Here is a 144179-nt window from a genome sequence, read left to right as displayed (position 1 = left end):
GTGATTGTTCTTTTATAACTTATGGGGCATAATTTTCATCCCCAGGTGAAGATCTGTTAATTTGATTGTTTTCTAATGGCTTCATCTGGTCCCAGAAGGAAGCCTCCTGTTTTGCTGCTCGTTGAAATAGCCCCTGTAGGGCACCAACTAGTATTTGGCTTTAATCTACTGGTCCCAAAAGGAAGCCTCTAATTTGCTGCTTGTTGAAATGGTCCCTGCTGGGAGTTTCTGGTTCTGAAGTGGGATCTACTGGCTCCAACTGAACTTTTTGTTGTCAGATTTACAACCTTTTTCTGCTGTATACGTTGTAATGGTGTTCCTTAACGCACAAAATTTTTCATCAAAATCTCTTTCAGGTATTCTGCTATACATTGCAAAATAGTGCTGAAATTTCGTGAGAAAACTGTGTTTATAAACTAGCTGTTCCCCTCTAACACCTGTGGGACGCCCTTAAAGAGGGAGTATGTAAGTATGAGCACACAGTAAGTTTCAACCAATGTGAGTGTATGTTTTTCATATAAGCTGTGTATTGCCGTGCTTTGCTGTTGGCCTTGTTGGCACTCAATTGTTACGATTAAAGCTGGCGTTCTGACTGTAGGCAGATCTGCGTGGTCCTACAGGGCAACACATTTTAGTGGAGGTTGATTCTGTTGTCCTGAATTTTTGGAGTGTTTATTGTCATTAAGCAACTCTTTAAAACATTTTGTAACTTGTCAGAAAGGGATGAAATCTAAGGACATATTACACGGATGGTTTATCCAAGTAAATGTTCGAGCTATCAGCAGTTACTGGTTCCAGCAGCTACAGGGAATAGACCAATAAGCCATTTGAACTGGGTCAATAAAGAATCCCATTTGGACATTTTCACCGCAGTCCTATCTCACACTTGTAGATGCTTGTAAAGACGTACCTGCAGCTCATGCCATTCATTCTATTTAAAAGGATATCCTGTTGCCCAGATTCCAGTTCATGATCAGGAATGCCAGGTGGCAGAAATAAATGCACAGATTTCATTTTTTATTTGTAGCTATTATGTGGTTGTGGGAATTAACATGCCAACCAATTGTATTGAAACAGTTCCATCGCCATGAAATGCACGTGGCAGGCCGTGTGGATATGTTCAGCCAAACAGGAGTGCCGAAAATATGAGGGCATATCAGCTCAATTATTAATGAAGAAAATGTGACAATTGGGAACCTGCAACGACACTTTTATGATGCAATGATCACAGCTGGACTCTTGGCTGCTTAAATAGTAAGCGGAGATCACATTCAAAATATCACAAAGCAGCATGACCAGAAATAAGATCAACACCTTCAGCCTTACTTGCCTGAACACTTCAAATACAAAGCCCTCACAGTGAAATACTGTTAAAATGAAGAGGTAGCGTATGAGTTAAGACCAAGAAACAACAAATGACTCTGTAACATTCAGAATATATTGTGCACTGAAAGAAAATAACACCGCTTTGCATTGACTGAAAGCATTTAACACATATAATATGAGACTCCAACACAAATGCTCAACATACTGTGTGCACCCAAAAGGCCTCATGAGGGTTCCATGTTTATGCATATTCATCGAGGAAAATTGGATCATGTATGAGTACACAAGGAACACCACTGTTTGCAATGTGCTTTGTGCATTGCAGATAAAATGTTTTTTTTATCATGTGCACTGTCACAGCTAAGATCTATGCGAGATTCCGTGGCACCAAACAAGAAACAAGGCACAAGTGCTCTTTCCTTCCTTGTTTCGCGCTATGAAACGGCACGTGAATTACCCACTAGCCTGAACCCTCACACTTCTAAGCTAAGGATCATAGGCAATGTTACCAGCGGTTCACCATTATTGACTAAAACACTCACTGCTTAATCAATCAGACAGGAATGCCATGTTAAAATGCAGATTTCCTGCAGCTATACAGGTACTGTAAAGACAAGCCAAGGAGCTGCATAATATGCTTAATGTGTGAGACAACTACTAAGTGCCATCAATGAACCTGCATATTTTATTTTTCATACAATGTGCACCAACTCCACACATATAGTTCTTTGGGTCACCACTATGCATATGTAACTCAGATGTATCAGATTTTATTTATTATAACTTCCAGTTGGTAGGAACGTCTTCCTACAACCAAGCAGTTGAAGAATGGCAGCCATTTTGCTGCATTAACTGCACACCAAAACCTCAGAGGGTAGCACAAACAGTGTGTCACCTTTATACTACTATTATGGTAGTCTTCATGAAGAGGTGAGTAGTAGTAATGCATAGCAAAACAGCCAAAAGATGAAGTGGTGCATTGCACGAAACAAAAAATTGGGGCACATAAGTAGGCAAATAGCTTAGACCAGTATAAAAATTTTACAATATATACAGGACTTTACAAGATAAAAATGCAAAAAAGCTAGGATATACAAGACAGTATGCTCAGAAAATGGTATGCAAGACACAAAAGGGAAAAGCATATGAGGATGCCACAGTATGTGCAGCTGTCATGAGCCAGAATAGGGTCAGTCCATTCTGCAAATAGCATTGCATGACCTCAAAATAATAAATGGAAGTGAAAAGGCTCGTTAAGCATATATCGAAACATTCTTGCAAAGAGTGACTTCAAACACGCAACTTCATGGTGCATATACATGTACATTCTCATATACAGGACCTCCGGAAACTACAGGCAGCAAAACAGGGAGCCAGGTCCAAACGGCATGCCAGGGGCAAGCAGTACGCCGGCGTACCAGCACAACAGTGCCCCAGAGCCACTAGAGACCATCATTGAGTTGGAAGAGTGGTGCCTGGACTGTGCATCGCAAGCGTCACTCATGCACGAGGTGTTGACTCACGAGCCACTGCTATCACGCCACGAGTCGCTGCCGTCACGTCACGAGTCACCAGCGTCGAACCAGTCGCTGCCATCCCTCCAGGCACCTGTTAGCTTGCTGCACTGATCAGCGCGTACACAGAGGAAGCGAAAGAGAAGAGATTGTGCTGATGATGCTCTGGCTAAACACGTCGGAAAACTCACAGAAGCACTACAGACCTGTGAGCGGCAAGCGAGTACGACCACTTTCGTCTTTCAATGGCCAAAATCATGAAGCGCGTGAACAAGAATCAGCAGATTGACCTGCGCATCAAACTGCTACAAGTTTTTAATGAATTTACTTTTGAACGAAGTTGCACTGTTTGACATCTTTCTTTTGGCTCTAGAATATGCTTAAAATATGACACCAAAATAGTAACATTTATGCCACAATGTGAAATTGCGATGCGCGAGAAATTTTGGTCAGGAACATCTGCTTGGTTATGTGCCTGACACAGGCTATGGGACTCACGAGTATAGACAATTCTTTTACCCCAAGGAAAGAATTTGTAACAGGCACCACAGAGGCCGTGCTTTTCATTCCCTAAGCGCATTATGCGTAAAGAGGTGTTAATCCGCTGCGCAAGCCTCATAAAATCGCCGGTGTGCACATATTTCACTCTCGACGTTGTGAGTCTAGGACTTACCAAGGTTGTGCGTTTTATCCGAGAGACAGCGCCATTGCCCAAATACATATTTTGACAGCAGCCCCACTCTTGTTTGCCGTGAGCGTTCATTATACCAGTGGCCGTTATAAGCGGGCCTGACTGTACTTCTTTCCGGTCAGTGCCGTGCTGTCATGTGCTCGTTCCTGAATACAGAGGGCCGCAAACAGCTTCGTGCATTGCCAAAGCTAACGTAGTAAGAAGTTCCTATGCATTTCTCTTAAACACTAGACTACCTTACCTTCACTGTCTAGGATGACGCTGCTGGTCTAGCACCCTGCTCAACTGCCTCCTTTGATATTCCTGGCTGCTGCCACTGCCAGGGAACTTCACCAGCCTTGCTGCAGAAGTACGCAGCGAACTGCTCCCTGGCCGTAGGAGCATCAGTGTGGTGGTTTCGTGCACGTGTCGGAGCCAGTGGGAAGTACTGACGCTCCACACAGCTCTCCCCCGACACTCATTGCTTGCCACACCGCCAGTACCCTTCCACAACATTCCCAGACACGTCTTCCCTGTCTGTCAGGGTCTGCGACTTTGGATTTCGGATAGTCAGGAAGTTGTGGAGGATGCAGGCAGCCTTGACAATGTAGTCCACATTACTCGGGTGCAGAGGGATAATGCGCAGTAGGATGCGCCACTTGGCCGCTGTTATTCCGAAGGCGTTCTCAGCACAGCGTCTGGGGAAAAAAACGATATCAACGAACAAAGGTTGTGGCATATCCAGTGCATTTATTAACGAACACATGCATGGGGATACAGATACAATGGAATTCAATTTGTCCAGACCTGCTTGCTTTGAGCTTTCAATTTATTCAAGCTGACATTTCCGTGTTGTGAATATAAAGTGTATTGAGAAAGCTTGCATTAATTCAATGTCAGTATAATTCCAACATTTGTTGAAGTATTTTCATATTCTCTGTTTTGAATGAGGCCTGTGTTCTACCACCTTCTTGCACCGACAACTTGGCAACCGTGATTAAATAATGCCACATCATAGCATGCTCTGCTTAACCGATAATTGAAGATCCTCTTCTGATTGTCTAGCTGCCTAGATGGATAAGGGCGCATAAAGTCAACTCGAAGCTGGAAGGCTTCGTCGCCCACGAAAGCGAAGGGCGTTGTCTCTTGCGTCCCAGGCAGTCTTCTAATTCTTGGAATGTCCAGGCGTACCTCGCTAAGGTCACACCCGAAGTCACTTTTTTTCAGTGTGCCACCATCACTAAGCCGGCCTTCAGCACCGACATCCACAAGGATATACTTGCATTCACTATCGATGACAGCCATGAGCACAACAGAGTATGTGCCCTGAAATGAAAAGCGTAGCACAGACAATTAGCACAGGTGGCAGCACACCTAGTCTGAAATGTTCAGTGTGACAATGACAAGGCATAACTGCATGCTATACAGCATGGTACAGTAAAATCTCATTATAAGAGACACTGTTATAAGAGACTTGCGAGAATGGTTTCGTTGGTTCCCCTGTTTGCCATGTTAACAACTTTGCACACAAGAGATACACGGTTACTGTATGCCGTTTCACACATAGCAGGCAATGCTGTGAAGCCTATGGAAATAGTGCGTCCGCAGCGAAACCATATTACATGCTGTTGGGCACTCAAGTGTTCGGGCTCTCTAGCGTTACTGTAATGTTCACTGAATGTGAACTACCTTTAAGGCACGGACAGCCTGTGCAAACAGGCATGCTAGGTTTGGCTGCGTTGCCTGCTGTGTATGAAATGGAGTATAAGGAGCTCAATTATGACTTGTCCAATTATGTGTTGCTCCAGATGTGTATACAAGAATCATGTAGTCAATGCCAGTCCATTTAGACCTGACATTTCATAACATATCTAAATGGAAGTAGCATACAGAAAATGCACAATTTTACCTTGTTGTTGTAGAACTTGCTCCCGGAGTTTGGAGGGCAGACGATGGCCACGTGCTTGCCGTCAACCGCTCCCAAGCAGTTCGGAAACTGCCATCGCAGGGCAAAATCCCTGGCAATTCCTTCCCACTGCGCCTTTGGAGGTGTCTGGAAGCAGTCAGCAGCACTTTGAGTCAGATAGACAGCGACAACCTTGAAAAATGTTACATGACCAAAAGCCAACATCCAATGACAGACATGTGGAATACGATTTCTTGCTAATGTCTCCCCTGTTAAGTTCCTTTCAGTGCAAGAGCACTACTTCACGACGAATCCTAAAAATACCGAGGGGACTATGAAGCCTGTTGAAAAGCCGCTATAAGCTCACTACATGAGAAACTGCCACATGAAAGGGTACACCTCTGAGAGACAACCAGCGCCAACTCTCATAGCAGAGTGGAAGAATATTGCAAAGGCCTACCTCACCTGCATGAAATGATCTTTCATTCGTTGCCAAATATCCCGAGATGTTTCTTGGATGCACCACCGTGCTGTCTCCATGCCCACGCGGAACGCAAGAGCAACATTGAAAATATCTTGCCCTGAAGCCAGGTAGCTAGAAAACAAAGCAAAAGGATCAACACATGAAGTAACCTTGCCTTGTACCTCCGTTTTTCATGTATTTTCGATTATTCTGCCAGCGTCTCAGTTATATATGCAGCTTTTGTAGAGGTATGGCAGGGAAAGTCATTTTATGATGTCAAGCTCCTAGATTCTAGCAATGCTAGTTTATAGGTTTAGCACCTACATGCATTTAAATTTTGCCTGTGTCTCATTTGTTCTACTGCACTGCTTCTGTTACCTTACTGTTTATCTGCAGTGACGCCCTTCACTAGCTTTATTTTGTTCGTTTTCAGTTCACTTTCGTCACATTTGGACTGTCCTTGGCTGCATTTGCTTGCTTTCTTTGCTCTTTAAGTCCTCGGGTGCTACAACCCGGCCTTCCTGTGCCGTAAACCTGAATTGCTAGGGATTCCCTACTCTTTTGGCCACGTCTTAACCATTTTGTTTTTGTTCTGGTTTCTCCAGTAGTGACTTATTGCTTTTATCTGACTTCTTTTTTTCTTTGCATTTTTCAGAATATGTTTTTGAGCATTTAGCACTGTTTTGTTTGCCTTAATTGGTTTCAGCTCTGTAAGCAACAGCTGCTCCAGTCTCTCTCGCCCTTTCATTTTTTACTTTTTGAGAGGACCATTACAAGGCTTAAAGGGTAGCGTGTCTATTTCGCCAAACTCTCACACAACTATGTGCCGAAATGCTTCTTCTCAGAATGTAGAACTCAAGCTTTACAAACCTCAATGCTATTGCCAGTCGCTCGCCTAGCTCCAGGGGCTCTCTCACAACATGCTGCTGTGTAAGGTGTGGAAAAATAAATCTCAGGACTTCATCTAACAGCACTGGAGTGGTCTGGAAAAACTTTCGGAAAAGTTCATGGTCACCTTCACGCATGCGACGCATCTGTAGAGGCAAAATATGTGGTTTGTTATGCCAACAAGCAAAAACCAGACAGCATGACTGCAATACACTGTGATGCACTATTACAGCACAACTATTGTGGGTGTTTTCTGTGACTGAATGAAGCAGTCTTGTTGTGTACAGCGTCTGTGCAAAGTCTTCAGGGTCAAAGATTTTCGTTTCAGCCGCACAATGGAGATATCACGATGCTATTAAAGTCCAAAGGGCCTTGAAATGCTAGGTTTCTTGTGATTGGAGAGCAGCTTAATTCTTGAATTCTGCACTACAAGAAGCATTCAAGGGATATTGATTGCACAAGTGAAAGTTGTGGCCTGACGACCTGACGGGGTGCGCATATTATTTATGCCAGCTGAGGTATTAAAGTCGTTTTCAAAGCTGCATCTTGTCAATGCCAGTGCTGCCCTTCTGCTTCACTAGCTTTATTATTTCAAAGTTGCATCTCTTCAATGCAGGCACTACAATTCTGCACGAGCAGTGCAGAATCAGCCAATTTTTCATGCCCCTTGGTTCTCCTGACAGTGTTTTGCAATAGCGATGTGCCCCGGAGACCATCGAGAGGAACCCCAACTTTCGAAGACCGCGCTAATTCGTTAGTTGCCAATGTTCGAATACACTGACGTGAAACTCCTCTGCCACGTACTTCATCCGAGTTGCTTCACATCTCCAACGGTGGATGAGAGTTGGTCTCCAAGTGGAACTCAATGCTTTCAAGTGTATATATATATATATATATATATATATATATATATATATATATATATATATATATATATATATATATATATGCACTAAGTGCCTAGCATTCACTTCAGATGGAACACGACTGCTATTTTAGTCCCATCAAACACAGCAATTACCGGCACTGCAGTTCCGCCTGTACCAAAGCCTCCATTCCTTTTTGGCACTATACCCTCTCCCGCCCACTCCCACTGCTGAATGCCACTTCTTATGTTAACGGTATGTGTGGACACCACTACAGAACATTAAAACATGCATGATGGCGTATTGGTAGCTGGCTTTTTTTCATAACCATGTGATGACCCCCCATAATGCGCAGGTCCACACGGGACGGAGAGGCAAAGAGACACCGTATGGCTCAGTTTAAACAAACAGATATATTCAATAATTACACATGATTATGATTATACATTAGAGGCTGGGGCGTCCGAGCTTACGTGCCGACGACTTCATGGAGACGATGGAGGGGCTCCGGAGTTGAGCTCGAACGGTTGCTGGCAGAAGCTGCACGCCGTCGGGCTTCGGTGCTGAAGGCCCCTGAAGGCCTCCTTGGCGAACGATGTCGTCCTGAGCGTTGCCTCTTCGGTACTCCTTGTCGATTTTTATATCCTCTTATCCCCACACTCCCTAGGGTGAGGACGCCCACGCCGGAGGGGGGGGGGGGGGGCTAGGGCTTTCACTTGGGCGCACAAACACACCACCGCACTTATGGTCTCGCCCCCCTCACGTGTTGAGTCCGAGGAAAAGAAGTTTGTCGTCGAGGTAGCGCATAGCGTCGGCTGTGGTAAGGCGCGCTCTGGCCCGCTGACTGTTCCCGCGGGTCACCGGCCTCCGTTCTCCATCAAATGACACTCGCCCCTCAAGGCCGGAACGCGAGGTCACTAAAAGGCCGGGAAAGTGGTCCCTTGTCCTGGGATGTGCTCGGGAGGGTTGATTGATGATGCCCGCCGTCTTGCCACGGGGCCAGGCCCGCCGAAACGAGGCCCCCCTGGAACGGCCTGTCGCGACTCCGGATGTAGGGCCGGAGCCGAAGGTAGTGAAGACCGGCTCGGCGTTGAAAGACCACGGAGAAGAGGAGCTCTCGTAACAGAACGAATTTATTTTTGTCTTACATGTTGCAATCTTAGCGAGATTCCGAAGAATGCTCTCTGGTCCTGAACCATGGCTTTTTTTAACCCCTCTCTATTTCCCCAGGTCCCTAGTAAGGGAATTGGCGCGGACCAATCAACGAGCACATATCCACTCGGCGCCACGGAGACCCGCCTCCCAGATGCGAGCACGTATATCACCGCGTAAAACAAACACAACCAGCAGTCCGCAGGCAACCACGGTCTTCCTGGCATGTCGGTCCGTTTCACCGCCGTTCTTGAGTGCGCCTCCTCTGCGGCGTGTCGGCTCCGCTGAAAGGACGTAACAGTAAACCGACCTCCAAGCGAAGCCGGCGATGCTGTCCATCACTCTTTCCCCGCCGCACCGGGGTCCGTTGGGTCACCCGCGGTAGCGTCCGCCGCTTACGGGTTCGGGAAACGACGCAAACTGGCGTCCCGTCCACACATTCCAAAGCGCGGCAGCCGTTGAGGCGTGTTGTTTTCCAGGCCTTGGTTGCGATCCGCTGGCTTCCGTGGAAATGCACTGGTGTTCTTGCTGTCACCATATGTCGTACTTTTCAGCTCTTCCGCCGACTTAACAGGCCATTCATTACAGCTCCTCCGCCGACGGGAAGATCTCGGACGGCGAGGAGTTTCAGCTGCTCGACGTAAGAGATCTGTATCCTCCTTCAAGTGGTGGCCGCTCATAAATTGCAAAAGCGGGCGCCACAGAACAAGCAAGCGCCAGCAAAAGCTTTCAGGCAACCAGGCTGTTGTTGCATGATAAGAAAGTTCGTGCCCGATATTGTATTCTCGATCATTGTCACACTACTGCTGTCTTATCGCTACAAAAAGAAAATATTCACTCAGACACGTAGGCTCCTCAAAACTTAAGTGCAACAACACATAACACTAACAATTATGAGATATAAAGAATTTTCCCATATTCAGCGTAGGCAGATTAGGAATCAGTAGGCACGGCTCAAGCCATCGGCGTTCGCGTTTGCCTTTCCTTTTCTATACCTCACATTAAAGCACAAATCTTGAAGTGCAAGGCTCCATCTTAGCAGTCGAGGGTTTTTGCCTGACATTTGAGATAGCCATGTGAGCGGGCAGTGGTCTCTCACAAAGACGAATGGGGTTCCGTAGAGGTAGCAGGCAAGCTTTTGGGATGCCCAAACCAGGCATGCACACTCTTTTTCGCATGCGCTATAGGCCTCTTCTCTCGCCGTGAGCTTCCTACTCGCGAAGAGCACCGAATGTTCATCGCCGTTTTCGTCTTCCTGACAAAGAATCTCTCCTAACCCTCGGTTGCTTGCGTCGCATTGAACGATAAAGGGTCGGTTATATCTCGGAGCACGCAGTACAGGGGTGCTGGACAGCGCTTCCTTGAGCGCCCGAAAAGCCCTATCCATTTCCTGGCTCCAACTCACTCTCTCTGGCGCGTTTTTTCGCAGCGCGTCTGTCAAGGGAGCGGCGAGTTCAGAGTAGCGGGGTATGTATCTTTGATAATATCCCGTAAGCCCCAGGAATGCTCTTATTCCGGACTTGTTTTGCGGCTGAGGAAATTCAGCTACTGCCTCGACTTTCAAGTCATCTGGTCTCCTCTTTCCTTGCCCCACTATGTGTCCCAAATATCTCACTTCGGCTCGTGCGCGTTGGCACTTCGCGGGTTTCACCGTTAGCCCTGCCCTCTTCAAGCGGTCGAAAATGTCTTTCAGGTGAGAAAGATGCTCGTCCCATGTAGCTGAAAATATAGCTATATCATCCAAGTAGGGGAGAGCGTAACTCTCTGCGCCTTTTAGAACCGGTCCATGAGCCTTGAGAAGCAAAATGGTGCATTCTTTAGGCCGAAACTTAACGCAAGGGGTCTAAAGGTGCCCGCAGGTGTGGTAAATGCGGCATACTGGCTAGCCCGTTCGGTCATAGGTACTTGCCAGTACCCCCGAACTAAGTCCAAAGTGGATACATAGTTCGCAGTACTAACTCTCTCCACCCGCTCTTCTACGTTTGGGATCGGGTACGTCTGATCTTTCGTTATGGCATTAAGCTTCCGATAATCTATGCAAGGACGAGAGTCCTTTCCCGGAACTTCCACAAGTATCATAGGAGACGCGTAGGCGCTTTCGCACGGTTCGATAACTCCCAGTTCAAGCATACGCTCCACCTCCTTCTTTAGCATTTCCTGCTGACGCGGAGCCATTCTGTAAGGCCGCAACTTAACTGGAACGTCGGACGTTAGCTCTATGTCATGAGCAATGAGAGCTGTCCTCCCAGCTGTCGCCGAAAAAAGGCCGTCCTACTCCGAGATTAAACTGTGCAAGTCAGCCCATTGCGTTTCGGTCAGTCCCTCAGCAGGAGCTGCCACTTCCATAACGGCATCAGCGTCAATGCTTTGGGCAGGACCATCCAGCTGAGGAATGTCCGTCGTTAGTTCCTCACGGGCGTCAAGAGCCATATTGACTGTCTGAACCTCGTCCACATAGCGTTTCATGGGGTTGTGGTGATATATCATGATATCTCGGCGCTTTCCTTTCCGCTCAATGGCGTAATTAGTGTCCGAAAGTTTCTTTACAACTCTAAATGGTCCTTCCCATTGAACCTCGAGCTTATTCTTACGGGATGGCCTCAGAACAAGGACCTGATCTCCTTCCTGATACGACCGCAACTTCGCATTCCGATCGTAATAACTTTTAGCCCTAGTCTGAGCCTCCTTCATGTTAGCTTCTGTGATTTCCCGGCATCGGCGCAGCCTGCCTAACAAGTCCAATATATATTCGACTACAGTCGGGTCTGTGTCTTTTGACTCCCAAGATTCCCTTAGCAAGCGTAAAGGGAAGCGTAAGGCCCGCCCGTACACGAGCTCTGCCGGACTGAATCCGGTCGCCTCATGAGTGACTGTCCGCAAAGCAAATAGCATAGCAGGGTCACATTCATCCCACTGGCGTTTCTTTTCAAAAATCAGCGCTCTCAGTATGCTCTTCATTACGGAGTGGCACCGTTCAACGCTGTTCGACTGCGGGTGATATACAGAGCTATGAATTAGTTTCACCCCGCACTTCTCCAGAAAGCCGCAAGTTAGAACACTCGTGAACATGGTGCCCTGGTCGCACTGAATTTCCTGCGGAAATCCTACTCTTGCGAAGATGGATAGGAGTGCGTTGACTACTTCCACTGAGCTCTGTTCTTTGATGGGAATAGACTCCGGGAACTTCTTGGCGGGACAAACCGCAGTCAGCAAGTATCGGTACCCTGCTTTTGTTATTGGGAGCGGTCCCACGATGTCTATCACCAGCCGGCGAAAGGGCTCCGATATTAGCGGTACCAGTTTTAGCGGTGCCTTGGACTTCTCGTGTGGTTTCCCCACTCTCTGGCAAGTGTCGCATGCCCTGATGTAGTTTTCGACGTCCTTGAAGCAACCCGGCCAATAAAATTCAGATAGCAGGCGGTTTTTCGTCTTACGGACCCCTAAATGTCCCGACCAACCTGCTCCGTGACAAAGCGACAAAATGTCAGTTCGATACTTGGCCGGCACTACCAGCTGATCAAGGACGCGCCCTTTTGCACATCTGTAGTGGCGATACAATATTCCATTTTTCACAGAAAATCTCACATTCTTACGAGCGATTCCTTCCTTAGCCGTATCCCACACATGCTTGAGAGTCTGATCTTCTTCTTGCTCCTTAATCAGAGCGTCTCTGGTCACCTTTCCTAGAATTCGGTCTAGTGAATCTGATGATGGAAGAGCGAACAGCCCTTCACAATCCAATCCTTCCCTTCCTGATTGCCCTGGCTTGCCTTGATTAGCTCCTTCCATTTCAGTCCCCTCTTCATCCGAGTTCGTAGCGAACGGTTGCTCTGACATTTCGGTATTATCTCTGTTTGATTCCTCATCTTCTATCTCTTTCTGTCCGCGCTTCTGCGCTGTCTGAGGCTGTGTACCCGTGTCACGTGTGCGCAGCCCCTCCCCTGAGTTCGGCTCTGCCGTCTCTAACTTAGCCGCTAGAGCACGCGCCTTAGCTCTTGTGAGAGCTTGAACAACTCCTGTCAAGGTTTTCCCTTCATCCTTTAGAAGTCGATCCGTTCGGTTCGAGAGCAAGTAAGGATACTGGGGTGGTAGCTTGTTGGAAACTGCTGCCTCCGTGTGAACCTCACCGAACGGCCCGCTTATGATCACGTCAGCAACTGGAAGGCAAACGCTTGCTTCCTCCAGTATAGGCTTGATCCATGCACATTTGCCGTTGTATTGGGTTTGCTCAATGTAGTCCGGATGCACCAGGTCAATCGTTGCTCCACTGTCCCTGAGCACCCGACATTTCTTGCCGTTCACAATGAGATCCAATAAATATGGTCTCAGAAGCTGGTCGTTAGTCGCTGAATCGCATGCGTAAGCAAATGCTACTTTAGGTTTGCGACATCCTGCAGCGATATGCCCAGTTTCCTGACAGTTATAGCAAGTGGGCGGCTTGCGCGCTTCAAAAATTTTTCTCTTTGAGCGGTCATCAACCTCCTTTCTTTCCGTTTCACTTTCAGACCTGTCAACCTTTGTAGGCTTTAAATTAGCCTCCGATGTCCCACTCTTGGGTTTAGGTATCCCTTTCCACTGGCGCTCTGTCCAGCTCTTTCCTCTCTCAACCGACCTGGCGGAAAAAACTTCCTCTCGTACTCCTCGGCGAGAGACATACTCGTCCGCCAGTTCGGCCGCTGCCTGCACCGAGCTGACTGTCGCCCTGTCCTGAATCCAAATTTTCATCGACTCAGGCACTTTGGACAGAAACTGCTCTATAGCGATTATTTCTAGAGCCTTACTGAACGCATCATTAGCTTTGGCGCCTTTCATCCATTCCACCAGATTTGCCTTCAACTCATAGGCAAACTCTGCGCAACTGGCACCTTGCTTTCTTGTAAGGCTCCGAAACCTTTGCCTGAAAGCCTCTGCCGACAGACGAAATCTCTTGAGAAGGCTTTCTTTCACTTTATCGTAATCGTCAGAGTCCTCTGCAGAGAGTCTGGCGATGACATCCGCCGCCTCGCAGGGCAGCAAGCCCAACAAACGTCGCGGCCAAGAGCTGCGACTGAACTGTGCTTTTTCGCAAGCTCTTTCGAAGTTAACGAGATAGAGGCCTATATCCTGCCCAATCGTGAAGGGCTGCAATAGTTTCGATAGATCGTAAAGATCTTTTCGTGCCACTTCCTCTACTCCTCGAACACCACTCGTCTTTTTGAGCTCAACCTCTAGGCGAAGTTTCTCCACTTCCAGCTCTAGTTGCTTTCGCTCAACCGCTTGGCATCTCTGAATCTCATTCCATGCTTCCTCTACTTGCCCACTCTCGGCATCAGAAGATTCTATAGCCACGATGATCTCTGCTTTTGTCATCTCAGGGCTAATCTTCACTCCTAACTCCTCACTCAGACTCACGAGCTGAGTCTTGAGCAGCCGCTTCAAATCCATGACTGACAGCAAGCAGTGTGACAATGCAGTGGCCTCCACCCAGAAGTACTTTAAATCACGCTTCTGCGGCTGGCCTTGCCAGGGAAAAGATTACACCTCTATCTTATCAGCCTGGTACCCTAAAAGCAATGCCAACACTCACCCGTCCGCAACTGCCAGTCTGCGATCTCGGCGTGCTGTCTTCCGTCGGTCAGCCGGGCTCGATCCCACCGCTGCCACCAGTTGTCGCGACTCCGGATGTAGGGCCGGAGCCGAAGGTAGTGAAGACCGGCTCGGCGTTTAAAGACCACGGAGAAGAGGAGCTCTCGTAGCAGAACGAATTTATTTTCGTCTTACATGTTGCAATCTTAGCGAGATTCCGAAGAATGCTCTCTGGTCCTGAACCATGGCTTTTTTTAACCCCTCTCTATTTCCCCAGGTCCCTAGTAAGGGAATTGGCACGGACCAATCAACGAGCACATATCCACTCGGCGCCACGGAGACCCGCCTCCCAGATGCGAGCACGTATATCACCGCGTAAAACAAACACAACCAGCAGTCCGCAGGCAACCACGGTCTTCCTGGCATGTCGGTCCGTTTCACCGCCGTTCTTGAGTGCGCCTCCTCTGCGGCGTGTCGGCTCCGCTGAAAGGACGTAACAGTAAACCGACCTCCAAGCGAAGCCGGCGATGCTGTCCATCACTCTTTCCCCGCCGCACCGGGGTCCGTTGGGTCACCCGCGGTAGCGTCCGCCGCTTACGGGTTCGGGAAACGACGCAAACTGGCGTCCCGTCCACACATTCCAAAGCGCGGCAGCCGTTGAGGCGTGTTGTTTTCCAGGCCTTGGTTGCGATCCGCTGGCTTCCGTGGAAATGCACTGGTGTTCTTGCTGTCACCATATGTCGTACTTTTCAGCTCTTCCGCCGACTTAACAGGCCATTCATTACAGGCCACGGCAATTGGGGAAGATAACGCCCGTCTCCCCGCGGCGGAGGAGGCGGCGGCGGCGTTCGTCTCGTGCCGACACTATGGAAAGGGGGTACGGTTGGGCTTAAACCCCTTCGTTCTGGTCGTCACTCTCAACGAGTATGGCTCGGTAATTGATGATGCCGCTGTCATCTGGGTCGTCTCCGTGCGGTCCACGGCGGCAGGCCCAAAAGCAATCTCACTCAAGTTGCTTGCAGCCATATACAGTAGAAACATGAGAGGGGGTCCGGTTGTGATTTCGCCGCCACTGGGGGCTCCGTCTACGCCGCGCCGTCGAACGCGGACCCTCGTAGCACACACAAGTAACGTCACACTCGCTCACCCTCCAGAAGAATGTTCTCCGAACATTTGAGTCCATGCAGCTCCCCTTGTCTTTCTGAATCGCCTCGCACAGTGCGTCCGACAAAACACTTTTCGCTGCACTCAACACCACTGCACAACACCATATGCCTCCGCTGTCATAACTGGCGTCTCCAGGGGTAGCACTGATCTTCTTTTACAGATAAACATGAAACTCAGCACCAAAGCCTCTCCTTTCTAGTCCAAACTGGACGAAATAAATTTACCATAGTTACAAAGGAGCTCCCACTTCTAGCACGATCACGGCACAGACAAAAATATAGATAACGAAAGGAAGTAGGGCAGGTTCTGCATGCGCTCCGCATGCTCTCCTGTGAAGGTGTTAGTTAATGACAGAAAGGTTTAACTACCAACTCCGATAACTTAACACATACGCATATAGCAATGTTATGAGCTGCGGCATTACACAATTCTGACCAGTTCACAACTCCGCTCTGTTTACGCCATTAGTCCGACTTAGCTTTCCGATTTCGCAGCGGATATCGGCCTTCATGAGTCATACTAAGTAAGTCTGTGACCCTTTGTCTGCTTTGGGACTCGCGAGGGCTCGTGGCAGGAGCCTCTCCTGGCGTTATCTGCGCGGCAACCTCGCGCGCTTCTTCTTCTTCTAGCAATGCATGAAGTAAATCCAGTGGCATTCCGGCCGTCACCTCTGGCGCCTGCCGAACAAATGCAGGAGAGGGCGTTTCTTGCGAACTATTTGCGCGCTCCGCTTCACTTCTGTCCCCATCAAAATCCGCGCTTTCCCTTTCCTCATTTCGTGAATACTGAACCGGTGCCGACTTGAGGCGATTTGCGTGTATCCTTATCAAGCGCCGGTTCACGTCTCGGACTGTGAAGTTTACCGGAGAAAGCTTCGCGACAACCTCGCACGGTCCTCTCCACTTCGTCTGGAACTTACGAGCTAGCCCAATCTGCCTTTGGCAGTTTTCAATGTACACGCTGTCCCCCACATCAAACGGCGCGTCTCTAGCACTGCGATCGTGCACCTCCTTCCTGCGCTTCGCCGCTTTCTTTAAGGCCGCCTTTGCGATGTCCCTCGCCACTTGCAAGCGCGATTCTAGCTCAACCTTATAGTCGTCCAGTGAAGCGTATGGGACACGACGGGGGCCCTCGGGCACTTCACTAGGCTGGTCCGGGTCTCGGCCATAGAGAAGAAAGAATGGCGATTCGCCCGTGCTCTCGTGTGCAGCGGAATTGTAGGCAAACATTGCATACGGGAGCCACAAGTCCCAGTCCCGCTGGTCGCGCGAAACAAAATGCGACAGGAACCCGGCCACGGTTTGGTTCAGTCGCTCCACCGCGCCGTTGCAAGCCGGATGGTACGGTGTTGTCTGCTTCTTAGCGATCTTAAGCAGCTCGCAAACTCTCCTCATTAGCTGCGACACGAAGTTCGTTCCCCGATCTGTCAAAAATTGCCTCGGGGGTCCATGTCGGAGCACGATCAGTTCGACAAATGCTCTTGCAACCGTGTCTGCCTTCTGATCTGGGAGTGCTACCGCTTCTGCGTATTTTGAAAGGTGATCGACAAATACTCAAATGTACTTGTTTCCGGAAGTGGTCGTGGGCAATGGGCCCATTATGTCCATACCTGTCCGCTCGAAGGGAGCTGAAACCTCAGGGAACGGCTGAATTGGAGCTGGTCTTCGTCCCTTGGGTGTTTTTCTTTCGAGACAGGAATGACACTTCGCACAGTAGTCTCTAACATCCTGTCGCATGCCACTCCAAAAGTACAAACGCTCCACACGCCTGCGTGTATTCGCTACGCCAAAATGACCGGCGCATGGCGCATCGTGAAACGCGCGAAGAACCCTTTCTGTCCACGACCGAGGTATGACGACTCTCTCCCAAGCGGTTTTCTCTGGTCTCCCTTTCCTGGTTGGCCTCGTGCGCCGACACAGGGTGCCGTCTTTGCCAATGAAATAACCTAGCTGTTCGGGGTGAGACGGTGCGCCCTCTAAGCTTTCGATTATTCGCTTCAGGTCAGGATCTTTGCACAGCTCTGTGCGTAATTCGGCGGGGTCGACTAAGGGGACAAACTCATCTATAGCTGCCACGGCAGCTGTGCGGCTGAGTGCATCAGCATTCAGATGTGTCTTTCCTGACTTGTGCTGAACTTCAAAGCAGTATTCCTGCAGGTGTAGATTCTATCTAGCGAGTCGCGAGCTAGGGTCCCTGACACTCATCACCCATTTCAGAGGATGGCAATCTGTGACTAGCCTGAATTTGCGGCCGTAAAGGTAGCATCTGAAGTGCTTTACTGCCCAGACAACGGCGAGGCACTCCCTTTCCGTAGCTCCGTACTTTTGCTCTGTGGGACTCAGCTGTCGGCTAGCAAAAGCAACGGGATGTTCTTTGCCCTCGATAACCTGAGATAGCACGGCACCAACTGCGAACTTTGACGCATCAGTGGCCATAACTAAGGGCAAATTAAAATCCGGGTGGCGCACCAGCGGTGCACTCATTAGCTTCCTTTTCAGGGCCCCAAAAGCATCCTCCGCGTTTTCGTCCCAGCGAAAGGCGACATTTTTGGCTGTTAAGGCGGTGAGCGGCTTAGCGAGCTTGGCGAACTCCTCTATGTGCCTTCGGTAGTAACCGATCAGGCCGAGAAACTGCCGGACCTGGCGGACGCTAGTCGGGGATGGAAAATCCGAGACACACCTTAGTTTCTCAGGGTCCGGTCGCACGCCGTCAGCTGAAACAACGTGCCCGAGGTATTTCACCTCGTTTTTGAGGAATAGGCACTTAGAGGGCTTCAGCTTGAGACCCGCTCCTCTTAGTCGCACCAAAACCTGCTCAATATTGCGCAAATGGTTCTCAAAACTGTCACTGTACATGATTATGTCATCCATATACACGAAGCACAGCCTCCCCAGAAGACCTGTCAGGATAACATCAGCGGTTCTCTGCCAGACAGCAGGGCTGTTGGCCAGACCCATCGGCAATCTTTTCCATTCATAGTGCCCTGAGGGCGTGTTAATGCCGTTTTCTCGGCATCTGCCGGATCCATTGCTATCTGCCAGAATCCCGCCGCCATGTCCACTACCGTGAAGTACCTGGCAGAGCCCAGCTGAGAAAGCGTCTCCTGTATATTGGGGATGGGGTATGGATCGATGCGAGTTACGGCATTTAGTTTGCGGTAGTCCACTATCAATCGATACGAGCCATCTGGTTTTTCCACCAATAGTGCTCGTGCTCCCCAGGGTGACTTTGAGTGTTCGACAATGCCGCGATCAATCAGGTCCTGCACCTGCCGCTCCATCTCCTCACGTTGGGAGTAAGGAATCCTGTACGCACGCTGGTAAACGGGCGATGAAGTGCCGGTTTCTATCCTGTGCTTTATAACGCCACAGCAGCCCAAATCCAGGTTGGACGCGGCGAATACCTCCGAGTAGTCGTTCAGCTAACCAGCCAGAGCCTCCCTCTCCCTGGATTTTACGTGAGAAAGATCGAACGACACCTTTGGAGCAGCCGAAGGACTAGCATGCTCTACAGTTGCGAGTACCGTATCGGTGGGCTCACGTTTCTCTATCGCAGAGGTGAAGAAAGCCAATGTTTTGTTCTTGGGAAGGCTCAGTGGCTGCTGGCTACAGGTAACCACCCGTAGGGGCACTCTGTGGGCGTCATTAACTGTCACGAGGCACGCGGCTGCCTTCAGGCCATTGCTGAGAGAGTCGACCGGCTCAAGCACTCCCACGGCGCCGCTCTCTACATCTGAAGGCACAAACGCGTACAAAATGTTCTCCGACCAAGGAAGGACGACCGCCTCATCGACCAGCCTGACGGCAACCCGCGAATATACCTTCTCCAATGATCCCACTGTTTGACGGGTGTCAATATCGGTAATGCGAATCTCAGCCCCTCTCCTGTTCAAAAACGGAACTTTTGAGCCGCCCGCATTAACCTCTTCCTCAGAGAATGAGACTACTACCTTCCCTTTTCTCAAAAAATCCTGCCATAATATACCTGACACTCCGTTTGGCAGAGACACCGTGTCCGGGCATACGTAGCAGGGGTGCTCCAATGCAATTCCGCCGAGAGAGAAGTGTAACCGGTAGAGTCCACTTATGCCAAGAGGATCCCCCGTTATGCCTACAAATTTGGTTGCCATACCACCAGACGCTTCCAACACCTCGCGGTCCCCCTTCCTTCGAAGCGTGTTTAAACTGCTCTCCTTAAGCAATGTCACCTTTGACCCCGTATCTATCAACAATTCCATGCAACAACCATTTAACTTGCAACGCACAACTAGGCATGCCTCGTCGGCCACGCAAACCACCACCACCTCATCATCCACTGCTCCCTCCCCATGCTCCTCAGGATGGGGAGGACTATCTAGTTTTTTGTCTCGGTATCTGGAGCCCCGCTGTAGGCTTGCTTAGGGCGTGTCTCGCCTGCTTCTCTTTGTGGCTCCCCACGGCGCACGTTTTGGCAAAACCTGGCGATGTGTCCGCGACCCTGGCAAGCGAAGCATACGATTTCTTCAAAATCTCGCATACGGCGCCTGTAGCTTTGTGGCGGTCTCCGGTTTCCAGCGAATGGGCGCTGTTGAGCGCGCGCTTCCACCTGGCGTTCCACCTGCTGAGATAGCAGCTGTTCTAACCGATCTAACCGCTCTGTCAAGAGAGCAACCTCAGGGTTGAGCACCGCTCTCTCTATGACGCGTACTCTCGCTGCGGCCGTCGTTAACGCCTCGTTTCGTTCCTCATCCAATGCGGCCGCCACGGCTTGGTCGAAATTGCTCGGCTTGCGCGAGAGCACGAACCGGCGCACGGGGTCTTGCAGACCAGCCACGAACAAAGCGGTCATTTCCTCTTTAAGTAGATCCTCCGCGTATTTCTTCCTTAGCTGGTCTCCTTCCTCCACTCTGCTTAACGTATCGCGTGCTAGGCGCTGAAGCCGCGACGCAAACGTTCGCACGTCCTCCCCTACCATCTGTCCGGCGTCACGGAACCTCTGTACCCGCACGTGACGTGGTTCAGTGTCGAAATGCTCAAACGCGAGCTTCTTAAATTCCGCAAATGATTTTGTGGATTTTACTTTTTCGTCTCGCCATGCAAAATCATGAGCAGCTCCTGCCATCTTACACCTCGCCATTCCCAGCATTTGAGCATCGGACCATCCCCCCATTTTCCCAATCTCTTCTAGCATGGAAAAGAAATCGCAGATTGGAACCCCTGTCTTATCTCCTGTAAACGTCGGAATGACGCTTCCTAATGCCAGCATGCTTGCTCCGAGCGACGGCTGTGGAGTGGGAGCTTCTCAGATACAGACTTTTTTTTTCAAGCCCTTCGGTGCCTCAAGCCTCTCAAATGGGGGTAAAAGTCCCACAATCAGTCCCGTGATTCCCTTTTGATTACAATTTTGAAGTCATGAATGTCGCAGCATTCAGAGGACATTTGCTTTTGAGACCCCATTTCTGACACCAGTGTGATGACCCCCCATAATGCGCAGGTCCACACGGGACGGAGAGGCAAAGAGACACCATATGGCTCAGTTTAAACAAACAGATATATTCAATAATTACACATGATTATGATTATACATTAGAGGCTGGGGCGTCTGAGCTTACGTGCCGACGACTTCATGGAGACGATGGAGGGGCTCCGGAGTTGAGCTCGAACGGTTGCTGGCAGAAGCTGCACGCCGTCGGGCTTCGGTGCTGAAGGCCCCCTCGGCGAACGATGTCGTCCTGAGCGTTGCCTCTTCGGTACTCCTTGTCGATTTTTATATCCTCTTATCCCCACACTCCCTAGGGTGAGGACGCCCACGCCGGAGGGGGGGGGGCTAGGGCTTTCACTTGGGCGCACAAACACACCACCGCACTTATGGCCTCGCCCCCCTCACGTGTTGAGTCCGAGGGAAAGAAGTTTGTCGTCGAGGTAGCGCATAGCGTCGGCTGTGGTAAGGCGCGCTCTGGCCCGCTGGCTGTTCCCGCGGGTCACCGGCCTCCGTTCTCCATCAAATGACACTCGCCCCTCAAGGCCGGAACGCGAGGTCACTAAAAGGCCGGGAAAGTGGTCCCTTGTCCTGGGATGTGCTCGGGAGGGTTGATTGATGATGCCCGCCGTCTTGCCACGGGGCCAGGCCCGCCGAAACGAGGCCCCCCTGGAACGGCCACGGCAATTGGGGAAGATAACGCCCGTCTCCCCGCGGCGGCGGCGGCGTTCGTCTCGTGCCGACACTATGGAAAGGGGGTCCGGTTGGGCTTAAACCCGTTCGTTCTGGTCGTCACTCTCAACGAGTATGGCTCGGTAATTGATGATGCCGCTGTCATCTGGGTCGTCTCCGTGCGGTCCACGGCGGCAGGCCCAAAAGCAATCTCACTCAAGTTGCTTGCAGCCATATACAGTAGAAACATGAAAGGGGGTCCGGTTGTGCTTTCGCCGCCACTGGGGGCTCCGTCTACGCCGCGCCGTCGAACGCGGACCCTCGTAGCACACACAAGGAACGTCACAACCACTGCACCTCAAATCCAAGCAGTTATGTTTGTTTCAGTTTGGATTCGTTGTCACAGAGTGGCAGTTGCTGTTCGTTTTGGACACAGCTACAACAGCGGCGAACTTTTCTTTTTCACATAGCACAGCCGACAATGTACCTGCTGCTAGAATTCCGTCAGCACGTACCACTGCACAGCACCACAAAATGTAGCAATACTTGCTGTTGCATGGCTTTAACTTGTTAGCTAGATTACGTCCGCTGTCGTTAGGGGACCTATAAGTGACTGCACTGTGTGGACGCAATCAAACCGTTGATGAAATAGCCCCACGGGACAAAGCATTCTTGTTTGCACTAGGTGCAGTCAAAGGCACATTTTCCAAGCAGATTAATGCAGAGAAGCCGACCACCAGACCAGGGGGAAAGGAACTCTGTACCTCTGTACCCAGTGTATCATAGTGGGTACCCGGCAGCACTGGCGACCGAACTGCGCACCTACGGCATAGGGGTCGGACGTTTTAACCATTAGGCCGCCGAACTGTTGCGCTAAATGTCTTCTCAATACTCTACACGGACCTTTTACACTTACAGATGAAACGAAGGTACTTACCGCAGTGTGATATAGACCTTCTTGCTTGCGCGCCACGAACACGGGCAGAACCCACCAGTGGTGCCGCCTCCGCTGGCGACGCCCCTGCCTCCTCCTCACAATGAGCAGAAGTGCTGTTCTTGTCACAAGCAGTAAAACTCGTCTTCGTGCACACACCGCTAGCATTATTGCAAATAATTATGCTTAGAGAGGAGCGCAATACCGACGAGCTGAACAGCCTGAGCTGGGATCGAAGCGATGTTATGTCGATGGTGCTGCAGATTACGCTAAACACCGAAGAAAACTGCGAGGAGATGCGTGCGCGTTTGCATAAAAACCTATTTTGCAAACTACAATTCAGTTTATAAATGAATTTACTTCTCCTGCCGCTTTAAAAAGCTAAACGGTTCAAGTGGTAGTCAAAACGTGTCGGCCGATTTTAGCCTACGCAGTCTAGCAACGATACGGCAGCGCGAGCGATACGTGAGCACAAGCGCGCACCAGCAACTGGCCATGGAGATTCGCACCGCTTTCGACGTCCGTCGCGGCGCGCCGCTAGCGCGTAGGCGCTTCGCGTGCACGCCTCGGAAGTGTTCATCGAGTTGGGGCTTAAATCCTGGCGTGCGAATGCGCTAGTCCCGTGATTTTTTTTTCTGTATTTCGCGTGCTTTCGTGGGAGCTCGAAAAAAGATACACGTGAGGCTTTCTTTATCGCAAGTAAATGGAATGGGGATTTCTGAAAGTGCTCTCCAACTTTGCGATTCACATCTGCTGTCTAAAGTCAATATATACGCGTTTAGAAAAAAATATCTTAATTAATCCATAATTATTAGCAGTACGAAAAATTTTCTAGATGCGCAAGCAGGCTGATAGCTGTATGGAAGTGGTTTCCCTGGCCTAGCTCAAATATATTATTTAACCCTCGGCTAAATTTAGCCTGGACACCCTGTATAAGTTAAAACAGTGGCATGTTAGCACCAAGAACTTCAATAACACTTCTGTTGGGCCTAGTTGGTGCATGATAACACTACACATGATCGATGTGCGCAAAACATCAGACAATCCACGTACACCTGTCCTTGTGTTTCTCTTGTGTACGTGAAATGTCTAATGTTTTGCGCACACCGATCATCCGTAGCACCAAGAAGTTTGTACGCTCGAATAAGAACATTTATTTTCACGCTTGTGTCCTCTGGTGTTTGGAGAAAATACTAAGCAGCTTACGCAGCCGTGACTTGCTTCCTGAGGCCTGTTTCAGCTTAGTCTCCTCTAGTTACGTTTTCTTTCGAAGCGAAAGCTTCACTACGCTATGTAAAACCGCTCTTCGCATGTCGCTAAATTTGACCTTCCCAGAGCCAGAGGTGATGCATTCGCGGGGTTGAGGTGTTCACAGAGATATCGAGATCTGAGAGCTACTACGCCCTTTCCTTTCCTCGAAACACATGCTTTCGCGTTCCGCCCAATAAGGAGAACTAACTGCCCTCGATTGCGTTTCACCTCCACCGAAACGCAGTCGCCGCGGCTGGGTTCGAACCCGGGTACTCCGGCTCAGTAGATGAGCGCCTTAACCACTGAGCCACCGCGGGTGTGCCTACACAGTGTGCGGAACGCACTCAAGGTAAAAACGCCAAACTGCGTCTACTTGCCCGATACACCACAGCTTTCGCTGCCTAGCAAGGTTCAACACTATTGCTAAACCGCACAGAATTTTTTGAAGCGAAAAGCTTCACTACGCTAGGTAAAGCAGTCATCGAGTAGGCCAGAGAATGACCGTGAACGACCTTCAGCCCAACCACGTTACCTGCCGCAGTGGCTCAGTGGTTAGGGCACTCGACTACTGATCCGGAGTTCCCGGGTTCGAACCCGACCGTGGCGGCTGCGTTTTTATGGAGGCAAAACGGTAATGCGCCCGTGTGCTGTGCGATGTCAGTGCACGTTAAGCATCCCCAGGTGGTCGAAATTATTCCGGAGCCCTCCACTACGGCACCTATTTCTTCCTTTCTTCTTTCACTCCTTCCTTTATCCCTTCCCTTACGGCGCGGTTCAGGTGTCCAACGATATGTGAGACGGATACTGCGCCATTTCATTTCCCAAAAAAAAGCAATCATTATTCAACCACGTTTATCCCTACCTTACGGCGCGGATCGGGTCTCCACCGACATATGTGAGACAGTTATTGCGCGGTTTCTTTTCCTCAAAACGAACTTTTAAAAGGACTCAAATTTTCCTCGAAAGCAAAAAAAATCGAAAAGAAAGGAAAGGAGCATAACTGGCCGCCTGGGACGTTGGACACCTCATTCGCGCTTTAACCAATTTTCTTCGAAAGCAAAAAACGTTATAGATCACTGCGGCAACCCGCATTAGAGGAATGTGAACTCATTGCCGCCTCTATACACTATTTTCCCCTCTTCGATTCTTTTTTCCCTTCTTTGCCTTGCAGCGGACACATTCTGGTGACACACTTTGGTGACACGACCCCGTCGACATAGCCTAGAAATGCTTTCGCATTAATAACTGGCTCCCTGGTACAGTGGACACCTCAGTCGCGCTTTAACCTTCGTGGCAGTTGTGACAGATGGGCGCTGCTTACATTGGCATTCACAACGTTGCAGCAGAAACGCGGCACTGAAGCTATAGACCGTTGGCGTTAATTGCATGTGTTCATTGTCGTTGGCAAGGTTCTAGACTCCGATGATTTTCAGGAACGGAATGCGCATAACTGGCTCTCTGGGGCAGTGAACGCCTCAGCCGCGCTTTCATGTATACGTCGTGGTGGTGAGAGAGAGATATGGGCTGCATGCATTAGCGCTGACAAAAAATTACGGGATTGCCGCCGCGGTCGGGTTCGAACCCGGGTACTCCGGATTAGTAGCTGGTTCAGTAGCTCGTTATGGTGCCCGGCTACTGATCCGGAGTACCAGGGTTCCATCCCGACCGCGGCGGCCGCGTTTCGATGGAGGCGAAACGAAAAAATTGCTGGCGGTTTAGCTCTGGTTAACCCTGGTCGAAAGCGAAGAGCTGCATCTCCGTGGCTACGTTTGTGGTCGAGCGACTGGCGGTTTCCATAGATAGCCATACCGACACACACACACACAGTATGAGGATTTTTTCTCATTTGTTAAACATTGCTTTCTTCGAAAAGACATTAAAGGCGCTCACACAAGACCGTAAATGATAATTGGTTTTTGAAGAAAGGAAATGGTGCAACATCTGTCTCACATATCGGCCGACACCTGAACTGCGCCGTAATGCAGAGGTTAGAGGGGGGAGTGAAAGAACAAAGGAAGAAAGAGGTGCCGTTGTGGAGGGCTCCGGAATAATTTCGACCATATTTAACGTGCACTGACATCGCACAGCACACGGGCGCCTTAGCGTTTCGCCTCCATCGAAATGCAGCCGCCGCGGTCGAGTTCGAACCCGGAAATGCACGCGCTGTTTCCCCCTTTAAACTACCAACAAGAATCTCAACTCGCTGCGCATAGACAGAGTAATGTCACTCGTGCTCCAGATGGAGCCAGTGCGCGCGTCAGCGGCACGCGCGGCGACTCTCCTTGGTCAGACGTCTCGTTGCAGTCGAGTGAGTCGGATGGTTCCCAAGCGGCCCAGCGATTCCACGGCAAGCGGTTCAGAGAAGCACCAAAGGAGCCGGGTTCCCCAATACCAAACGCCAGAAAAAATTCAGACACTTTGGAAATTCTAAGTGTGTTCGGCAAAATCTGTGACCATTCGACTGGGGTGACATGTGCAAACAATTAATGGGGATTAGCTCACCTAATCCAGGATATACAAAGCGAAAGATATCGGCGTTCACTGTGTTCTTTGGCGTTGATGTTGACAATGTTCTAGACGGCGATGGCTTTGAGCAAAGGAAGGGCGCATAACTGGCTCCCTGGATATGTGGACGCCTCATTCGTGCTTTGATTCGTGGTGAGAGAGAGATGTGGAATGAATGAATTAGCGCTGACAGCGTTGTGGCTGACATGCGGCACTGCAGCAATACCTAACCCACCGCGTTCATTTGGTGATCAATCTCTCGCCATCAACCATTAACTGCAAGCGACCTCCCAGGGTGGCAGGGAGGGCGTGCTGCCTATCCAGTGTGCGGAACGCAATAAAAGCAGGCTTTTGACACCAACGCCATGTACATGAAAGCGAGATTGAGGTCTCCACTGACCCACGGAGCCGGTTGTGCGCCTTTCCTTTCGTGACAATGAACAGCCTTTGCAAAGTTGTCAACGCAAATGAATTCTATGAACGCCGTCGGCTCACTCGTTTTGTTTGGTTTTTGAGGAAAGGAAATGGCACAGTAACCGTCTCACATATATCGGTGGACACCCAAACCGTGCCGTAAATGAAGGGATAAATGAAGGAGGGAAAGATGAAATTGAAAACTGAAAGTTGCATTTTGAGGAAAGGGGTGGCGCTGCGCAGTTGCGGAACACTTGTGGCTAGGTCTGACTAGAAAGCGAGAGAGAGAAAAGGCGACGGAGTCGGCGGCGGCCACCTGCACCGTGCGTAACGTCACTCGTGCTCCGACATACGCCAGCTCGCGCGAAGCGCGGTGTTGACTAGCGTAGTGAAGCTTTTCGCTTCTAAAAAATTGGCTGTGGTTTAGCTCTGGTTAACCCTAGTTGTATTGTGAAAGCTTCGTTTCCTCGGCACGTCGTCTACGCAGCGTCTCATTCCGGCGCTCTCGATAATTCAAAGCGGTTCTTCCGCAGTCGAAGAGTCACTCCGCGACGTGGCACGACTTCTTCTAGCCGCATCTTCGTTACGACGCTTCTCGAGTTGTGCGGCGCGTTCTTCTGGCGTCTCTTGAGCGCGTTCTGTCGTTGTTGCGTCTTTCACGCTCTCCAAAAAGACTACAATACACTGATGGGAAGCACACACACACACACACACACACACACACACACACACACACACACACACACACACACACACACACACACACACACATATATATATATATATATATATATATATATATATATATATATATATATATATATATATATATATATATATATATATATATACTTACCGCGAGGCGACACCTCCTCTCCCTCTACCTCAGCGGAGCACATCTGGAGCAGCGAGTGGCGATGGCAACGCATCTTCGTTACGACGCTTCTCGAGTCGTGCGGCGCGTTCTTCTGGCGTCTCTTGAGCACGTTCTGTCGTTGTTGCGTCTCTTTCACGCTCTCCAAAAAGACTACAATACACTGATGAGAAGCACACACACGCACGCACCGACACACACACACACACACACAGATATATATATATATATATATATATATATATATATATATATATATATATATATATATATATATATATATATATATATATATATACCTCCCGCGAGGCGAAACCTCCTCTCCCTCGTCCTCAGCGGAGCACATCTGGAGGAGCGAGTGGCGATGGCAACGGCGTCGACGGCGGCGCCATCTGTTGGAGCGCGGCGGTGGTCGTACGTCGGCCACGGCATACGGCTGAAGTGCGCGACCAGCCGAAGTGGCTCGCACGCTGGCGTAGTAAAGCTTTCGCTTAAAAAAAAGACATGGGCATAGTCCGTCGAATGGCCACAGCCTTTCGCCGAACACACTGAAGAAATTCCAAAGTGTCTGAATTTTTACCTCTCCCTTCCCTTTCACCCTCTAGATAAATGTAAAACGCCGTGTTGTGCGTGCAGGCTAGCTGCCTTTTATTTACCATAGACTATCGACGGCTGTAACAGCCGCCTTCTGTCACTGCAAAGCCATCCGTAGTTGCGTACAATAACTAATTCTTTAATTACACCTCCGGCCTTCACGGCGCAGAAAAGAGTATCCGAACTATTGCTCTATTTATTAAAGTCTACAGCGTAAACAAGACAGCTTTTAATTACCATTTTACAGTGGATTTCGATGCGCAACTAAACTTGTGGCTGACCATGTCTTCTCCCGCGTTGGCCCGCGTTTCATTTTTCGTCAAAGGGCATCAGCGCCGCTCTGTGGCGTGGCTGGACATTTCGCTGCCACGACCGCAACGCAGTGACATCTGCCGCCGCTCACAGTAACAACCGAACCGACATCCGCTTCCGGTGTTTCAACCAACCAGTTGTGGCCGCCGTGGTAGATTTTGACGCTTTTTATTATGACACAAACTCGGAATACGGACCGTGGACTCAGAATTCAGCAATCCTGGTTGTCCAGCATAGATGTGCGTTTCTTGTTAGGTTTTTTTTGCGTGTATGTTTTGACCGCTCATTAAGCTCCCGAAAGCACAGATTTCCTGTGTTCCGGCGTGGTCTAGTGGTTAAGATACCTGGCTTTCACCCAGGATACCCGGGTTCAAATCCCGGCGCCGGAGTTTGGTCTCATGGTGTAATGGTTAGCACTCTGGACTTTGAATCCGGCTATCCGAGTTCGAATCTCGGTGGGACCAACGTTTTTTTTTTTTCGTTCAGCTCGTTTTTTGCCACATTAGGTTGTTTGAGCGAATGATTTCCAAAATACACATAAATAGTGAGTTACAAAGAAAAGAAAAATATTTTCACAGCCAAACTGTCAGCCGAGGCTAAAGTCAGCTTTGAAGCGATGCAGGGCGATTAAATCCGGCCCTTTTTTTGAGCACAAAGTAAAAACTAATCGCGTAAGGCACGCAGGAAACCCGGTACTAACGCACCGTCCACTGATGACTTGCTGCAGTGCCTACGGTGACCAAATGGGACTGCTCGCGCTACTGTACCGCGTCTTTTTTTTTTTTTGCTCGCCACTTGGTCCAAGGGCAGTGATAGACGCCGCCGACTGCGTGGTCGTTATTTCTGAGAGCGACGAAGAAAACGAAAGTGCATGCCCTGGTAGTTGTTGTTCTCAGGTGGAATGGCTCCCGCGCCGCCCTCAGCCGCCTGCAATCTAAGGGCCGCGGTACCCCACTAGTGCGGGAAATTCGCTCGCGCATCGAGCGCCTCGCGCAGAGAGGTTGTGCCGTGCGTGCACAGTGGGTGCACGGTCACTGCTGCATCGCCGGCAACGAAGAAGCCGACGACCTCGCGACCGCTGCACACCAACTACCTGCCAGCGATCTGCCCCTTGCGCTGGAGGACGTGCGTGCGGCCATTCACGACCATCTCCGAAAGCAGCACCCCGACCCACGCATCGCGGGAGGTGAGCGCATCGACAGTGCCACCGGCTGTCGCGCACTTACACGGTCGCAACGTGCAATGATCCTCCGCGCGCGCATTGGCTGCGTGTGGCCCGGGGAACGACGGGTACGTCACGGAATCGCGACGAGTGATGTGTGTGACGGATGCGGTGCAGTGGAAACACTAGAACATCTGCTCCTTCGCTGCTCCGCGTTCGCCGATGCTCGTCGCGATATGCTCGCGGCCTATAGGGCGCAGGGCATACTACCAGACTCCATCAAGACGCTATTGTGGCCGCAGGGCAGTGCGCGCACTCGTGAGCGAACTTTGGTGAGCCTCTGTGCATTCCTCGAACACACGGGCTTGACGTCCCGTCTGTTCTCCGTCAGGTAGTTACACGCAGTGACCGAACGCTCCGCGAGTTCTACGTTGAACGATTAATAACTGGACGCCCCACTCCAGTTGTAACCTACACAGTGCTGTGCGCGTGTGTGATTTAATTCCTCTAAAATGAACTAATCACGCGCACAACCTGGACACATTACTTATTGTGTAAATAGTTTGTACATATTACTTCTCCCCCTGTCCTCTATTCCTGTCCCCTCACCTCTTTCATTTCATTTCTCCATTCTGCCTGCTGTCCTTTATTTCCGCTGCCCCAGCTCAGGTGCTTCAGTATCGATGGCAGATGCCGGGGCTAGCAAAAATCTTTTCCTTCCTTTTTACTATTATTTTTAATAAAACCACTACCACCAGGTGGAATGGCTATGCCGTGATACAATTCGCGCTACAGGGATTAGAGAACAACTCTCTCTTCGTTTCTTATAATTGACACGCATCATCTTTTCTGTGCCTACGAACTCGCCATCGACATTGCATCCACCAGAATTTTTTTATTTTGAATGTTAATCAGTAAATAGTAATTATTTGACTAGCTGATTCGTATGATTTATGGAATGACTGACGTCCGACGCGGCTAATAGTATGCCCCTGAAAATATTTCCTTTCGATTTCGGTCACTATACGTTTAGGAGTTTGTGAAAGTGCTCGCTGAATTAGACGCCTGGTGTATAATGTTTTGTCGACCTATTTTGCTCCCGCTTGCAGCATTCCTCTGTTCCGGCAGGCTATGTGTGACTGTTCGAAAGATATCTATCAGAGGGACAATTTGGAACGAAATTTGAAAGATCTTCCAATTACACCGCATGGAATACATCTGCTTCCTGTAGAAAACGAGGGGGCGTGTTCCATAGTATGTTTATGCTTCTGCATAACGTGTGGACGGCTCGAATGGCTGTCTGGCACGAGGATGTCGATGTTAGGTCAACGCGAGACTCAGATATCTACGGTTTAATAACGTTTTCTACAAGTATCAGAGAGAATAGCCTGCTTGGTATTGCGGTAATCGGCTGCGGCAGAGATGGAACTATATAGCCGATGACGCCATCCCTTCCTTGTTTTGCAGGTTACTTCTCACTCCTGATATCGCCACCGATCGTATAGCCTGTCATCAATCCACCTCGTACCGCGGCGGCTGCGTTTCGATGGAGGCGAAACGCGAAGGCGCCCGTGTGCTGTTCGATGTCAGTCCACGTAAAAGATCCCCAGGAGGTCGAAATTACTTCCGCAGCCCTCCACTACGGCACCTTTTTCTTCTTTCAATCCCACCTTTATCCTTTCCCTTTCGGTGCGGTTCCGGTATCCGCCGATATGTGAGACTGATACTGCGCCATTTCCTTCCCCCCAAAACCAATTTTCATTTCCATTTCGGCGCCTGCAGTAAGCCGCAGCCTGTGTCAACTATCTACCACAAGCGGAAAAAATGAAAGAGAAAATTTTTTGGGGGGGAAAGGAAAAGCCGTAGTATCTGTCTCACATATCGTCGGACACCGCAACCGCGCCGTAAGTAAAGGGATAAAGGAGGGAGTGAAAGAAGAAAGGAAGAAAGAGGTACCGTAGTAGAGGGCTCCGGAATAATTTCGACCATCTGGGGATCTTTAACGTGCACTGACATCGCACAGCACACGGGCGCCTAAGCGTTTCGCCTCCATCGAAACGCAGCCGCCGCGGTCGGGTTCGAACCCGGAAATGCATGCGTTGTGTCCCCCTTTCCGCTCCCAACAATAATATTTGGTTTTTGGTGAAAGGAAATGACGCAGTATCTGTCGCATATATCGTTGGACACCTGAACCGCGCCGTAAGGAAAGGGATAAAGGAGAGATTGAAAAAGAAAGGAACGAAGAGGTGCCGTAGTGGAGGGCTCCGAAATAATTTCGACCACCTGCGTATCTTTAACGTGCACTGACATCGCACAGCACATGGGCGCCTTAGCGTTTTGCCTCCATAAAAACGCAGCCGTCGCGGTCTGGTTCGAACCTGGGAACTCCGGAACAGAAGCCGATCGCCCTAACCACTGATCCACCGCGGCGGGTACCACTCCCAACAAGAATGTCAACTCGCTGCGCATAGCAACAGTAACGTCACTCGTGCTCCAGATGGACCCAGTGCGCGCGTCAGCGGCACGCGCGGCGACGCTCCTTCGTCAGACGACTCGTTGCAGTCGAGTCAGTCGGATGGCTCCCAAGCGGCCCAGTGATTCCACGGCAAGCGGTTCAGAGAAGCACCAAAGGAAGCCGGATTCCTCAATACCAAACGCCAGAAAAAAAGTTTAAAGAACTTTCGAAATTCTAAAGTGTGTTCGGTGAAATCTGTGGCCATTCGACTGGGGTGACATTTGGAAAAAAAATTGGCTGTGGTTTAGCTCTGGTTATAACCCTAGTTGAATTTCGAAAGCTTCGTTTCCTCGGCACGTCGTCTACACAGCGTCTAATTCCGACGCTCTCGAGAACTCAAACCGATCTCTTCCGCAGTTGGAGTCACTCCGCGACGTGGCACGGCTTCTAGCCGCATCTTCGTTACGACACTTCTCGAGTCGTGCGGCGCGTTCTTATTTCGTACCTTGAGCGCGTTGTCTCTTCCTCGCTTCGTTCTGTCGCTGTTGCGTCTCTTTCGCGCTCTCCAAAAAGACTACAATACCCTCAGGCGAAGCGCATATATATATATATATATATATATATATATATATATATATATATATATATATATATATATATATATATATATATATATATATATATATATATATATATATAAACCTCCCGCGAGGCGAAACCTCCTCTCCCTCTTCCTCAGCGGAGCACATCTGGAGGAGCGAGTGGCGATGGCAACGGCGTCGACGGCGGCGCCATCTGTTGGAGCGCGGCGGTGGTCGTACGTCGGCCACGGCATACGGCTGAAGTGCGCGACCAGCCGAAGTGGCTCGCACGCTGGCGTAGTAAAGCTTTCGCTTAAAAAAAAGACATGGGCATAGTCCGTCGAATGGCCACAGCCTTTCGCCGAACACACTGAAGAAATTCCAAAGTGTCTGAATTTTTACCTCTCCCTTCCCTTTCACCCTCTAGATAAATGTAAAACGCCGTGTTGTGCGTGCAGGCTAGCTGCCTTTTATTTACCATAGACTATCGACGGCTGTAACAGCCGCCTTCTGTCACTGCAAAGCCATCCGTAGTTGCGTACAATAACTAATTCTTTAATTACACCTCCGGCCTTCACGGCGCAGAAAAGAGTATCCGAACTATTGCTCTATTTATTAAAGTCTACAGCGTAAACAAGACAGCTTTTAATTACCATTTTACAGTGGATTTCGATGCGCAACTAAACTTGTGGCTGACCATGTCTTCTCCCGCGTTGGCCCGCGTTTCATTTTTCGTCAAAGGGCATCAGCGCCGCTCTGTGGCGTGGCTGGACATTTCGCTGCCGCGACCGCAACGCAGTGACATCTGCCGCCGCTCACAGTAACAACCGAACCGACATCCGCTTCCGGTGTTTCAACCAACCAGTTGTGGCCGCCGTGGTAGATTTTGACGCTTTTTATTATGACACAAACTCGGAATACGGACCGTGGACTCAGAATTCAGCAATCCTGGTTGTCCAGCATAGATGTGCGTTTCTTGTTAGGTTTTTTTTGCGTGTATGTTTTGACCGCTCATTAAGCTCCCGAAAGCACAGATTTCCTGTGTTCCGGCGTGGTCTAGTGGTTAAGATACCTGGCTTTCACCCAGGATACCCGGGTTCAAATCCCGGCGCCGGAGTTTGGTCTCATGGTGTAATGGTTAGCACTCTGGACTTTGAATCCGGCTATCCGAGTTCGAGTCTCGGTGGGACCAACGTTTTTTTTTTTCGTTCAGCTCGTTTTTTGCCACATTAGGTTGTTTGAGCGAATGATTTCCAAAATACACATAAATAGTGAGTTAGAAAGAAAAGAAAAATATTTTCACAGCCAAACTGTCAGCCGAGGCTAAAGTCAGCTTTGAAGCGATGCAGGGCGATTAAATCCGGCCCTTTTTTTGAGCACAAAGTAAAAACTAATCGCGTAAGGCACGCAGGAAACCCGGTACTAACGCACCGTCCACTGATGACTTGCTGCAGTGCCTACGGTGACCAAATGGGACTGCTCGCGCTACTGTACCGCGTCTTTTTTTTTTTGCTCGCCACTTGGTCCAAGGGAGTGATAGACGCCGCCGACTGCGTGGTCGTTATTTCTGAGAGCGACGAAGAAAACGAAAGTGCATGCCCTGGTAGTTGTTGTTCTCAGGTGGAATGGCTCCCGCGCCGCCCTCAGCCGCCTGCAATCTAACGGCCGCGGTACCCCACTAGTGCGGGAAATTCGCTCGCGCATCGAGCGCCTCGCGCAGAGAGGTTGTGCCGTGCGTGCACAGTGGGTGCCCGGTCACTGCGGCATCGCCGGCAACGAAGAAGCCGACGACCTCGCGACCGCTGCACACCAACTACCTGCCAGCGATCTGCCCCTTGCGCTGGAGGACGTGCGTGCGGCCATTCACGACCATCTCCGAAAGCAGCACCCCGACCCACGCATCGCGGGAGGTGAGCGCATCGACAGTGTCACCGGCTGTCGCGCACTTACACGGTCGCAACGTGCAATGATCCTCCGCGCGCGCATTGGCTGCGTGTGGCCCGGGGAACGACGGGTGCGTCACGGAATCGCGACGAGTGATGTGTGTGACGGATGCGGTGCAGTGGAAACACTAGAACATCTGCTCCTTCGCTGCTCCGCGTTCGCCGATGCTCGTCGCGATATGCTCGCGGCCTATAGGGCGCAGGGCATACTACCAGACTCCATCAAGACGCTGTTGTGGCCGCAGGGCAGTGCGCGCACTCGTGAGCGAACTTTGGTGAGCCTCTGTGCATTCCTCGAACACACGGGCTTGACGTCCCGTCTGTTCTCCGTCAGGTAGTTACACGCAGTGACCGAACGCTCCGCGAGTTCTACGTTGAACGATTAATAACTGGACGCCCCACTCCAGTTGTAACCTACACAGTGCTGTGCGCGTGTGTGATTTAATTCCTCTAAAATGAACTAATCACGCGCACAACCTGGACACATTACTCATTGTGTAAATAGTTTGTACATATTACTTCTCCCCCTGTCCTCTATTCCTGTCCCCTCACCTCTTTCATTTCATTTCTCCATTCTGCCTGCTGTCCTTTATTTCCGCTGCCCCAGCTCAGGTGCTTCAGTATCGATGGCAGATGCCGGGGCTAGCAAAAATCTTTTCCTTCCTTTTTACTATTATTTTTAATAAAACCACTACCACCAGGTGGAATGGAAATGCAGCCGCCGCGGTCCCATTTGGGCCCCGTAGGCACTGCAACAGGTGAACTGTGGACGCTGCGTGTGTACCGGGTTTCTTGCGTGCCTTACGTGATTAGTTTCGGCTTTGTACTCAAAAAAGGGCCGCATTTCATCGCTCTGCAGCGCTTCAAAGCTGACTTGCCCCTCGGCCGAGATTTTGGCTGTGAAAATAATTTTCTTTTGTTTCGAACTCACTATTTATATATATTTTGGAAAGCATTCGCTCAAACAACCCAAATGTGGCAAAAAAAGAACGAGAAAAAAAAACGCTGGTCCCCCCGAGATTCGAACTCGGATTGTTGGATTCAAAGTCCAGAGTGCTAACCATTACACCATGAGACTAAACTCCGACGCCGGGGTTCGAACCCGGGAACAAAAAAAAAACGCTGGTCCCACCGAGATTCGAACTCGGATTGCTGGATTCAGAGTCCAGAGTGCTAACCATTACACCATGAGACCAAACTCCGGCGCCGGGGTTCGAACCCGGGTCTCCTGGGTGGAAGCCAGGTATCGTAACCGCTTGACTACGCCGGAACACAGGAAGTTTGCGCTTTCGGGGAGCTTAATGAGTGATCAAAACATATCCGAAAAAAAAACCTAGAAAGAAACGCACCTCTGCGCTGGACAAAGGAGGATCGCTGACTTCTGAGCCCACGGTCCGTATTCCGAGTTTGTGTTATAATGAAAAGCGTGAGAATCTGCCGCAGCGGCCACAGCTGGTTTTTCGATACACCGGAAGCGGATGTCGGTTCGGTTGTGGCTGTGAGCGGCGGCAGATGTCACTGCGTTACGGTCGCGCAGCGAAGTGTCCAGCAGCGCCACAGAGCGGCGCTGATGCCCTCTTACGAAAAATGGAAGACGGCCAACGCGAGAAAAGAAATTTCCAGCCACGAGTTTAGTTGCGCATCGAATTCCACTGTAAAAGGGTAATTAAAAGCTGTCTTGTTTACGCAGTAAACTTTAATAAATAGCAGGAATAGTTCGGATACTCTTTCCTGCGCCGTGAAGGCCGGAGGTGTATTTAAAGAAGAATTAGTTATTGTACGCAACTACGCATGGCTTTGCAGTGACAGAAGGCGGCCGTTACAGCCGTCGATCGCCGATGGTAAATGAAAGGCAGCTAGCCTGCACGCACAACACGGCGTTTTGCATTCATCTAGAGGGTGAAAGGGAACGGAGGGGAAAAATTGAAATACACTGGAAATTTTTCAGTGTGTTCAGCGAAAGGCTGTGTCCATTCGACTGACTATGCCCATGTCTTTTTTTTAAGCGACAGCTTTACTACGCCAACCTGCGAGCCATTTCGGCTGGTCGCGGACTTCAGCCGTATGCCGTGGCCGACGTACGACCTTCAGCCGCCGTTGCCTAGCAACACCGCAGCCGCGCTCTAACAGATGGCGACGCCGTTGCCAGCGCCACTCGCTCCTCCAGATGTGCTCCGCTTAGGTAGAGGGAGAGGAGGTTTCGCCTCGCGGAAGGTATTATATATATATATATATATATATATATATATATATATATATATATATATATATATATATATATATATATATATATTTATTTATTTATATAATAACAAAAATTGAAGAAACATAACAGGATTTATTTCACGACGTTTCGGCTGGAGGACCAGCCTGGTCCTGCAGCCGAAACGTCGTGAAATAAATCCTGTTATGTTTCTTCAATTTCTGGTGATTTTATATTATATTGACCAAATCAGCTGCCAGAAATCTCAATATATATATATATATATGCGCTTCGCCTGAGTGTATTGTAGTCTTTTTGGAGAGCGCGAAAGGGACGTAACAACGATAGAACGAAGCGAGGGACACGCCAGAAGAACGCGCCGCACAGCTCGAGAAGCGTCGTAACGAAGATGCGGCTATAAGTTGTGCCACGTTGCGGAGTGACTCTTCAACTGCGGAAGAGACCGGTTTGAGTTCTCGAGAGCGTCGGAATGAGACGCTGCGTAGACGACGTGCAGAGGAAACGAAGCTTACGCAATTCAACTAGGGTTAACCAGAACTAAACCGCAGGCAATTTTTTTGCACATGTCACCCAAGTCGAATGGCCAGATTTCGCCGAACACTCTTTAGAATTGCCAAAGTGTCTTTCAGTTTTTTTCTGGCGTTTGGTACTGGGGAATCCGCCTCCCTTTGGTGCCTTTCTGAACCACTTGCCTTACGAGACGTCTGACCAAGGAGCGTCGCCGCGCCAGCCGCTGACACGCACACAGGCTCCATATGAAGCACGAGTGACGTTACTGTTGCTATGCGCAGCGAGTTGGGATTCTTGTTGTTGGGAGTGGAAAGGGGGACACTGCGCGTGCATCTCTGGGTTCGATCCTGACCGCTGCGGCTGTGTTTCGATGGAGGCGAAACGCTAAGGCGCCCGTGTGCCGTGCGATGTCAGTGCACGTTAAAGATCCACAGGTGGTGTAAATTATTCCAGAGCCCTAGACTACGGCACCTCTTCCTTCCTTTGTTCTTTCACTCCCTCCTCTATCCTATGCACTACGGCGCATTTCCGGTGTGGGCCGATATGTGAAACAGATACTGCGCCATTTCCTTTTCCCAAAACCCAATTTTCATTTCAGCAAGTGCGGTTATCTCTCTCGTTCAGGGGGGATGGTCGCTGCGCTGTGTGGGGGAGGGGGGGTGAGGAGTAGAGAAAAGAAGGCGCTGGTCACCGAGTAGCGTGGGGAGAGGGGGTAGTAAGTGATTATTTATTTAAAAATAACAAAAGGAAGGTAAAAGATGTTTGCTCACCCCGGCATCTGCCATCACTAATCGGTGGCACCTGAGCTGGGGTAGCGGAAATAAAGGATAGCAGGTAGTTTGAAGAAGTGAAACGAAAGAGGTGAGGGGATAGTAGGAAAGAGATAGGGGTTAGGGCATATATACTTTATTTACAAATTATAATACAATTGTTCAGGCTGCGCGCGGGCGCCAACGAACATTGAGAGGGGGTTGGCTGCGCGCCTTTTTTGGCTGAGGTGGAGGAGGATGTGCGACGATGCATGAGGGAAAGGCCACAGCTGGCACTGTTCCAGGGCAGGGACGGAAGGACGGACGCCGCGAGTATGGGCCATTAAAGGCTTTCCGTGGCATGCACTCACTAGCTGCACAATGCGCGCTCAGTGCCGTGCTGAACCATCAAGACGGCGTGACGTCTTGCCGTCTGCAACATCGCTGAACCTAAGTTGCTGCTGTGATCGGGTGGTTGTGCATTACGGTAATTTACGCTTCAAAGCGAAAGCTTTATTGGCCGCAAGCTCGCGATTTCGCCGTGGCGGTACTCCACCGAGGCACGTGACGTCACAACGCGCGCCTCATCGCGGAAGGTTACTGTGCTTCGCGCGCTCGCCGCGCCATCTGGCATGACATCACACCGCTCCACTCGCCGCCGCCGCCGTTTGTATAGGACGGGACACCGCATTCCTCGTCGTTGCGCTCGCCTCCGCTCGCTTCGACAGCTGCGTCGTATGCGTGATAAGATGTCACAGGACTGAAAAGGAGAGCTGGCATGCGCCGCAACCACAGTTGAGGCGACAGTATGGACGGCGACAATTCTGATAAGCTGGAGGTGGCCTGGAATCGACATCGGAACGAGATGAAGAGGAAACGAATCGCCCAGGAATCAGACGAACAGCGCGCCGGACGACTGGCTAAACGCCGCCGTGAATATGCCGCCGCGAGACAGGCACGTTTAACGTTCGGTGTCTCAACCGCTATCAGCAGCGACAGCAGCCGGAGGAGAGACCTGAGTCCTGCTTCACTGAAGACGGCCCGTGATGAACGATGGAATGCGAACAAGAGACTTCAGCGGTGGGCTCCAGAATCCGAAGAACAACGTGCCGTTAGCCTAGAGAATAGGCGTAAGAGTGACGCGACCCGTTCAATCCTTGGATAGCCTCGGTGCTGAAATCAAACATGGACCTACAGGTCATACTGGACGTTTATGCCTGTGCTTCATACGTTGTGGAATATGTGAACAAGGCCAACCGGGGAGTTTCACACGTGCGCAAGTGTGAAACTGCGCTTTCGCTACATATATCCTGGCATAGCCGAGCTAAGCCACTGCCATTTTTTCATTCCTTTTATGCAGGCACTGCAAGAACCGCGGGATGCCGCTATTGATTTTTAATTTTTCCGCTGCAAATAAATAAAATGAGCTAAAAAAAATCTTACTGTGTTTCTCTTCATATATGCTTCTGGAAACTTCGCAGACGAAGTTTCCATAGGTTCGCCATGATGCACGCATGCCCACACTGACACCTGAAAACTAATGGTGTCTTCGGCTGACGGCACTCGTGGAGTTTTCCACGCACTCGTGCGGTGCCCCACGTTCGGCTGGATGCCACTCGTGCAGTGCCATAAGTTCGGCTGGGACGAGTACGACACGAGTGCGTGCCACATCGCACCGTGGAGACCGACGATGGAGCCGGTAGAGCGCGGTACAATCCCGTCGTGCGGCGCGCGCTAGCAGACGTCGCGGGCAGACGACGCTGTTGGCGCGGACAATTTCACTGCACAGTGGCCGATAGGAAACATCGACGAAGAGAAAAAACAGACGAAGCACCATAAGTGGGCATATTTTAAAGAAACGTTGAATATTGTAGCGGCTGCAATGCATTTATTCGCGCTGCAATCAAGCAGCCACCGACTGGCGAGCCATCTGCCTTGCTCTTATGAAAAAATTAGTTTTGTGAATATTTCAGTGCAGCAAACGACAGATGCGGTTCATCCGGCATGGGTGCACTTTATGACATCGTAATTTTTGTCAACGTGAGCGTAGGTTAAAAGATATATCAATAAAGCGATAATGTGGGGAGCTGAGATTGAATTGAGAATCGTAGGAAGATAGTTTCGGAAGTTACTCTAGCTGCTCTAAAGCGTATGCATCGAAACCGGCAAGCATTACGCCGTGGTGTGTCTGACAAGCCTCCACAAGCACAATTGCACTATTTCACGAGCATGCTCGTGGTTTCCGCATTTCAAACTGTTTCTATGAACGCCGGTCCTGCGCGCTGTTACTGACGAGGTTGTTGCTTGCTATACAAATAGCTGACCGTAGTCGTTGGTGTCGGCCGCTCGTAAGAATGGCCTCTGAAATTGTCGACAGTCTCGGAGGCCACGGTGAACAGTGGGCGGAAAGAGCAACGACCCTCTGCGAATGTTTCGCACGTTCGGCTTAAGTGCAAGTTGACGTGCCACTCGTGTAGTATTTGACGTCACTTCCTGAGCACAGGCACAGCGGCAGTGCGGCTCAGCCGCAACTTTCAAGCCGACTCATGAGCTCAATGTAATGGGTGTTTTGTATTTATCTGTCCGAGTTCTAAAAAAAATTCTGCGCAAACCATTGGTCTATTTTGGCTCAAGCACAGACCACAGGATAGCTTACGACAGCCTACGTTTTCCGATAAATAATTTAACGTCGGAACTTGCCTGGACTACCCCGGAATCGGTGAAAAACTAGAGTCGTCTGCGCGCAGAATTTTCATAGAAGCGAGTGGGATAGCCGATTTGAAAGGCTGCGTCATCTGGCGAACTGCGAAGAAACGAATATCTCTGCTAAGAGCTAGGGTAGATCTTGCAGTACCGAGATGGCGCAGCCAGTCAAATCTGCTGCTCGGCTCACCTAGACGAAAATTCTTACCACAGACAACAGCAGTTTTACGCCAATTCCGGACAATTCAGGCGAGTTCCGTTGTTTAACCGTCATAAGCTGCCCTATGGTCTGTGCTTGAGCTCGAACAGGCAGGTTTTCCCAGGATAATTTTTTCTACCCAGCCAGATAAAAAAATGCTGGTGGTTTAGCCCTGTTTAACCATGGTCGAAAGCAAAAAGCTGCATATCCCTGGCTACGTTTGTGGTCAAGCGACTGGCGGTCCCCACGGCAGGCGTCGCATCAAACACACCTAGCGTTAGGCTGAACGCATCGAAGTGCACCGGCGTTTTATGCAGAACCCACTTTGATGCCCTGCGCATGGGATTCCAGCAGGCGCTTTTCCACTCCGCTCGGTCAGGATGTGTGACGTCACAGAGGGAGTAGGCAGCACGCTTGGGATGCCCCCTTTCCTTCTCTCCGCAACGCGGTGACGGAGCGCACATCTCGCGCCCTCCACGGCAGGCATCGCATTGATGACACCTAGCGTTCCGCTGAACGCATCAAAGTACACCGGCGTTTTATGGTGGTGGTAGTGGTTTTATTAAAAATAATAGTAAAAAGGAAGGAAAAGATTTTTGCTAGCCCCGGCATCTGCCATCGATACTGAAGCACCTGAGCTGGGGCAGCGGAAATAAGGGACAGCAGGCAGAATGAAGAAATGAAATGAAAGAGGTGAGGGGACAGGAAGAGAGGATAGGGGGAGAAGAAATATGTACAAACTGTTTATACAATAAGAAATGTGTCCAGGTTGTGCGCGTGATTAGTTCATTTTAGAGGAATTAAATCACACACGCGCACAGCACTGTGTTGGTTACAACTGGAGTGGGGCGTCCAGTTACTAATCGTTCAAGGTAGAACTCGCGGAGCGTTGTGTCACTGCGTGTAACTACCTGACGGAGAACAGACGGGACGTCAAGCCCGTGTGCTCGAGGAATGCACAGAGGCTCACCAAAGTTCGCTCACGAGTGCGCGCACTGCCCTGCGGCCACAATAGCGTCTTGATAGAGTCTGGTAGTATGCCCTGCGCCCTATAGGCCGCGAGCATATCGCGACGAGCATCGGCGAACGCGGCACAGTGAAGGAGCAGGTGTTCTAGTGTTTCCACTGCACCGCATCCGTCACACACATCACTCGTCGCGATTCCGTGACGCACCCGTCGTTCCCCGGGCCACACGCAGCCAATGCGCGCGCGGAGGATCATTGCACGTTGTGAAAGTGCGCGACAGCCGGTGACACTGTCGATGCGCTCACCTCCCGCGATGCGTGGGTCGGGGTGCTGCTTTCGGAGATGGTCGTGGATGGCCGCACGCACGTCCTCCAGCGCAAGGGGCAGATCGCTGGCAGGTAGTTGGTGTGCAGCGGTCGCGAGGTCGTCAGCTTCGTTGCCGGCGATGCCGCAGTGACCGGGCACCCACTGTGCACGCACGGCACAACCTCTCTGCGCGAGGCGCTCGATGCGCGAGCGAATTTCCCGCACTAGTGGAGTACCGCGGCCGTTAGATTGCAGGCGGCTGAGGGCGGCGCGGGAGTCGCACAGCAGAGCACTCCTGGGCGGCGGAGGGCCCACTTTCATGGCCTGCGCATGTGATGCCGGGAGACGCTTTCCCGCCTGACCGAAGGTCAATTATTATTATTATTATTATTATTATTATTATTATTATTATTATTATTATTATTATTATTATTATTATTATTATTATTATTATTATTATTATACTTGCTCGCTCACAAGCAGGAGTTTCTAGAGGGTGAGGAGGTTGTTGCCGTTGTTATTTATGTACGGACCCAGTATCTTGAGGGTCTGAACTTCCTTGATGGGTGAGCTGTCAACGTGGATGCCGGTGGTGGCCTGATTCTTGCGTTGACGGAAGACTATGAGTTCAGATTTTTAGGAAAAGCAGGTTAGTCCACACGCCCGTGCATAATTCTGAACTGTTGTTGCCGCTGTCTGTATTTGTTTTTCAATCATTCCCATACTTCTCTTTTATTATTATTATTAATTTTTTTTTGGGGGGGGAGGAAATGGCGCAGTATCTGCCTCATATATCGTTGGACACCTGAACCGCGCCGTAAGGGAAGGGATAAAGGAGGGGAGTGAAAGAAGAAAGGAAGAAAGAGGTGCCGTAGTGGGAGGGCTGCGGAATAATTTCGACCACCTGGGAATCTTTAACGTGCACTGACATCGCACAGCACACGGGCGCCTTAGCGTTTTTCCTCCATAAAAACGCAGCCGCCGCGGTCGGGTTCGAACCCGGCAACTCCGGATCAGTAGCCGAGCGCCACTGAGCCACCGCGGCGGATCGAAGATCAAGGTCAAATTCGAGATAGTTGGTGTAACAGCCGCTGGTGCCGCTGCTGTAGCTGACGTCATGTGTCGAACCTGACTACCACCAGTTATGCTCATGGTTTGACCTCTAGTTACATTCAAGGTGAAACTTGCGGCCACGCTGACCTCTAGCTACATTCAAGGTCAAACTTGCTACCCTGCTGACGGCTCGAAAAGCTGGCGTGGTGAAGCTTTTCGCTTCAATACGGAACACTCTGTAGAACCACATCACCGCGGCTGTCGAGAACAGCAAGAGCCGAAAACCACCTCTGGAATCTCAAAACGCGTCGGTACAGAAACACGTCATTGGAGACTGACCATCCGAACACATAAGCGGTTTCACGCTGCCAGAAATCACACACGATCATGATTAAGGACGCTTCAATAGCTAACCGAGAGTTATAGTACCGAAAATTCATGTTTGCGCGCAGTAAACGCAAGCATGTTGCCAGACATTATGCTTTATGTTAGGGCTATTTTTTTTAACCTACACTGAGCTACACTCCGTGAAGGCTCGTGTAGGCGAGTGGAGGGCGGTGCTAAAGCCACGACGTGAAGGCGCTGCACTCGTCTGCACGAGCGTCAGCCAATAGCGTGACACGGAGCGCCGTCGTCCTCGAGAGCAGACGACAACCTCTAGACTTTTGAGTCGTCGTAATTGATTATAAGATGAAATGAAGAAATATATAGTGGGAAACGTTTTTGCGTGCCGTTTATTAGGGTAGAGAAATGCAACGGAAAATTTTATTTCCCCCTCAAATGGAGCGCAACACACAAAGTCTGCTCAGCGGATGCATGGAGCGCATAACGCAGTTTCCGCTAAATTTCTTGCACAGTAGTTCGTCGTCAAAAGATGGGTCGGCGACGAGTTCTTCGTGCGAAATAGAAAGCAACCATGTTTCTGTCGTAACTTGAGGAACAGCGTTCTGCGCCGCGTTGAAACCGGCGTTCCGCGGCATATGGCGTGCGACTTTCGATGGCTGTCCCTCCGCTCTCAGACAGCGGCCTGACCGACCACGTTGAGGCGCCGCCGTATTAATGCACAGACGTGAAAGATGATACTGTAAGCTTAGGGAGCTTCGCACTCTTCGCACAGATACGTATAGACGACCATGTACGCAAAATACATTTTTCACGTGGGTCGACCCCGCCGCGGTGGCTCAGTGGTTAGGGCGCTCGAATACTGAACCGGAGTTACCGGGTTCGAACCCGACCGCGGCGGCTGCGTTTTTATGGAGGAAAAACGCCAAGGCGCCCGTGTGCTGTGCGATGTCAGTGCACGTTAAAGATTCCCAGGTGGTCGAAATTATTCCGGAGCCCTCCACTACTGCACCTCTTTCTTCATTTCGTCTTTCACTCCCTCCTTTATCCCTTCCCTTACGGCGCGGTTCAGGTGTCCAAAGATATATGAGGCAGATACTGCGCCACTTCTTTTCCCAAAAACCAATTATTATTATTATCACGTGGGTCGCTCAGCGCCGATACCAACCGAACGAACGCTGCTTACCTAAACGCGAAGCAGCGTCCAGCAGACTAAAATACCATAATGCCATAATACTGCAATCGTCCAGATCGACGAATTCACAGACTTCCAAGGCTGCGCTGTAACCGCTCGCGGCATTTAGTCAGAAAATGGCGCTGTGCGTTTGAAACGCGCGCCTTGTTTTTTCGTCTGCTAGCCTGCACCTCCAAAGAAAGCGGTGTAGAAAGTGTAGTTCTCGCACTACACGACGCATAAAAGAAATGCGATCGTGTAGGTGGTAGGAGCTACACTTTTTCTACACTGGCAAAAAAAAAAATCTGGAGCCATGCTGTATACACTGGTTACACTAGTGTAGCTAGTGTAGGTAAAAAAAATAGCCCTGTTATATTATTCAACATATGCAGACGAGATGACTCCGGTGATAGTGGCGCCATACGGTTTGAATGAAGAGAACAATTTCTACAACAAACCGGTGCTCGTTAGGCCTAGTAGCTAACCGAACAGTCGAATGAAATAAAAAAACCGGCCAAATTTACCGTCCATCCGATTTGTTATAGGCAAGATAATACGAAGCGAAAGCCCCGTACCCAGTTCACAGCCAGTTTACGTGCCGAAAAACACAGTAACACCAACGCGTTCACTTCGAAGCGAGAGGCTCCGCTTTAGAGCGCGCCGTCATGTTGGCACTCCTTGAGCATCTGTTGCTAGAGGAGCGTACGTGATGTGTTTGACGTCACTGTACGGCTTCTTCGACCCACTGATCTTCACTATATAGGTGTTGGATGCCGCATCCGCACTTTGGATAGGGTGCCTCGATGCGCGCGCTCCCCTCTTGCGCCGGATGGGGGCACGCGCATCGCGATAGCAGCAGATAGCGGCGCCCTACGTTCCCCCATTCCGAAGCGGAAGCTAGTGAAGCCACCGGAAGTTGGACGGCATGTCCCAAAAGTCCTGTGTCTGCTGTGCATTGTAATGAAAAAAATCGCGTCTTTCGCCCTCTCGTTCTGAGGTTTTTTTTTCGCTGTTCTCGTGTAATGTGTGTTGTTATACCAAATGAGTAAGTCAGCTGAACGCGAGAAATATAAGCATAGTTTGGAGAACCCTGCAATCTCAAAGAAACCGTAGAAAACAGACACGCATGTCTCACCCTGCCGCGGCAAAGGGGTACGTGCATTAAACACTATTTTCTGATCTGGTTCTTGTCTTACGAGCGTAAAGGAGCAGTAGTGGAATGACGGCGAGGCTAGGTCATCCTAAAACCGAATTTTCGCGTAGCAAAGAAACGGCGAACTATGGCGCAGAAATCCTGACACTCGAAGAGCCGCTCGTTATACAGCTGCAGCAGTTTCAGTTTCGAGTTACAGGCGGCCGATTTCTCGTCTCATAGATGGCCGGTGATGGTCATCATTTTAGGGTGTCATTTACCTTCCAGGCATGTATTTAACCTAACTCCATAGCACAGCCCGTTTCAGCGGCAGAGTGCGAGAGAAACGACTGACGAGAAAGACGAATGCTGCAGTGCGCGCGCGACGCGCTGTTAGAAGTCAATTACAAGCACGACGAATAAAAAATCATTCAGGCATAATTTTGTACCGTACGAAACAGTACTTCATACATTCTGTCGAAAAAGAAGTACCGTACCTTTTGGAGGCGCCAATGTGAACCAGCAGAACACCATCGGCACCTCACCAGATAGCAGCCTCGCCCTCGCTCCGGTTCGGTAGAAACATTATTCGGTAAAGTCAGTGAAAAGTCGGCTGCCTGGTGAAGGTTTACACTATCCTTTCTTGAATTTATCCTCCACTAATGGCATAACTTGGGCTTACAGCGCGACAACGTGCATCACAACAAAGAGCAGAGTTCGCAACGCCAGCGCAACGGGACGACACAGAGATGAGCAGACGAGGCTCCGTACTTGCTGTGTGAAGCGGCGGCATGCCGTCTGATAGCGTCGTCCAATTGCGATGCAATGGACCCTTATTTTTGGAACGTCTTTCCCGAGGACTTTGCTGCTCTCCTCATGCAGTTGAAGGCGCAACAGGTAGGCATTGTCGTGAAAAAGAAAGAACGGCCCTTCTTCTTTCACTCCCTCCCTTGTCCCTTCCCTTACGGCGCAGTTCAGGTGTCCAACGATATATGAGGACAGATACTGCGCCATTTTCCTTTCCCCAAAAACCAATTATATTATATAAAAGACAAAATGCGAAGTGGAAAACGAAAACTGAAAGTGAAAAACCGAAAAAAAAGGAAATTGGCTTTGAGGCCCAGTGCACACCCGAACCGTGCCGTAAGGGAAGGGATACATGAGGGAGTGAAAGAGGAAAGAGGTGACGTAGTGGAGGTCTCCGGAATAGTTTCGACCACCTGGGGATCTTTAACGTGCACTGACATCGCACAGCACACGGGCGCCTTTTGCGTTTCGCCTCCATCGAAACGCGGTCGCCGCGGTCGGATTCGAACCCGGGTGCTCCGGCTCAGTAGACGAGAGCCTTAACCACTGAGCCACCGCGGCGGGCAACAAAAACCGTGCAGAGGTCCGATTTCTTGCACTGCCAGAGGCTGACTTCTGGGTCCAGGCCGCTTACTTCCGGTGGCTTCACTTTCGGGCGCCCTATGCACCATCCAGCCTTCTAGTGGAGCTCAGTGCTTCAACCTTTTCGCTGCATCCGAACCGCCCCATCCGCTTTCAGCGTTTCGATCAATCAGGAAAGCATTATATCAGTATATGGGGGTCTAACGTCCCAAAGTGACTAAGACTATGAGGGACGCCGTAGTGAAGGGCTCCGGGAATTTCGACCACCTGGGGTTCTTTAACGTGCACTGACATCGCACAGTACACGGGTCTCTAGCATTTCGCCTCCATCGAAATTACACCGCCGCAGCCGGGATGGAGCCCGCGTCTTTCGGGTCAGCAGCCGAGCGCCGTAACCACTGAGCCACCGCGGCGGCTGCATTGTATATGGTTATGTCTCGTCAGCAAAAAGTGTCCGCAAATTTTGTCCGCACGATTATGCCATTCTGTGGAGATAAATGTGCAAAGGTTTGATTGTGTTAGGTAGTGCGCGAGAAGATCTTGAAATGGGAGAAGTTTGGCCAATGATTTGTAATTAGTTAATTAACCGAATTGAATTAATGAAAATAAATGCTCTGTTTGAAGCAAGTTTTGTGTGACTGATTCGGTGGAAAACGATGTAAATGCGTGAGAAGGCTTACTTAGTATCAAAAATGTGTACACTGGGCCTATAGTAGCTTCGGTTATTGGCCCAGCAGTTTTTACAAACGTTTTATAGTATCTGAAGTGAAAATTAAGAAAGAAGAAAGAAAAAAATAAACGAAAAATAAAAGAAACAAAAACAAAGAAGTAAAAATAAGAACGAAATAAAAATAAAAACAACATTAAAAACAGTAAACATAAATAAATAAATAAGGTAAATCGAGGGAGAAAGAAGAAAAGGAAAGGCTTTCGCATTTCCGCTCTTAAACAGACTTAAGTGCAATCCTGCAATTTTTATTATGACAAAAACTAGAAATACGGACCCGGAGCGCTAGTCATCACACCATTGTAACTCTCCGTAAAATATTTAACGGCACTGTCTTTCCACAAAGATACCGCGAGCTGATGTGAGGTATGCTGAGGTCATGGGTATTGTAAGCACGTGGGTGTATGCCTCGGAAGTATATCCCCCTGCCAGCCTCCACAAGAGCTTCTGAGCCCTGCCGAAGATTTTGGCTCATCTTTTGCTCAACTCACGATTCTCGAGGCAGTTCATGACATGAAGGCGTGCCTTTCACCGAGCTAATTTGCTAAGAAAAAAATGAGCGCACGAAAAAATGCAGCCGCTGCCCTAAACAGTACCAGACCGCAGCGATTACAGTGTTGAGATGATGAAGAGTGCTACAGATGATATAGCTCCCCCTCGTTCCCGAGCAGAAAAAAAAAACCTTTGTGTTTAGTTCCGAAAGGACACCTCTGTATACAAACAGTTGAATTTTTCCCCCACAAATACTTGATGCTCCAAACAGGTCTTTAAATTGAAACACTGTCGAAGGAAACCACGAATTGTGAGGCTTTGTGAAATGTAGGAAAGTTTGTGAAAATATGTTACGCTCGGTCAGCTGTAGAAAAGACTCCGACGTCGAGAATAGCCATCGTACTGGAACCGTGGCAGCTGCAGCACGCGCTCGCGCGGAAAACAAGCTAGTGCGCGGCCGCAGTCCTCGTCGTCGTCTACACGACGGACACCACAGGGTTTGGATCTGCACCAAACCCTGGCCAATCCCCCACCGTCGTGTTTCAGGCAACAACAACAACGACGACACCACAGTCATTCCAGCTCGCGTTTCAACTTGCAAGCTTCCCTGTCGGAGATGATCGAGCTTGGCCGCAAAAACTCCTACGGCGAACTGCAATTGGTCGCCATGCGAATGTAAATGATGTGATGACGGCCTAGCGCATTCCCGCACTTAACGAGAGAAACATGTGATCCAAGACGACGCTCAATTTCTCCTTCAATCCAATCTGGCTTCGTAGTAAATTGCCGTAAAACCACTCTCTTTTTGTCAAAACATCATATTTTAGCAGTGCTTATAAAAAGGGCTAATTGGTCGTTCATTATTATAGGGGAGCGCTTAACTTCAGAACGGACAAAGCGGACGAAACGACACGAGACACAGAGCGCAGACTAAGAACTATTTTCGAAAGGGCTACTATTTATACACACCTCATCGTGGGTAAAAAATATACAAAAATAAATCCAGCAAAAGCCAAGCAATCATGACACCATCCGGACGTGGCTCGACCTTTTCGCACAAGTCATGCTAGACCATCTTAAGCGGCCAAAAACAGTTTTCCTTTTTTGGTCACAGACGGGTCGCTTACGTACCCCCCCCCCCCCCCAACAAGCCCGGGTCGCATTTTTCCCGAAGCCATAAAAAACGCCTCCCGTAACTCTCTCGTGTCCTTGTTCCTTGATTTTAGATCTGTGTGATTAGGCATGCACATAGGGCACCACGACGGGTACCTGGTTCCGTCGCACTTGCAGATCGAAACTTGATTAACTTGCAGGCAGAAGTGGGCATTTGACCCCAAAAATCTGGACCTCACCTCAACCTCAAAAACAATTTGCCGACCTCACTCAACCTCAACCTCACCAGTCGAGGTTGAGGTCTCCTTAGACGCCCTCACCTCACTTTTCGTGAGGCCACTGCTGACCTCATTAAACCTCACCTCAACATCAAATCGGCTGCTCGACCTCAGAAAACAAACGAAGAACAAAACAAAAAGCGATTAAAAAGTTTTTCAGTTAAAAACAGTTCTGAGAATCCTGTGAGACAGGAAAGCCAAAATGATGATGGTATTATTTAATAAGATGTGTACAGACACTATTGATGTGCGCACAATAGGAAAAGCTTATAATCTGGGATGAACCCTCAGAGAGTATATGGCCTGCGCGCATGGGTGTCACATACGCGGTTACCACCAGTACGTCGGTGGGTTCTTTGTGTGTCAATACTTGGCAACCTGGTTCGTGTATACTTGTTCGTATTGGAAGCCTCTCGCTCATTCACGCACGAATCGGCAGTTGACAAACATCCCCCGTCTACACCATCAACCGGAAACTGGGAGGAAGGGGGAGGTATTCACGATACTCTTTTCAGGCTTGAGAATAGTTACCGAATATAAACAAACTGGTCGCCGATGTACTTTCCAATGCGACGGTTAGGCAGACGCATATCAGTATATTTCGATCTCCTGGCTCTATCCGGCATAGCGAGAATGCTCTTTTCAGTCCTCTGTATGTTGCCTTCGAAAACACTTGACAAGCTGCGACTGTAGTACACCAACAGATGCACGTTGTACTTATGTCTGTGTAGAAGCGAGCAGCTTCTTTTATTAATGCGAAAGCATTAGATGGCTCACTTTCAAGGTCACATCCGCAAAAAAGTGTCCGCAAGAAACGGCGCCAAGCGACGTCACGAGCCGACGAGTCACACGAGGAAGATGATGACGTCACATAATTAATGCTAATTAATATAACTAGGTAACACCCAGACTAATTAGTGTAATTATTGATGTCATCATGTGAGTGTGACGGCATACCAGGTCACGTGACAGCGATGTAATGTGCCATCAAACCTAGTCACGTGACGACGCTGTAATATGACATCACACCTACTCACGTGACGACGATGTAATTTCTCGTCATACCAGGCCCCCATCCACCTCCCTTCCACCCCCATTTCAAGATCCATATGGATCCCACACTACTACACATGCGCGCATGACGCATTACAAAGAGTGCCCACAGCCCGGTCCACATTAATGACATTCGGATCGCCCAGCAGGTAAACGCGCCAGTTCTCATGTGTGACATACTGCAAAGATCATGCAACGACACATGCCTTTGACTCTCGAGATGATGGCGATGATAATGATGCTAATAGTGTGTCCTTATGAGCTCGGGGAAGTCTGATATACCGCTAAAAAATTAAAGGTTGCCAGAATATTGATTAAATATTGTACATTACCCACAAACCAAAGACAATTATTGTGCGGGAAAATAGGAATACCCGCAGCTAATAATTAAGGATAATGATGTTGATGTTCATGGGAGGTCATGACCCTCCATCATTTCCGCAACTTCCCTCCAGGTGGCAATGGTAATTGTTTCGAAATCCCGGAAATTCTCCGATTACTCGGTGAAACCCCGGACTGCTGATCCGGAGTTCCCGGGTTCGAACCCGACCGCGGCGGCTGCGTTTTTATGGAGGCAAAACGCTAAGGCGCCCGTGTGCTGTGCGATGTCAGTGCACGTTAAAGATCCCAAGGTGGTCGAAATTATTCTGGAGCCCTCCACTACGGCACCTCTTCTTCCTTTCTTCTTTCACTCCCTCCTTTATCCCTTCCCTTGCGGCGCGGTTCAGGTGTCCAACGATATATGAGACAGATACTGCGCCATTTCCTTTCCCCCAAAACCAATTACTATTATTAACTCGGTGAGCCCGGGGCATTTTGAAAGAAAGGGCTAGATTGCGCCTTCGAACACTGTGCCAACTATTAAAATCACACGGGTCGAAACAACTTGCCTACAGTGGGCAGCGTGAACCGCTCTCTCTGTCAAGAGCACCACGCTCTCCGCTCAAATTTCCCCGCAGCGAAATCTTTTTCCGACCCCCCCCCCCCCCCCCCCCCCGCTGCTTTGAGTCAATCACTTGTTTTACTTCAACACTGAATTAATCAATGGCACGCCAGCATCCCCGACGTTTTTTACCCACGAGCACCGCGCGAGCATTCTGGGAAGCCGTTTAAGGTGAACGATGGGTCTCTGCAAAATAGTTAAAGGAAAGATAACGCGTAGTGCCTGGTCGTCTGCAAGGCAGGCCGCCAACCTAACTGATTCCACACGAGAAAAGAAAAAAAAAGAGAGAATGATTAGAAACATACAAACAAAAATCGCACACTAAAAACAGAAGCGAACAACAGCGTGCCCCATTAAACGTCATATTAGAAGGTTTGAAAGAGCGACTCAGCAGCACAGCGCGAGCATGTAATCAGTTCAGTTCACACATCTACATTAAAAAAAGCGGAAAAGGAATCAGCTACCACATCACCGTACACATTCATTATAGTTTTGCACTTTTTCGCCGCTGCAACACCGCTATGCTGGTGCGTTCGCCTCGTGTTGCTGTGTTTGGACTTAATAAGCGAATTTCCGAGAAGGAACAAAGAACCGAAGACCAAAAGAGAGATTGTTCGGAAGGATAAAAAAGTGAAATTATATTTACTTATGCTTGCATTACGAAACGGGAATATATATAATTAATGTGAGATTCGAAAGGGAAGTCACCGATCAAAAGCTTCGACGGTGTTATATACAGGTTTTTCTGGCTTCGTGCTTTTTAATCAAATCAGCAGGTGTCCTTGTTAGGAACCACGTGAATCACATTCTTTCGACTGTGCCAACTACTCCAGCTTCTGTTAAGTCAGCTTGTAATGTACAGCAGGATCCCCTTTATTCTATTGCAAGGCAAGAGCCATGACGTCAGCGCCGGCAACGAGCATGAACACGAAGCAGTCTTGCTTGGGGCCACCCGCGCTGCGACGAATTTATTGCGTGCTTGTTGGACTGAACTTATTTGTTTGCGGCATCAAACAAAGCTACCGCGGTTAAACGTGAGTTACGTGCTTTGCGCGCTCCCGGGAGTTTGAGCCGACCGGCAGGCAGCCGGGTGCTACGCCAGCGGGGCAAGGGGGAGGGTAGTGGCATGCTGTGACAGTAACACTACTTCCGGAAGACCAGAGGGGTGCGTCTTCCTGTAGGCTCGGACTGAACGGACATTACGGCGCAGCACCGGAAGCTAACAGGAAACTGTGGAATCCGGTTGTCCAAACAGGGGAAACCGAACACAAAGCGTCATTGCATGCTCACTGCTGTGATGCGCTGCAACTACGCTTCGGAAGCGGAACTCGTCGGAGTAAGACGTGGCAACCGCAAAAAGTCTCGACTTCAAAATTTCGGCCTCACTGAATGGTCACCTCACTCAACCTCAAACTCACGCGTGAGGTAGAGGTCTGATTTCCTGACCTCACTCACTGACCTCAATTTCGAGCCGGCGCCGACCTCACCTCAACCTCACCTCACGACATGAGTTTGAGGTTATTTTGAGGTTGAGGTCGACCTCATGAGGTTGCCCACCTCTGCTTGCAGGACGAAAGACTGAAGGCGGCTGGTTACCCAAACCCGCTTCTGGTATCAGTTCCTGAAAAAGTGCTGAAGATAACCGTTAAGGGGAAACGAACAACTGCAAAAGAAAGGGACAAGAGACCCGTCGTGGTGCGCTATGTGCATGCCTCATCGCACAGATTGAAAAAAGCGACTGAAAGAGACGAAGTGCCGTCATATTTTCTGCGCGGGTTTGTTCCTGTAGAACTGTGAGCCGTTGTGTGCTGCCGGGACAGAAATCGGGCGAATCGCCGTTGTATCGTGCCAGTTCGATCTTGTAGGAGCGCCCTCTTCAACTCTGCGACGACGTTCAGCCTGCCCATTTGTTTCGGGGTGGTACACTGCTGGTGTGACCATCAGCACACCGTTGGACATGTAGAAATCATTGGCATCCTTTAAGACAAACGCTCTTCCGTTGTCTGACACAACTTTCCGTGGCACTCCGAATGCCGCGATGAGGCTTCGTGGCATGTCGATGACTACGGTCGATATTGCGCTTGACACATGTGGTATACCAACCCACTTCGTGTAGGCATCTACAACAAGGTAAGCCTGTCTCTGTAGTGCGTCTGGAAAGTACGTGCAGCGTGTATCACGGTGTCTCGGGCCGTTGCTAAACAGGAATAGGAGCCTTTGGCGGGTTCCTCTGCGTGGCTTAGCATTCGTGGCCCTGACGCACCGTCTCTTCAATATAGTCGTCAAGCGTTGCAGCGTCGTGGGTCCCAACGATCTGAATATTCAGGTGAGGGAAGCAGTTTTTTTGTCCAAGAACGTCGCGTCCGGTTCCCTGGGCGGCCACCAGCAACAAACTGTGGGGTTGCTGCTGTGCGTAACCCGTACCGCTGCCGTACCGAGAACTCGAAAAGACTGCCCACACCCCGTGCACAAGAAGACGTTGCTCATTTCCCGCCGTGGTAGATTGTGTGGCCACGTATAGAATTTAACGTGGCTTCGCTGATTGTGCAGGTGGCACCGGAGTCCATTTCAAAATACAAATACTTGTCGTCGATCAACACCTTCGAAGCAATCTTGGAAACAGCGACGTCTGTGAGGGTGTTCTGCTCGTACGTAGCCAGTGCTGCGGTTACGTGTGGCTAGCCGACCAGCGGAACTGCAGGGGACCGTCGTAAGTAGGTGCTGTAGCGCGGTTACGCGATGCTGTAAGCGCTGTGCGAGTTTTCGGCATCCTCCCTTTTTTATATGTGCCTTTGCAATGTGTCCGCGTTTCTTGCACACAGCTATCCGGAACATGAAAGCGTCCAGTCTGTGTTCCGCGCGTGCCGTCACCAACAGCGTTTCGCGTTCTGGACTCTGTTGAAAGTCAGCTTTATCGGCTCTATCTCGCATCCACGTTTTTGGGCTACAAGCACTCGCCTTGTAGATGTCTTTAAAGTCAGACTTGGCTTTCTTTTGGCCTTGAGTCGCGTTTTCTCCGCGCAGAGCGAAGTCGTAGGCCTTCTTGAAGGTCAGGTCCTTCTCGGCGAAGAGACATTGCTGGACATGCTCGTTTCTCAGTCCACATGCAAAACGGTCGCTCAGCGTGACGTCCAGTTGCAGATTGTTGGATTCGACCACAGACCAGGGATGGCACCGAAATTGCAGTTCGTGGCGAGTTTCCCCAAGTGCCGTCGCGTAGTCGCTGACCGTTTCACCATTAGAAGTGTGCCCGGGAGTGCTCTTCGGAGGGCCTTGGGTCGAATTGTGCTTTGAGTACCGCGATGATCTCGTCCACGTTGAACTCACTGAGCTAGAGAGAGAGAGAGAGAAGAAACAGAGAATTTAGCCGGCGTTTCAATATCGCTGGCATGCTACTCTGCGTAGGGAGGGGAATTTGGGAGATAAAGACTGAAGGAGAGCAGCGTGGAAGAGGTGGGAAAAAAAACGAAGATGAAATGCAGCCATGAAATGGGTACTAAGGATGCAGTGGCGAGTATTGGTGTAACCTATGGAATGATGGAGTGCATAGTCCGACGAATGGGCTGACGAAGTTCACTGCAAGAAGAATGCATGAAGGTAACCTGCAAGTGAATTTAGAGCTTATCGAGATGTCCAATGTCTTTTAAATATGTAAAAAGAAAGTTCATTGCAAGTCTCTGTTGCCTGAAGCAGGCTAAGGGGCCTAAAACTTTGTCCATTGTTAGGGGCACTGGGCAGAGCTTCTGCATGCAATGTTCATAGTACGCACGCTCGTTAGCATACGCAGGGCACTCAAGCAGGATATGTTCCACAGTTTCTATCGAAGCACAGTTGTCACAATGCGGACTGTTCATTTGTCCAAAACGGTATCGCAGGCCATTTGTATATGCAGCATTCAGACGAAGTCGGTGATAAAGTGTTTCGAGTTGTCGAGGAATTCTGGGTGAGAGTCTTGATCTAAGATGTGGGTCAATTGAGTGAAGAAATTAGTACTGATGTGTCGGCAAACTCCAAAGCCGATACGTTTCTTCGTACGCAAAACTTTTAGCCATTTGGGACGCATCAGATTTCGTGAGAAAACTTCGAATGTATCTCTGATGTTGATGGCCCTTACGGGCCGCTTCATCTGCTTTTTCATTAGCCATAATGCCACAGTGAGCAGGTACCCACTGAAATGTTATGCAGTGGCCTGCGGAAATAGCTAAATGATGGATATACCCAATGTCCAGGGAAACTGGCTGGTGATTCGTTTTCTTCAGCAGGTTGGCCAGGATCTGCAGAGATGCTTTTGAATCGGTGAAGATAACCCAACGGCCGGCGGTTCGGCGCAGGATGTAAGAAACAGCTTCCTTAATGCCGTGAAGCTCAGCTGTTGTAGAGGAGGTCCTCCGCTGCAGCCGGTAAGAAAGGGCATGGCCTGTTGAGGGCACATAAAGGCCACAAGAAGAAGTTTCTTTAGTAGTTGAACCATCGGTGAAGATATGGGTGTGCTGCGTATATTCTTCGATTAAGTAGGCGAGAGTAGCTTGCAGAAGTGCTGCCTGTGGCATGCGGCTCTTTGCATTCACACCTGGAACAGACTTCTTCACCTTTAGAGGAGAGAGTGTCCATGGAGGAAAGGCCAGAGGTAGTAGTTTCTGAGGCTGATTAATAGTAGGAAGGGGCAGGAGCTGCACTGCCTGGCCAAAGCTAGAGTTGCTGTGAGTTAGGTGAACACGGTGTAGGAAGTGCTTCTTCCCTTGCAGGACATGGCGGAGATGGGTACGCATAGTTTCCTGGGCGGCAATTACCTCTAGTGGGAGACATCCTGCCTCCGCTACTGTTCCTGATGCAGAGGAACCCTTTGGGAGGCCAAGACATATTCACAGGCAGTTGTTCCGTGCGGCATTGAGAGTCTTAGTGCTTGATGTAGATAATCTTTGAAGCACTGGTAGACAGTAGCGCAAGGTTCCTTCAACGTAGGCTTTTTCAAGCAGAAGCATTGATCGGCAGTTGCTACCCCACCTTGTTCCTGCCATGAACCTGAACACTTGCAATGCTGCAGTAATCCTCGCACGGAGTTTTTTGATCTGAGGTGACCATGACAGATTATAGTCGATTACAACAACCAGGAATCGCTGAGATCGTACATATGGCAGCGATCGTCCGCCTAGGAGCAGCGGATATCGGATCATCGTTTTTCTTGTAAACGCCATTGCAACACTCTTTTCTGGCGAGAGACGAAGACCTCTGGAAGCCAGGTACATCGAAATGTGCAATAGTGCTCTCTGAAGACGTTGCTGGGTAATATAGCGCGAACGTGACGCGGTCCAGATGCAGATATCATCAGCATAAATTGTTATGCGGACCCCTCGCGGAAGGTGTCTTCTTATGTGAATAAGGACAATATTGAACAGGAGAGGGCTGAGCACCGCTCCCTGTGGTACGCCCCTCTCCACTGCGTGAAAGCGTGTTGGACCGTTTGGAGTGGTAATAAAAATTTGTCGTTCTTTTAAATAATGCCCAATCCACTTGTATAGCCTTCCTCCAAGGCCAAGACTGCCAAAGGCTGCGAGAATTGCATGGTGAAAGACGGAGTCAAAAGCGGCCTTGATGTCTAGGAAAACGGCTGTTGGGATGTACCCAGCATGAAGGTACTCCTCAATTGATGAGACGAAGGCGATGATATTGTCAGTCGCAGACCTGTTTTGACGGAACCCGTTCATTTCTTGGGGGAATTCATTTCGGCTTTCTAGGAACCAAGTTATGCGCTTGCAGATCATGCGCTCCATGAGCTTACCTACGCAGCTCAGTAGGGCAATGGGCCGGAATGATGCGTAGCTTGTTGGCTGCTTACAGGGTTTCAAAACGGGCACGATTTTCGCCAGCTTCCATTCCGTGGGGACCTCACCAGCCATCCAGGAAGAATTGTAATACTCCAGGAGTCGAAGACGGGAGGTGTGGGGTAGCTTTGAAATGGCGTCATAGGTCACCTCATCATGACCCGGAGACGTGTGCCTGTTTGTCTCCGCGATAGCTGTGGATAGTTCTTCCATTGTGAAAGGCAGGTCTAGCGCTGGCACTGCCGCCTTTGGGATGCCTGTTTGACCATCTGCGGAGAGTGTCGAATGCCCTGACCCTGCCGACAGCAGCTTGCAGTATTCTTCTGAGACTTCTTTTATAGATTTTTGTTCGTGAAGGGAGAGTGCAGCGAAGGGGTGGAGTTGTTGAAGCGGCGTGCGCATACCTCTAACTATCCGCCAAATATTGGTTACTGGTTTGCGCACATCCAGCGTAGAAAAAAAGTCACGCCACTTTTGCCGACTGAGTTTATCCATGTAGCGTCGAATGTGACGTTGTGCCCGTCGGCATGCACGTAGGTCATCGAGGCTTTTTGTGCACAGAGCTTTCCTTTCAGCTCGCCTGCGTATAGCGCAAAGCCTTTTGAATGTGTCATAATTTGAAGGTAGGTTATCATTTTTAGCTGTAAGTTGTGTACTCGCCCTCAGGCAATACACAATTATCGATGCTAATTCCTCATTGCGAGTTGCCGCAGTAACTACTCTGCTTAGAGCGTCCTTGTATGCGTCCCACTGAGCTGCTTGGGTTGCACCAGAGCGCTGACCAAGTCAAAATACTCTTCTCAGCATAGCGCCAGTACAGACGGGAACATTTCTTTTAGGCGCTCGTGATGCCGTTAGTTTCGACGAAGAATTGCAGTCGCCCACACCAGTATTCCCAAGGACTGGACCTGCCGTTGAACGCGGGCATGCGACCGAACTTAGCCGTTGACATAGCGTGGACTGCATGGCCACTAGCTCAGAAACCGATCCTCTGAGCCGAGTGCCGTCCTCGTAGTCAACTGTTAAGTCCCGGCATGAGCTTTAATTAAAAGACGTCAACGGTAGCCGCCGTTCTGTCGCAGCTGCAGCAGCCCCGTGCACGCACTCGTGCAAAACGCAAGTTGGTTGTTGTTGTTGTAGGCATGGCACACATCCACGCCGGGGGATTCGCAAGGGGCGAATGCAAAGTAAAAACGCATAGGAAGGCGGAAATGTAGGATAGTGCGCCGCCGCAGCCTTCTTCAGTGTCTACACAGTGGACACAACGAAGCATTACTCGTGAGCGCGAGGTGTAAGGTAATGGCTCCTTATACTACACCCCGCTCAGATGGCGTTCAGGGAAGCTTTTTTTATCAGCGGTGAATTTCTGGCTGCTGGATACTATCGAGTCAGAATGAAACTCCACCGACCCAAAGCAGTACTATTCCACATTTGCACTTAAGGACAAATGAAGAGGTTTGAGAATTCGACGAGTTTAAAGGGATCGAAGGTGTGAAACCTGCAGGTAAAGCATGCCAAGTCTTTTTGTACCAGCGTTTGAAACGGTGACGTAATCGCCGAATAATGTCACGACAGCACTCGGGTTGCACTGTAGCGCACAGCATCGGGTAGGGGGCCGCGTGATGACGTAATCTACGGCGGAGGTACATTTCCAACACAGATACGCTTGCTCGAAGAAAGAAAACCAACGCCACCGCAGGTAAAGCCAGCGGAGCGTTTGGCGGCATCTTATGATGTACGGCAGAGTTTGGGCGAAGACAGAGGAAACCTGAAATTTCACCAACTATGGCCGATGACACCATCACCAAGCTTCTGCGCGCTTCTCCGATGCTGTGAGAAGTCTTCATGAATAACGTCGCGGCTTTAATCAGATATTACGTCACTAAAATAAGTTTTTTTTACGCCAGCCTTTAAAATAAAAGGCTGGCGTAAAAAAAACTTCGCATACCTTACCCACAAGCTTCGCATATTCGAATCGTTGAATCTCGTCCAATTCTAAAAAAAAAGAAAAGATTCAGCTTCCCTTTAGCCATACTGACGATGTTATGCAATTTTATCGTGCAGCTGCAGATTTTTAAGGTCAGTTCACGTTCACTGTGCTGACCACATTAGCTTTACGATGTTTCTTTCTCGCTCTGAAAAGAAGATCGGGAATTTAAAATGTACAAAATATACTATACTGTACCTCATTACTGACACAAAATCAGCACCGTGGTAGTCAGTTATGACACGATAACTAACTTTTTAATGCGATAGCATTCGACGTCCCATGGGGCCAAAATGCGTCGTCAGTCATAAAATACGCCAGTTGGATGGAGGCAGGTGACGTCACCAGGCCAGAGCATTCCCACTGACTGGAGTGAAGTTACGTCGCCAGACTGGAAGTGACGTCGCTTCCGGCAAAGGCATCAATAGCTGATAATGCTGTCACATTGGCAACACATAATGGAAAAAGGTGTCCCTGTGAATTTTTTAAATTGTCAGCATTGAGCCTCTTCTGAAAATTTGAATAACTTTTTTTTTTAGGTCTGGGAGGACCAGCCAAAAATTGGCTCGGCCGACGGTATCTCACGTCGTTTTCTCTCTCCGCTTTTCTCTCTCTCTCTCTCTTTTAATAACTTCCAGCTGAAACAATTTAGCTGGGAGGAATGGACGAACAGTGGTGTGCGATTGGCAGCCATCATAATATTGATGAGCACACGAAGGTAGGAAAATGGGGTTCGTTAGGAACCCCTGATATCCCTGCCCTTGTCTGCTCAACAGCTTATTCGGTCGTGACAGCCTTGGTGCCATTGGTAGCATAGGACGGTTCTCGCACAGCTGTCTCCCTCCCCATTCGATCACGTTCCACGTGCACTTGCGGTATTACAGAACGTTTCACGTCCGCCGCTACGGTCGAGGGTGGCGCTGGTGAACACTCTCAAGGGTAGGGCCACACTCAACCTAAAATACACTGGAAGTAGAAGGTTGGACAGCCGCCACTGTAGCTCAGTTGGTAGAGCACCATACGCGTATACGGAGTTCGTAGGTTCGGATCCCACTGGCGACATGTGGTTGTTTTTTTTTTGTGTTATACTTTCTAATCAATTATCTTTAGGCAAAAAATGATTACAATACAAATTTCGCATTTATCAACACCACAGAAAAATAACTGGCGGTTCAGCTTTACTAAGCATGAAATGCTGTGCGTAAGCACGGTTTTTTGCAGGCTGACACCACCGCCACGTACCTCAAAGCGCGATTGAAGTGTCCACTGACCAAGGCCAAAGGAGCCAGCTATGCGCCCTTCCTTACCTCAAAATTAACAGAGTCTAAAGCTTCTGCCGGGTTTAAGAAAAGGAAAGGCGCATAACTGCCTCAGTTTATAGGTGGACGCCACCGCCTACTCACAGAGCGATTGAGGTGTCCACTCACCCAGTGAACCAGTTACACTTGCTACTCAAAAGCTTCACACAGACGGACACCGTTGAAACCCGGAGCGTGCAACTAGACGTGCTTTCGCAATAAAAAAAAATCTGTGTTTTCTATGCTTTTAGCTACTGCTGGCTTCCTTCATATCCTAACGCTGATGGTTCTTATAAAGACAATAAGATTCCAAATCTGTGCTGAGAATTCTAACGCTTGAGCGCAAATGAGAGAGTGAAACATTTCAGTACAGGACCCTCGTCTGGGTTGCGAAGAAGTGTCCTGTTATGTTACAGATGAGTCTGTGAGGGCGCAGTGGCAGCTGTACCTGACAGACGTGTCGTGCAAGGCGAAGACAGAGAACGGGGTGAAGGTTCGGTCCGCGAGTGGCCCAGGGCACGGGGGTGAAGGAGTTGCGGAAGGAGGAAGTGTGGTGATTATTGGGTGCTAAGTAAAGTGCAGCACGTGTGTTTACGTCAGCATAACCATTTGACAACAGCGAATTCTTGGTCGGTTAGCAACGTGGTGTGTTAGGAGGTCGCAAGGGAGTGACAGTGTTTGTGCTTGGCAAATGTATCTTCCTTTTCGACGTCTGAGGTCAGCGGTGGGAGGTGGTATAGATGCGGCAGAGCACGGTGTCTCGTTTTTTTTTTTTTTTTGCCATGTTTTCAGTGAGCGGCGCGTTCTTCGTGAGGGTCGTAGATATGGGGCGATGGTTCTGGGTAGCTCGAGAATTGATCAGGCTCTTTCGTTCCTTGCGACGTTTTGGTCGAGAAATCCTTGCGTGAATATCGGGGTGGGCTACCATGGAAGACTTAAATTCAGGTTTAGTATATGTGGCGCCACGGCGTTGGTGAACTCTCGGAGGGCGCATTGATCTGTGCGAATGGTAATGAAGTCTGAGGACGGTTTCTGCAGGAATATCATTTAGCTGTGTGGCTTGTGTGTCTGCCGTTACAGGCAACGGTACGTGTAGGAGGTGCCTGGGCGTTTCTTCATTCGGTCCCATTAGTGCAGTGGAGGAGTTGTTTTTAGTGAAAGCATTATACGTACATGTGGTGGCGAGGGGAGATAGGGCCTAGGATGGAGCACTCCGCTCTGATGTTTTTCGGAACCTCCAGACGGGCTCATATGCCTGCGGATAGGTCTAACCGTGCCGCTGGAGATATATCGTCTTGGTGGCTGGCACAGCAGACGCTGAGTCTGCTGTGCCAACCACCAGGACGATATACCAGTAGACGGTTGATCAGTAGAATAAACAAGGCACGCACTCAGTTTCGCTTCTCTTCGTAAAAAACGCGGTTGAGCTGCCGGCCATTGTGAAGTGCAGGGAGTCTGAGAAGGGCCACCAGTAGCCATTCGCTGTTCGCATATTGTAAGGAAAGGCAAAGGCGGCAGCAGCATCGCCTTCATCTACCCGCCCCTCAACTCATATGCAGTTTGAAAGTTGTGTCCCGAGCTACGCCAGTTTCGAATCTATAAACACATCTTGCGAACTAATGAGGAAACCCTTTAGTGATCTGCTAATTTTGGAACTTGAGATTCGACCAATGCATTCTCGACATTTTAGAGTTGGTAGCTCTGGCAATTGACCTTGGCTCTGTTTTGACCTGTACAGAGCGCATGGTACGCTTCACGTTTCCACGTGAAAGGAAGGCCCCACTGCGCGTTCACTCGCGGGTTATGCACCGAAGTTACACCGCATACTCGAATAATAAACCACGAAGCACGTTCCTATCCGGCCCCCAACCGCACATTTCCCTCTCTCTCTCAAATGACGGGCGTTGCTCAACGCGACAAAAAGTGCGTCTGTCGAACAACCTGCGGAATCCCGCCGCAACAGGGACCAAGCACGAGGCAGGATCTGCTTGACAGTACGCTTAACCCACATAAGGCTCGGCACACCGGGCTTCCTACGGAAGGGCGGTGCATCGCCCGCAGCAGCACGCTTGATTAGCCGATGGCAAACACAGCCCGGCTCAGCAAGGCACGCGCAGCACTTGCGCAAACTCGGCCTACCTGCGCGTGACGGCTTCCCTCCGTGTAAACACGCACTGCGCGACCGCCCTCGCTGCTCGTCGGCACCGGACGCACAGGGTGCCGCTCGCAGAAGGGCAGCGAAGTCGCACGTGCGCTGCGCTGGCTCCTCTTCGGCCTCGATCGCCGACGGCCGCCGCTGTCAGGCATCGCACCGCTGCTGTTGGTTCAACATGAATAAAGGCCTCGCTAGCGGCGCAAGGGGGGCGCGTCACGCGGACGACGACGATGCGCCTTCTTTTCTCCGCTCGAGCCGAAATCGGCCAAGAACTAAAATCGGTTGGAATGGACCATGGATGGATACGGCTGAACCCTTTAAATCGGGCGGCGGCTCAAGCCACCAGCCATGACTTATGAAATTTTACTATTCTCTTGATTCTAGCCACCAATCAGATAATATTCGCTTGGTTACTTCTATCCGCTTAAAATCTACTTTCCCTTCACTGTCCTTAAACCCCAATGCCTTGTATAAATCAGCCCCGCTGCTTTCCACTGTAGGGTGAGGTCCTTTACTGAAAAGTATCAAGTGTTCAGCCGTTTCCTCCTCCTCTCCGCACGCAACGCACAACGTGCCTATCTCGTGGTACCTGACTCTATATGTCTGTCCGCAAAACTCCCGTCCTGGCCTCAAACAACAAAGAGCTTCCCCTACAATTATCATAGATATTTTCTTTGGCAATTTCCTGCTTAAAAATCATTTTCGGAAAAGCGAGCGCCGCCTGCCGTGCAAACAGGGAAGCTCCGCTGGCACTTTTGGTTGGAAGGGGGTTCTCGAGCAGGCATGTGCAAAAGTAGATTTCAGCTGTTCACGTGCGCATGTTTCCTTGTTTTAGCGTTGTTCCTTCGCCGAAAACGTGCGTTTGCTAACAAAAGCGGATGATAGAGGAGGAGAGCACCCAATTTACGTTTTTAGAAACGGGGTGAAACTAGGAGTTTTCGAGTTGTAGCCTGAAAAACGACCATGTGCGGCTAAACCTGCGGTCTACTACCTCACCGGAACGCCGAATGACCAAATGAAAGTGTGCAGGAATGTGCGCCTATGGGCGGGGGAGTGTAACAGCATAATGAAGTGCACTTCCCTAATGCGCACAGACATTTATGTTCACGCTTCCTTGATAGGACAGGAGTTTCTGCTAACTTCATGCAGCACCTTTTGCCTTAGGCCACACTTAACTGATTATAGTAAACGACCCGTTGTACCATCTTAATCACGGCTCGTGCTGATACGATAGAGCATTGCCTTGGGTGCTAACAGGCAACTGGAGCGTTAGAATGCGCGGATATAAGCGAGGTTACTCTCTGATGCGTGCTTCCGCTGTTGAGATAGCACAGCTTGACATTGCAGCATTTATGGTGAATGCTCATACTAGTACAAATAACTTGGCTGTCCCCGAATACGCACGTGCATCGATGACGAAACTCTTCTAGAACGACCGAGCTGTGCGCACTTGGAAGCAAGCGCGAAATGTAGCAGGAACAGTCGTTTCCAAATGTGCTGGATGCGCGAATTACTGGCTCCATTAACGGCTTCGTCTTTTACGCGTTATATCTCGTCGCGGCCTTTATTACGTCCAAGTATCGCTGTTGCAAAACGCGTGGTTAGTTTGGTTAGAAACGGGTTGCAGTTGCATGGCAGTTACAGCCCACATCAGTCGCCGCACTACAGCTCTGGAATGCACGGCCAGCTCATGTTTTTCCAACCAAAACCAATCGCCTACAAAGGGCGTTAGCTGCGCTTTCACTGCGCATGCGCAGAAACTTTTCCGCAAATGGTCAATTCGCTGTTAGATTCTCGATTCCTCAGGTACGAGTGCGCACGCGACGACAACTCCGAGATCACGCTGCCCGTGCGGCTCTCAACTCATTTTCCTCGCAGTTCGATGTAGGTCTTTTCCCTCCATTGGATCCACCGCAGGTCGCACCACTTGTATGGCATCCCGCAGTGACGGAATCGGTCAGACTGGGTCACTGTTGAGACCACTGCATGGAACCCGTCACGGGCACGCGCCCTCCCTTTTGCTGTCAAAAGTGAAATTCGCGAAACCCGCTAACTGCGCTTCTGGATGGGAGACGGACAGCTTAATGGGCACATACTACAGTCCATGCGTGTCGGTGTCCTTGCCTTGAAAGATTTTTACTAACGCAGTAATCATCAATTTCCACTCAGAAAGGAAGAGTGCGCCGCGACTAATTATTTGAAAGCCATTTTTTACCGTCAATTTCTGTTCAAATTGGCGCTTACGAGCGGCTCCTGCGTAACGTCACTTTCAACTTGCAGCGTCGGTGATCAAGCGGGTCCCGAAGAAATCTTTGCCGCAAGGGCAAGTTCGTATGCTCGTACGAATAATGTACTTACTATCGGCGTCAAAATAAATGCGAAGAACGGAGCGTGTGGCCAAGGGTCCATCCTATATACACCGCCTGCCTGTCATCATCAGAGACAGACGCGCTCATCCGGTATGCGACGGTTATGCACCTCTTTTTTTTGACATTCGTTTTCTCGCTTTGCCACAGGGGCTCCAGATTTATACCTTCCAGCGTTTCCACCAATCGCAACTTGCTCAAGCGGCTTCAGGCCGCGGGGTTTAAGCGAGCGCTCCTAGCTTCCTGGCCTGTAGCGCTTTGATTTTGCGTCTACCATCTCCCTATTATCAGCGTCTGGTTGCGATGCAGACAGAGAAAAAGACCGATCGGGTTGCAGCCGGTGCCCAACGTGGCCGTCGCTGACTCGCTTGTTTCTGGTAGTGAGCCGAACTTTATCGCCGTAGCGCCACCAAAAATGTGGGGCTTTAGTGGCAAGGCGAGAAAGCGAGTGCGGAAGAGAAGCAAAACAACCGCAAACCGGAAGAGCGCGCCTGTCTCTGATGGCAACAGGTAAACGGCGTAAAATGGACCTTTGGTAACGCGCTCTGCTGTTGACATTTTATTTGACGCCGATAGTACAAGTAATTTCACTCGCCAATTTTTAAATCTCAGTAATTCCCCTTTCCTCGCAAACACCCTCACTTTCCCACGGGTGCCACATGTATACAGACTACAAGCGCAACCATTGCACAGTTCATATACAGATTCGTAGACAGGCTATCTCCAAGGTAAACTCATTTACTGACACCTAAGGTGCTGTCACTTACAGATCCTCCGAGACTGTCTCGCATGTACGGGTGCCTTGGTCAGGGCGCGGACACAGCACCACGTGACCCGACGTCACTGGCTCCGCCTCGTCTGCGGACGGCGCAGGCTTCGCAAGCCAAAAACGGGCGCGCGGGTTTCACATCACCGCCTGAGCTGCAGTCTTCCTCACTTTCAGAAGGGAAACTCTTGAGAGTGCGCCCCAATCTCCGAGCGAGCTCCCAGAATAACCTCAATTACTGGAATTTTCGCTTATTTTCCCTTTTGCTGGGATGGGGGGCGCTTTTGTGTAATTCAATCGGTATGGCTGGCAAGGTTACGTCGACTGCAGTTGTGGGGTGCGGCACTTGTCTCGTTCTTGGGAGGGAAATGCGAGGAGGACAGTGGAAAGCAACTGGAGGGCGACGGCGTGGGAGGGAAAGGCTTACCTCAACATACCACAACTGGCTTTCCCGCCCGTCCGTTATCGCCGTCCGTCATGGCGAGGCGGAGCCACTGACGTCGGATGACGTTGAGCTCAGTCCGCGGTCGGAATCAGTGATTTCGTCCTTCGTGTGACTCGACCTTAACGCCACCTGATGCAGGACGCACTGCTGTCTTTTCCTGCGATGGAGAGCCGCTCCCCTGCCGCACTCAATCAACCATCATCACCATCCATTCATCGCCTGAAGAGTAACCTTCAGCCCTCTGAACCTCACACACCTGTCTGCACTGCGGACTTTGCTCGTCCATTTGTGACGACCACACATACTGCGCGGATCCACACGTGACGGAGAGGCAGATACAACGTTACACTCACTTGGAACTAAGCGGATATTTAACGACTGCAGGATGCAGAGGCTGGGGAGCCCAAGCTTACATGCCGCTGCGTTGGCGCCGGAGTCTTCGTCAGAAGGAACGGAGGGACTGCGGAGTTGGCCTCGTTCGTTCTCTGTCTCCGATGTCTTGGGCGCTTTGGGCGCCAAGTTTCAGTAGCGCGTTTTCTTCTTTCAAATCATACGTACGACATTAAATACACGGTTCACCACTTCGTACTTGCTTACGACCACTGCATGATCAACAATTGAATTTCTTCTTGATGCTGTTTTTGTTTCATAAATCGAACGATGGCTGTGACGTGTAGGTGGTGTTTAGGCCACGTGAGGCACGAGAAAGATTGAAATAAAATCGCTGATGTATACGTAGCTTTAATTCGCTACAATGCTTAAGCCAGCCTGCTTCAAGAACTGGGATGACAACAAGCACCATATCAGCAGTTATATTGCAATTTGTTAACGCCAACTAAACGGCACAGCCATCATTCGGTTGGTGAAACAGAAACAGCATCAAGAAGGAATTCAATTATGAATTGTTTAGAGGTCACAGGCGAATACCACGGGGTTATCTATGTATACTGATCTCTAGTGCATAATTAAAAAAGAAACGCATGCAAAAATTTGGTGTCATACCCCTTCCAAGGGGAACGCGGCAATTAGTATTTACTTTCTTAATTTATGCGCGAAATACAACCAAATTCGGCACGGGTATGTAACTTTTTATGTAGACCTCAGAAAACATGATTTGAAGCGAGCTGTTAGTTACAGTTGCTGAGTAATGACAATTAACGACCTTGTTAAATGATCATCGTGTGCTCAAGTTTTTGATGTCAGTATGTTCACAAAGCCCTGTTCTATGGAGTAAAGCTATTAGTTCTTCCTTAGGTGCCTAGTACCCATAAAATTAAAAGTTAAGCTTTACCATGCATATTTACATGAAAACATTTCTTAAGAAACAAAAGATATTACGCACATAATATATAAAAAGTGAGAACTTTATTGTACTCTTCAATATCTCAGGACTCATGCGGAAAACATAAATCATTCTACTGCCATTCGTTAGAAAATAAAACACCGAAGGGATGAATGATAGCCACTGTAGAAAAAGTGAAAGCTGAGAAAATCAACCTTCAAGATTATTTACTACATTTATGGCAAGAAAAGTCTCAAATTTGCACCATTTTGTTTCAGTTGTATGTGAGAAGATATAACTAATAGTTCGAAATATGTTTCATGACTTCATGTATGTAATTTTTGTTACGAAGTTGTGAATTTAATTTAAAACTGTTTTTTTTAGTGTTGTATTCCTTTCGTTGTCCTGCAGTTGCCTCTTTAATCTGTGCTTGTATGCTGATACTACTTGATTTTTTTTTCGATTAATCATGCATTTTTCTTCGGGGAGGAGGGAGCTCGTTGAGCTACAATCCTAACTTTTTCTCTCTGCCTCCCTCATAATTGTGATGGAAAGTAAAGGCATTATTATTATTATTATTATTATTATTATTATTATTATTATTATTATTATTATTATTATTATTATTATTATTATTATTATTATTATTATTATTAGTCAAAACCCTTCTTGGCGGCCCGCCTCATTAAAGATCAGCATGGCCGTCTCGGCCACTTTTGCGCTGGAACAAACAAGCATCCCCTACGTTCGGTAGGAGGAAGCCCAAGAAAAAATAAAAATAGAATTTCCCTTCTCACGTGCCTATGGTGCAACGGGCTTAAACCAGTCTAAAACAAATAGATGCAACGAAGCAAAAATAAACCGTTTGAGATGAAATCTTGCCGTCTTTGCCAATAGCGCACGTTGAAAACGCCAAACACGCAGCCGAAGCAAAGGTATACATTTCTAGCGACCATAGCAGACGGCACAAGCGGATCCTGCCGCAAGTTAATGTGTCCGTGAAAGGGCGGTGCCACCGATGCGTATGAGTCGGAGCCAGTGACGGCACTATCTGGCTACCACGTGTCTCAAGCAGCCGATCTCAGCGCTACTTTTGCTGTTTTTTTTGATCGCCTCGTTTGCGTTCGCTTCATGGTCAGAGAAATGCGGCATTGCAGACTTCGGAAGCTCACATCTCTGCTCTTCGCGGTGGTACCAAGATGGCGGTGCTCCGTCGCCAGAAAGCCGCAGAATCCGCTATGCGCCGGGACTGTCGAAGCGCGTTGCGCTCACAATTTCTGCCGACCACACGTAAAAAAAAAAGTAATTTTCTAAATGTTTTTTTTTTCTCATTTTTCGTCAAGAGACAGATGAACACCCGATTATCACGCAAAAAAAAAGAAATAAAAAACTTTGACAAAATTGGGCACTTTATTCTCAAGCGATGACTGGCTTGTTATCACCCAACTGCGGCTACACTCGCAGAGGGTGCGTGGACAAATGTTGCTCATTTCCGGTTTCACGGGATCCTCTGGTCAATTGCGTCCCGTGCCACTGCCAAGCCGCCCAGTGCCCTCAGCCACGGCTGCGAATCACCCCTTCCGTCTTCTGCGAAAGGGAGAGCTAAATGAAAATAAAAATGGACGTGCTCGGCACAAATACAAACGCGGCAGAAAACGCACACAACGCAGCACACTTCACAGGTCGTGAATCAGTTGTGTAATTGGTAAGATAGAAGAGAACTAATTTCATGGAAGACAAAACAACCACGCTGCCAGTGGGATTCAAACCCGCACATCGTGCCTCGAAAATTCGCCGAAATTCGACTTTTTTAATTTATTTTTTTAATTGGTTTTTGGGGAAAGGAAATGGTGCGGTATCTGTCTCATATATCGTTGGACACCTGAACCGCGCCGTAAGGGGAGGTATAAAGGAGGGAGTGAAAGAAGAAAGAGGTGCCGTAGTGGAGGGCTCCGGAATAATTTCGACCACCTGAGGATCTTTAGCGTGCACTGACATCCCACAGCACACGGGCGCCTTAGCGTTTTTCCTCCACTACAGAATGGGGAGGAGAACCCTGCCTCCACCCCATACATCTCTCACAAAGAAGGAAGACGTAATCTGGCGAAAACTGCAGACGGGTACTTTTCCAAACCCGTATGTCGTACACAAATGGCATCCTGAGGTGCACTCTTCAATTTGCAAAAACTGTGAAGACATAGCGACCCTATATCACATGCTGTGGGCTTGCCCAGCACTAAATGGTCGACATGGAAACAGAGAGTCTTGGGAATCCTCCCTCCATAGCCAGGAAGAACAAGTACAGCGACAAGTCATCGGTCATGCCCAGGCCGCCGCCGGAAGTCAACTGATTCCGGCTGCCGTCTAGGGGGGAGGCAGACGGTGAAAGGGGAGCTGCGTCTCACCCATCACCCATACTCTCTGACGGCTGCAAATAAAGTGCTTTCTCTCTCTCCTCCATAAAAACGCAACCGCCGCGGTCGGGTTCGAACCCGGAAACTCCGGTACTCCCGTGGCTTGTTCCTGCATACAACCCAACCAATCCAACCGGTCAGTAATTCACCGATTGCTGCCGCGTCAGGACTTGCGCAGCTCGATAAATAATGAGACAGTCTAGAAAAGAGCTGCGCACACTAGAAAATATAAACATCTGGAAGCGAGTTTATGGCGTGTATTGCTGGCTTGCCCTTTCGTGAACGGAAAGCACTGCCGTTTTGTTACATAATTCACGCCGCAAATATGCTAGTGCAGCTTTACTCGCTGTCACGTCGAGCACTCACGCCTTAATATCCCTACTTTGTGAAGTATTTATTGTGACATCTCACCGGTAATTGCGAACATTTACAGGCATTTGGGGGAGTGTTTCGCTTGTGCCGAAACACATGGCCGCTTGTGTAAAGCTTTTTTTTTTTCTCGCAAGGGAATTGTTTCGAAACAGTTGCACGGAAATATGAATGAGATTCCCGAAGGGTGTACAATCTCTGCACTGAGTGGTGTAGCTGCAATTGCGGAACTAGCTGAAAGCTTGCGCTCAGAGTTACGTAGGCAAGAGCATGCTTTCGTTAAATGGTGCTTATATCGAGAGCGTTTACTGAGGTACGTCACTTTCTTCCGGCCGCTCAGCAGGCCTTACTCACAGCCAGCAGAATCAGCGATGGAAAGCTTCTGCGAAAGATGCAAGTGACAAGAGACCATAATAATAATAATAATAATTGGTTTTGGGGGGAAAGGAAATGGCGCAGTATCTGTCTCATATATCGTTGGACACCTGAACCGCGCCGCAAGGGAAGGGATAAAGGAGGGAGTGAAAGAAGAAAGGAAGAGAGAGGTGCCGTAGTGGAGGGCTCCGGAATAATTTCGACCACCTGGGGATCTTTAACGTGCACTGACATCGCACAGCACACGGGCGCCTTAGCGTTTTTCCTCCATAAAAACGCAGCCGCCGCGGTCGGGTTCGAACCCGGGAACTCCGGATCAGTAGTCGAGCGCCCTAACCACTGAGCCACCGCGGCGGGTCACAAGAGACCATAGCAATGCCGAATTATACAATTTCAGAGAGAAAACCATCCTTCAACTAGTTTTGTCCGTAAGGGGGGGGGGGGGGGGGGGGGCTGCTTCACTCTCATGCTAGAGCAAGAGTAAACAAGGGATTTTACTCTTGTCAGTCCGGAAGTAAGAAACAGCCGCTATAAAGGAGTGGAGAGCTGCTGGAGATAGTAAAGGAGCCAGTTCACTCCTTCTATGCGGCTTCTGTATTTAGTGCGTGATTGAGACCCGCGACAATGGCTCAGTTCGAACGCCGCGTCGTTCGCAAAAAAGAAAACAACCCAAAACACACCGTGATGTGTACCATTCGCTTCAATTTCCTGCATCCTTACGCTCACTGCAGAGCCACAATACCCCCGGGACCTTTGTTGTTTGTTGTGATCTCAGGACTAGCACAGAACGCCGAACAAACAATCACGGCGTTGACGGCGCCTGCAACGCTCACCGCACGCCTGGGCGGGCACGCGCGAGGGAGCGCGCACTGCTACTTGGACTACGAAGTCAAGCGTGACGTGTTAGCGAACGAAACACCGTTGCCAGAAGAGCTGACGGCCTCCCACAGCGGCTGCTTTCAGAGCACGCACCGATCATCGCGACATTCCGGTCGCTGCGGCCCACAAGGTCGCCAAGCAGAGCGCAACGCGCGTTCCCTGTCCACCAGTGGCTCGTCGCTCGGACGCATGCAATGGCGGGGAACTGCTTGCCTATATAGCCGGAGGGAAGCGGCCGCGCTGGGAGTGAGCTAGGCGCAGCCCGCTCCGCAGCCGCTCCGACCGTACGACTGGGAAAGTAGCCGCGTATGAAAAGCGCCTCATGTGCCGTGCTATGGGGAACCTGCGCTGCCAACGTGGCACAGCAATTGCACCATTCGGTGCGTCAAAACTGCTTTTGTCAGCCGCTTGGGCCACTGCAAACGCGAGAACACATTCTGCGCGATTAGATACCCGCGTTTGGCTGACAGCATTCATTGCCTAACTTCTCTCGGCATAGCCCAGATAGCTGACGCGGCACGTGCGCCTTCGACAGAGCGCGGAGGTTCCCGCCAATAAGCGCCTGAAGGTGGCGCGGAAAAGTACTAATAGTACTACCCAAAACTGCTTGCTCTTCTCGCTAGGCAGTGTGTTATGGCGCTGCAATCGACACCGCAAACTTCAGCGCAAATTCCCCATCGAGGTGGCTGTATGATTGATTTGCGGGGTTTTACGAGCCGAACAAACACCGCTGGGCTGGTAGAGGCACGACGCATAGTGGATGACTCCGAATTAATTTAGACCACCTGAGGATCCTTAGCGCGCACTGAAATCTCAGTGCAGGGTTGTGCTTTAAAGTTCGCCTGCATCGAAATGCGACCACCTTGGGCCAGGAATCCAACACACGTTCGTGCGCTGTAGCAGAACGCCGTAGACATTGAGCCACCGTGGCTGGTAATGGTGGCAGTCCGCTCAATGTTATCAGGCGCGTAAAGCGACGCTCGCTTGTGTTTACGCTCGAACGGGCGCAAAAAGAAAAAAAAAGAGCAAAACCCAGACTTCGCTTTCTCCTGGCGCAAAGCAGTAACAGCGATATCTGTACCGCACCCGCCATCTCCTCCCCCTTCTGCCCCACCTTCTCCAACAGAGAGTTTGCCCCTATGCGCTCAGCTGGAACACATCCTTGTCAGCCATCCCGTGAAGGCGGGAGTATTCGATTACGACACACTACACCGACTGACGCCATAGAAACTGGAGATATTTCTTCCTAGACCAATATCCATTTACGAAAGAGTAGAGATATGTACTGCTTTCGAAAGTTGGTAGCCAATAACGAAGTGATTGCAATGCTATTGTTCTGACTAATCTGTGTTTTCGAAATCAGTGATGGATGCACTAAATAAAAGTTGACTATCCTGAAGACTTCATACCATCAGGCTGCATACTTTCGCTCCCCTCAAAGTTCAACATAGAAGAAGCGAAGCAGGAAAAAAATTTCCAAGCAGTGTTCGTTACATGACTGCGAACATCTGAAATCGGCGTATCATAAGGTTGCTGTTATTAAATCGCGTAAACTGTCTAGAAAACAACGTTCTACAATGCCTGCAGACAGCTGTGCTGGTCACGTGGGATCAATTCTCTCAAAGTTAAACCATCCGAAGCTCTGAATGAGGTTTCGAGTGCGAATGCAACCGTGAAAGCAACTTCTGCAAGGTGACTTCTTATTTGTCTCGTTTCTTATCGCTACAGCGCCGTCAGCCTGTCACAATGTCAGATAGATAATGCACGTAGTAACTATGTTCTTACGATTTAGGCGTCTTGACCAACTTGCAGCGCCGGTGTGCAAAAGCATGTGCCGCAATTATAAAAACAAACAAGCAAATAAACAAACAACATTTTTGCGTTTATTTCAGCAGGTGCCGGAAGTGACTTCAGGACCATGTACGAACCTGCAGCTGTAGAACCCGTGTGAATCTTCTGTATTTTGCTCGCAGGAAGTCGGAACCACTGCTCTGAAGTTTTTCTTTTGATGCGCGCGCGTGTGTGATGCATGAACATAATTAAGGATGGGGTCCTATATATAGACTTGTATACGGGGCGGCCGGCGCTAAATGGCACAAGGGAGCGAAGTGCGTGCGGAGACTGCACTGGCAAAAGCACCGCTGCGTGCTAATAATGCCGTGCAATATTCTTTCGCAGGTTTTGGACTCTCATAAGCCGCAGTCGCAACAAAGAGAGAAGCACAGGCCTACTATTCAAAAGGTCAAGCCATTATTCGCGAGAAACGTGCGCGTGGAAATGCGAACGCAGAAACAATACGCGTGGGGGTAACTTGCGACGTGCAGCAAGAAGTGCGTCAGATTCGGCTCGATCGCAACTCACAAATAGGATCAAACCAGACGTTCTTTCGCTGTTTCCGAATACGCGTATATTGCAACATGGTGCTCGCTTGCAGCTCTGCGTTGGCAGGTACGGTCGTACGACTGGTTTTTAATAAGGGTGAGCGAATATGTTAGAAATTTTCGAATAGTGAATCGAACGTCCTCCTATTCGAGAAAGAGGACCCACTACGACGCCTTGCAGCAGACTGCCGCGATCGGTCCGTGCGGAATAGAGGTTTCGACGCCGCGACGCCGTCTGGTGGCTTTCATATTACTCACAGGTGGCCACCTATTAGGCGACGCGGCAGGGCTCAGGCAGATTTAACAAACTGTGCCTTGATGCGCGAGCTCGGAGGCCATGGGTTTTACGTATAGGTCTTGCCCCTGTCATCTACTAAGATGCGGCGCTAGTTTATTCGCTTCCGTCATCAATAGCAAAACGCAGTTTTCCTATACGTATGGACATGATGTTCATATAATTAATATACTGACGTACCCCCTAGTGCAGCCCCGCGGCTAGCGGTTCACTGTTCCACATGATTAACTATTTTGCACGAGTATTCGCACAAGTAGACAATATTCGTAAAAATATTCGATTCGCATTAGATTCGGTAGCAAAGCTACAATACTCGTGTTAAACTCCGGTTTGAAAAACGTACTGTTCGCACACCACTAGTTTTTAAGCACGCTATACATGTAGAGGTATATGCAGCCTAAAATAGTTTTACAGCCGCCACACCTGAACTCCCTGAACCGAAGACGCTGGCTCCAGGTTCTTCTGGGATGAACATGCTCGCGAGCGCCAGAAGCAGCGCCACGCCGCGCATGTCGCTGCTGAGCTGTTTTCACGAGCGGAGAGAGGGAGAGGACAGGCCGCCTGGAAACCCGTGTCTTGTTTTCGTAAAGGCAAGGCATCGAGCGCGAAGCACGCATGCATATATGCCTTCAGCCGCTTGTTAGCGGAATCTTCCGCTGCGACTTTGTCCGGCCCTTCGTTGTTTACTCTCAAAAAGCTAGCTGAGAGGGGGATACTTTGGCAGTATTTGATGGTATATATACCGAAAAGGAGACCGAAAATGCAGCTTGCTCCCGCGGGTGCTGCGCGGTCGATGCGTACAGTTCTTAATGCATTCATCAATGACATTAAAGATAGAGATAATGAAGATAATGATTGCAAGCGACGGCACTGGGCAGGCGTGTACCGAAATCGTACAGTGGCACGCCGTTGCTGGACGTACAATATTCATGTTAACGTGAGCGTTTCAGGCATCCATGCTATCGGAGACTCCCGTCGGCACGTCGATCGAAATCCGCCTGTTTCGGGACAGGCAGGAGAAACCACGAACAACAACAAAGCGCTCGCTATTTCTGCATGAGAGAAACATATAAGCACCTGTTCCCGCCTTGCTTGTGCTTGCTTGGCAGTAAAAGTTTACGGGATGCGTGTTTTCATAAAAAGGTTTCTCTCATAGCGCTGCCTAGCGACCGAGTCATCCGGTGCAAATACCAGCGGACGCGCCACGCACGTCCTCCCCTCAATACTTTTAGATATTTCAGTCGATTGGCTTTCGTCACTACACCGAAATAAATCTTTTTTTCCACGCACCCGCGTCTCGTAAGCTTTTGCTGCCGATAGTACATGTTGCCTTGTTTGCTTCATCAACGGAAATGACGCCCAGAGTACGAAAGCCCGTATTCGAAATAGGTGAAGTCGAATCCGCAATGGAGGACTACACTCTGGTGTCAGACATGCACACTAGGCAGTCGTGACGACACGCAGAAACAAAAAGCGGTGAATTGGTGAATCCGGTACGGGTCTACACAATCGCAATCACGATGCTCAATACACAATCGAGTAACTATCTCTACCGCCTCTTCTTCGTCCTTGTTCAACGACAGTGAGAACGCAAAACGCTACATCACATCAACATTAGCACACTCTGAACGTTTGGTCTTCTCGCCACCTTTTTTTTTCTTTCTTGCTTTTATTCTTTGACCAGACCCTTTTCCTAGTAATTTTCGACCCACCCAAAGCCGACAGGAGTAGCCGGCGCTTCCTGCAAGCGCGAGTGGTGGCGAACTCTTCATCTAGCCCAAAAAACGGGGACCAGTCCAAGGACCGGTTGTTAGAGGAGGTCGGCGGGGATCCCTTCGGATGTCGCGGCCTCAACCGCGCGCGAGTATCTCCTACAGTACATTTAATTGAAAATAGTTCCAGGTTCACAAAACGTCAGTGACTGAAATGGCATGACTGCTTCTAACTATAATGTCTGTTAACGTGCGTCCGGGCGTGCTTGAGCGGTCTGCCACGTCCTGCACATTAGTCGAATTGAGGGAATCGTCAGAAGAGCAGCATTCCGTTTAGCTTCGGACAAAGGCCCCATGCCATGAGACCGAATGGAAAGAGTGGCCCAGTTGGGTCTCGTCTCGGCGCCCCTTTCACTTGGAGGGGGGGGGGGGTGGGGGTGCAGATGTAGATGGAGGGAACGTAGTGAAAGGAGGAAAAGTCTCACACCGTTCCTTCTGAATTTTAGAACGGCGCGCACCGTTCCAACTGTTGCCTTAGCTTCTTTCTTGAGCTGTACAGGCCCCGTACGGCTTTGCGTCGCTGGCCACCCTGGCGTCCTGAACCGTTGTTCTTTCATGCGCTCTTGATGTCAGTGCGGCGACAGCTACGGTGGTGCCCTCGACCTTTGCAAAGGCTAACAGTGCTTGGCGACACTCACGAATGGAACGAAAATCGCTAATCCTCGGACTCTTTCTCGAGCGGTGCGGATCGCGAATGAACTATGATTTGGTCACTGCTCCTGAAGAAGCAGTTATCGAGTTTGGTTCGCAATAGAGTCGGCGCATCGTGGGAACCGATTATGCAACTGTATGTTGATAGAACTCTATTGCTGTTGCATAAATTAACAAGCATGGGCAATGAGTACCGTTGCGCAAAAGTTTGCTTTCAGGTGTACCAAAAATATCAAGCCGCCTTTTGGAATTTATCACGAGCTTAAGGTAGACTGTGTATGAAGCTCATTTAGTCAGTCTGCGCGCAGTGACGTATTGGAATAGTCCGTGCACAATTTGAGGTAAATTAATACCTTTGGTGCTTCGAAACGCGACGAATTAATTAATTAATGCATCTTAAAGGGAATGCAGCTGACATAGATATGTGCCTTTTGACAAAGAAAATATTTTTTTCAATGCAAGTAACGCTTCCACCAATGGGAAGGATGTCAATTAAAAAAATGCAAACTATTCTCTCTATTCTCTGGCCAACCTTTGGGGTTAACAATGTTGACCAGCTACGCGACTAGTGCAAACGGGCGACAGCGGCAACGACAAGGTGTACAAAAATCCAAAAGCGCTGCCGCGCGCAAAGCAAGCGGAGAACGCTAGGGAGCGTATACATGCTGCGCCGCCGCAGCGCTTCTGTGTATAGGTGACCACAGGAGTGCAAAACCGCTTCCGGCAATTCTTCTTTAGACCCTGCTCGAACCCGGGCTTCATTTGGTACCGTGTCTGAGTCTTCGGGCCGAGGAAGAACTGAAGCTCAAAAGTTGAGAAAATGAAAACAATTAATGTAGTTTATTGGCACATTTACAAAGTTATTTATACAAAATAAGAAGGTTTGAAGAGCAAAGGGCCAAAAGTTCAGAGTTCACAGCGACTGGTTGAGCCTTTTTCACAGGGCCCAGCCCGTCCTTTTTCGCTCAACGCCGTATTTAAATTCTATCATGTTCAGCCCATCCCTGCAGGACGAGAGCCGATCAAAACAGCACAGCGCTGCAGCAGGCGAAATGATGCGCCGAGTGGCACAGCAACATTCCAGCAGGCGGAGTCGCTTGTTTTCTGAGTCAGGCCGTGAAAACGGGCGAGGAGATATAGCCATTCCTAATTTAATTTCTTTACTGCAGCAACGCTGGTGCAGGCGGTTTTCTTTCCTTGAAAACACAATGTGACCCATGTCAGGCTCTCACGCCGCGCCACACAGAATAGTTAATTAAGGCAACGTAAAAAAAGGACGACCCATGCAGGGACTCCGGAACTTTTTTTTTGGAGGGGGGAGGGGCAAGACTTCAATCTTATTTGTTATTTATTTATTTAATGCTCATTTACACAATAAATTTCATATTTTATTATTTTTCAATGTTGAAAGGTTGATGCAAACTGTCACGCTGTGGTGACGACAATCCAGCAGTCAGGAAGACAACGAAAAGGCTTCCAAAAGAAACTGTTTAAGGGGAAGACTCGCACCCTCTAAGAATGCAAGACTCGGCGGCGGCAATAGTCACAAGCGTGCTCGGCGGTCATCGAAGTGAATAGTTCTTGGCCGCGTTCAATTTAAAGCTGGCAAGGAACCCTCCAGAAAAAGAACCGAAAGCATTAGCAACAATCTGGAAAAATGTGGAAGCATTTGCACGTGGCCACAATCAACGGAGATAAGTCTGGTTGCTCCTAGCATTACAAAACAAAATGATAATGCCGCGTGCCGGCGGTTTTGAGTGCTAAAGAACAAACGGGGCAAAGATTCACGGCAATATAAAACGAATTGAAACGGGAAGCTTTATTGATGAGAAGCTTTATGCAGGAGGAGTGATCAATTGCAATAAAAAGTTTGTGCGTGCTTTGTTTAAATTCTGCTAATCATGATCATGTACATGGGTCAGACAGACGACTTCTGTTCAAACATGACTGGTTTAGGTTACTCATATACGAAATGCTTTACAACTGGCTGCGAAGCCAAGTAGCTCAGCCCCACTGTGTTTTGCGTTAAAAGAGCTCTAAAACTGAAGCGTTTCGATTTTGAGAAATCTGACCCAAGTGCAAGCAATTGGAGACTGGGAGTGGGGGTTGCCCCTCTGGAAAAATGTTGGGGGGAGGGGGCGGTCTTGCCTGCCCTGTTCCGGGGTCCCTGGACCCTTGCGACGCCGCGGGAATCAGCTCAAACCAACGGCGAGCTGTCCTCTGTTTGGCAGGCCCCAACGTATACGGGCAATGGCTTGATGGGCCCGTCCCGCTGTCCACCTGAACGGCCGCCCTTCCTTCCGTCGCTGTCCCCAGGAGACCTTCTCCTGGGAGGCCATCATCGCCCAGCGAAGCATGGGAAGATCCCGCAGGCTCTCTCTCAGCGCAGCGCCGTTGTTTTCGATCTTTGGCTGGTCAAACGGGGCATCGCCAGCTGTAGTCATAACAAGCCCAAGTATGCCGGATATACGTAGTTGAAAGCCGGATGTTGATACGCAAACGTTTTGCTCACATGCAGAAAGAGATACATAATGATCAAAGATGGAGCAGGTAGCATGTAATATGTGAAAGCACGCTTAATTTTTTCATTTCCACGCGCAAAAAAAAAGAGAGACAAAGTGAGGAAGAGAGGGAAAGCTTCCACAGCATAGAGCGTTTCCGGGCTCATGCCCGTATGGTCCTGAATTGTCAATGCATGCATGTATACAGCTGCAGCGGAGAAATATTAGCGCAAGTGGTTGATGACTGGAACGAAATAATCTCAAGTCGCAGCGCTGCAGTTCGCAAAAACGCCAGTAACAAGAATGGCATGCCTTCCCCAATCCTCTGTCTTGCGGAAGGTTCAGCAGAAAGTCATCGATTGCAAACAAGTCAAAAAATTTTTTCCCGCCCAGCTGCTCGTCCGTTTCTGGTGCTAATGTTCTTTCGCTGCAGCTGTGTACATAGCTTGCACTAACGTCAGATTTATGGGAAGTGCTTCCGCTATGTTTATTAACCACCCTCTCCTGCAGCGTGCATGCCGCGTCGTTTCAGTTGTGCGCGATACTTGGTCCCTCCCAGCGCAGCGATAGCCGCCGAAGGAGACTTGCGACGAACACAAGCTTCTTTCTAACAAGCAAGATCCCAGCAAGCGAGATCGAGCGGCCATGCCAGTGCGAGCGAACGAAGGCGCGCTCAACACAAAGAGACGGAGCTAGCGTGTGGAGCGCATTACACGTGCCAAATCGGATCGTGAGAACCGAAACTTTCGAGTCTGGCGCGCAATAAATAACAGGCAAATCCGCAATTTCGACTGCCGACAGCGTGACAAAGGCGAAACAAGGAAACCTTCACTGTGTAACCAGATTGCGCTGAAATGGAGATTTCGGGGAACCTAGTAAGTCCAATAGGACTAGTTAGGTGCATGGTTTGGTAAAAACACGAAACACAAAAAAGAAAGCACACAAGGAATGTCTGCGCGTGTCTCGCCTCTCTTCCTTGTGCGCTGTTTTTTTTTTCTGCGCTTCGTCTTACGAAACACCTCGGGGAGTCGAGTCCCCAACGGGCCCCGTCGCTTCTCCTTGGGTACAGCGCCAAGCATGAAGATTCCGTATGACGCCAGCGCGCAGTGAAAAATGACGCAGCTAAAACAGGCGAGCTGCCGCCCAGAAGCTGCGTGCCGACGCCGCAGACACAGCGATCGAGCTGTGCGCCGATCTTCTCCGGCTGCCGCATCTGGCTGGAGCAGTCAACGTTTCTGCGAACCGTGCTTTAGCTTTCAGAAATCTAAAAATGGACCAACACTTACGAGGAGTGCTACATTAACGCCTCGAGTTAAATTCAACCAGCTCAAAGAGAGAGGCATTCACTTTCTGACACTGGTCCGGGTCGCCGTCTCAAGTCGGAGCCCATATCGCCCAACACCCAAAACATGGAAGATATCGAAACGAGCAGTGGCCACAGTATTGGGCGGAGTGCAACCAGCTCAAAAAGCTGAAAAGTAAAGAAAAAGTTTGGCGATGACCCAACCAACTTCGTCTTCTCCGAGCTAGGTTGCTGGCAAAGTCTTCCAGCACGCACTAGCGAAGTAAATGCGCAGTTACAGCGCCTTGCACGCTTTCATTCGAGAGTCACAGACTAGCAGACAATGTTACTTTGTAATGTCTTTGTTCCCGGCGCATCTTGAGGGGTCGACGTTGTCGCACTGCCGAACATTTTCCTTGCACCGTACTACAATGCGTTGTTCCTATCAGCTGCGATTCTTAGTCCTCTTAAAGCGCTGTGCAATCAGAAGAGGATGCATTTCTACGCAAAAAGCTGAGAGGAGTCGACCGCAGCACGGAACACACCTGTTTTTTCGCAGCCGAGCGGTTCATAACCCTGACCGCTGCAGCAGTGAACCCGCTACGTGACATCACATTCAAGCTATGTATAGAGCGTGAAAAAGCTTCGTCATCACTTGGATAAACCGTGTGCATTGCAATTGACGGCTTTCGGCATTCGAACCGACCGCTGCATATTGCGATGCCCATGCGGAGGCCATGCCGAATACGCAGAAGACGAAGTCAGTGTCACCGGCTTTTCCCGACACCACCACGTTCAAACCTTGCATGCTCTCATTGTAGCAACTCAAGACCTATCATGTGTAAACCACTTTTGTGTGCGTGATGGTCCGCTGTGGAAGAAAGCCTGATCTTTTGCGGGCCACCGCTTCATCCTGGTTGGTTCGAAGAGCTTATACACTTCCATCTTCTGAGGCCAAACACGACGACCCTGCTTCTGGGCATCCGGGATCGGCGCAGACGCTCCAACGTGTCCAAACATGCTTCCATTGGCCGAAACTTTGAGCCACAACTGAGCTTCACCCTGTGACACCACCGCAAGCCCCGTTTGAGCAAGTGGGCGTTGACCTCCTCGGACCATTTCCGAAATCTTATAACTTGAACCGTTGGGTCGTGGTTTGCGTTGACTACCTTGCTCGGTATTGTGAGACGGCAGCCCTACCCTCGGCTACCGTGTATCATAAGTGTCCTCTTTTATGCTCCGATCTATAGTTCTCCGCCATGGGCTTCCGCGAGTTATCACTAGCGCCCGTGGTCGCCAGTGCACCGCCGACGTCGTGGAGCCGGTTCTCCGCTCCTGCGCTTCACACTTTCGCCAATCATCGCCTTACCATTCCCAAACGAACGGCCTAACTGAACGCACGATCCAAGCGATAACAAGCATGTCAGTGTACGTTAATTCAAATCACTAGAACTGCGACAGCGTCCTGCCGTTCATCACCTACGCTTTCAATACAGCGCATCCCCAGACCACTGGCTTCAGTCCATTCTTCTCCCTCTACGCTCGCCCCCATGCTGCACCGTGGACAACATCTTTCCATTTTCTGCAGTTCCTCATGAAGATCCCTCCAAAGCCGAAGCTCTCTGCCTTGAAGAAGAATTAAGCCCGCCACTTTGCCTGCATTCACGTTCTCGCATTCGTATAGAGTGCGCTATGACGCCCACCGCAGTCACGTCACTTGCAGTCCTGGTAATTTGGTCTCGCTGCGGCGGCCTATCAGGACACGGGTTGTGCAAGAAACTGCTGTGCCACTACGGTTAGACCCACGTCATCACTGACCAAATCAGCGAGCTCAAGTATCGCATAGCGCGTCTTGCGGCAAGCGGCCGTCGTTCTGTGAAAACTGAAGTGACTCACGTTGCCCGTTTGAAGCCCTACCATTCAGGCGATGCTGTTTAACTCGCCCTGAAGGCTCCGGCTCCGCAGGGGGACGTGTGACCCCATGAACAGGCTGTGCCGAACGTGCAGAAGGCAAACATAATGACGTAGAGGCGGCTCGTGCTCGAATTCGGCAAGCGAACACAGCTTTCATCAGTCGCCCGTTATGCTCTTGATAAACCCCCTGCGTAACAATATGTACAGTCAATATCTTTCCGATATAACACTACATGTCATGACTCTGCCCTGCTCAGTCTTTCAAACGACCACCGCCTTTCACCGTGTTTTTTGATTTCGACCCCATCGCACAGTGTATGGGCGTTTATGGATTGCGCCTCAATGCTGTGGGAATGCTTTGGCTTGGCTGGTGTCGGGCCGAAACGTGAATGCTGCCTCTGAATTGGCAGCTGCGGTGCGATGCTGCGCGCATATGAAGTTAGAAGTGAAATTAATTTGGATTTTTTTTTAAAAACAAAGGAGTAGATTTCACACAAAAAGTTTTTTTTTAGTGCGCTATCACTTATAGTGGCCATTCCCCGCATTTTGCCGTTGTGTGTTTGTCTGAAGCCGGTTTTGTGGCAGGCTGCTCACTTGCCTACAAGGTGGTGGGCGACCTGCCCACCATGTCAGGCGGCAGCCCATTTATTCGTTAGAGGCTGCTGGGGGAGAGCAACCTGGGTCGCAACCCAACCCGAGCAACCCAAGTCCCACCGATGGCAATACCTGGAATAGCGCGTGCCTTGCGCCACTGCGCCACTTCTCACCTGCCGAATGATGCTTGCACAGTCGCTAAACGGAAGAAGCTGAGTTCGTAAGTAGGTGGTAGCCTGGTACCACCTAGTAGGTGGTAGCTCCAAACGACAATTGACGTCATGCTAGTGCACATATCCGCATTTTGCCTAATTACCCAAAGCGACTGACCTTTTTTTTTGCACAAAGGTTACGCGAGCAGGCGCACACGAAATGAGATGACCGCCATTGTCAATCTTCAAATATTGAAGGCAATGGTCCATTATTCTGATGTGTAGCAAAATTTTTCGTTTAAAGGGCGTGAGCCTCCGCGCTCTGCCGAAGGCGCACGTGCCGTGCGTCAGCTATCTGGGCTACACCGAGAGAAGCTACTCAATGAATGCTATCAGCCAAACGCGAGTATCTAATCGTGCAAAATGTGTTCTCGCGTTTGCAGCGGCCCAAGCGGCTGATAGAAGCAGTTTTTAGTCGCCGAATGGAACAATTGCAGTGGCACCTGGGCAGCACAGGTTCCCTATTAGCTTCAGCTGTTGTTGTGCACCGTTGGCAAACGCAACGCATTATGTGACGCAGGCGTAACACCGGAAAAGTACTTTAGCGCCGATCAGCCCGGTCGCGCCGGCACAATTACGCGAACAGATCTGAAAATTTGGAGGCAGATATTTCGGAACACGGGCTGGAAAAGTTCTATCCTCACTTTTTGTTCCCCTTGTCGCACAACTTGGGTGTAAAAACGGCTTTTGAGTAACACTCGTCACCGTTTGTTTTTTTGTTTTTTTCGTGGACGCCTAATCTTAAACACCTGGTAGGCTGAAGACACTTGTGTTATGTGGATGTAAATTGGAGCATGCAGTTCGTTGCGGTCATAGGGAGAATACTTACACAGCCAAACTAAAAAACTGAAAACGGTGGCTTCTAAACGCTTTTACAATGCTGCACGTAACTTTGCTCACACGATGGACAGGAATTTGCAGCTTGGTGACACAGCTTTACGTTCTTTGAGGCGATTCTGCCGCACTCACTCATTGCGCCGATGCTGCGTGCAGAGAAAAAAATTGGTAGTGTTTTAACGTAGTTAAACCAAGTAGACGCGCGAAAGCATGTGTTTAGCCTGGTTGGCTCATGGTTTTGCTTTGCTGAATCGTCGGCACGTCTGGCGACATTATTTCGATAGTAGTACTTGTTGAAGACTACGACGTGCAATGCACAGCGCGAGAGTGTGTTACAGTTTAACACGAGGCGTTGACAGGCTGCTGCGATAGCATATATACAGTGCTCTCATGTAGAGGCCAGAAAAGCTGATCTGTTCGCGCCGCCACGCGTTCGAATCCCATTCGCGGCAATATTCATTTTCTTTTACTTTATTTAGGCTCACGAGGTCAATTCAAGGTCAGGCTTCAGATATGAAACGGCTTCTGCAGCTTTGGTCGTGAAGTACTCTCGCTCTAAAAGGTTGGCGAGTAGCGACCGCTGCTACTACGAGCCGGTTTTACGTTCTCGTTGCGTAGACCATCTCTGTATGGCCAGGCTGGATATATTTTAATGACGCCTTCCTTACAGCGTTGTAATTTCAGCACTTTTTATCGCAGGGCTTCTCTTCTACTGGTGATACTGCTAAGTGTGCGCCGGCATAAGAATCCCGATAGAGCTTTTGAGCGCTGTTTTATAGCGTCGTCACTATCATTTCGGCAAACACTGCGGGGCTTTCGCTGTGCGATAGCGAGCTCGTAACAGCTGGAAGGAATCTGTTCACATTGTGACGCAGGAAAGCAAGTGAACATATTAATGTGACAATAATTCAAGTGATAAGAGCTTCAGCGTCAGCCGATACTATTGCACGTTGCATGCGTTACGACTATGCATGTGACACAATGCAGTCACATCACTTAACTCGTATCACACTGAGTGAGCGTGGCTCTAAGCTACAACCTGTGGCTGTGCGAACAGTCGCAACAGGCAGCCGCTGCGCCGACAAGCCGTCCGGTGTTGAGAGGCTTCCTAGAGGCCCTTCGAGCTGAGAAACGACTACCCACTCGCGAGTGGGACCTTCGCTATCGCAGAGCCGATGGTAACTGCTTGACGGCGTTTTTGCAGGGCTGCTTCTTAAACCAGTGAGCCTCCGCACCAGCTTCGGTCGAACCATCCTTCAGCCGGCGCCATCGGTCTTTGTAGCCAGGCATGTATCCAATGGGGGCCCGCCCTCCCCTGACTGAGGGCGCTCCAGAAGAGGGGCCTGGAGGGCTGTGCGGACGCCGACAACGGCGCTAAACTTAGGAAAGAGCTACAAAGAGCTAATGACCTAAATTTATTCAATCTGGTACAAGCAAGCACGAAATAGTCGCAAGTTACAGCAGGGATAGGCATCCATTTGCATGCGCACCAGCTTCCTGGAACGCGTCGTTTGCCATTAGCCAATCCAAATGTGTCGTGGTGCTCGTATCCTGACAGCGCGAAATTAAGACAACGCTGTGGACTACGGGGATCGCTGCAGTAGGAGGCTCCGAAACTTCTGTACTCGCACCGAAGCCTCAGTAAATGAGTGTAGCAATTACGTCCTTCGCTCGTACCTACACGAGCGCTTTGCGATACACCCCTTGATAAGAGTATACACATAGTGCTGTGCATACTGCGCACTCATCTTGTCGCTTGTTGGCGGCCGAGCCATGCTCGTGCTCACCAATAACCTGCATTCTAAAAGAATGAAGTAATTCCTCAAAGTGCTTCGCTGCCGCTGCCTTTCCATTGCCTGCACAAAAGAAAGAAAAAAAAAGAAAAAAAACACGACATAACGACGACCAGGAGGCGCACAATGCAGCTGTCACGGTCGGAATCGAACTCGCGAATCCGTGCCCAGTTGCCGAATGCCTCAGCCGCCGAGACATCGACGCGAGTACTGATAGTGCAGGCTCAGCGCTCACATGCGCTATCCTCTCTATCGTCAGCCTTCAAGTGTCGTGGCCGCGACGTTTTGCGTCCAATATAAGAATAACAAGAAAAACAACGCATTTCTACGGCGACCGAGACATTTAACTGTATAGCAGCACGTTACCCCTGAAGTAAAAACGTTGCATGAGGACCAGTTATTCGCGAGATATGCCAGTTGCCCACGTAGGGGGATACATCCAAATCGCGCGACACGCAAGGAAGGAACGAAGGCCTCAGACGTTGCTGGCACATACCCACTACGGGGGAGTGGCCAAGACAGAGGCGGTTAATTGCTGAATACAGGAAAGTTTTGACGGGAAAAGGAGTGGTAATAGTATGTAGTCTGATAGATTGAAATAGGGAAGGAAAGGGGTCCTGTTAAGTTGGAGATCGAGGACGGGACAATGGCTTAATGTGCATAATAGTATACAATGCCTGCAGTGTTTCAATGTCGTACTGATTGAGAGCGGGACAAAGGAATTAGAATGGGAGTCGCTGCGTTTCTTGAAGAAAATTTGCACAGCAGAGCGCACACTCCTGTCGCTTCGTCCAAGCAAAGAAGCGCCAATGGAAAGAACAACCGCGGAGGACACAGGCAAGCCCAGTTGATGAAATGGAATTTGCAAAAGACGCTTTCTCAAATGAGAGAAGCGGCGGCAGAACAGCAGGAAGTGATCTATTGTCTCAGGTTGGGCACAAAAAAGGCACACTGGGGAAGCCGCCAGGCCAGATCTGTGAAGGTAGAAATTTAGAAGGGGAACCCGGCAACGCAAACGCGTGAAAGAGAACTCTAGTCTGCTCGAGCGCCAGTCTTTGCTACTCCAAGGATGCAGATGCTGATATTCGGGAGATGATGTAAGAGACGAGGCAGCAAATTCCTGAAATAATGTGTAGCTGCGAAACCTCACCGCAGCTGTATATGCACACGTTGGCAGGACAGCAACAATTGGGCCGCAGAGAGATGCTCTTGCTAAGGAATCTGCAACCTCATTTAAGTGAAAGCCCATATAACCTGGTACCCAAAGCAACCTTACCGAATTTAGATGGAGCGGAATCAGGAACTTAAAGAGGCGTAATGCCCGAGACTCAGTGGGTGAGGATAACGAAGAGCAAATGAACAGAGTGTGTCATAACCTACTGAACTCCTCCTCCACCGTTTTCCGGGACGACCTTCTTTGTATCACAGCACCACCGTCACGCCGTCTTACGATGCGCTTCGTTGGGTCATCGGCCGATAAACTCCCTGTTAAGGTGCTAGAAAACGAGTATCGCTTCAAGGCGCGCAAAACTCGCGCTATGTGGTCCGTCAAACTTTGACCGCGCGTCGTGACGAGAGATAACGTGTGCTTCCATTGGTATGGATCCTTGTGGCTCCATGGACAAACAACTCACGCCGCGCTCTCGAAAACGCTTTCCGTTATCTCCAGTTGCGGTGAGGAAGGAGAAGACGCTGAGTGTTGAGGAGGGAAACTTTTATTCTCCGAATGACTCCGTCAATAATCGAAAGATCCAAAAAATTGTCGCTGTAGAAATCCTGCCGAAAAGTGCCTTTTTGACGTCTAAACAATTTTCGTAGCTTCAGGGTCCCTTTCAACCAGCACAGATGGACGAAGGTGACAGCGCTGTTGCTTTCCTTTGTTCTTCCGTTTTTTTTCTTTCGTATATCACAAGTACACAGCGCCACTTTGCCAGCCCTATAGCGACGCGATACACCATGGCTGTTACGCGCGCACATTTAAGGACCGTTATACATTTGAATACAAAAACATCTGCTTACAACACCTTGTACTCTTGTATACAAAGCAGTTGCCTTCAATGCGTGAATTTCTACGCGGCACACAGCTACCTTTCCACAGTAAACGATATAAGTTACACGTCAACAGTCAACAAGCCACTCGGCAAGACGCATGGCAACAAGCTTCCCAGAGGCAAATGTTTTGTTCGCACCTTAAGTCTATAGGTACGTTTAGCAGCCACTGTGAGAGACTGGCAATATACAAATACACAATAAGGCATAGCGTGCAACACCAAACAGATGTGCAGTGAACGGTAGTTTCAAGACGTAACGACGGACTACATTGTACGGACGTCACGAGCACTGCGAACGCGTGCAAAGCGAAAGGGACAAAAGCCCTTCCTTACACCCATCATCTGTGCAGCCTGTGTATAATGAGCTGTGCAACACTAACACGTTTTCAGCGGTTTGGCAGCTCGGCGCACAGGGTTAAGTTATGTGTTCTCAACCTTTTCTCCAGCGTCGTCACGATAGTATACGTAAGCTGCCATGCCTCAGCGCCCGAAAGGTCAATTCGACTTTCCGCACAGACCGCTGAAATGGACACTCGCGATGGCGCACAGCATACACCCGACAGAAAAATGTTGACCCTGCGTAAGTAGCGGCCGCACAACCACGAACACCGCAGTTCAGGCACCACGCACGGGGGTTCCCTAGGGCGCCCACGTCCTGCAGCGCCCCTGGTGTTCCCACCATGCGCGCATGTCACTGTAAGACGAAGTCTCCTGGAAGTGGGCGCTATGCAGCTTGGAACAGAGCTCGCAAAAGTCAGCGTCCCACGCCACCACCCGTTGGCGCTCTTTCCACTTGAAGTAGGAACTATACGCGGTGTAGTTCCTCGACAGGACGACGAGGTGTTCGGCGAGCTTTTTGGGAGACCTGAAGGCGAGCGCGTCGACGTACGACCGAGCAGGCCCGATTTGGCTGTAATTGGCGCCGCCGAACACTACAGGTACCATGTCGTATTTAAGCGCGGAAAAAAACTTCTCAGTCACATAGTCCTTGCATATGGAGTTCTCAAAGGCGAGCATGTAGAAGTAAGTCCGCTCAAAATCGTCGTAGCAGGCACTGCCCCGGGACTTCGGACACACGTGGTCGCCACAAGAGCCGTACACGTCCACTTCGAGGTGCTTCTTCAGCTCCTGCACGAACGCTTCCCGCTTGCTGTCGGTTTCGCAGTGACTGACCATCCAGACAGCCTGTTTCTGCTTGGACTTCCACAGGGCCCTGTGATCTTTCTTCGGGGCGTCGGTGTCATTGCGAGGCACGAGCTTCGCGTAAGCCTCGTAGACGTCGGAGTCCCTCCGGTAAGACATGGTCCAGTTAAACATGTCGCGCATGTAGTTGAAACCCCCGAAAACGGAGTAGGGCGGCGGCTCCATGGACCAGAACACCCACTTCTGCGACTCGGAGCGTCGCATCGGAAGGTCGTTCATGTCCAGGTTGCGCACATGGAAGACGATGGCGTCGCTCGACGCCAGGCGGCGCCGGTCGTTAGTGATGAAACACTTAGCGGGGCATCCACTAGCGACCTCTTCTACGGTGCGTTCGTCATTCAGCGTGCCGTGCCACCTCCCGTAGAAAGAGGTCCACATCAGGATCCGCGGCAGTCGACGCGTCCCATTGGCCCCCGCCGAATAGAAGGGGCTGTACGACCACTCGTTGAGTCTGAAGGCGTCAAACACTCGCCAGAGCGGCTGCCTGTTCTGCGCCACCATGAACAGGCACAGGAACAGGACCAGGGAGACGATGACGAGGAAGCCACTTTTGGTGACCGCCGCCATGGTGATGGACAGGCAACGGCACGGTACCTTGGCTCCTGCGATAAGCAACAACGCGCGAAGCGGGTTAAGGGTCGCCCGCGAAATGCGGCTCTATTGGCAGGCTAAGGAGTGAATGAATTTGAACGGAGCTGGTGGCAGTGATTGTCGCCGGCTCTCTTAAACGCTGATCGGCAAATGACTTAACAAAAACGACAAGAGATGAATGAAATAAATCCCTGAACCTGACCCTCCCTGAACGAAGTTGAAACAATGAATCCACTAAGAGGCAGCAGCCGCGGACACACGAAATTTGCAAGAATATGAAGACCGATCACTAAATGAGACAAACGTATCTGTGCAGTAAAAACATATTTGTCAAATGTTTATGCGAATCCCCCAAGGTGGAGTAGATTTGTAATAAGGGAGTAATCACTCACAGGCATCCACCCAAGCGCAGCCATACGGCTACAAAGGGAAGCTATACAGCTTCCACAAAAACTTCGTAAAAATTCATCGTGGTCCGAGGTTCGAACCCGGGACCATCAAATCACCGGAGCAGTCGCTCTACCAACTGAGCTAAACGGGACGGCTAGCACATGGTACGGCGAGAGCGAATTGATCAATAATTTATCAATAAGTGGGAACAGGGTTCAAATGTGTAGGGGAATTCCACAAGGTGGGAAAATACAGGAAAATTCATTTTATTCAGCCTTATAAAGCTGTTTAGAGCACATTAACTAATAACATCAATAAACATTCTTGACGGAGATATCCACCTAGCCAGATATCCCAGATTGAAAAGCGGTCCAGATAGCATTTTTAGCTGTCAGACGTTTTTCTTCACAAAAACCTCTATACTGAACGGACTGAGTCAACACAGCATTATATAAAAAAAATAAAAGCCTGTATATGAGGTACATGCTTTCTTTTTTCCTTGTACAAGCCACTAGGTTTCAACACTGGCCACAATGTCACAGAGATCAAGGGAACCTATCGCTCTCAGCCCCATTCTTCGCACTGATGAGTTCCTGGTGCGACGACTTTTCATCGCGAGGCATCACGTATTATAATAATCCACATTTGTCCTTTATGCCTCTTCTAAAAAAAACCGTATCAGTATACGGCAGCCCAACTCTCATTGGAAGTCAGAGAATACTCACTGTGCTCTGAGCAGCACTGCAAGTTGGCTGCTTTGTCCCAATTAGCTTCCAGTTCCCAACGGCCAATCAACTCCCAAGTGTCTCGCGCTTGATCGCGAGATTGTAGATTTAATTTAAACACGTAATCTGCCGCGCACGTATTTAACTAAATATGCGTCATAAGGCTCCGTTGCACGTTTCTGAAGACATAAAGACACGTAGCGCGTAAAGGTCACTGAAAAAGATCGGTTGGATTACAAATTTTTTTCGCATAGGTTCATGAAAATATCCAGTTTTTAGAAATGTACTTTTTTTGACGCTGATACTCAGAAGTTCTGTTGAGATCTGAAGAGGACAGATACCGCCCTATCAGGTATTCATCTCACGTGCTATACATGTTTAAAAGTTGTAATTTTGCGCTTTGCAGACTATGTATAGTTACGGGCTATACAGAATTTGTTTTCCAATATCGCTCAACATAACATGAAATGTCCAATGCGATTTTGAAAATGTGTTTTTCGATACCTGCGCTGGTTGTTGTGCTGCCATGCAGGGACTCCGGAACTTTTATACGAGTGGGGGGGTGGGGGGGGGGGGGGGGTGGCAGGTCTTCGAGTTTTTGGTTGTTTGTTCCAGGTTTTATTTAAATGCTTATTCAATTTTATTTACTTTTTATTTATATTTTCATACTTCGCCGTTCAAAAGTGTATTTGTAATGCATATAAAACTTAAATTGAAATGGGCAACTTTCTATATGTAAAAACGTACACATAAGGAGTGACCTACTGGATTAAATTAAAAAAGCTTGTTCATATTGTTTCAATACTAGTAATCATGCTCATGAACAGAGCTCAGTCAATCAACAATTTCTATTGGAACATGATTGGTTTAGGTTACTGAAATAAAACGTTTTAAGGCTGGGTATGAAACCAACGAGCTCAGCCCCACTGTGCTTGCTACCCGTTGTCTACAAGATATTTACTAAGGTAATCGCTAATACAGTCAGGGCAACCTTAGACTTTAATCAGCCAAATGATCAGGCAGGCTTTCGTTAAGGATATTCCACAATAGATCATATTCACACTATCAATCAGGTGATAGAGAAATGCGCAGAATATAACCAACCCCTATATATAGCCTTCATTGATTACTAGAAAGCATTTGACTCAATGGAAACCTCAGCAGTCATATATATATATATATATATATATATATATATATATATATATATATATATATATATATATATATATATATATATATATATATATATATATATATATATATATATATATATATATATATATATATATATATATATATATATATATATATATATATATATAGGAACTGCACAGCAACCGTAGCCCTCCATAAAGTCAGCAATAGTCAGCAATAAAATTCCAATAAGGAAGGGCGTCAGGCAAGGAGACACAATCTCGCCAATGCTATTCACCGCCTGTTTACAGGCGGTATTCCGAGGCCTGAATTAAGAACAGTTGTGGATGAGAGTTAATGGAGAATATCTAAATAATCTGCGATTCGAAGATGACATTGCCTTGCTGAATCATTCAGGAGATGAACTGCAAATCATGGTGAGTCAGTTAGACAGACAGACAGACAGAGCAGAACGGTGGATCTAACAATTAACATGCAGAAAGTAATGTTCAACAGTCTAGCAAGCGAACAGCAGTTCACAATTGGTAGCGAGGTGCTGGAAGTGGTAAGGGAATACGTGTATTTGGGGCAGGTAGTGACAGCTGATCCGGATCATGAAAGGAAAATAACTAAAAGGATGAGAATGGGGTGCAGCGCATATGGCAGGTTCTCTCAGATCATGAATGGCAGGTTACCAATATCCCTAAAGAGAAAAGTGTACAGCAGCTGTATCTTACCAGTACTCACCTCAACTACGGGACAGAAACGTGGAGGCTCACGAAAAGGGTTCAGGGAACGGCAGAAGGTTAGGTGGGCGGATGAGATTATGAAGTTTGCAGGCATAGGGTAGGCGCAGCTGGCAAAGGATATGGTTAATTGGAGAGACATAGGAGAGGCCTTTGCCCTGTAGTGGGTGTAGTCAGGCTGATGATGATGATGAAAGTTGAAGCGTTTTTCAGGAATCTGATCTGAGTGCAAGAAGTTGGAGATTTGGGGAGGGGTGGGGGGCGGGGCGCTGCCCCCTCTGGAAAAATGTTGGGAGGGGTGCGGGGGGGGGCAAGCGCCCCCCTTGCCCCCCCCCCCTGTTCCGGAGTCCCTACTGCCATGGCGTGGATAGCCTGCACTAGTTGCTACCTCGATTTCCAAAAGCAAGAACCTATGCAGAACTCAGTGATGGGAATGGCCAAGAGTCTTTTGTAGCAGGCGAAAAATCAATCTGGAGCACCCTCCTTGCGTTTCGTAGCAGGTGCCTTATTGTGAGAACGCCACGGTTTAAAACATGACGATGCGCAAGGGTTGTAGGCTGCCGTTTTGGTAAGGACCGCGTATTTTTTTAAATGCGCCCAAATTTACTTACCGCGTAACATATTAAAGTGAGCGGAATTTTGTACTGTTAACGTTAGCGAAAATTCTTCTGTACAAAAGTTGTGGAGAATGTTGAAAAAGTTCATTTCAGGTGTTTTCTTTAATATCACTTTAGCGCGCTTTTTTTTAAGCTTAAAAAAAGCCCACGCGATTCGTCGATCGTTCGGGGATGCATGGCCACTTTGTTTCGTCGAATTTATGTTGCAGCAGCACGAGCGCGACCACGCCATCGCCGTTTCACAGCATAACACAGGTCAGTGCATATATGCACTGCACGCGTTCATAGGAGGCTATGACAGGAGAGTCCAACGAGACCGCGCCTCTCGCGACGAAGCGCTTTGTCGCGCATGCGCAGTCCTCGTGTCAAGGAGCTCCGCTATCTTCATTCGTTGACGTGTGCTTCCGCCGCGCTTCGCTGCTTCACCTTCAAGAGTTCGCGACGGAGAGACTTGGTTCGGACTTTCTCGCACCGTAACACTTTATTCAAGCTCGTGTGGCGGAAGACGTACGGCAACGACACAAGCTCGATATCACGCGTGCACAGTGCGGTAACCGTATGCCAGCCCTCGGAGTGTGCCACCCCATCATTGGAAGTGGGTCAATTTCGCTACAATTCCTATTTATACGAACCAACTTTCTACGATGAAGTTTGGAATTAACGTGGTCTACTGTGCAAACAAATCGGAATTTCGAAGGTTGACGGCCCTGTTACAGTCAGCGAGCGCGAATGAGGTCCGTGGAATCGAGTTATATCTGGAGCGTGTCCAAAACCTTCCTTGCGGTCCTGCAATCAACCTTAGGGGTCAAGTGCAAGACCATGACTGTGTGCCGCGCAAAAACCCGATAAGCCTAGCAGGACGAAAACTGAACATTAATTGAAGCTCCCAGAGCAATTTTTTTTTTGTTGCGTGCGCGCATTCGCCGCGAAAAGGGACGTGGTTGGATCCGTCGGTTATCTTTATCGTCACATATCGGGAGAGGAAACCAGAGTCACGCCTCTGCATATTAGGCGGTATCAGCTGTGCACATTAGGCGGTAGCCTCAACCTCTTCGCATTGACCCCGGCTCTTGGTTGCTGGAATGGTATTTTGGCCCAACCTAGGTGCAATTCGATAAAAAAAAACTAATTTGCAGCAGCATGTAGCAGATACTATAATGCAATGGCGCAGGCTGGCGCAAATGGCGCAGCATTCCCATGGTCAAATGTACGCACGGTCGTGTCGAGCGCCATGGGGAACACCTACAGCATTGGCTACGGTCATCTATCTCATCCTCTCGGCTTGAGCATCTGTGGTCGGGCATATAATCCTGTTGTCCATTCTGCATTGCGGCCCCTCACACAGCCATGCGAGCTCCGAAGATGGGTCACTGAAGCGACGTCTCACGCAACTGTGCATCGAGGGACGCGAGGCTCGCAGAATCTTCAGAAACAAACAGCTGGATATCAGCTTTGAATGCGACCACCACTTGGAGGCTTCAGCGACGACGACACAGAATAAACTCGTCGACACTGTAGACGCCTAAGCACTGACATTTCAAGTGCACCTATACATTTGCCTTCTAGCGCCCGAGGCCGAAAAATCGCGCACTCGGCATTTTTTAAAATTATTATATACAAGGAATATAGACGGATGTTCGTTCAGAGCTCTGCGGGACCGCAAAAAGGATGCCCGTTGAGGCGATTAAATATCACTTTAAACGGTCACCAATGACTTAGCATATACTGAGTGACCAGCACAACACGCGCGCTCAACGGTTACCCAGTCAGGTGCCGATAGGTCGGGACGCATCGAGTTTTTAACGAAGTACTCTTTGTTGGCTCTCATGCCTCGCCGATGCAGTGCGGGTACATAATAGGGCGCACAGCTGATGCAAGCAACAATAGAAAAAAAGGCTGTACAACATGCAATGCCCCAATAAACTAAGAAAGTACGGCAGAACATACGCATGCCCGCCGGCAAGACTGTACAGCGGACATCGCCAAATCACAGAGTGCACCAGTCAGTACAAGAGCGCTTGTCGACGGCTTGAGCGTTTCGGCCTTGCCATCGATTGCTCCAGCCGCAGCGGTTGTCGCAGCGAGGACCGCTGCGCCCTGTCACTCGCTCGGTCTGGTTACGCAAGATCCCGATTGGTGCCATAGAGAGGCCATCAACAAGGCGGCCGCCAGAAGGGAAAGTAACGGCGCCTCTTGTTAGGAGTGTCGTTGTCCTCGGCGGCCATCGTGGCTTAATTTCTTTTTTTTTCGTTCGCACAAGACGGACACCGCGAAGATGTGAACGGATGCAGAGGCCCTTCCCCTTGCTGGAGATCTGCAGATGCATTTGCGCTGCTCGGAACAAAGCATACTGAGATAGACCACTGCCTCCACGCCAAGATAACAGCGTTGCTTTCCACACATTTCATTATGCTCGAAGGGCATTGCCTCACATTTACTTAGCATTAAGGTGGCTGCTTTGGGTATGATTATGTGGAAAACGCACAAGCTTACAAGCGATGTAAATTGTTTTTTGGGAAAGGGAAATGGCGCAGTATGTCTCACATATCGGCGGACACCTAAACCGCGCCGTAAGGGAAGGGGGATAGAGGAAAGAGTGAAAGAAGAAAGGAAGAATGAGGTGCCGTAGTGGAGGGCTCCGGAATAAATTCGACCACCTGGGGATCTTTAACGTGCACTGACATCGTATTTTTCGTGCGGAAAGGATTTTCGCGAATGCCCACAATTCGCAAAAGATCAGTCCTGCGACCAACATGCGCTGATATACAAATAAAATTTGGAAATACAACTCATGCAGAGGTTCTCCCGTCATGACAATGCAGTGCCTATCTTAAGATTTGTCAACAAAAATACAAGATCGCTCCATTTATTTCCCAAACCCACCTTTGCGCGCTTTTGGTGCTTCTATCGCCACCTGTTGCGTCGTCCTCGACCTCCTGACTTCGTCTGCTCAGCAAGGCTTCGCGTAGGCCGTTCTGGCTGGCGCGACTCAGCGTTCAGTGCACGCAATGGCAGCACGCTTCGCTCGGGATTGCCCTGAACCCATTCTACTTCCGCTCCGGCAATCTCTCAAAAATGTATTCAAGAATTGCCATAAAAGTTCAACACAGAATGAAACAACGAAACATCGAGCTCGTCAAAGCAAAAATTGCAGTAGACACTTAAGCTCCGCTTTAAGGGTACGACGCAATAGCGTAATGGGTTAATGCCCATATATGCAGAAGGTCATTCTCTACTTCAGATTCATAGATCCGTGGGTGTCCCCATACCCCTCCTGGCGCAGTGCTGCAGCGGTTAAGAGATGCGCCACTGCCTCGCGATGGCAGGTGCTCCCAGGGGTGGGCCCTGTGCGCCCAGATTTCTCTTCCCCAATTCAACTGCCACCTGCCACGGTGGACAGTTTGCTCACAATCCGCTGGGCAGGTTGTCACGACGCCGCAAGGTCACGTGACCTAGGTGGCCCACCTGCCTCGTAGGTTGCTCCCTGGGCACCACCTGCCAGAACCATGCCCGCGAATTTTCGCTAACAACGCCAACAAAGCCTATGCTGGATTTTCTGCGTAACGGGGCCTTTAACGCAATCGCGTTAAAAGAAAAAGAAAAGGGAAGGCAAAGGTGGTGGCTTGACACCACTGTTCAGATTTCCTGAGAGGAAGTGAGGAGGAAGAATCTGACCATCTTAGACAACATCCCAAAGCTTGCATATAAAGTGTATCATCATCATCATCATCATCATCAGCCTTACTACACCCACTGCAGGGCAAAAGCCTCTCCCAAGTCTCTCCAATTAACCCTATCCTTTGCCAGCTGCATCCACCCTTTGCCTGCAAACTTCTTAATCTCATCCGCCCACCTAACCTTCTGCCGCCCCCTGCTACGCTTACTTTCTCTTGGAATCCACTCCGTTACCCTTAAGGACCAGCGGTTATCTTGCCTTCGCATTACATGCCCTGCCCAAGCCCATTTCTTTCTCTTGATTTCGACTAGGATGTCATTAACCCGTGTTTGTTCCCTCACCCACTCTGCCCGCTTCCGATCTCTTAACGTTACACCTATCATTTTTCTTTCCATGGCTCGCTGCGTTGTCCTTAACTTAAGCTGAACTCTTTTCGTTAGCCTCCACGTTTCTGCCCCGTAGGTGAGTACCGGTAAGATAAAGTGTATACAGGTGATAAAATCCTGTCGCACTCCACTACAGCGTCCCTCACAGCCCACGTAGTTCTGAGACGTTAAACCCCACACGTCACGTCACGCCAAAATCCTGTCGCCAACTGATAGCTAACGCCAGGGGAATTCTACCACTAGCCACCCCCCAAGAAAACTGACGAAGCTGCGTTAAATGTGCTACGAATACGAAAAAAAACGCGGTGAATATCGCACTTCCTGGACGCTCAACGACATTTTCCTCGTTCGTTTTGGAATCATTGCACCGATATCCACTGCTTGACGCTCATTTCGGAATGCCGTCCGCCTGCCAAATGGACAGCTTTGCATTCGAATCCGGGGAGTGCGGGTTTCACAGTAGCGCAGGCTGTGCGCAGTCGGGACAATCTACTCGGTCCCATGCACTGACCTGTGGCAGAGGGCTACACGTTGGACATATCAGCCGAGGTGTGCCAATTATTGAGTGGGAGAACACTGGTCTTCGATTATTTCGGGCGCGAGGAATGATTTGCGACTGCTTGCCTTCATAGACACGCGGCTGTGATTGCATGCCTTAGTGACATCGCACCAGCATTGCTGTTTGGGGACGGGTTCTCCACACGTGCAGAGCTTTTGTTTTGATGTCCTCACTTGTGAAATCTCTGCACACACCGCGTGTTGTATTGTAACAATTTTTCAAAGGCACTGAAATCAGTTTAATGTTCATGCCCTCTGTGTATACCATCTCTCCTGCAATAAGCCCTTGCGATGTCACAGTATCTCTAGATAAACATAAAATAAAAAATGGTTTTCTATCCGTATGCAAATGGATGAATAAATAAAACTAGCCGCGCTACCTTTAGTTCGTATTCTGTTGTTACTGATGTCATCTGAGCATACGCTCAACGTATTTAGGTCTGGCGGGAGTTTTGTTAGTGTGTGACATGTTTTCACCAATAGGCAGGAGGTATTTTACATAAAAGCATCACCGCTGGCTATTCCTCCACAAGGAAGCTGCTGCTCTGTTTGTAAACCACGTCAAAAGGGGCGCCGTTGCCGTCACGCAGCTATAGGCTTACGATATCGGCTCGTACAGACGCACTGCTAATCCTTGCGCGCACACAACGCTGAGGCGCTAAAACACGACACCGCTTGCGCGAACGTACCTCTCTTTCGCAGCTTAAGGGAGAAATAAGGGGACAAACCTGAGTCAGCTCAGAGCATACAGGTCGTATCCACGCGACTGTGCAAAGCCACGCAACGCAGCCATATTCGTTGCGTCGCGCGCGCGCGCACCTTTTTGCTTACGCGGTGAATGTGAATAAGTTATGCACAGCAGGAAAAGTGAAGTCCAGAGAACGCGAGGAAATGCTGGTGTGCGTGCTGTCACGCGCTCTAAATCGCAAGTAAGGCTTCTCCAGTTGCTGGCACGCTGTGCACGTGAGAGTGCGTCACCACGCGTGCAGCTCGCTGGACTTGTGTGCAGCGCGGTAAGCACGCAGCAGGCGGTAGTGCAAGTGCTGTGCTTGTGTCAGCAACGATGCGAAGTACGCATTTCAAAGTTCTGCGCACGCGGCGGGTGCAAAGCGCGCGCCGGCTGCGAAAATGCTCGCCAAGTAATACACGCCAACAGCGGCTTGAAAGGTTGAGTGACAGAGCGAACTGACCAGCATTACCTGCAACGGTACCTTCGCGAATAAAGTGCCATTTTCGCTAAGCGCGGGCATCTTTAAGGTGATGGCGGCCACGCATGTCCGAGTAATTAGTCAAAATTCGTGATTTTTAAATGACCTTTTCCTGCAACAGACTCATCCAGCTAACAGATGTAGCCAAAATGCGATATGTCTGCGGATATTCATCGATAAATTCTCCGCTTTGTCCCACCAGATTCCGAAACCTGGCGTCATGCACACAGCGCCGGACGTATACCGCCTGCGATAATGCGTCGGGGATCTAAGAGCGGCGACGACACCCCTTCACGACTGCGTAACCTGCACCGCATCACGGGGCACGCACGCACACACGCTAAAGATTGCAGTTGATGCGAAAGGCAGCCCAATGCCGCAAAGATGCAGTATGCATATTGCAGCTGATAATGAACCCCAGCTGGTGTAAATTAACCCGACGCCCTCCACTACCGGGCCCATGAGTCGCTTCGGGACATTAAGTCCCAATTTACAGTTCTGATTGCCGCCGATTGCATTCACAAAAGGAGATTTGCCTACGCTATAATCAATACGTATTCGGACAACCAAGTTTCACAAAAGGCTATCGACTTTGGAAGTGCGGCTTCACGGCAAATTTCAAGGCTGCGACAGCTGTAACTAGTCGTCGTCGGAACCTCAACCATCATTAATTGTTAGCCAGGTTAAGACCAACACGGGACAAAATGCATGTCGCATCTATCTGCAATAAGCCATGTCAAGCGCCAGCCACGGCCACCTTATCCCTGCGCTTTTCTCCTTCTCGTCCCCCGTATACCACCTGCAGAGTCTCGGCATGCGTTTGCCAGGCATGAGGGCGACGGACGTCGGGCGGAAGAGAGTGGGCTGGCGCGCCAGAGGACACAAAAACGCCACCACGAACGCCGTTCCTGGCGGAAGGCGGCCCTTCCGTCTAGGCCAAGGGTTGTGAATCTTTTTGGCCTTGGTCTGTCTGTCTGTCTGTCTGTTGTTGCCAGGAAGAAAGAAAAGGAAAGTGCACAGGCCTGCCCACTGGCTCAAGCCGAGCCACAATCGCTACCACGTGCAGATAGTAGGAGAGTAGAAAGATGGGATAGAAAGACAGGATAGTAAAGACGCGCTAAAGACAAGGCCGATCTCGGAGGCAGTGCAATACCGGGCCAACCGGTGGCGGAAGTGGAGCAAGCTTCAAACCCTCCGCCACATTTCCAAAAATAAGTCTAATTGGACCCGTAACAGATACTCTACGGGGTCCGGACATTCGCGCCTCTACTAACAGACGTTTGTTGTTTTTGTTGTTGTTGCCAGGAATAAAGAAAAGGAAAGTGCACAGGCCTGCTCACTGGCTCTAGCCGAGCCACAATCGCTACCACGTGCAGATAGGAGAGTTGAAAGATGGGATAGAAAGACAGGATAGTAAAGACGCGCTAAAGACAAGGCCGATCCCGGAGGTAGTGCAATACCGGGCCAACCAGTGGCGGGAGTGAAGCATCCTTCAAACTCTCCGCCACATTTCCAAAAATAAGTCCAATTGGACCCGTAACAGATACTCTACGGGGTCCGGACATTCGCACTTTTTTTAGCCTTGGGGAACTCGAGCGGCTTTTAAAAGGTGTTGAGGAGCACCGCGTGCCTTGGCTTCCGTCCCTTCCTGATAAACATGCACGTGAAAAGAAGAGAGCATGCAGACGCGTGGCCCCTCAAAAAATGCCCAAATCCAGCCAACCATTACTGGCTGTATAGTTAAACAATCTGGGATAAGCAATTACAGTCTGATTAGTCCCCAAAACTAAAGTGGTTAAGAGATTATGTGGTTGAGGAAGGCATGGATCAAGTGCGCGTGGAACAGCACTCCAGAGAACACAAGGGTTCCACGGAACCCAGTATCAGAACCCCTAGCAAAGACACAGGCAGGCGCTCACACGGTCCGCAGATTTCAGGAGTAGACTGCACTTAGCGAAGGACATCAATATGGAAAACGTTTCGCCGACCTAGTTCCACCTGTTTCTACCAGTACGTCTGTACTAATACTGACATTTATAGTTGCTACAGCATCTTAGAAAAAAAACAGCGCAGAAAGACGACCGCGACGTCGCCGTGGTGTCTGTTCTTTCTACGCTCGTTGTCTTTTTGCGCAGTTGTTTCTAAGATATACGTCTGAGGGAAGCCTACACTACACCAGCGGTCTATATTTGCTCAGCGCAGCGTTTCGATGTGCATTGCCCGAATCCTGACAGCACATCGCGTGGATCGTCCATCTATCCGTGTCTGTCTGTGTGTCTGTCTCTCTGTGTGTCTGTGTGTCTCTCTGTCTGTGTGTGTGTCTGTGTGTCTCTCTGTCTGTGTCTGTGTGTCTCTCTGTCTGTGTCTGTGTCTGTCTGTGTCTGTGTCTGTGTCTGTGTCTGTGTGTGTGTGTGTGTGTGTGTGTGTGTGTGTGTGTGTGTGTGTGTGTGTGTGTGTGTGTGTGTGTGTGTCTGTGTCTGTGTGTGTGTGTCTGTGTGTGTGTGTGTGTGTGTGTGTGTGTGTGTGTGTGTGTGTGTGTGTGTGTGTGTGTGTGTGTGTGTGTGCGCGCGCGTGTGTGCGCGCGCGTGTGTGCGTGTGCGTGTGCGTGTGCGTGCGTGTGCGTGTGTGTGTGTGTGTGTGTGTGTGTGTGTGTGTGTGTGTGTGTGTGTGTGTGTGTGTGTGTGTGTGTGTGTGTGTGTGTGTGTGTGCGCGCGCGCGCGCGCGTGTGCGTGTGTCACATAATATTTCCAAGGCCGGGTGCAAGGGCGGCGAAAAGCTAAACATCCTAGCTGATGCCGTGCATCAAAAACTTTTGACCGCGGGTGCTGATGTTCACAGCAGGTGGCGTCCCCGCCTCTCCTACGGTGTGGTGCAGAGACAACATAAAGAACGATGAGCAAACGTACACGCGTGCGCCTGCACGCCGAGAATAGAACGCCCCATTGGAGCGGGCGGCTACGCGGGAGCAACGGAAAAGAAAATTTAGCCTCGGCACGAACTGAGGCAGCTGTTGGGGGCGTGTGGTCTCACTGCTCCCACAGGAAGCCAGCCAACATTTCAGCGTCCTCGGAAGGAATGACACAGTGTGGATGCGCGATATTGTCGGAGCAATAACACGTCGACGGGAAACGTTGGTCCCTAGCAATAGCTTGTCGCCTCTTCGGATCTGCGGACGAAGCCCATGCGCCACTGCTTTTTGTAAATAACTACGACTGCATTAATCTGTGCCCAGTGTGTCGTCTCAGTAGGGGTATGCGAATAGCATTTTTTCAGAACAGAATCGAATACGAACAATGCAACTTTACAACCGAATCGAATACGAATCGAATATTTTTACAAATACTATGTACTTGCGCGAGTACTCGCACAGAACGAATAATCGTGCGAAACAGCTAAGCGCATGCGGCTGCGCTGAGGAACGGAGGGGGGTTGCCACAGGATTGCCACATATAATCACCGATTCGTCGGTAGCTCATTCATCGAAAATAATATTCGCCGAAAAAAGCCCGAACTTGCGTTCCGAAGAAAACCCAGAAAAAAAACTCCCCCAAATTTTTAAAAAAAGAACCGAAAAGTCCAACCTGTAGCCATAGCTGTCAAAGACGCAACACTGAGCCTGTCAAGGGGGCAGGTCAAGGAAGTCAATATAACTCGCAACTTTCACGTACGGCGTCGCCGACACGCGGCCGTCTCCAGCACCGCTCGAGAGGTGACACTGGCGGTCGGCGTCCTGACTACTCCGGCGTCTCGAGCCAAACGTCTTACGCCGCGTCGCGCTGTTAGCGTATTATTGCGTTTCCCCATGCGCTTTGCACACGGCGACAGTTACAGGATATAATGCAATACCCATGTGCACGAGCAAAGCACACAATATGGGCAGATAGCTGAAAAGAAATGGCATTTTCTGCCTACCGCAGGGCTCAAACTGCGCAGTCAAAAGGGCGATAAACCTGCATTCGTTTCCTCTAGATTCTAAGCTCAAGAAGCAGTGGATAATCAAGCTAATCAAAATCTCGGCGCGGACAGTCCAGTTACCCATCACGAAAATATAAAGCAGCGCTATAAAACGGAGACGACGAAGAAAAACAAATAAGAAGACTACAATGCTTTATCTTTACTGTTGTTTCTGTGTTACGTCATCGTCCTCATTTTTAGCGCTGCTTTAAATTATCAGCTTAATCAAAGCTGGCATTGGGAAACCTCTGACTAAGACTATATGACAGTTTGCAGTGCGCATTTCTGCCCTTATGATTTATTCTACAGCACCACTAGTGAGCAGTGATTTCGAGTGACGTAACCACCCTTCAGGGCAAAATTTTCCAGCACAGACTACTGTACACGCGCTTTTTAAGATATGTAAAACATCTATTTACTGCATGATTCAATATATGAAGTGGTTGCTATCAGTAGTGGCCGGATGCGCACTTAATTGGGAGTGTCTACACCAGCAGCTGGTAGTAACACTGTGACACTGAGGAAGTCGTAACTACGGCTTCTCTTTGTAGAAAGCAGGAACTGTCTCGTTTGGCAACAGATTGCTGCTGGAAATTACTTCCGTCGGAACTCGTTCACGAGTTGAACTCGCCGCGGTGGTTTGAAGTTTGAAGTTTATTCCTTGATAACAAGTAACAAACGCGCAATAAAGCAGGAGCTAAAGGCGTAGCCTGACAGGGGCTCCTCCCCTATTCAGCAGTGACGGCAGACAAGGTGCAATTTAAAACAAAACTTGCAAGCATATACCATACATCTTGTACAGACAGCAAACATAAACAGAAAATAATACTGTAAAAAACCCTAACAAGCATATAAGATACATAAAATATACGTAGCACACGTTTAAACAGAAATTTAAATTATTGTAGTTTAACAAAGCAACATAAGGAGAAATTATAAAGTTAATCATTTATTATTTCACTCTCCAGCAGGAATCTTCTGAGTGACTTCTTTGAAATATGTGCCCTGAAGTCAATCCTGTTTCATAGGTTATTTAAAAATAGGGGAACTTGGTGGTTTAAATGTTGCATGCCATAGTTTGTACGTATGCGTGGTGTTCTAAGTGTTTCTTTTCGTAAGCAGTATCGACTTGGTGTCTTAGGCCCGGCGTTATCATATAGCTTTTTTTATGTATTGTGCAAGCTTGAAATAGTATATCTGACTAGGTTTCAGGATTTCATGTTTTAAGAAGAGGGTTTTAGTTGGTAAATCTTGAGGTCTACCCATGTAGCTTTCAAACATTCTTAAATTTTTTTTTTCTGTAATATGGTTAACCGGGTATATTTTTTACTCGTAGTACCGCATACTAGGCTGCAATATGATAGTAGGGAATAAAATAAAGTGTAGTACAATGTTTTCTTCAACCAGAGAGGTATCAAGTCAGTTAACCTACAAAGGCACCTAACAGCCTTACTTAATTCTGCACTTAGGTTGTCTACATGTGTGTTCCAAGATAGATCGGTATCAAACCACACGCCCAAAAATTTCTGCGTCGCTATTTGTTCTATTTTAATATTATTAAATAATATATTAGTGGTTGTTTCAACAGGTTTATTAACTGGAGCAAAAATTATATATTTGGTTTTATTTATAGTTAGTTGTAGCCTATTTGTATGCAACCATGCTTAAAGTTTCTTCAAATATTCATTAACTCTACATTCAAGATTTGGAAGCGAAGTAGACGCAAAAAACACATTAGCATCATCTGCGCACGTAATCAGACGAGGGGAATCAGGTATATCAGACAAGTCATTTATATTAGGATTAAATTAAATTGGACCTAGTATAAACCCTTGTGGGACACCACTAATTACTCTTAGTTTGGGCGATACATCACTGTTGAATTTTACATAGTGGTACCTATTAGTGAGATAATTCCGCATCAAATCTAGTGCACCACCACGTATTCCATAATTACTAAGTTTGGTTAATAATATTTCATGGTTAACGGAATCAAAAGCTTTACGTAGGTCAAGAATAGTCCAAGTGCGAACAACTTATTTTCAATATTGTGGAGTATTTCACGTTTGGTATTTAGTAAAGCTTCCTCGGTACATTTGTTTTTGCGGAAACCATATTGATTAGCAGATATAATGTTATACTTCTCAATGAAACTTGTTAGACGCTTGATTATAACAATCTCAAACACTTTGGACAAAACTGGAAGAACAGAAATCGGCCTGTAGTTATTTATAGCAGCCTCACCGCATCCTTTAATAACAGGGCACACACGGGCAATCTTAAGCTCGTCGGGGAATATACTAGTTTCCAACATGCGGTTAATAATGTAGGTTAAGGGTCGGCTCAAAATGTCCGCTACTTGCTTCAATGGATGTGCCTTAATATCATCAAAGCCAGCCGCAGTTTCGTTCTTCAGATTTTTAATTATGTTCTCTATTTCTGTTTCTGTCACCAGAGCCATGACTACCGAGTTCGAAATGCTAGGTATTTCCAGTCGTAGCACACTGTCTGGCACATGATATTGTGATAGGGTATACGTTCCAGAACTTATGAAATTCTAATTTAGTTCTGCTGCTGTAAAAGACTGTGGCATACGTGTATTAGCTGGGGAAATAGTGACATTAGGATTGCGAATAGGTTTATGTCTAAGAGTGTTAACTTCTTGTCAAATTTTTCTAGGGTCATTGCGAATACGGGGAAACAATTTTTCGTAGTATTCTGCCTTTGCTTTCTTCAGTTCACCATTAAGTTGACTTCGAAATTTCTTGAATTCAAGAAGCTTTTCATGGCGACGGCTGTACAGAAATGTGTGAAACATTTTGTTCTCGATTTTTTTTGCAGAGGGCATTCGTAACCCAAGGTATCCTTGTCTGTTTGCAAATAAGGTATAAGCGTTGTGGCGTCTGCTTCATTAATAACAAATTCCCAATTTATATCAATTAGGCGAGACCGAAAGAAATCTAAAGACATCATGTTAATTTCTCAATAGGATATAGACATAGGATTATTGCTGCGGTTGTGCCCAACAGAAGGAAGAAAATAAAACACAGGAAGATGATCACTAACATCCGCTGTTAGAAGGCCGGCAAACGAATTATCAGGACTGTTTGTGATACATACATCCAATAACAACGCACTATGAGTTGTAATGCGAGTAGGACTTGTGACAAGATTAATGCATGAATAGCAACTGATAACATTATTATATTCTTTTGCATGAGAATCATTGACAACAGTATTAATATTCATATCACCCATTATAATACACGTATGACCATATTGTGCAAGTAATCTAACATGTGATCAAGCTCTAAAAGAAATCTATTGTTTCCAGAAGGGGGTCGATACACAACAACCACTACATACGTTTTTAAGCGAATACAGAGACATTCAATGTCATCATCAAAAAAAGTGCATTCTGGCAAGACGTCATGAACTAGTTCTTCCTTCACATTGATGGCTACGCCTCCACCATGATAGGGTTGTCGAGTGCAGCCATGGTATTTGTAGCCTTCGATTCGAGGTGGTTTATCATTCTTTGCTAACCAGGTTTCAGTAAAAAGTAATAAATCAAAGTTTACACAGATACCGCCGAACAACTCATGAAGTGAATCTTCTTTGTTGCGAATGCTCCTTACATTCAAATGAAAATCTGATAGGTACTTATTTGGACGATGACTGGAAAAAGTTAAAAAAACTATAATCGTAAGTGGTTAGGCCGAATGAGTACCCAGGTTCAACGAGGCCGCGGCGGTTCAATTTCGATAGAGGTGAAAGGCAGAAGACGCCCGTGTGATGTGCGTATGTCAGCGAACGTTACAGAACCCCGGGAGGTCTAAAGTAACCCGGAGCCCTCCGCTACGGCGTACCTCACTGCCCATTCGCAGCTTCAGGACCATTATTAAGCCACACAACTTTAAATCTGTTTACGAGTTACGTCAGTCAAAATCGTTGCCTACCCATGGTGCTCCAATGAAATCAGCGGGGCTGAAATGCGCACTCACTGCTACTTTGCATTCTTGCTTTCTCGCCGCACCCAGACCATGATTACCAGCCGCCGCGGTGGCTGAGTGGTTACGGCGCTCGGCTGCCGGCCCGAAAGACGCGGGTTCGATCCCGGCCGCGGCGGTCGAATTTCGATGGAGGCGAAATTCTAGAGGCCCGTGTACTGTGCGATGTCAGTGCACGTTAAAGAACCCCAGGTGGTCAAAATTTCCGGAGCCCTTCACTACGGCGTCTCTCATAGCCTGAGTCGCTTTGGGACGTTACACCCGCATAAACCAAACCAGACCATGATTATTTGTATTTTGCTTGTCTGTAGGCAGCCAGATGCGATGACGTATGTAAAACGGGGACACTGGCTGCGAACTCAGCATATACGTTACCACATGCGTGAATACGCACTGCGACATCTTGAAATGCTGGCGTCTGCGTGTACCATAAACCGTATAAGAGTAGAAAATTTTATCGGTATCTATGTTTGTCCTCCGCAGCCGCAACTCTCGCAAAGTATATGGACGACGGCTCTGTGTTGCCTATCGTTTCCTGCCCGTCACGACCACTGTGGCTTTATCAGCAACTTAGGGACAATCAGCCTGACTCGCATACACATACGATCCGTTGGCTATCCGAGTGAGTAATGCGGGGCGTGGCGTCTGGGATTGAAAACTCTCTCCGGCGACACGTGGCGTATGTCGCCGTTAGTGTGAGCGAAGATCGCGTGACCACGACTATTGAAGGTGCATTAATCGTCGGTTCGAATGCCTGCCGCAAGCTAGCCTCCAACTCGACTAGCACATGTAAGCTATATACGCAACGACAAATCTTATGACACCAGAAGGGACGCTGTACGACAAACGGTTGCGTCACAATTTTGGTACGAGTGTTGTCGAGAAAACTGACGCAACACGGAGGTCGGCCAGTGGCGAGTAGATATAGACGTACGACTTGTAAAGGACTGTATGAGGAGGCGGTGCTCGGCTTGCGATGTGCGTCATAGGGCCGCTTGATGACGTTACCCCCCCCCCCCCCCCACAACACACACACACAAGTCGGCTTTTCTCGCAATGGGGCTAGTAATGCTTTCGCATGAAAAGGCGGCATTGAAGCTGCAGTTAACCGCCGGCCAAGTGCGCCCCGACAGGTTACAACGTCAAACGGTGCGGGTGGCGGCTGGGCAAAAGCGTCTAAGTAAAAGCAGAAGCGCGAGAGAGAGGCACCCTTGCAAGCGGTCTGAACTGCTGGCCCACCCAGTCACGTGGCGCGCATCATCTGCCCCGGTCGGATCTCCACCGTCAGAGCTACTGCCACGTGCACGCAGACAGCAGTCTGCGGTACCATTGTTTACAGCGGTCGAGCAGTGCGCTACAATCAATGAAAATTGAACTGAGAGAGCAGCACCTGATCTGTAGGCCTACGCAGCTCTTCTCCCGCTCAAAGGTTGCTTCAACAGCTTAGCAGCTGAGGCGAGGTATGTGCGTGTCTCCTTATTTGGAGCCCAATGCGCTACTCGAGAGCTTTGCACGAGGGTGTCGCATACTGTACGTCCTTGACGCGCATGCGCTGCGGTGGCTTTGCCGTTACATTATTGGCGAGTATCAAAGAAAAGGGTGCCGGCCTACACCACGAGTTTTCGTGAACGCCTGATCGCTATTGGTATTATCGCATCATTAAAGCGGCTCGTCCGCAGCAAGTGTCTCGGCCAGGAGCCCGTGACCGCGTTGAACAGCTTAGAAAGCGGGTTGATAGGGTCCGCTTTGTAGAAACAAACGTCCACAATAGACGTTTTTAAAGAAATAAACGCCAGTTTTGTTCGACTTAGTATTTTTTTTTCTTTAACAGGGCATTTTCGTGAACGCCTGATCGCTATTGGTATTATCGCATCATTAAAGCGGCTCGTCCGCAGCAAGTGTCTCGGCCAGGAGCCCGTGACCGCGTTGAACAGCTTAGAAAGCGGGTTGATAGGGTCCGCTTTGTAGAAACAAACGTCCACAATAGACGTTTTTAAAGAAATAAACGCCAGTTTTGTTCGACTTAGTATTTTTTTTCTTTAACAGGGCATTTTCGTGAACGCCTGATCGCTATTGGTATTATCGCATCATTAAAGCGGCTCGTCCGCAGCAAGTGTCTCGGCCAGGAGCCCGTGACCGCGTTGAACAGCTTAGAAAGCGGGTTGATAGGGTCCGCTTTGTAGAAACAAACGTCCACAATAGACGTTTTTAAAGAAATAAACGCCAGTTTTGTTCGACTTAGTATTTTTTTTTTCTTTAACAGGGCAAATCCACTTACTACGAACTTCGGATACAACGAACGCAGTCCGCACGACCGTCAGTTTCGTTATCAGTGGGCTCGACTGTATATATGATGCCGCTTTGCGGTCAAAAGTGACGCAGTTTTTCTCGGCATTTTGTTTATTACAGCAGATCATGTAAAATCAAAGACGAATGGGCGTACTACGAGCAATTATTGCAGAAGAAGGTCGTACAGTACATAACAAAAAGTAAAAATTCTGAAGTTAAATGATCGGGCCGTGAGGCAAGAACGCAAGTAAAAATTTTTTACGCTCTGCGTCGAACAAGAGGACCGCGCGTCACGTGGTCCGCATGCTGACGGCAGCGACGGAACTGCTGCTTAGCCGTCCCGGAAACCGGAACATGACACTTTCGCGCCATTTATGCACGATTTCGAGTTGTCGGTTGCTTGTTACGGCCCCAGAAGTTGACAGTGTCCTTATGTGCAGTACAGAAAACTTACTTAACTCAGCCACAATCGATAAGTTTGAGCTGACAGCACTTGTCTAGGAGAAGAAGCCTCTCGATCTGCAACGGCGTGTCCGAGTTCGCGGATCAACGACTCAACACTCATAACTACGGTGCCCAATTCCAAACGTACCGTTTTCGCAACACGTTCCTGGCTCTCTGCACTTTATTAACTTTCTGCTGCCTTTTTCGGTTAAAATCGAATTTCAGAAAATTATTTCACGGGCCTGTTATTGGTACCTTATCGGTTTACACCAAAACCCCAGCCCTATGTTTCAAAAATCGAGAAGCAAATTTCACTCAGAGTCTCGGAACATCCTCTCTTTATAACTTCATGTCATACAAACGGCTTCGCTCTGTCTTCAACGAGAGCGATTCGCATTCTTTCATCGTCTCCTTAAAACGGAATTTTGCGTCCTATAGACCAACATTCCGGGACGTCCAAGTTCAGTTCACTGTTGAACATTTCACTGTTGAACAGTTCACTGTTGATCCTTACTGTTGAACATTTCTCCTTCCGCATACATTTTTAACGCGAGAGCGTTAAGGAGCTCGTGTCGCAGAAAAGCCGGTGTCGTCGGCGGCGCTGGCCGTGGGCGAAAAATCATCCTCCTCCTCCTCGCAATGTATCCCACTGCCCCAACAGATAGTGCGCGACGGCAGCGTCTCCCGCTCGCCTCGTTCGGGCGCAGTGGGGCCGTGCGGGCACGCAGCAATCACGCGGTGAGCGGCGAACAACGCAGCGCACATCCAAAGCGCGTTCACCACGAAGCTTGCGGCTTGCTGCCCGTTCGTTCGGCGCGGAAGCTATGCTGGGGTTTGTGGCATCGGGTTTGTCGAGAACGATGTGCCGACGAACTGCAACTTGAGTCCCGCGCGTTTCGGCAAGGCGCCTGGCAGCGTTTCTACGTGGTTTGCCGCTCCGCGCGCCCGTTTCACCGTACGTAGCCGAGCGATTTGTCTCACGGGCAAGGCGTCGCGCCGTTCCGTGGACTCCCTGGCAGTGCTGCAACACGCTGTCGCGTTCCACTCTTAAATGCGAAGCTTAAGCGTCCTCCAATTTTTTCCCACATGGCTGGCACATCTGTATGTACCATCATCTGTACAGCGGATTGCGTAGCACGAGAGCGTTTTATCTGGCTGAGCGGCCAGCTGCAGGCGCACCTGGCCCCTCGGGGCCACCTGCGCATACGATCTTGGTGGCCGGAGGAAGCGGTAAACGAAGCTCCATGCTAAACTACTCTACTATAACTACCCCTGGGCCATGTATAGTCCTTGTTCCTTGCCTATAGCGGCTCCTACATAACCTCAAGCGTGCGGCCCGCTCATTGAAAGAAGCCTTCTTGTCTCACTGTCGAAAGCAGCATGTAACTTGGATAACACGAACGCAATCGGGCGGATGCATCATTTTGTCCTTTTACAATACCGGTCCGAGAGAACAGCGCAAAGACAGCACCGCGGAAAAAAAAACAAGAATGCGGTGTCACGTATATTCGCCTTCCTAACTTCAGGACGGTTGCACCCTGCGCGCGCAAGGACGGCCCAGTCGAGAGCTGAGCCACCTGCCGGCTGACGCACTGCCCCGACAGCATTTACGACTGTTATAGACAGTACTACCAGACTGGACATGCGCGCCTGATCCGCAGCTTCCCTCACCTTGGTGCGCACCGAGTGGTCTGCTGTCACGAAGATGCATGTCACGTGTGGCTTCGGCAGAGCGCAGACGCTCGTGCGTCGACATATCCGGTGAAAAATGGCGAAGCTGTTTCGAAACGTGCACTACCGAAGGCTTTCTCCGCTGCTTGGGCTGTGGTGCTGCTCTTGGTGCAGGAAAAGCTTCAGCGCACGTTCGCGCACTACATGCACACCCCGTTTCATGCCGCAGAATCTGCGCAGGTTCAGTGCATGCAGAATTATATCAATCCGCCGCACAGCACTCCTATAGACTTCTCGAGGCGTGGGTGAGGGCGGGTTCGACGAAAAAGCGGCAAGGAATAAAACAAAACGCCAGATATTGGAAATCGCGGTACTCGCATATCGTCAAAACCAAAGATGTTTGCTCGGTCAAGGTAGTCAGGCGCGCAAATACTGCTCGCTCTGATTTACCTGGCTTTTGAGTTGCCTTCGCAATGCTTGATGATGTTAATTAAGAAAATTTACACCGCGTAATTGATCGATTAATTTAAACGATTGAAAAAAAAATGCGCTCAAAGGTGTCAAACTGCTCAGAATGGAAAACCCTTACGGTGGAGCTTAAGTGCCCTCTCCAGTTTGTTTTCTTAAGGAAATATGTTAAATTTAACGGTAGTTGCTATAAATCTGCCATTTTTCTTTGTATAAAATTCTTTAAATCCTGAACTAGTAACCTTACGTCACAGCCCTGCTTTTGAGCCACCAATCTTCCAATCACTTTTCGCTAACTCATATTGCAGATTCATTCACATGAGCTTTGTTATCTCTAAATCCTACAGGCTCAGAGAAAGTGACTTCATGTGCCTGCATCGACATCCGCGTGGATACTGCCACGTTCTAGGATAAGATGTTCAATTGTTTCAACAGATTTAGGCTACCACACACTGCACATGTGTCAAATTTCTTTTTGTAGCTTAGCGTTCTAAGACACCCCGATATCTAGCTTCCAAGAGGGCGCAGCGCCACCGCACCGTCGGCGTAGTACGGGCACTGCAGCATCCGCTTAGCCTACGTTTGGAATACAGCCACAAAGTATGCAAGTGCCGCAACGAAGGCTGATTAACGGATCCCTATTGGCCGACAGGCATTCTGGCATCACTTGTTCCGACAGTTACAACTATAGAGTTACCTTCACCAAGGTTCGACCTGCCAGCATTTTAGCCTCCCGGCAAGGCTGACTGAAAACTGAAAACAACGTGGAAAAAGCAAAAAAAAATGAGGCAAGGACTATTTTTTTTATGCTACCCATTGTTGTTTTGGTCGTAAAATAAATTAAATATTATGCTCATAACGCACGCTCACGACCCGCTATCGGTGCCACTGAAAGGTACCACAAAATAAAATGGCCATACCTTTTCGCTCGCAAAATGCAAACCAGTGACAGTGACATATCTTCGCACAATGCATGCATAAGCTTTCAGTCAGCTTTCGCTGCCTAGACGCTCTTTTTTTTTTTTTGAAGCGAAGACTAAACTCTTCACGGCCTATAAAGCAGGAAGCCAATGCGAATTTGCGGCAGCACAAAAGGCGGCAAGAACGAATAGAAAAAAAAAACTCATCATTCGCCCTGTCTTCTGCACTGTATCGTGTAAAGTATGCTACACAAATTGGCCCAATTTAACACGCTTCTGCGGGAAGGTTTTTAAGAGAGTATACGAGGTCGATGCACGTGCCGTTGATCAGAGCGCTCACGTCGGGGAACACACACACTGCAAACAAGGCCGAGACAAAACCGCAAAACTGCTCGTTCTTTCCGCCGGCCTCCCGGTAATTAAGCTAGAGATGGCGTTGCTGTCAAACAACGCACAACATCGCCGCAACGTAAGCGAAAACGACTGCAATGATAAAGCCGCTGAAAGTATTCACAGCGGCCTCATCACCGCACGCCCTCGACGTCTCCTTCAAAACCTCTCGGTAGGGTTCGTACACAGTACGCAAGGGCTGTATTCCGCGCTTGTGGACGAGATATGCGGATACCAACGCGCGGCTTCAGAGCAGAAAGCAATCGGCAGTTTGATGATAAGCGGTGGCGTCGAAACAAGCGCGCAAAAGCTGCTTATTTTCTAGCCCTCCAACGTGTACTTCTGCTCTAGCCGCGTGCACTCTGAAGAGGACTAACAGAGAGTACGCATTCACGATACAGTTTGACCGTATACTTTCTCGTCTTTACGGCTCTCTGTTGCAGAATCAAGGGATGCAGCTGGCAAGTCTTTACTCTCGTCTTCGCTGCATTCGCTTGTGCAGAACTGTGAGAGGCGGGGCAACAGGTAAAGGGCGACTTCATCGCGGTAGCGCTCCAAATTGTGACGGCTACCCGTGAAAGTAAGATGTGACGTCACCTCGAAGCCGCTTCATCGCTACCCGGATCGCACTCGGCGAGTGGACGGCGGCGTTCTTCCGGTTCTTCTTGGGTGCACGTGAGGACACGCACTGGTGGCATTTTCGAGAACTTTTCATTTAGTAAAGCGTACACCAACGCAACGCTCCTTCCTGGCACGAAGCGAACACTGCAAATGCTGCACACCGCATGCGAGAAGTCACACAAGTGCTCCCTCTCGCCCGCCGCTAAACCACGTGTCCTCCTCCCTCACTCCTCCGACTCCGCCCCACAGCGAGAACCTTTCCCCTCGACCCTCTCTCCCTTGGCTCTTGGTGACGTCATCCCGTCAGATGAAAATTGTCACGCTAGACAAAGCAAGCTGTTCGCTCTAAGAACGCAATGCTGTGATACGGCTAAGGCCCGTTTCACATGCTGCGACTGGACGGAAAATATCCGGTGTAGTCGGTGAGGCCGCAGTGCGATTTTCGGTCACTGCTTTCACATGCAACACCGACACAACGAATTCGGTCGGAGGAACAGGCACGGTTGCTTGATGTTTGCATAGTCAACCCATTATTAAACGCGACAGAAACGTCACACGGAATGTGTTGATGATTTTATGACCAGAGTATTTTTAGATGCAAGACATTTTTCCGGATGTTTTCATTAGAATAAGCAGTTTTGCTTCCACCGCGATAACAGCTCCCATGTGAGCGCACGTCGCACGCCGTCTCGGCGCTCCCCATTGGCCAGTCGCAGTGCGAACACACCGACACTGCGACTGAATACCAACCGGACGGAACTCGATCGCAAGCCGTCTGCGACTAGACCGACAGCCCTCCCCAGTCGCAGACCGACAGCATTCGCAGTGGCGCAGGCGAAAATCGCATGCATGTGAAACGAGCCTAAGGTGGGCCGCGAACGGCGGAGTTGCAGACGCAAGCTGGGGAAAAGCCAACAGCGACGCTTTCAGCGCGCCACAGGTACGCTAACAACGGTTTTTTAAAGGTGTTAGGTTTAGAGTTTTAAAAGGAGAATATGCAGTACTTTCATCTTGCCAGCACGCAATGCATAGCTTGAAGTTAAATTGAGGAAATCGCAGCGAGCTACGGAGATAAAAATATAGGAGCAACGTTAAGAGGCGGGAAGAGAAATTGTAGTTATGGGGATCAAACACGAGTGATTGATACCCTCGGTGCAATCAAGAAATGAAAATGGGCACGGGCGAGCCATGTAATATGGAAGATAATCGATGGTGCCTTGGGGTAACGAGGTCGACTTTGAGAGAAGGCAAACAGAATAGGAAATTTGCAGGGATATGGTCGCCACTGCTGGCTCTGTACAGGACTAGTTGGAGACGAATGGGAGAGGCCTTTGACCGACAGTGAATGTAACCGGGCCGGGGATGATGATAATGATGAAAATGGTGGTGGGAGATCATCGCACTGAGAGCAGAGAGCTGGGCTATGTTTGGCTGCCGTCCAAATTTGGAGGAATTTTCTAGCAGTAACTAAACAAGGACAGAAAGACACGGACGATTGTCGCATTCGCGAGACGCTCAATGAAAGCCGCTGTCGGCGGCACCGCTTCTGCGCAGAGCGAGGGTTGGGTGCGCTCGAAGGTGATGGCGTGCCATGAGAGTCGCTTTGTCGAATGCGTCCTCGTTGCGAACGGCCGGCACCGCACATTGCCACGGAAGCCTACTGCTTTGTGTACTCGAGGAGGAGGCTTTTGAGGCGGGCTCTGGACCACGTGCAGCAGCCGCGTATGACGGGTCGCATCAATGCTCGCTCGCGCACTTATCGTGTTTGTCGTTCTCCGGTTTTCCGCGAGCAAGGCCTAGCTCGGGTCGGCATCTGAAAGTCTGGTATGCGTGGCGTCACCCAAAACGAGATTTGCGCCGAAAACAATTTCATTGGATGCCGCCTAAAAAAGGGAATGACCGAGAATGAAGTTAAGCGAGACGGAGAGGAGTCTCAGTGGTTCTCCGAGCAGAGAGCACGAGAGAGCGGACAGAGTCAAGCTGGCTTTGTTCTCAGAGCGAGACAGCAGCTAAGCATAGCGCTCGCTTGGGGTCGGTCAGGCTGACAGGGTTTCGCCAGGTGTGAGCTCTGACCTGAAGTTTCACATCCAGCTGAGTTTGTGGCGGCCGTCCATCATCGACTCGGTAATGTATATTCTGTGAACAAACTGTGCACAGCGTTTCAAAAAGAACATCTCCCCCCTGTCTGCAAAGAGTCGCTGCCCAGCACCAAGCCATCTGCCACCCTAGCAGTTGTTCCTCTCAACCTAGGTCCCGGCCTGAATTAACCACCCTACAAATTAACTACCACACAAACGCTGGACTCCAATGAGTTGAAATCCAGCGTTTGTATTGCCGGCAGCGAGCAAATATTTTTTTCAGGCTATGCGATTATCAAGTTGGCACACGCCTTTAGAACTTCTACATTGCTTTTCGAGGATGCACGCGTATAGAAGCACCAATATGCACCGCCGTATTTCACCGCTCTGGCCGTCGACGCGAAGCAGTGCTGCTTCTCCGCACATACTTGCCTTCAGAGGTGGGAAACCTCATGAGGTTTCCACCTCACGAGGTCGACCTCAACCTCAAAATGACCTCAACCTCACGTCGTGAGGTGAAGTTGAGGTGAGGTCGGCGACGGCTCGAAATTTTGTGAGTGAGGTCAGCAAACCAGATCGCAACCTCACGCGTGAGTTTGAGGTAGAGTGAGGTCGTCATTCAATGAGGTCGACATTTTGAGCTCGAGACTTTTTGCAGTTGCCATGTCTTACTCCGACGAGTGCCGCTTCCGAAGCGGAGTTGCAGCGCATCACCGAAGTGTTCATGCAATGACGCTTGGTGTTCGGTTTCAGCTGTTTCGGCAACCGGATGCCACAGTTCCCTCTTAGCTTCCGGTGCTGCGCCGTAATGTCCGTTCATCCCGAGCCTACAGGAAGACGCACCCCTCTGGTCTTCCCGGAAGGAGTGTTACTGTCACAGCACGCCACTCTCCCTCCCCCTTGCCCCGCTGGCGTAGCACCCGGCTGCCTGCCGGTCGGCTCAAACTCCCAGGAGCGCGCAAAGCACGTAACTCACGTTTAACCGCGGTAGCTTTGTTTGATGCCGCAAACAAATAAGTTCAGTCCAACAAGCACGCAATAATTTCGTCGCAGCGCGGGTGGCCCCAAGCAAGACTGCTTCGTGTTCATGCTCGTTGTCGGCGCTGACGTCATGGTTCCTGCATTGCAGTCGAATAAAGGTTATCCTGGTGTACATTACCAGCTGACTTAACAAAAACTGGAGTAGTCGGCACAGGCGAGAGAATGTGATTCACGTGGTTCCTAACAAGGACACCTGCTGATTTGATTAAAAAAGCACGAAGCCAGAAAAACCTGTACAACACCGTCGAAGCTTTTGATCGGTGACTTCCCCTTTTGAATCTCACACTAATTCTGTATATTCTCGTTCCGTAATGCAAGCAGATGCAAATATAATTTCGCTTTTTTATCCTTCCAAATAACCTCTCTTTGGTCCCCCGTTCCTTGTTCCTTCTTGTAAATTCGCTTATTATGCCGAAACCCCGCACAGCATATATATATAGCGGTCTTGCAGCCGCGAAAAAAAAAAAACCGCGTATGGGACACCCTTGCCCGCAGGCCATATACTCCCTGAGGGTTCATCCCAGATTATAAGCTTCTCCTATTGCGTGCACATCAATAGTGTCTGTACACACCTTCCGTCATCATTTTGGCTGTCCTGTCTGACAGGATTCTCAGAATTGTTTTTAACTGAACAACTTCTTGATGGCTTTTTGTTTTGTTTTTCTTTGTTTTCTGAGGTCGAGCAGCCGACCTCAACCTTACAATTTGAGGTTGAGGTGAGGTTGAGTGAGGTCAGCAGTGGCCTCAGGAAAAGTGAGGTGAGGGCGTCTAAGGAGACCTCAACCTCAACTGATGAGGTTGAGGTTGGGTGAGGTCGGCAAATTCTTTTTGAGGTTGAGGTGAGGTCCAGATTTTTGAGGTAAATGCCCACCTCTGCAGTTGCCTTATATCGAGAAAACGGCCTGAAATCGGCGCGACCACTCATTTTATATGCCGAACACTTTCTGAACGAGTCTGCGCACCCAACAGCTAAGTTATGTAACCGGCATAGAGTTGTAGCGATGCGCTGTTAATGTACTATGCAATTTTTTTGTGTGTGTGCAAGTATAAATTACAATTCGTCATGTAAACAATCACATAGTGCCTGATTGTCAGAATATACGGCAATTGGAATCATTTCCGCTAAGTACCCAGGCCTAATAACACATTTTGCCTCGTTGTCAGTCTGCACAGGAGACCCTGCTATTTCAAAGACATTTCACATCGACAGAAAATGTACCTGCATAAGGCTTTCCTTGTCGCCACTGAAACAGTTCCGGGCATGAGGTCACGTGCGAAACAAGCAGACATAAAAAGAAACATGACAAGGTCTTACGTAATTCCTCTCAGGTGCCTGGTTGGGCTCTGGCGAATAGACATAACAGCGACAGGTGCAGATACAACCGCGCAGCCGTCACTGCCACCTTGGAGTGAGCGTTGGCCAATGGAGCTCGGACAGCGCAAGCGAAGCGCCTCTCGCCGCGTAGCGCCTGTCGCCAACAGGAGGAGCGCTCAGCTGACAGCCGACGATATCCGCGCTGCATATCAATTTTTCTACCCATCCGCGCACGACGCGGATGTGTGCGTGCGTGTCTGATAATTCATTTCGCACCGCCTGTTCCGCTGCCGCCATCATTGCTTTGTGGTTGCCGAAGGGCGGCTACGTGGCTGATTACGACACGACGCTTCTTCGCCGTTTCACAGAACCGTGAAACAGCGACAGCACGTTTCTCGGTATCTTGTCGCTGTCGCCGTTTACGCTCAGGAAGCTGTCGCCGCTCGTGCTCCTCGGTGGGACTACAGACAATCCGAAACGTCAATACATCGTTGCTGGAGAGAGCGCAAGGAAGTCATGAAGCCCTCATCGAACAAGTGCTGTCGGAGGCTATATACGCTCTTCAAGACTTGGGATGTTTAGCTAACAGCTGTTGCTCTCATACAAGTAGCATTTTGCTCAAATGACGTACCGTTTAAACCACTCCGATGTTCTCGTGTTGCCCTGACGGACAACGCAGTGAGGTGCAACCCCAGTTTACTGACTAATCGGGTTGTGGCTTGGTTTCGGCGGGGATGGCGCAGTCGGTCGCCGCGTCTTTTTGCAAATACACATGCGCCTTACTACGCTTTTCTTCGGCCCTTAATCGCAAAATTCTTACCGGCTATCCCATTCAGCCAACAGCAATTTTTTTTTTGCACTTTCTCAACCCTTACCCCAATCTCCCAACACGATGCTCGGAATAAAATATTTTGCTCAAGAACGCAACACCTTTTCCGCTCCCGCTTTCGGCAGCCGCGCATTCCCGTGCGAACAACGAAGACACGCGGGGAGTATAGGCCAGACGTGCTGGTATAGAACGGTTATTCAGTTGGTTCCGCGGCGCACATCGCCCATATATACGACAGTTGGTTCTCTGCACCCAGGGGGGACAAGCGCTGTCGTCGAACGCCGCTAATCAGACAAAAGAGCGCACATTTTACATTGACAAACGCGGTGGGACTACGTGCCCCGAGATGCGCCCCGGGCTGCATCAGCTTTTTATCGGAATTATCTGCGTGAGGTTGATGCAACGGCGCAGCTATTATTTCGAGACTGCCCCAGGTGTATAACTAAGACAGCATCGAGTCACGTCACCGGCGCAGCGGCCGGAGGACGTGGCCATCTCTAAGCGCCTATTATACAATCGAGCAGCTTATTCTCTTGCGCGACTGTCCCGCGCCTGGGCTTGACGCGATTTGGACTCGCTGGCTGCTATGAATCGGCTACGCACGCGCGCTAACCACACAATCACACCCTAGCGCTTTCATGCCGGACTTCTGCGCCCCAAACAGGTGAACCAGCAAAAAAGCCTCACTGGTACAGCGTGTTGCTGCTCCGATGCATGCACGTGCAAAGGCTCGAATTCGCGTCACGAAATTCGCGTTTCCAAGCGAACGGCCGTTCTCTACAGACTAAGCTACATAGTCCTCGTCCGCCCCCAGGAGCGCTGGCGGCGGTATTTCGAGCGGCATTCTGCAGATACCAGGTATAAACGGGCTGCCCCCGCAGTGTGCATGGTGCTGGCGCTCAGAGCACGCAGGCCGCGACTGCACACACTTTTTTTTTTCACAACGCCCAGACTGAAGAGTGAACCTTGCCTAAAAACACGGAGCGGCACATGAACAGTTATAGCATACGAACCAAAGGGTGCACATATTTTCAGCAGATCATTATCGAAAGCCTCGTTATCGACTCACCCACGTTCGTTTCGACCTCCTCTGGAGCGCCCCGATTCGGCGCTACAGCCGTGCCGGCAAGGCTCGAAGCCGACCGCTCAAAGACCGAATCGTTCGCGCCGTAATTAGCGGAGTGAAAGATAGCGCGCGAGACAACGCGCTGCCTGCATGATACGCCCGACGGTTGCAAGTGTTCTGAAATCGCAGCGCAGCGCACAAAGGCCAGGCGAGACGCTTCAGTCAAGGGCGGGTTCTGGGCGACTCAAATATATAATAATAAGGGAGTAATTACTCATTGGCATCGAACCCCAGACCGGGACGCATTTTTCTTTCACTACAAAGTTTCTGAGAAAGCTGTATATCTTACCTCTGTAGCCGTATGGCTGCGCTTGGTTGGATGACAATGAGTAATTACTCCATTCGCAAATCTACTCCACCTTGGGAATTCTCCTTAACATTTTACCACCCCTCCCTTACTCCGCCCGCACATCAAAATTCCGGAACGCGAACAGGTCAAGAAAGGGCAACCAGTCAGGAGTTTGAACTTGCGCAGCATACACCTCCTGCGCTAAAATGCACTGGTCTCTGAACACTGGCCTCGTTGGACGCGGCCGTTCTACGTGTTCATCCATTATACGTCATTTTCTCACTGCGCACACAAAATACACGGACAGAAAGAAACACCCCACAAGCGCAAACTACAACTGTATTTTTATTGTAGTGCGTTGTGCCTACATTTATGCACATCAGCGCGTAGGCCGACGCAAGCAAGAAACCACGAACGTAGGTGATTTACACTGACTGTAGAAGGTCGTTTCAAGGCGGCGCTCGCATGAGCATGTTAGAACATTATTAAAGCATGACCGGGCAATGGCTCGTTGCACTAACTTCGAGCGCTCTCTCTCCGGGCATTTCCCACGGGACCCTACGCTGACCAGGACTCCGATTTCAATCCAGTTTGCACTTTTAAGGAAATATGCAATTATTACAAATCCACACACCAAACTCTCCCCCACCCCGTGCAAAGGGCTGGGGAAGGCCAACGAACGGGTACTCCTGCGCCTGCTCACTAACACGATGCTGTGCCCGGCAACTCTAAAGCATTTCGATCCTCAATTCGATGGGCGCTGCTCACTGTGGGGAGGTGTCTGACACCTACCACATGGTGTGGGCCTGCCAGCAGAACCCATCCCTGCCCCCTATCCCAAACCCCACTCGAGAGGACTGGGAGGCGACCCCGTCCGGCTGCTGCACCCTCGAGGCCCAAAAGGCCTTAACGCAGCGCGCCCGGACTGCGGCGACCGCCAATGGGGTGCCTGACTAGGCATCCAACCTAGTGGTTGTAAGGGCGTGACCCTTCAGGTCACGACCCCCAACACCCCTCTCTATGATAAATAAATGTTTTCATCACCACCACCTAACTTCGAGTGACTGATCCAAAGGGCAGGACAGGTTGGTTCTGCGTTGGCTTGTAGGCCCAACAGACATGTTTCGGCGAAAAGTGGGGGCCTAGGTCCAGAAACCTACTCCTTTGACCCTCGAAGTCCCTGTTAATAACTTCATCACGTTTCTGAGAGGCGTGTAGCCCACCGTAAGTAATATCCATATCAGTTTTTAGAATTTAAAAAACGCGGTTACCCTCGGCGCTGTGGCCCAACAAGTTTTGGCTACATCGCGCCAAAATACACGCACTCTCGAGAAGCTTGCAGGCCAAGCAACTTCTCCAGTGCGAGTAACTCGTCGAAATACGCAAATAGGCAAGTCTACAATCTTTGACATTTTCAGAAGCGCTAGAACACCGAGGACGCAGAGGGAACAGACAGGGACGAGCGCTCCCTCTGCGTCCTCGGTGTTTTAGCGCTTCTGAAAATGTCAAATCTGCACCAACTAGCCAGATCCGCTACCCTTCTGATCTACAATCATATATGGACATCACTTACGGTGGGCTGCACGCCTATCAATAATTAAGGAGCCTGACAGTAACAGTTAAAACTGGCGAGTTTGGTGTCGGTTTACGTTTCTTGGAGCGGGATAATGTGGGGTGTGTACGGCTAAGTCAGCTATTCAATATTAGTTAACCAGCCTGCTAGCTAGCACGTCTTAGCTGTATTCTGATGCACTGCACTGCTGGCAATGCTGCGCCGAAAAAAAGGGCTCGCCTAACTCAAAAAGCCTATTTTTTAAAATTGTGTGAGGTCTTAAGTGAAACACCCTGTATATAGGTGCCGATACAAGGCAGCTTCCTTTCTCAGTAGTGCGCGGTAAAGTATAGGGCGCATGCGGCGGTTCTCTGCTTTTCATTGAAAAGTCTCCCCCCCCGCCCCCCCCCCCCCCCCCCCCCCCTGATGGCGCCCGCGTGAGCACTGTGCGAAGGAGAAATTCCTGACTCACGCGAGCTTCAGGGGAGACCTATTACTCGCGCGACGGGGTCACTGAAACTGCTCAAGCTGGAGGGTTTTGTAGATGCAGAATTCACTAGCTTTTCTCCGTATGTACATCGGAATTAATTTTGAGTTCATTTGATTTTGCGGCTCTCACCGCAAGTTCTTATCTTTTTAAGCGAACAGTAAATTAAAGTGGTTTAACTGAGAACACCTCGCAATAAACAAATTTCGCATTTCTTATTTTATATACCTCTGTCCCAGAGAAACGCAAACAGCATAAAAAGGTTGATTAAAACCCATCTGCATTCAGAATTTTTTTGGGGTCCTGTACCCGTTTGAACCGGTTCGATCCAGACCCGAACCTGTTCGAACTGGAAGAGAATGTCACTCCGGAGCCGAACCCGGAACTAAAGCCGAAGAAATTCCTGTTCGATACCCTGGTTTTACGGCACATAAGCAACTAAGGCTATCATGCGACAAACGCAGGGTTTAACGTATTTATACTTTGTGGATACAGACTGACAATTTTTGATGCATTAATTTGTTTAGGAACATCGTTCCTTTAAGAAACTAAAACACAGGAAATTCCAGCAGGTGAATCGTTTCCTAGAGGCAAACGGGTGGGAAAGGATCTGTTTGCTGTGAAACGGAGTAAAAATACTTTTTCGTTAAGTTTTCGAGTTTTATATACGACAGTAATACGTGGTTTACTGTGAGCTCATCTCCACATCTTTCATATATCGATTTAGCTTGTTTCATGAAAATGAAGTTTGTGCGTCAGATGTGTGTGTCCGATTCGAAGGAGACATGAAATTACTTCGACGAAGCGTTCTTGATGACTACATGATCTCTTTTCCACGATTATCGACTAGGTAAGTTTGTTCACTTTGTTATCCCATCAAGCCTGCCATTTTGCTCTCGGTTTTCTCGATCGAAGATTCATACAGTTTTTATGCGGTATATTTACTTGCTGTATTTTTTGCATTACGGTCGGCTGGGGCACGCATATCAGCTCCCTCGTTGCTGCTGATTCCTACGTGGATAGGTACCCAGCAGAACCTAGATATCCTTGAGTTTCGGCTGTTACTACATTATGTATGATAGCTCCTATTAAGAGTTCTATTGGCTTTCTGGGTTGTAGTGATCCGATTACGCTGTAAATGATACCACTTTCAACGTTATTTATTTTTTCTACAGCCACAGAAATGGCTTAACATCCAGCAATGAAAACTGTTGCGCACTGAGGCAACCTTACTGTTTTCTCCTATTTGTCTTGTATTGCAGCACTTCCGAAGTAAAGTGCTGTTTTAGAACCATCTGTGTAAAAAAAATCTTCATATTTTTCGTTTAGTGCCAAAAACTCCTCTAAAATGTATTCATGTGGTGTTTGCTTTTTGTGGAAGCGAGTTAGTGTAAAGCCACATACAGAGGGGAGGCTGTACCAAGGTGGTAGAGGATCAGGTCTCCGGGCGATATGGGCAGTGTGTCTAGTATTCCAAATTGTCGGCATTTCTTCTCGAAGCGTAGTAGCATAGACCCAATCGATTAGGGTTCATTGTTGAACAGTGTTTTGTAAGTGCACTCTGCAACTATGCGCTAGGAGAGACGTTTCAGTAGCGACCTTATTTTCAGTACGTATGCGCAAGTGAGCACTCTTCTCTATGTTAGGGGTGGTTCATTTGTACCTACATAAGCACTTTTTATGGGAGATATTCTGTACGCCTAAGTTCAGTGACGCAAACCTTGATCATGCACCGAGTCCAGTCGTTTCAGGTATGACGGCCTCGCACACTCATACACTATGCACCCATAATCTAAGAATGAGCGCACAATGGAGCGGTAAATGTGCAAAAGGCATGTCTTATCAGATTTTTCGTGACAGCAGTTTTGAGTATGTTAAGAAATATTTCTTTATGGGGGTGTTTATTTGAGGCAGGAATGGGAACTTTGCTTTATCAAAAGTTATACCTAAAGATTTCTGTTCGTGTTGTACTGGTAGTGTGCATGAGTTCATTCAGGTAAAGGATGACGTCGGCGTGGAGTCCTCCTCTAAGCGAGAAAAGAACAGCCACTGATTTCTGTGTAGAAAACATGAATACATTCCTGTCTGCCCATGTAGCTTGTTTATTTACTGTCTGCTGTATTTGTCTCTCTCATGTTGATATGGAGGACGTGCACGCAATTTAGAGGTAGTCGACGTAGACAACAGATAATGGATTTTCAGATTATTTTCACTGTGGAGTCCATTTTTACTATGAAGAGTGGAGTACATATAATGCATCCCTGAGGCACACCTTCCTCTTGAATGAAGTTTTTCGACAGGGTAGCACCGAGACGTACTTGAAATGAACGGACAGGCAGAAAATCACTCAAGCATTTCAGCATCCTGCCGCGGATGTCAAGGTTTCCTAGGTCCTTAAACGTTATAAGAGAAGATCGCAAGGCAGTGTTGTCTCTATAAATGCTTCTCTGACCGTAAGGCGGATACGATGATCAGTTGTTGAGCCTGTTTTTTTTTAACTCGCACTTGTTCTAATCCATACTTTAATTTGTGGAAACAAATGTTGATTTTAATCCACACTTAATTCACACTTGTTTTAGTTTGAACAGCTTCGCTTCCCGATTACCCTATACCACTCGCTGATCGCCGCATGCTCTCGTGCTGCGAGTTGGAATTGGCCGCCTCTCGCGTTACACGTTTTCAGTGGCCTTCGTAATCTTTCATCAGTTAGTTTTGCTCTTCCAAATGCGCAGCGGCAGCGGTGCTGCGACCGCTGTGGCCGAGAAATGGCGCCGAATGAGTGAAGAAATCTGAAGGCTCGCTTATGTCGCTAACCACAGCTTTAAGCAGCCGCACAAGGAAGTGAGAAGGCTGCCTAAACCTTCCAACCCATTGTTGAGGACGAAGAAGAGCAGAAGAGCGCTACAGCGCGGCAAGCAGCGAAAGCAGCGAGGGACGCTGAGCGCGCCGTCCATCACGAAAAGCAGAAGCGCCTGAACGCGGCGAGGGATTCCGAGCGCGTCCAGCTGAAATAGAAGCCGTTGGTGGCGGCGGTTCCTCCGCGAACGCAGCCAGGGAGATCCCTGTATGCGCGCTGCCCTAGTCGAAGGATAGACGCGGGCAAAGACGGCGGCACGTCCTGCAGCCAAACGACCTGGCCAATATACCCTAGTGCCGCTACCACCATACCTCTGAGCCGCCCTAGAATGTGCTGCGCATTTCAATTAAATCCTGTAGTCTCCTGTATTCAGCAAGTTCCACAGCATTGCCCGATTCAGTCACGACCACAGAAGAAGGAAGAACCTGATCAACTGGCGCAGTCTCGACAAGATGGGCAGCTGCCGACCTGCAGGAGAAGCCCAGCGGGGCACGACGACAGCGGCAATGCTGAATAGGCGGCGCGTTCCGGACCGGGGCCGCGCGGTGCATGCAGCGACAACTTCCGGGCCAAATCTTCCACATGGGGCAGCCTCGTAAAGCGCAGCAGCGGTGGTCGGGCGAGCACTTTTCCCTTTCTGCCCGGCTCGTGTTCATGACAGAGCCTCGGGTTTTCAAGGGTGGCGACGTTGAACAGAGATACATGGATACATGGGCAGGGAGCGGCGAGTTGGCAGCCGCGAGTCAGACAAAGGGAAGTCGGACGAGCCTTTCGACAGTTACGGCAAATGACAGACCTGCAGATGCAATTACGAATTGCCGAGCTACGTGTGCAGGAGTAACGGCTGGCGCTGCAGGCGCCAGTGTCGCTCTCCAAGCGGAACGCAACTGTGAATTAGTGCGGCGAGAGCAAGCGGGAGAACGGACGAAGGCGGAAGGTTGACATCTGCAAACCTTTTTAGACGATCTCCTCGCGCCGATGCCGCTTTAAGAAGCTCCAGTGGCAGGGTGGTTTTAAGATGTAGAGACGACCTTGCAAACGTACGAAGTTCCAACCCTGGACTAGCATTGCCACGGTTAAGTGGCAGGGCATGCGGCCTACACTCCCGCGTTTATCGGCTGGGGAAAGGAGCGAATACATGCTTTTGAAAGCGAAAATTTCGGCTCCCTACGGCTAACAGCCGCCGAGTACAACTGTATTTGCTCCTCTGCGAACAAAGGCTCAAAGCAGACGTGGGGGCAGTTTGCGGTGCACCTGGAGAACTACTCAGACAGAAGCAAGGTAACATCTCTAGAAGAGTTCAAACAGCTCGCTGTCGCGGACAAACTGTGGGAAATCCTCAGCGTAGAAGCTAGAGCGTACAGTGAGAAGCCGGGTTTTCTAAAACCTATACCTAGCGATATTGTAGCGCCGGCATAAAACTACGTCGAAAGCCGGAGGTATAAGACCGCGGTGGGGGCAAGCGCGTCGACGACAGCGAAGGAAGCAGCCTTCAGAAGTAAAACAGGGCGCCGGAATTCAGTCTCGACAGAGCAGCACGGAGCCCCGCATACGGAAGCAGTGCTTTAGTTTTCATGGCTACGGACACTTCGTTAGGATTTGTCCGAAAAAACAGACCACGGAAAAGCCGGAGGCGAGGGCGGACGCGCCGACAAGTCAGTAGTCGCCCGAGCATCTGTCCCCTTGCCAGAAAAGGCCACTTTGCATATATCTCGAGAGAAACACAGGCACAGCCCTCCAGTGAGAAGGCGAGCGCTAGGGCTGGGTGTCATTGTTCAGTGGTGGCAAAGCTCAAGCGTAGGCTCGGGAGCCGACATCACGGTTATCCCTAAATCGCTTTTTCCACGATCCGAATATGCAGGGTCCACAATAAAGCTCACTGGCGCTTTCGGCAAGCAGGTTGCCGTGGAGCTGGCGTACGCTCCCCTAACTGCAATTTAAGCTGCACCGCGGGGCAGAAGCTAATAGCAGAGATGGGCACTCTAATCCCTCCTGGTGACTATAAGCAGCTTCTCAGAGGTCGGGTTAAGACTTGGGAACAAGAAGAAGCTGACAAACAAGCAGAATAGAGACGAAAGCATGTTGACAAAGTCCTAGCCGACGCGGTAGCAACCGACTGAAATGGAAGGGAAACCATGGTAGCGCGGAAGACGAGGCAAACGTTTCGTGAGGCGCCAATTGAAGATGAGGCACTCCGGGAAGCTTGGGCTCAGTCTGTAGAAGGGAATGCACGGAGTGATGGTGCGGGACGAGCTTCTTTTCCATCAAGAGCCTGTCGCCCAACACCAATGTAGAGAGCTTGTGCGGCGCGCAGAGGTGCTGAAAATGGCATACTATTCAGCGCGGGCAGGACACCCAGGAAAACGGAAAACACTGCAGCGCATCAAAGTTTACCAGCCTGGAGTCGCCGCGACGTTAAGCAGTACTGATGATCATGATGATGATGATGATGATGATTACGAATTCGCGCCAAGTAAAGCCGCCAGGACGCATGGTGGAACGGATGCCGATAACGCCGATCGCTAGAACATAGACCGCACTCCAGGTGGTGAACATTGACTGCATTGAACCGATAGGGCCACAATCACCTCGAGGGCACCGCTACGTGCTTTGCGCAGTGGATATGAACACGTGTAGGCCATGCAGTGTGTTTGAAACTACTGGCCGCGCATGGGAGTCCTAGAAACAGTGTGCTGTGACAAGGGGCGAAACTTTTAACACAAAGCTTACGCAGGAAGTTCTCAAGAACTTGGGCACGTGTCCGAGGTTTTGGACGCCGGACCGTCCTCGAAACAATGAATTGGTTCAGCGCTGGAATATAATTTTCAAATCCATGCTCTTCGACGTCGTTCAGGAGCACGGCGTGACTGGAACAAGTTTGTACCGTTCTTGCTCTGGGCTCATAAGAGGTCTTGAACGAGACGACAGGGCTGCTGCCGTTTCAGCCAATCTGGGGCAGAATCTTGGCAGAACTCATGCTCAAAAAAAAACCTGTATCGGGACTAGACGGTTCCAGACTCATTGGCAACGCCAGCGGCAGAGTACTGGTCAGCTTTGCGCGAAAAGCTAGCTAATGTTAAACGCAATGGCGGGCGATAGCAGCCCGGCAGCGCAGGTCCAGTCTTTGTCAAAAGTATACAGCCCAAGGGGTCTGCTTCTGAGCGCTGCAGCGCGGCTCCTCTTGCATACGCAAGGACTCTAATCCCATGAAGGCGGAAAGAACTTAAGTCCTCAACGCTCCCAAGCTTAGGGCTGTCAAATGTGTTTAAGAGCCACGCTACACGGCTTGGCAGCAAACCTCTTGGGCTGTATATTTTTTACAAAGACTGTACATTGGGCATTACAACGCGCGCACCGTCGACAAACAATTGATAGATGGGTGGCAGGTGTTGCTTGAGAAGTAAGGAGAAGGAAATCTGATGTAAAAATGGATGAGGCCTGTGAAAGTAATGCGGAGCGCAGTGCGTGATTGAACTCGGCAACGACCCATGTCAGACTGTCCATGCTAACAAGCTTTCCATGTCCACACCATTTCTCATGCGCTTAGCACAGGGAGAAGCGCTGCCGCCGGATGCTCCCGAACATTTGAACGAAATACAGCACCGAGAGTTAGAGGCACTGATAGAGAACAATGGCTAGGACTTTAGCGATGGGCCCGGTAAATGCACTACGGGAGCGCACAAGATCATACTAACGGAAGATGCTGAGCCACAGGCGAGCCATGCCAACAAGGTCCCCATGACGTATAGCAAGGATGTGGGGAGGCAGATAGCTGAGCACTCATGGAGTGGGAACTGATAAGACCCGCTGAGAGCCCACACGCTCGGCAAGTGGTTGGCGTTGCTAAAAAAGATGGAGGGCTGCGCCTGTGCTGCGATTATCGGAAGCTGAACGCGATAACAGAGCAGGACGCGTTTTCGACGCGCCTACCGTCCGGGCTGTTATCGGGAAAGCACAGCGCTAATCCAGAAAAGGTCAGGGCAACAGATGAGACGCCAAGACCCCAGACAAAGGAAGAGCTCAGAGGTTTTCTGGGCTTAGCAAACTATTATTGGCAATACGCCCCCCGACTATTTTCGAGTCGTACTCCCAGTAACAAACTTAACCAACTGACGGACGGACACCGAGGCGGCTCCCATTGGATGATGAGGCTTAGAAAATGTTCAGTGAGGTCAAAATTTGCGTGAAAAGCGCATCTTCGCTTCAGGCACCTGACCCAAGTCGGCGGTTCGTGCTCGCAGCCGACGGCTATAGGACTGGGCGGTGGGAGCCTGCCTAGCCCAGTGCGATAGTAACCAATCGCATTCTAGAGCAGAAAGCTGCCCAGACTCAATGGGCGACTATATAAAAAGAGGCGCTTGCCAACATTTGGGAATTATGTCGACGAAGTCTGCTGTTTGGCGCAGTGGTTCGAATCATAATGGACGACAACCCGATGAAGCAACTGACCCTCAGCAGCTAGCACAGCGCCAAGCTCACAAGCTGCAGAGGTTCAACATTACTGTCCAGCACAAAAACGGGGAATCAAACACCAATGCCGACGCCATGGCGTGACTCGCGCCTGCCAGCTATAACCTGGGGGTAATTATTCTGGGGGCTGAAGTTACGTCCCGTATGAATGTAAACTCAGGCTTAGGCAGCGCGTGTGCTTCGGCTCTGGGGCCGCGGCACGTACAGGTGGTGAGCAGCCTTGTCTAGAGCACGCCGACGGTGCTCTGCGGAGTAAGTCAGCGCCGGCTAACGTTAGGCTCTGGGTTTGAGTTATGTGTCCCGTGCGCATGCGCGGCCAAAATAAAGCGGTGCCTGATTGTGGGTTCTCGGCCTCATTTCCTCTCAGTGCTTGCGCTTCACGCCGCCAGGGCCGCGCTGAATATTATGTGATAGCGGCCGGAAATGCAACGCGTTTCGCGCCTGGGCAAGCAAGTGCAAGTGATATCGTTTGATCGCGCGTTTCAAACGCAAGTGAGAGCGGATGATAGCGCGTTTCAAACACGCACGAGGCTACAGTGCGAGAATGGGGTTTAGTTGGTAGTTTGTTGTCCGTTTTCGTCTTGTCCGTATAAGGTTAGCGCGTAACCACCATGCGTTGCAGGCGTGTTGTTTGATTGCGTGTCTTTGCGCTGTGTTATCAGCTACAAGGGACACTGCGTTTGGCATTCGTACAGATCTAGGAACTTGGATGCAGAAACGCGCGATCATCCGCTATCACTCACGCTTGCTTTCCTGGCCGTCTCGTTACACTCGTGGAACACGGCGGCATGGCGACGCCCTGGCCACCGTCACAAATGCAGGCAGCGCGTCCCTGGCGGCACGAAACGAACTCGCAAGGTGGTGGCTGGACAAGGAAGCGATGAGCAGGCATCCCTCTGTTTTTGCCGCGCATGCACACGGAACGCATAACTCAAACCCAGAGCCTAACGTTAGATGGCGCTGACTTGCTCCGAAGAGCACCGTCGGCGCGCTCTAGACAGGGCTGCTCACCAGTGTACGCCTGTTTGGTTGCCTGCGCGTGCATAATCCCAAGGCGTTACGCGGCACACTTGGAAGAGAGGTGGTTGGACCGAGCGCGGACGAAAGGAGCGCCTCGCGTAATGTGTGCGTGTGTACGAGTTGAAACAGTGGCAGGCACTGTGCAGCAGAACTGCGTACGCAACGGTTGAGGGGCGGCGAGCTGACGTGTCTATGATCTTTTAATAGAGTGAGCTAGCTTGTTGTCTTTGACCGTATCAAGTAAACACCACCCGCTCGAATCAAAAATGAGTCCGGCTATCTGCTCGGGTGATGATAGCGGTGGTTTCTTTGTCGGCCAACACTCCTAGAGAAGCTGTCATACAAAGCGCCCGTGAATCGGTGCAGTCAAGTCAAGCAGGCTTGTCTAGTACCCTAAGGAGTAAGGTTAAACATGCGTGCACTGCACAGTGGCCACATACCTCGGCCGTGGGAAAGAAAATGGCTGCTGCTAGTTGACCGTATACCTGTCACAAAACCTAAAAATCAATCGGGCGAAAGCCGCCGTTTCCGCAAACATGACCACAGCAGCGTATACCGCGAATGGTTATGGTTGCTAACGGCTGTTTTCTCTCACACACACACACACACACACACACACACACACACACACACACACACACACACACACACACACACACACACACACACACACACACACACACACACACACACACACACACACACAGACTAAAGGTGATCCCCACCCCAAATCTTGTTCATTTACACGAAAGGCCAACTCGTTATTACGTGCCTGGTTCCTGCGAAAGGTTACCGAAGGTGGCATTCTGGTCTTGCCAGCGGCGCGTTTCGTTATATGATTATTATTTAATTCGGGCAAATGCAATCCTGGCCATCATCGCATCGCAAGTCAAAGGCAGCACACGCCGATGCTCGCCCAAGCGAGCACCTCTGTGCGGCAGACGACACGCGGTCAGGGACCAGGGCAATTAGCTAAGCCGTGTGGCGGCGGTGGAAACACCCGTTCATGGAATTCGCTCATTTTCAACGCCGCGACACGCTTCAGCCAACGAGTCGTTCGACGCATTTTCCCGCCCATTAGCAGAAAATTACGGAAGGGCAGAAAGCTCTGAGCTTCGCAGCTCGCGCCTAACACTTGCCTACACAATATGTCAAGCGACATTCCAAGAATCAGAGAGCATATTTCACAGGATGACTTGTCAAATTTTTTTGAAAAAGTTATGAGCCCTGCTCTCATCCTTTCTATTTACATTTCAAACTGTTTCACGAAATGCGGTATGATAAGTTCTGCCCCGCTGGGCAGCTGTAGCCGGCATGATTCAGGAAACTAGTGAAAAAGAGATGAAACACGCGATAAGAAAGCTGCATCAGGCTCTCTTCGTCCGCCTTGCCCTGAACCCATAACAGCCAAGCGTCTGTGTGCTGTTGTGGTCAATGCGATGCCACGGAGACGCAGATCTCCATTATGACCTTTTTGTCTTTTCGCTTTCACTACAAACTTCTTCCCTTCCCTCACAGCGTGTTTGAGGTGCATTTCCATGCATTTCTTACAATGCTAAATTTCTCACTTGGGGGGTCGTTTGGGGGGGGGTGGGGGGGGGGGGGGCCTTAAATCCGCCCCTGCCCTCGAACCGACGCAATACCTGGCATCACTACAATCGGACTGCAAGAAGTGAGTGGACATACCGATGTGCTCACGACTTGGTGCACTTCTTTGCGCACATTACGTAGCACAATAAGCCACAGATGTAGGCGCAATTTTACCAAAATCATGGGCAGAGCAGCATACGTCCGATTACTAGTGAGTGTAGATTACAGCTCAAGCAAGCACACCGTGTGCTTTGATCAGATGGAAGCGACGGCTAATTGACCACGAACCAGCGTGAGCGGGCCCTTACACCTACCCACAGTCCGGCCGCAGATGACGGCATCAGAGGTAGTGTCGACAAACGTATACCAGGAGCACGAGCTGACCACATCGCCGCACTCGTGCAGCAAGGCGGTGGCAGTGCTGAGTGAGGCAGCACAGCTTCTGCCACTTCACGCCGAGCTTCCGAGATCGCGACAACAGGCGTTCGTGCGGCTGGCTAGAGTCTAGATGACCTTTCACGGCCGTCTCATTGCTTACTACAACGATCCCCTGCGAAAAAGTGGCCTCGACGATGTGCTGTCGCTAACAACGATTCAGGACGAAGCGCTTGAGAAAACGATCCGTCCTAAACAGCCGCCCGCGCGAGTAAAGGAACCGTCATAAAAAAGCGCGCGATTTAACGCAGGCACTGGGGGAAGTGCGCCGCGAGCAGATCGCCGATTAGCTCGGCATCAGGCTAGTTGTTGGTCATCAAATTCAACAACGAGTAACAATGTCCCCTTTAGAATAAATCTAGTGTTTGTGATGTGCCTGCGGGAGGTCTGAAATTACTCAGCTACTTTTAACTGACAGCTGGCGAGATACTGAATATACGTGATTGCAGAAGTAATAGCCCGAAATAGAAGCCTTTCAAGCTTCCTTCTTCACGGGCACCGGCAATAAGACCGCCAAATTATTACAGTCCGTCACATCATGGTGAACAGGCGCGCGAAGAATGTATGCGCGTTCCGGATCGCTTGATGCGAGTTCGCGCGGTCGAGCAGTGCGTTAACCTGGCCGAAAGAAGCCGCACTTACCCGTCGGTCCGCAGAGGAAGCCAGCGGCCCGCCGCGCTCATCAAATGCCAGCAGGAGCCGTCCGGTGCGCCTACTGGTTCGGTGTCTCGGCGAACTTTTCGAGGCTTTGAATGGACAGGGAAGACCGTCATACCCTTCACCACTTGCCCAGGCTCCGATGCGGACGACGACCAACAAGCCCCTCGATTCGGCGCGCAACAGCAGCACGAAGCACCACGCTACCGCGCCAGCGCTATCCTACTGTCCCGAGAAAAACTTTTCTTCGCCCCCTGGCGAGCGCCACGGCGCACCTCTCGCAATAGCCCTCTCCTCCTCAGCCATCTTTGTCCCTTCGCGAGGTATTCACGGTGCAAGTCAGCAGCGGCCCCGCGAGGAAAGAACGCGCCGCGCAGCGCGGAAGCGCAACGCGCCGGATGTTCGATAGATGGCGCACCCTGTGTCCGCCTTCAGAGATAACAGGCGGCGCTTGTATCAGCATCGTCAGTATCTCCCAGTTGACCTTTGCAGTGTGCATATTTCCTTCGATATCAGAACTCATACTGACCGCTTTGCCACACTCCTATGGCCGTTCCACGAGACGCGCGCGCCAGTGGCGTCAGCTAGTCCATCAAAGACTGGAGATGGTCCTTTGAGGACAACGCCACTTTGGAGTGGTAACAGGCTGCCAGCTATCGTACGCTCATATGCGACCTGGTTATTCGAACTGTTCCCTTGACCCGAAAAAAAAAGCATCTGATTGAGCCTTACCAAACCCAAAACTACGCTTTGACAGGAGCCAAGCCCCGTTTGCAATATGTACTGTCATGTGCTTATTTGTTAGCGATCGCTTCTGTGGAAAACTATAAACCGGCTAAAAGAAATATTGAAACAAAGCTGTATATATATATCCGGCACCTGAACGACCAGTTTGTTCGAGCTGATGGCAGGCATGAAAGTTCCTTGTGCAAGCAACGTCAAGTCTGTTTGTTTGTTGTTGTTTTTTTGTACAGTAGGTAACAAACGTGGCCGGAGTTGATAGCAGTCAGGTAGGTCAAACCCAAACTTCACGGAGAGAGCAGAGAATGAGTTTTTTTTTTTCTGGTTGCAGGTAAATTGCGCTTTCACTCTGTGCTAGTACTCTAGCTATATATAATCCACCCCGCAAAATGGAACGGGTTCCTGACGGCACCGAAATAATAGAAAACACCTAGCAGACAAGGGAAGGGAAAAGGGGTGCTCGTTACGACATACATGGCGAAGGCCAACAGTCACCGAAAGCAAGGAGCATAGGCGATTTTTTTTAATTTGTGGGGCTCATCAAAGGGAGATTAATGTGGTAATTATTTTAAATATAATTGATTAGACAGTAGGAGAAAAAGCAACCACATGCCGCCGGTGGGATCGAGAGGTCGTGGGCACGGATCCCACTGGCGGCATGTGGTTGTTTTTTCTTCTGCTTTCTAATCAATTATCTTTAAAATAATTACCCCATTAATCTCCCGTTGATGAACAGCACAAATTAAAAAAAAAACCTATGCTCCTTGGTTTCGGTGACTGCTGTCTTCCGTTACAGAAAACACGTAGGAGCTACAAGCCCCATTTGATAAACTCGAAGGAAAATGCGCAATTAAGCAGCACAATTATGCGAAATTATACACTTAGGTCTCGACAGAAAAATCACGTATGCCGCTTTTAGTGGAAAACGCGTCGGCAGGAGAGCTGCGGGGCAACACAACGAAACTGAGGCTGCTTGCGGTGCGCATGACTACCTCGCAGTAGTTGCAGGAATGAAGGACAGGTGGCGATACCTTTCTGTCTCCGCGACCGATCGCGAGTGCTACAGTCAACTGAAGCTACCATACCATGGTGCAACAGAGCATGGAGCTGGAGTACGTTGGTAGAGAGCAGTTGGGAGCCAAATGCGTTGGTGCGCCTCCTAGTTGTCCGCCAAGTAGAAGTCTGGGTCACACGCGAAATCTAAATATCACTCGCTGCTTTTCCCTTCGCTATTCCTTTAAAAAGTTATCCTAAATTCGGGTCCCGTTGAGCTCATCCTTCACGGAAGCGCCGAAGAAAGCAGATGTGAGAGCTTTGCAAGGAGCTGCACAGCGCACGAGATGTCTTGCCCGCATTATTTGCTTCTCCGGTTTTTTTTTTTTTTCGGACGCTGAAGCTTACACAGCTTCCTTCCCACAAGCACAGCACGGTGAAACGCAGGCATGTGGTCCAGGCCAACGTGGTCCAGGACGGACAGCGACTGCAGCGGCCGTTCGCTAGCAGACGACGCAGTTGTCCGCACCCTACAAACCGAACTGGAGCAGGATTTCGCGCGGCTGAATAAGACGCGTGAGGTACACAAATATCAATACAAGAATGGCGCTCGTGGTGGGCGGCACCGTAATCATCTCCCAACCGATGAGACACTGCGTTCAGACGCTATTTGTAAACAATGAAAAGAATCTGCGCGGGAGGAAGGGGACTCACATTTCAAGGCAGGCGATGTGAAGAGGTACACCGAGAGGAAGCAGTAGCGGTCGGGCGTCGTTTCCGAGGATGCTGCTCTCGAATTTTTCGCAGGGCGTGTGCTGAGCTCTCGCTCGGCCGCCGGCTCGCGCTTACGCGGGGCGCATCCATCGTTGCTGTCAGTTCGAGACGTGTACGAGGCGTGCCGGGCTGGAGGAAGGAAGCTCGCGCGGGGAGGCCGCGGTGGCGACGGCCCGCTCGTGCTGGTTCGTCGCGTGGTCAGCGCAGTCACGTGGGCCCAGGGCGCCCCTAAAAGAGCGGTCCCTCCTATCGACAGGAGGCTTACGGGAGGCGACGCGCGGACGCCCCCTATGCGCCCGCTCCATCGCGGGCGGCACAGTTCGCGGTGCAGTCGCTGCAGTGGCGCGCTGGGAGTTCGCAGCCGCGGGCGGCCGCTCGGAAATCGCGCAGCGCGGCACGCACTGGGAAGCTGTCACTCTCAGCTAGGCGCTGTTTTCGCAAGTGCAGGATGTAAAGCCGGCTGACACTTGCGACGGTGCACCTGTGTTACAAAACGTCCGCAGAAGCGCGGCACACGGCTGTGGAGGCACGGGTTTCAGCGCTCGCGGCACGACAGATTTAGAAAGAAAACAAGGGGCGGAAATGAAGGCCTCGATGACAGCAGCCTGCACCGATTTGAGTCGCGCCAGATTGCAGCGGCCCACTTGCTACTCTCCCAAGCACGAAAGCTCGATCGTGTTCTCCTGGATAGGGATGGAACGCTCCTTGTTTTTCTTCGCGTCCTTTCATTCCCTTACTGACCTGAGCGACCATTGAATCTGGGGTGTTTTATTTCAGAAACGGTTAGACAACGCTGTTGCAGCAATGGCTCTTAATTGGGCTAGTTGGCTACTGGTTCCAGACATTTTAACTAGCGCAAAAAAAAAAAACACGTACAGTAGAGAAGCGCCAGGATACATGCGCTTCTCTACTTTCTGCGTCATTTTTTTTTTTGCGCTAGTTAAAATGTAAGCAATGCTGCTGCATGGGCAAAAGCTCCCGGATGCTTCGTGGCAGCTTCTGCGTTTCTTCGCTACTGATGGCGTGCCCAAATCGTTTGAATGACGCCCAGCGCTAAAGTGGCAACGGTAGTCTAGTGCCTGACAAGAAATGCGTCGTCCGCGTTCCTGTCAGAAGGAAGGGAGGAGATCGCTGAATGCATATGGTCTCTAGTCTAGTGCCTGACAAGAAATGCGTCGTCCGCGTTCCTGTCAGAAGGAAGGGAGGAGATCGCTGAATGCATATGGTCTCGAGAGCTTTCGTAAACGTGAGCGACTCACCATTATCCTACTGCGCCAGCCCTGTACGCAGATCACAAGCGACCGCCAGCAAAGCTTTCTGTACCCGTGCTCTCCCAAGCCACTCTGCTCCCGTCGCAGGTTGAAGGTCTCGCCTCCGTGTATACGCGATGAAATATTTCAAGCTGGGTTTCAAGCACTGCAAGATGCCGTTGAAAAATTAGATGTCCCTGTAAAATAGAAAAAAAAAACCGCTGAATCTTTGCCACGAAGATAAAAGAAGTTGGCGCCGTGAACGTCAGCGCCGTCTTCGTGCCGCCAGTTTCCGCAAGGCTGGCCCAGGGAGAAAGCGGTGCCGTCTTGTTCCACAGTCCGCTGCACAATAAACACTTCCGGTACTTTTTTCCTGTATGTCGCCTGCTGGCGCTAGCACTTCGGCTTTCCTGCCTTGCTTCTGAAAAGATTCTGTTGTTTTCACGTTTTTTGTATTCTATATATTTTATTTTTTGAAGAATCCTCCAAAGGGCATCTGTTTTGACGGTGGTAATCGTGCATGTTGAAGTGACCAGGTGTGCGCTGTAGCTTTCTTGACGGTGCACTAAAGATGATTCTGAGTTCGTCTTTTGACTGCTGCAGGAACTTTACCCACACGCGCCAAGCATTTTTAGAAAGTTCAAATTATTATCCGGTGTGGCCGATTTTACTCTTAAATCGAATTAAATGTCCCGGCTCCCGCCATTTTTTTTAACAGAATTGCCGCCCTGCCGTTGGCTGTGTAATACGCGGAGTGATCTTGGAAAATGTGCACGTTGCTGGTCGGACTATGTTCAGCCGGAACAGGCGATGGGGCACATCACCCCTGTTAGCATACGAGGAGAAAACATAGTCCGTTTGATTCGGGACTGATATTTCGTTGGTATTTTGTCTGAAACGCAGATATGCAGCGGTTCTATCAAATTATAACTTACGTCGTGTCCAAAAAAAAGTAATAAGAATTATTTTGGGTGTCTTCACGGATTGCAGTATTTTCATTGCCCATTGCAAAGTGATAAGGATGATGATGATGATGATGATGATGGCGATGGATTTCTATGGCGCAAGGGCATCTGTGGCCAAAGAGCGCCATGGTATAAGGTATTTTCGACTACTCAAGGTGGGGTCAAAGACCCATTTCCCAAGCATTTCATACTAAAGAAGCCGAGCACAAGGCAGGAGAAAGCTTGTACCCATTGTATCACTGGTGGGTACCCGGCGGTATTGGGGATCGAGCCCCGCCCCTCCCGGGAAAGCAAATTGTCGACGCGTATTTTTATTTCCGTGGGCTTAACTGGCGGCTACGTTGTATGCGACTGAAACTACTTATTCACGTTGTAAAGGGTGGTGTACGCTCGCGGCATCGTGGCAGACAGACTTTGTGCAGGCCTGCGGGACGACGCCGCGGACACCGGAGGCAGGTTAGCTTTAGCGCGAACTTCACTTTGAGATTGGCAGTGTCCTTGGGCGTCTAGAGGGCGCGTAGGGTTTGGGCGGCCTGGGTATGGCAAAAGAGATGTACTCGCGGGGACGGGGTTCGTTGTATGGGTCATTTTGTCAACCAAACAAGCCACAAGTTTTGGAACCCTTCCCAGCCGCCCCTCCGCCGGGGCGGAGGTCACCGACATGACGGGTTCGGGAAAACGGGCCGAGACGGCAACGGCTTATCGCGGTGGGCAGAGGGATCTGAACGAAAGCATCTTCGACGGAAGTCCGTCTGGTTGGGTTCTTGAGATAGTTGAGAGAAAACTGACGCCAACCAATATTTTCTTTGCCCAACGTTTCGGGACCAACTCGGTCCCTTCTTCAGGGGTGACTAAAGTGTGCTAGCAGCAGCGGGGTGCTGCCTTCGCTCTCCGTTTGTTAGCACGTGGCGAAGTCCACTAACGTGCACGGAGGGGAGCGTTCCTGGAGTCCTATTCATCGCCGCGAGCGCGACGACCACCGGATAGCCTTCGAGGAGGGGAGCGTCTTGGCCGCGCAGCCAAACCTGTTCAAGAGACGTCATCTGGAGTCAAGGCACATCCGGCTCACAGAGGCAGCGATGAATAGGACTCCAGGAACGCTCCCCTCCGTACACGTTAGTGGACTGCGCCACGTGCTAACAAACGGAGAGCGAGGATAGCACCCCGCTGCTGCTGGTACACTTAATTAGTCACCCCTGAAGAAGGGACCGAGTTGGTCCCGAACGTTGGGCAAAGAAAATATTGGTTGGCGTCAGTTTTCTCTCAAAAGAGGGATCTCTACCAGGAAAGACGCATGGAAACGACGCTGCCAATTTGCCTTAATAACCCTTGCGTTGAGACGGACAGGCGCGATGGCGGAGCGTAGACGACACGGGGCGAAATGGAGATTTGGTGCCCTGGTGTTTGTTTCCCTTTCTCCCCAATTGGACGCCCCACTAGTTGTAGTCAACATAGTGCTGTACGCGTGTGTTTTTATTGATTCGTCATGAACTAATCACGCGCGCAACCTGTACACATTTCTTATTGTGTAAATAGTTTGTGTATATTATTTCTCACCCTATCCTCTCTTCCTGTCCCCTCACCTCTTTCATTTCATTTCTCCATTCTGCCTATTATCCATTATTTCCGCTGCCCCAGTTCAGGTGCTTCAGTATCGATTGCAGATGCCGGGGCTAGCAAAAATCTTATCCTTCCTTTTTATTATTATTTTAATAAGCCACTACTACTACTACTACTACTACTACTACATGACTATGCATGCGTTATTTGGAACACTTTCACTGAAACTTACAGTAATAAGATAGAAATGGTGCAATGAAAAGCAGCTCGCTTCATTTATAATAGATTTGGACGTACGTCAGTGACAGAGCTCTTAACTAAAGCGGACTTGCCCCCATTAACGCAAAGAAACCGTGTGTCACGACTAAAATTCTCTTTCAATTTATTAGCGGCCACTATAAGACCGATCTCAAGAGAATAATTTCTTTTTCATCTGGCTGCGCCACTAGGCAAAGACATAGTCGGACAATAACGCCATTTACAACGCTAATAACCGTTTTAATACGTATTCTTTCTTTCCACGAAAAGTAATTGAACGGAATCTCCTAACCAATGGCCACGTTTCAAAATCATCTATGTCGACATGTCTTTCCAGTATTGTTTAAAAATCTGTTGTGTATGCTTATTTTCCAGAATTTTCAAGCTACGTTAATTATTATACTTTGTTCTTGTGTTCATTGCGGGTGTTTTTACGTTGTGTTTACTTATCTGTATGCCACCCTGCTAAAATCCCCAGTGGGGATTGCACAATAAGCAAAATAAATATAGATAACAATGAAATGTTAAATAAGTGCAGGGCACATGTATGCATGCAGTGCGTGCCAGAAGTAAAGGCATACGGTGATATTTTAGGGCCCAACTCGTAACTGGCTCGGTTTTTGTCTCACGTTTTAGCTCAAACAGCTCACACACACGTACCCGCACACACACAATAGTATAAGCATCTAGCCTCTCGTCCAATAGAGACTTGAGGGCTTGTCTTGTATTTTTATTACTCAGTAATATCTACAGAAGTTGCAAACTAGAAAATATAAATCGAATTTCAAAATGGCTGTTAGTGAGTGTGAGGGTGAGGAAGGGCCGACTATATGATGGTGAGTGAGGGCCAGCAAATTTTTCGAAGTGAGGGCGAGGGCGAGGGAGGGTCGGATAACTTTTCAAAACGAGGGTGAGGATGAGGGAGGGCCATGGATTTAAATGTAAGGGTGAGGGAGGAAAAGTAATAATGAGGGCATTTGCCCACCTCTGGTCCGAAGTAGTGTGGCCACTCTTGAAGTCAAGCTTCAGACTACATTGGAAGCCGTTGCAGTCATTGTTGTACATTTTAAAACAATCACAGTATGTTCCGTATGTCTCCAACCACACCTGACAGTAACACTTCATGATTTAGAAGAACTTATAAAAGAATTACCAGAGCCATATCTGTTAGTCAAATTTGTGGGGAAGCGAACAAACAGACACTAGAGGCCGTATTTTAGAAGATTTAATTCTGTGCAATAATATATGCTTACACAACGGCGCCAAACACACATACTGCTATCCAAACTCAGGATAATGGAGCTGCATAGATTTGTCCCTTACATCGCCTTCCGTTCTTACTGATTTTAAATGGGATGTCTTGGACAACCCGTATGGCAGCGTTCATCTACTCGTTCTTATCAACCTAACGTCTTTTCCGAAAATCATGCTTACAAAACCACGACGTTGGAGGCTGCATTTGGACGACTGGGCGCTGTTTCAAGAAAATGCCAGCCTAGAAAAAATAGATCCACATAACTTAAGTATAGATGAACTTAATGAAATTGTCACCAACTGCATTATTTCCGCTGCGCACCTAGCTATTCCTCAGACTTTTTGGAGTGGTGAAACAAAACCACAAAACGTGGTATACAAAAGAATGTAGAGTAGCAACAAAGAAACAAAACAAGGCATGGGGAGACTTTCGGAGGTACCCCACTTTCAGAAAATTCGGCGCATCTTCACAAAACCGAGCGCTGCGCTTAAGCAATCGCGCCCGCGCGTGGTAAAATAAAACAAAAATAAAACAGCAGGGAAGGAACCACCGAGGGGGTGGGGTGTTGCGTAACTTTCCACTCAGCTCGCCGGCGCGGCGCCGCAGGGGGCATGGCCGCGCGCGGCGTCGATTTTTCTCGAATGTTGGAGAAGTTTTTGCTTGTTGTCGACGAAAAGGGGGTAACCTTTCGCGCCAAAGGATACCCTTCCCCCCCCCCCCCCCCCACTTCGCTCCGGCACCGATGACTCAGCGTGCCGCGAATGACCTAGATTGTGCTAGAAGGTGGTTTCCGCGCGCGACCAAACTACCCGAAGCCCGGAAGAAGGCCATCATTGTTCCATTTCTAAAACCCGAAAAACCACCAACCTCTCTCAGTAGTTATAGGCCGACAGCCCTCACCAACTGCCTTGCAAAATCCTTTGAAAGTATTGTGAATATTAGATTAACCTTCGTGCTAGAAGCCTGTGAGCTTCTCGATGTCCATCAGGGCGGTTTCAAAAAGGCATGCTCCACAACAGGCCTCCTGGTTCGTCTTGAAAATACTGTCCGTGAAGCTTTTGTACACAAACAACACTGTCTTGGTGCTTTTTTCGATTTAGAGAAAGCATATGATACAACTTGGAGGTTCGGGATTCTTCACGACTTGGCTGAACTTGGCATTCGTGGCAGGATGTTGAACTGCCTAAAAGACTTCCTCTGAAACCGTTCATTCCATGTACGCCTCGGAACAACCTTCTCGAGAATTTTCATTCAGGAAAATGGAGTGCCTCAGGGAGTATTTTAAGCATGACCCTCTTTGTTGTTAAAGTGAATTCTATTAGTAAAATAATTCCAATGCCCGTTATGTATTCAGTCTATGTCGACGATCTTCAGATAGCTTGCACGTCCTCAAACATATCAACATGCGAAAGACAAGTGCAGTAGTTAGCAATAAATAAACTTTCAACATGGGCTGACCGAAATGGGTTCCGGTTCTCCCCACAAAAACAGTGGCCATTCTTTTATAAATCAAACGTGGCCTACAGAGAGATCCTAGACTACACCCGAACGAAACCGAATTACCGGTAAAGAGTGACCACAAATTTCTGGGCATAACTTTCGACAAAAAAACTGACCTTCTTGCCCCACATAAGAACCTGAAGAAGAAAGCTTCTCGATCGTTAAATATCTTAAAGGTGCTTTCACGTAAACGCTGGGGTCTGATAGAACATGCCTTTTACACATCTACTGCAGCATAGTTCATTCTTGCCTAGATTATGGGACTACCGTGTCCGCAGGCCCGCGAATAGAAGGCTGGTTGGAAAACTGCAAGCCAGGATTCTGCAGTAGTCGCCCGAGCAACAGCAGCCGGAGGTGACTGCTGACTGGTCTCGCCACAGCTGCACCGGATGGATGCGGCGAACAGGATACAGGCCGCTCCGTCGCAGCAGGTGGCAGCGAGACGATGTGCACCGGGCAGCAAGCCTGGGGGCTCCACCGGATCTGCAAAATAGCCGAAACGCTCTCGGCGTGCTTTTAACGTAGGTCACGGGAGGGGAAACGGCATCCGCAAGGGCCTCGTGGTGCAATGCCTACCTCGCTATTAAAACGTGTCCGGCGGCTGTGCAAACGCAAAGTTCGAGGGAACAAAGCCCTTTCTTGAGTTGAACGAGACTGCTCAGTTCGT

At 49.6% G+C, this 144179-nt stretch overlaps 1 protein-coding gene, 7 non-coding genes and 1 pseudogene across 11 annotated transcripts; 4 read left to right on the top strand and 5 right to left on the bottom strand.

Moving 5' to 3' along the window:
* The first annotated feature begins 28847 nt into the window (after positions 1-28847).
* On the top strand, positions 28848-28919 carry TRNAE-UUC (transfer RNA glutamic acid (anticodon UUC)). Its single transcript has one exon. It is a non-coding gene; the product is annotated as a tRNA-Glu (tRNA).
* Positions 28920-28922: 3 nt separating this feature from the next.
* TRNAQ-UUG (transfer RNA glutamine (anticodon UUG)) lies at positions 28923-28994 on the top strand. The gene has a single exon. It is a non-coding gene; the product is annotated as a tRNA-Gln (tRNA).
* A 4779-nt stretch (positions 28995-33773) lies between these two features.
* TRNAE-UUC (transfer RNA glutamic acid (anticodon UUC)) lies at positions 33774-33845 on the top strand. Its single transcript has one exon. It is a non-coding gene; the product is annotated as a tRNA-Glu (tRNA).
* A 3-nt stretch (positions 33846-33848) lies between these two features.
* Positions 33849-33920, top strand: TRNAQ-UUG (transfer RNA glutamine (anticodon UUG)). The gene has a single exon. It is a non-coding gene; the product is annotated as a tRNA-Gln (tRNA).
* Positions 33921-35794: 1874 nt separating this feature from the next.
* TRNAQ-CUG (transfer RNA glutamine (anticodon CUG)) lies at positions 35795-35866 on the bottom strand. The gene has a single exon. It is a non-coding gene; the product is annotated as a tRNA-Gln (tRNA).
* A 3-nt stretch (positions 35867-35869) lies between these two features.
* Positions 35870-35941, bottom strand: TRNAG-UCC (transfer RNA glycine (anticodon UCC)). The gene has a single exon. It is a non-coding gene; the product is annotated as a tRNA-Gly (tRNA).
* A 52171-nt stretch (positions 35942-88112) lies between these two features.
* On the bottom strand, positions 88113-137075 carry LOC144114062 (alpha-(1,3)-fucosyltransferase C-like). 4 transcript variants are annotated; one of them, XM_077647518.1, is made up of 2 exons: positions 136665-137075; positions 88113-90271 (listed from the first exon to the last, which is right to left on the bottom strand). In XM_077647518.1, the coding sequence occupies exon 2, from the start codon at positions 90234-90236 to the stop codon at positions 89106-89108; it is 1131 nt and encodes a 376-aa protein (XP_077503644.1). In that variant the 5' UTR covers positions 90237-90271; positions 136665-137075; the 3' UTR covers positions 88113-89105. The 4 variants fall into 4 exon arrangements, with proteins under 4 accessions (XP_077503644.1, XP_077503643.1, XP_077503645.1 ...); XM_077647517.1 differs by lacking the exon at positions 136665-137075 and adding an exon at positions 134202-134476; XM_077647519.1 differs by lacking the exon at positions 136665-137075 and adding an exon at positions 120803-120939.
* LOC144116657 (U2 spliceosomal RNA) lies at positions 100823-101016 on the bottom strand. Its single transcript, XR_013311945.1, has one exon. It is a non-coding gene; the product is annotated as a U2 spliceosomal RNA (small nuclear RNA).
* LOC144116757 (U2 spliceosomal RNA) lies at positions 101130-101268 on the bottom strand (annotated as a pseudogene).
* Positions 137076-144179: the final 7104 nt, after the last annotated feature.

The sequence above is a fragment of the Amblyomma americanum genome, chromosome 1, assembly GCF_052857255.1.
Source record: "Amblyomma americanum isolate KBUSLIRL-KWMA chromosome 1, ASM5285725v1, whole genome shotgun sequence".
Classification (NCBI taxonomy): domain Eukaryota; kingdom Metazoa; phylum Arthropoda; class Arachnida; order Ixodida; family Ixodidae; genus Amblyomma; species Amblyomma americanum.
Note: the sequence above shows the minus strand (reverse complement) of the source record. Positions and strands in the feature narration are given on the sequence as shown.

Bases quoted from the DNA above. Each gene is read 5' to 3' on its own strand.
- LOC144114062 (XM_077647518.1), bottom strand. From the start codon at position 90,236: ATGGCGGCGGTCACCAAAAGTGGCTTCCTCGTCATCGTCTCCCTGGTC.